A 144,179-nucleotide genomic window follows, 5' to 3' on the forward strand; every position below is an offset into this window, starting at 1 on the left:
CTAAATCCATCCTGGTAGATTCCCCCCTGTCCTCCTGCCAGAGGCATTTTTGTTAAACGTTTAACACTTGTGTTTGAAACTGCTGTAAAGTCTTTGAGAAAATTACACTTTGATTAGAGTGGTGAGTTCAATCTGGTTTTGCCCTCATGTCATTATTTGTAGAAAAGGTTATTGTAAAAAAGAGAGGCTGGGATCCTGGAGGTACGTTTTTTGAAGCAGGGAACTGAATCCTAATTAAAGTGGTGCCTCTGGGTGTTTCTGAACTCTGGAGAATAGAGGATGCTCATTCTGCTGAGCGGAGCACTAAAGAGACATCACTTTAGCAGCAGGTCCTACTGTTTATATACAGTGAAAATGACTGACTTAATGTCCACCTATGATGAAGTAGAAACTGCACAACAGAAACTGAAACATTATTTTACTGTCCTCCTTGAGTTTCAGGGTCACACAGGCCTTTATTTGTCTGCAGAACCATGCTCTACAGTGTTTTATCAGGCTTGATAAACTGTCTATATTAGCCTTTCAGGAAACCCACAAGTGAGTGTCACAGTACATCATGGGTAGTGTAGTCTGAGTACTATTGTGAATCCTGAAAGTGGAGTATAAGACCCAAACACTCTATGCACTAGCTGGGTCTCTGCTCCGGCTCCGCTCCATTGCGTGTTGACTGCGACGTCAACTCATGCCAGCCGCATGTTCAGTCCAGCATCTTGCAGGACATCAGACAAATGGAGTCGTGAGTAGGTTATAGGGAGTTCCCACGCTTCCCAATCCATTTATGAGCCTCTCTTTGTTCTTGTTTGGGCTTTACAACCTTCAACCTTCAACTCCTGGCCTGGCTCCACTCATTATGGCAGTGTTGTAGTCAAATTAAATACAATCTGGATTTACGGTTTGTCTTATTTTGAAAGTCACCGAGCGTTTCAGGTGGTTTCTATGCACAACTACCTGTCCTTGCTTGATCTGTTTTTTGTTAAATTGGCCTAACCTATCTGATCTGTTTCTGTGGTGGAGCAGAACTGGATAAGATCAAAGCCCAGGGTCCAGTTGTAACAAACAGAAATTAGAAAATTCAGTAAGAGACAATGTCCTCATGATGATTTTCAGCAGGACTTTGTTTTGTAGCATCGCTTGCTAATGTTCACTAATAAGCACTGAACACTGATGTGGAGCTGTTTAAGTTGCACACACGAAGAATAACAGTAATTCTCCACATTTAGCCTTAAAATGTCCTAAAAGGTGTGTAACTTTTTTAGTCAATTTCTTAAAATCACCTTTATAACAATATTTGCAACCTTTAATGGGTGTTGCCACAAAAACACAAATAAACACACAAGAATCACATTAAAATGTGTTACACATTCAGCACGTTCAAGCTTGACACTGAATTATCATGTTACAGTGTTAATTGATTACCATGTCATTATAATAAAGTAAATAATAATATTATGTGACACTGCAATATTAAGTTATTACATGATAAGGTGGCAGTGTTGGACTGGTGCAACTTTTATCCATGAAGCCCTCCTTGCCCCTTTGGCTTGTCGATGGTAAATGAAGTGAACTCCAGTTGGTCGGCCTGGTTCTTTCTCCTGTGAAGCCCCGTTCATTTTGAAATCCATTCCATCGCATACATACTAATTATGTTATCTACATTGCTCAATGACAGCAAATTCATCCCATGTCTTAACCCAATCATGTAGTAGAAACAAATTAAAACATCTCAGTAAGCCATTATCATCAAGTTCTCCAATCTCTGTACAGATTCACCATTCAAACACAAAATCAGCAAAAAAAGATCACATAATAATGTAATAATTTAGTTTATTGTTAGTATTGTCAGTATCATGTTGTAACTTATCATGTCAAAAGGTAATACTAATATGTTTGGATGTTAACTGTCGTGGCACCAATATACCTCCCTGTTTTTCCTGTTTACAGATACTTTGTGTCCAGTTGCTTTATACTGGGGATTGTGGCACAAAATGATTTACGTTTCAACGTGAATATTAAATTCGCTCAGACTTATTGTGAGCATTTCAGTTTAACAGTGGGAATGTATTAGTATCTTTATTACATTTTAACAACCAAACAACGATTGTTGTGATTACAAAGAAAGTGACTAAAAATTCAGTTAATTTTAGAGCGTGAAAATTACAAACAGAGCCTTGACAGAAAAGTTATCTATTATTAGTGCAGTACAAACTAATACTCAAAATTAATTATATTGCTAGATAGTATCCTGAGCAGCTGTACCAGCCTCCAGTTGCAGGTGTCCAATAAAAAAAACTCTGCAAGCAAGTTAATAAGGAGGTATTCTGTCCAAAATCATCACTGAAGGGTCTAAACCAGATGATTGTTGGCTTTTACAGTTCAATATTTTTATTTTAACCACAGTCAGAGCCTAAAGCACCAATGGACAAAGTACTCAGATCACAAACAGATTCTAAATGTTCAAACAAAATCATCAAAAGAAACAGGAATAACTTCCAAAATACCAACTACTGCATTGATTTCACTTTTTCTTTATTGTTTTCCTGGTTTGATTTCACTTCGTTTTTACCAACCTCAACTGCTAGGCCATCTGGGCCCTGAGTATGTTATTTTTTTGTTTAATGCTAAGCTAGCTTATGAGTTCTTAGTTGGCTTTTACACCCAGTCAGAAGTGATGGGTGTCAGAAGGAAATGGGTGCCATGTGAAAAAAAAAGTGTTTTGGTCAGACATTACAGTTTTTGTTCCCCTCAGCACATAGCCGGATCGAACTGCAGTTTGGGTCAAAGATAAAAAATGTAGGGTTGCAGTGAGAATCAATCTTTCCAACTTAACTTCTCTTAATTACATTAAGTCTTCACTGGGTCAGCTGTAACTGAATTACATTACATTCTGCGAGCTGCTTCTTAAGTACATTAGAGAGCTGACTGTCTGTGGTGATTTGCATCATGATGACAGTGCACATTCGGCTCTCACTCATCTGTCCTTCTGGCTTCAAAGGAGAGCTGATCCTTGTAATATTGATTTCAGTTTCATGGAGGTTGTTATCATGGATTTTTCTTCATTAACTTTTCTGGTAGAGTAGGTCAACCATGACTTTATCACATCACAATTAATGTCGCACAGTCTGGGGGTGTAATCCTATTCTTCTTTCACAGTTTGTGGTTATGAGTCATCTGATGATCGCTCTGCACAGCTCAGTTCAGATATAGGTCACTTGATGTGCTCTTGGGCCCGTGGCTCTCCCATTAAACTGCAGCTCTGAATTTAATGTGGCACCTTGTTGGCCTGTGGCTGTGGGATGTGCGCTGGATGCACACAGTTTTATATCACAGCATGCTCGAGTGAAGATGTCGTCACATATGTGTTTCTGTTTCAGCTCTTTGAGCGTTGCGTGGGAAGCCCAGGCTCAAATATAGCATGGCTGAGAAGAAATCTCACAGACGGGTGTACAGAGAGAACATGTCATCTGGTGTTCCAACATCATTTGTTCTCTTATCTGTGATTGTTGTTTCATTCTTCTGCTTTTCTCATCCATCAAACTGTTATTTAGGCTTTTTAGCCTCATCATGGCTGTCAAAAATGTACAACTAATTAACACACCTCGTCACACTCACCTGCATCCAGGTGTTATGCACTGTGTCAGTTACACACGCATTACATAATCCCACTGCGTCCTACCTCCTCACACTGAGAAGAATAAAGCAGTTTATTATTAATGTTTCTTACGCAAATATCAGGTATGTTCTGAAATCTTTGGCATCAGTGAATATATTTTTCAATTTCATTTCTGGTCAAGATAAACATTTAATAACAACAGGAGTAACACCAAAAAACAGCAACATGACATTTCACTATCAGCCAACCTGTTCTGATTATCTGCATCAGACACTGAATAACATATATCAGTCAACCACTGGTCTATATTAAGTATTTGTAATGTCTGCTCCTGTTGGTTAAGTGTTGTAAAAAGAAATTAACTGCATGGTGCTGAAACAGGGTATTTTTTCTCCAATACTTCTCAAATGTTTATAGAGTCAGTCAAAGAGCTGACTGTTACAGAAAAGCAGGAGGAGAGTCTGGGATACCTGGCCTTGTGGTCAAGGTTGTATGCTCCATGAGACTGGCACTGGTCTAATTCAGATCCAACCTGCAAGTCCCCTCTCCCTCCCTGTTTCCCACTGTCCTGTCCTCTACAAATAAAGGCAACAAAGGTGCAGAACCCCCCCCCCCAAAAAAAAAATAAATAAATAAATAAATAAATAAATAAATAAATAAAATAATAATAAAAAAAAAAATAAAAATAAAAATAAAAAAATAAAAATGTATTGCTTTGTCCACAGGGGGTACTATCTGAAACAAAAGTTCATAAACTTAAATGTCCTTTAAAGGCTTTGTCCTACTTTTTTGGATAACACCATAACCTGACTATACTTCAGTGCTTTTCCCCCCACATAAATCATGCATATCTCTGTAATGAAAACCATTAAAGTTGCATTTTTAAGCAAGCATGACAACGACGTCACGTTTGACCACTTCTTTAGGATCTATCCAAGGGGCAACATCCGGTTTAGAAAAATGAAGCCTATGCAGCAGTTTCTGTCCATCGAGAACAGTTTTTTTCTAACTCAGTAGTTTGGAGGATATTAGGATAGTCTCATCAGAGACACAGCTCAGCTCACAGACTGCAGTAGCAGGCACTCTATAGCTTCTAGAGAGAAAGCTCATATCAAGTCATAACCAAGCGGCAACCTACAGTCTAGGAAGAGACAATGTGGAAGTGCTAAAATCCGCTGTTTCTCGAGTGTTCGCTTGTGGCTGGCTTTGGTAGTACCGGAAGTCACATACACACCAAGCCAAAAAAAGCAATTTTCAAAGCAGAAATGAACCTATTTACAGCCTGGTTCAAGAAACGTCTCCTGTCTGAGTCGCTAATTTTACTATTGGCATCCACTGTACTGGGGGTGAATTTTTTTCTTACTCGGCCGTTCAGAGGATATTGAGATTGCAAGCTCCCCCAACAAGAGGCACTGCTGAGGGTCACGTGACCGACAGGCGCCCTATGGCTGTAGGCGAAGCCCTTGCCACTACCAATATGGCCGCTGTAGCCCATGTGCTTCATTTTCCATTTCAGAAACAGACAGGTGACATCAGTGAGACTACGTCCATGTTTTTTACAGTCTATGGTCATTACCAGTCCATAGATCTACTCTTATCAGTCCACCATCCCAGGGCTTTGTAACCTTTTCTGTGATTGTTGTCTGAAACACCTGATTGTACATCAGCCATTAAAAAAGTTGGAATACAAGTTGAATTTTTTTGTAACACATTCCCCATCAGACCGGCCTCTTTGCCTCATCCTAACTGAAACAAAGCTATTTTGAGTTCAGCATTTCCAGTCTGATCCTGGTTGACAACTAGCTACAAAACTGTATAACAGAAACAAGTGGGGGACACCACAGAGACGACATCCATATATTGTACAATCTTCAACCATGGACAAACGGAAATTAGTTATGCTAATGCTATCAGCACACACACACACACACACACACACACACACACACACACACACACACACACACACACACACACACACACACACACACACACACACACACACTGCTTTGTGAAATCAATTCTGCAGTCACAAACAGTATGCACACTCAAACATTTCCTCCATCCGTCCATCACATTCAATTATTGCTAAATGAGAGGCTCTGAGCCAAACACACAGACACACACTCTGTATACTCAGCTGGCATTACCATGGTAACCGGGTGCATCTTGGGGCGGGGGTAATGAGTTTGTCCTTAGCGTTTGTCTGCCTCTCGGACTTTAAGTTAATATGTGTGTGTGAGATCTCCTAACCCTATCATTCTGAATGTCATCTGACAGTTTTCCGTCTCTGACGAGGAGCAGCACGGATGACAGAGGGATGAAGGAAGAACAGGTGAGGAGAGGAAGTGGGGGAGGAGCTGTGAGGAAGGAGTGATGGAGGGTAAAGTGACAGCAGACGGCGTCTCCTTCAGTGTTGTCCTAATAATGTCTGTTGCACTTTTGAAGGACCCTGTGTCTGTCGTTACCCACATCACTGAGGATGGAAACCTTGCCGGGCAGGTCTATTTGTGTGTGTCTGTGTGTGTCTGTGTATGCATCTCTCTTTCTCTCTCTGTTTGTAGAATGCAGCAGTGAGTGTTATTATGCCAGAGAGGAAGCAATTCTAGAGATAATTATTGCTAACTGCACAGCAATCAGGATTCAATTGGAGGACAGATGGACGAGGACAAAAAGAAAGAAATCAGGTTGTTTGGCTGGTTTGATTTCACTCACATTAAACACACACATGTGCACATGCACCATGCTTATAAAGAAAGTGAATGGATAATGAGGGCATCTAATTACCTTAAACAAACTACTGATTTTTACAGTGGCTGTAAAGACTGCTGATAATGAAATTTCATTTTCTTCATGTCACAAGATATGACTCTTATGGTCATTTTTCATCAGAAAGTTCAACATTAACGAAGGTGGTAAAAGAAAAAAAGGGAAAAAATGACTCCATGACCATGGTCCCTTTGAGTTTTCAAGAGGGGTTATTATGCTTCTCTGATGGCTGTAAAGTAACCAGTGTTGGGAATAATGATGTTAGAAAAGTAACGGCATTACTAACGCTATTGCTTTTTCCAGTGTAATTGTATTAATTATGTTACATTGAAGTGAAATGAGACGTGTTGTGTTTTCGACCTGGCTCACTCAGCTAGGAACAAGAAAGGAGCTGCAAATAAATATTGTCTTTTTTTTACCTTTTCTTTTCTTCAAAGTAAACTTCTCCGCAACGAATATCACACAGCTACCTGTGTGTGTGTCTGTGTAACCTGCGGTCAGAGAGGATCTCCTGCAGCGTCTATGAATCAAACCAACTGGAGGAGAGGAGTGGATGCTTTTACAGGTTTGAATTTACAGTGATACTCCGGGATGGAACAAGTTGGGTCCTATCACAAGGTTTAGGGCAGAAATTACCCCTACAGCAGTGATTTTGTGCAGCAGAAGCTCAGGGCGCTCGCACCAAACACCCCCTCCCTGCTCCTCTGCTGGTTTCCTCTGCACTCAGACGGGGCCATATTTTACTTGACCAAAAACACAAATAAACGGACTCCCACCAAAAAACTCTGATATCGGTCTGCATTCACACTTTATTGAGAGAATTTTCAGCGCATTACTTTCTCACAAAAACACAGCTAAACAAGGCTCTAGTTCTCATCGTGTCTCTTCGTCCTGGCAGACTACCTGCGTTTGTTTATATCTGGCACGCCGCGCGCGCGCGGACTGATACACTAAGGGGCGAGCGTCTTGTAGCCAGCTGTGGCTCTGCAGCAGAGGTAGCGTCGTTTTACGACATGATGAGAACTAGAGCCTTACTTAGTGGTGTTTTGTGTGAAAGTGACGCACTGAAAATTCTCTAAGTAAAGCGTAAATCCAGACCAATATCAGACTTTTTCGGTGGGAGTCCTGCGTATTTGTGTTTTTGGTCAAGTAAAATATGGCCCCGTCTGAGTGCAGAGGAAACTGGCAGAGGAGCAGGGAGGGGGTGTTTGGTGCATGCACCCTGGGCTTCTGCTGCACAAAAACACTGCTGTAGGGGTAATTTCTGCCCTTGTGATAGGACCCAACTTGTTCCATCCCAGAGTATCACTTTAAGGTACAAAAAGCCAACTTGAATCAGAGATGACAGGAACATACTTAAAAATGAAGGGGTAATCAGAAGAAATTACAAGTCGGGTTCAGTGCAGGAGACATGGCTAAAAAGCAGGAGAATTCCTCCATTTTTGAGGATGAAAGTACAGGAACTACATTAACGTAATTTCCTGGATGGAGTCAGTGTCATAGATATAAAAGGCAAGTAAAAACATGTGAACATTATGTCTTGAAGCAAAACCTGCTCAAAAACTAAATTCTTTTACAAAATAAAAGGTTTTTCAAAAAATTAAAACAATAACTTTCCATTCAGTTACTAATTCAGTTACTTTTTGGTAAAGTATAGGGTAACAGTAACTGCTTACTTTTTTAAAGTAATTTTCCCAACACTGAAAGTAACAATGCTGGTCATCTGTACTAAACATGCAGATTTCATTCTGCTGCAGATTTGTCTTAGAAATCCCTACATCTGTCTGTAAAATGCCATAAAGGGTCTTCACAAAGCTTGCTGAAATTGAGCTCATTATATCAATCTCCTAAATGGTTCATGACATGTTGGAGGGGCGGGCCTCAGACACCAAGGTCTGCCCATAGCTCTGCCCCTGACGGGCCTCCAAAGGGCTGGCCAATCAGAGGGGAGGGGGTTTGTGGAGCAGGGAGTGTTAAAGAGACAGCAGTGAAAACAAAATGTTTCAGACAAAAAAAAAAAAAAAGATTTTTTTTTTGTTAAATTGTGATGAGTTACATTAGAGGCTAAAAGCACTAAAAAGCACAGCATTCACTCTTTTAGCAATATCTGTTCAACCAACAGCAGCACAGCAATACAACATCGGTCTGTTTATAAATCTGTTGTAAAGAAGTTACGCCCTCAGTAAATTGATACCCCCAGCAGGGCCACAGTCTCAAGAAGTCTGGACGCACCCCTGCTGTGTAAGGATGGTCTGTATATTGGGTTGATGGTGAGCAGGTGTAAACATCTCTTTAACTGGAGGCTTGTTTGTGTATTATGCTCCATAGCCATCATCGCACCAGGTCATCTTGCCAGATCATTCTTGTGAAAACTGTTTTTTTTCTCTTAAGACTCATGATGGCCACAATGCTTCTTGAGCTAATTAAAGATGCTGTTTTTCAGGATTTCAACTTAGAACACATACATTTGAGTTGAAGCTCCTGGCCAGGTATTGGGAGAAAGGGCGCACAAAAAGTGATTCAAGAAGAAAAAAAACGATTTCACTGACCAAAGAGCCGATCATCACACTTCTCCCTCTGTAAACACACAACCTCAAAGTGCAACCGTCTGAATTACAAAGTGAATTAAAATCTCATTTTTCAAGTCTTGCTTGAAAAAGATTTCAAATTCACTTTGAAGGATTCTAACCTTCTTATCAGCATGTAGAAATTTGTGTGTATGCATTTGTGTGTGTGTATGCGTGCGTGTGTGTTGGTGCGTGGACAGATGGTGCTCTGTAATGTGACGATGAAGGGAGCGGACATCATCGTCACCTTCACAGCTGAGGATTAAGGGAGCGAATAACAACATTGTCCTTCTCTGTCATCATCTGCTGCTCTGTGACTTTTCAGCATGAAAGCAGCCCAAGGACATAATTAACATATTGAACTTTGGAAATGAGAAACATTTCTCTGAAGAGTTGCTGATGACGGAAGAGAATTAAGAATGAAAAATGACACCATGTGGCGCAGAAACAGGAAAACACCCCTATCCTGAAGGTTATCCCACCCTGCTCTCCTAGTCCTCTGCCATGACCCAACGTGAGATGGGTTTATGTTGGAAGCTGGAAACTTGCTGTGCTCCTAAAGACTCACATCTTCCATTAATCTACAACAGAGAATAAATAAACTCTTAATATTCTCTGGAGAATTTCAGACCCTTTGACACAAGAAGAAGAAGAAGAAGAAGAAGAAGAAGAAGAAGAGGACCATAACTAGTTTGTAGTGTCTTCTCACATTGTCTCACCCTGACTTAGACACAGACATTTTATTGAGACTGTAACTTTGATTTATCTGTGATTTTTCCTGGTATCATATAACTATAAGGTGGGGTCTGCAGAAAATTTTGTGATTAATTCAAACTGGGCCCCTCCTCCTTGGCTCAGTGCCAGCGGCAGCACACGCCCACAGCCTCCAACCATGGCTAGGTAAACACACTCACTAGCCCAGGAACCACCTGCGGCATCTTGTTACATGAGAGAAACTTGGGAGCTGTGCACCTGACTTGGCATGTTAGCACAAGCTAACTACAGTTATTTGACACATACCTTGTTAGCATAAAGCAAACTCACGTCACTCTTCCTTTATCCTGAGCTGCTCTCCAAGTTTCCAAATGTGAGTGAAATCACAACTTTGATTTATCTGTGATTTTTTTTCAGGTATTATATAACTATACTGCCAATAAGATACTTTGAGTTAAAGGTAGGGTCCGCAGGAACTTTTGTTACTTTTTGATAAATTCAAACTAGGCTCCTCCTCCTTGGCTCAGTGCCAGCGGCAGCACACACCCCCAGCCTCCGACCGTGGCTACATAAACAAACTCACTAGCCCAGGAACCACCTGCAGCATCTGTTTACATGAGAGAAACTTGGTAGCTGCGCACCTGACTTGGAATGTTAGCACAAGCTAATCACAGGTATTTGACACACACCTTGTTAGCAGAAAGCCAGCTCCCGCTGCTCTCCCTTTGTCCCGAGCTGCTTTCCAAGTTTCTGAATGTGAGTGAAATCCGAGCCAAGCTTCACCCTTGTTTAGTAAAAATCTTTATCTTTTTGGCATTTTGTTTCACTTTGGTTGTGTTTTTCTTTCTCTGGGCTACAACCACTATTGTAGTCGCTCGGATAGCTTCTTCCACTTGCTGATCAACACATAAAGTCACTTGTGCACTGGGCACTCTGTGATTGGCTGATATAACCACGTTTAACCAAAACATCAACAAATCCTTTTTTATAAATAATTCAATTAAAAGGAGTGCTGCTAAGGAGACATTTTTTCCCCCATGCTTTACTGGGATCTTATAATTCTTGAGTGGGGTCATTTGAGGCTCTGATCAATAGTAACTGTTTTACCCACAGGGGGAGAGCGGTCAGCTGGACTTCTCTATTGAAAACGCATGCTTTGAATTGGAAAAGAAGGAAAGGGTAATGCTGCAGATGAGGCTATGTGTGCTGTGTGCTTTTGCTAGTTAAAACGAAACAGTCTGACCCAGACGCTGGTTTGAGTGGACACAACATTTAGACAATCTAAAATCAGTCCTCAGAGGATAATGTATGGTTACACTGGGTAGTCATGTAAAAATAGAACTCTCTGCTGTCACAGGGTTAATAAAAGCCTCATTAATTGATTGATGGGGTCTGAAGTGCTCAGTCTCTCTTTGACCAAAACACAGTGGTAACATATTTCACAGCCTGAGCGATGTGTATTCGTCAGTTCAGACAAACCTCAGAGGCAGTTTGGCTATATATGGGGAAAAAAACACGACTTCATGGACACACTCAGCCTGTTTGTGTCTGTGGTAGTTTTTCTTTCACAGAGTCAACAGTTAGACAGAAGCTACTAATGCCGAGGCTTTTATGTGTGTGTGTGTGTGTGTGTGTGTGTGTGTGTGTGTGTGTGTGTGTGTGTGTGTGTGTGTGTGTGTGTGTGTGTGTGTGTGTGTGTGTGTGTGTGTGTGTGTGTGTGTGTGTGTGTGTGTGGAAGAGAGAGAGATAGAGCTTGTGCAGCACGGGTGGAAATGTTTGGGTACATTTACAAGTGTGTTTCTCTAATGGGGACAAAATCTTTAAGCAGCTTTGATGAATCTGTGATTTCTGGTTCTTTTTTACTCCCCTGACCGAGGCGAGGCAGAGCCAGGAGGGGTCATTATTTCTGATCATTATTGCACACTCAAAAAAATTGAAAGCATTAATAGTCTTCGCTCTTATTTGTAATCAGTGTGTGTTTTATACTTGAGTGTTTTTGCCCCTTGTTTCCAGGTAACACACTTAGTAACCCACAAACATAACTGGTCACACACACACATAGGCGCACACTCAAGATGTTTGCAGAACAATCTACTGAATTCACTCCCCTACAGTGTAAATTGCAGCAACCTTTAACAGAAAGGTAAAATAAATCCTGTTTTCAGACCTGGAGAACATTTCTGACGGAGGAGATGACACAGAAACGAACCATCAATGACTCTTCAGGTTCCTCTTTCTCTGTATTTTCTCATTTTTCTGTTTCCAGTGAATCCAGTGAAGTCGTCTATTGACCACCCGGCCTACCAGTCAACATTGTTGAAGAGCATAATAAAGGGCATTCATAATTAGGACAACCAACTGTAGATAGTCTATCCCCACAGCTTTTTGGTCAGAAAACCACTCATTCCATCAAATAAGTTTATTGTTTTGATATTTTGGTTTAACAGCAACAGGAAATGTTAAATCGGCTAAAGAAAGGCTTAAAAAAAGGTTAATGTTTCTTCTTAAAAATGATGCAATGTTGAACTCCTGACAAGAAGTCACATTGCATAACTTGAAAAAGACCTTCCCTGTATTTGGCGTATCCTAAACAACTGGGGTTTGTATTCTGGGAGCACAAGCTGGTGGCCTGAGGGTCTATTTGGCCTCCTGTGAGCAGTCAGTGTGAGCAGCAAGCTGCAGTTGGGGGTTGTGGTTGGTCTCTCACGACATAGAAAACATCTGTTAACTCATGTCCTGTTTGTTGACTTGAAATCCTATTTATGCTCAACATTAAATGCGTTAAATCTGTCCGTGCTCTGGGTTCAAGTTGTCCATGTACTTGCACGTTTCCATAGAGCTTATGGACACGGGTCAAAAGGAGCAGTACCACCAGACACCATGGGGGCAGTGTTGCTGTTACTTTCTGAAGACAAACTTTGTGAGTTGGGGAGGAACTTCTGCCTCTGTTTTTATCTTCTGTGCAAGAGCTAGATTAGCAACACCTCCTCTACAGTCTCCATGTTTGTTTTGGAGTTTGTTGTTGTCATAAACTTTTGACTCTGGGCTGCTCCTCCTGGTGGATGGATTGGTTAGCAGCAATTCTAACGTAAATGATGGAAGTATGCAAGCATGGTAACATTGTTTGAAAAGGACATGGACATTTTCGTTCATAAAGGAAGTATAAATAAGCCGTTTGACAGCATTTTAACAGACTGACATGAAAAAGAAAAAAAAGTTGACAGCTTCTGGTGGTTCTGAGAGTCCTTGTGGATGCCCAGCTTGACGTTCTCAGAGAATCCTCCAGAGAGTCCAGACTCTCCTCAACAATGTTGCTATGGGTGACCTTAAGGATGTTGCTCTGCATTTGTCTTGAAATGTGAAGGGAGTAGCCCTAGCCTAAAACATAACTGGCTCATGTGGGCAGAGTGGCCTGAATTTATATTAAAAAGCTGCCCTGAATTATTATCCCAGTCTGCCCCTGATAATAAAACCACGCATGCTGTGTTCTGTGTGATGCCATGGTCAGAAATAAATTAAACTGCTTCATAAGAGACACTTTAGAACCAACATGCATTGCAGGGCTGTTGATGGTATTACAAGTCATTTGATTAAAGAGGAGATATTCTGCTTTCCCATATTTTAACCATGCATGTAAACAAAATTATATTGATAAACAATAAACTGATATTCATGAATTTGTTTTTAAACTACTAAAAAAATGGTCCATTCTGGAAAAAGCACAAGATCTTCACAAGACTCGCAGAGATCATTAGGTCATTGCATATGGATCTCCTCTATGGTTTATGACATATCAGAGGGCCGGGCCTCAAACAGCAAAGCTGTGCCTCTGATAGAGCTCCAGAAGGCTGGCCAATCAGAAAGGAGGGGGGGTTGAGAAGAGGGAAGCCTTAAAGCGACAGCAACTAAAAAGAAGTGTGAAGGCTGAAATAAGGGTTTTCTAAAATACCAGTGTGAGAAAAAAGGAGATTTTCTGAGATTCAAGGCATGTAAAGCTATGAGGGAGGTACCAGATAGACAGTATAAAGCTAAATTTAAAGTACAATACCTCCTCTTTAAAGTATGTATATTTGGATGACATCAAGGCAGCATATCAGCGCAGTCTGATAAAATGCTTCACTAGCTTTAACTGGGACAGACTGAGTCCAACAGTTTCATATCCTGCTGAGTAAACAAAGAAAAGAAAGAATGAAAATTTATCAAAACTCCAGAAGCAAAGCACACAGCTCCACATCTTTTTATTCACTCCAAACAAATGAACATCACACACCGCCAGGCACACACAAAAACAAGTCACTCAAAATGGATTATACTCCCTGCATCCTAAAAAGCCTGGCAAAGACTGATCAGATGGAAAACAATCCCCGAGCCCTTCAGAGTAAAACAGCCATGTGGAGCATCTCAAAGTCCTCCTCGGGAGTTTAAAACAGCCGACATGCTCGCTGATTTAATAAAACAACCCGCTTTTAAAACAACCTAACCCACTGCTGGATGGAAATTTAATTTATTAAAACCAGAGCTGCTTGCTGATACTTACAAGCATGCGCTCTGTTTTTCTCATACAGCTTTTTAAAGCCTAATTTATGGGACGGCTGCTGTGTTTTGTTTATGTTGGTTCACTAAGTCTGTGATGGATGACGAGTTGATCACACAGCTGCAGAGTGAAATATGACCAGCAGTCGCAGATCCAAAACAAAATAATAAATCTATTCTATTCTATTCTATTCTATTCTATTCTATTCTATTCTATTCCATACCAAAGTACAAAATAAACACTTACCAACATTTCCCCAAAAAATAATAATCAGAGTTTTAATAACAATAAACAGTCATAACATTAATCCATTTAAAACGATTTCGATAGGGTTATCATTTTTTTAGTCATTTGTTGACGATAGCCGTGTAGCAGATGAGCTTACAGAGTTTGTCGTCTCTGCAGGTTGTGAAGCTGATTATTATAGTTCGTTTATCAAGGAAATGTGCCAGCTACACTCAGTAAAACTGTGCATGTGTGTGCTAGTCACTTCACGGCTGACTGCTTTTCCAACTTTGGACAGTACAACAGAGGGCTAGTGAATAGACTGGTGCGTTACCAACCATCTGCCAACAAACCTTGGACCCTGGAAATGTGAGTATTTTAAATGCTGTGTGCTGTGGAGCAGATGTAAGAGCTCTTCCTCAGTGTCCCCCCAGTCTCTGTGTTAGCTTCAGGATGCTAACTGTAGCTGCAGTTAGCCTGTAATGTTGCGGTAAATGAGCCTTGCTGTTTTCTAAACACTGTGCACTTGGAGCTTGTGGCGCCGCTCTCAGTGATGCAGAAGAGCGGCGCGGTATTAGCAGTGGCTCATTTGAATATGAAGGTCTCGCCCACTAAGGCCTGAACCACACGTGTATAGATATATTCCTAAACGCACATTTTTCTGTCCGATTGGGCCTCTCAACCACAGGAACACAGCGATTTCTCCCACATAAACAGAGATTTTTAAAAACGGATAAAAAGTGAAGAAATAAAAAAAATATCTGGTTGAGTGGATCTGTGTAGAGGTGTTGAACGGAGCTGGTGTTGACGCGATGACGTCAAGCGCCTAGCAACAAGTCACTGTGTTTGACTGGGCATGCTTATAACGTTCTTCTTCTATGGTTTTCACATTTTGTTAACCTGCCACTTTTCGGCCAGGCATGGCATTGTAGGCTTCAGAGGCGATTGTTTTCAGTTTGGCCTCTTCGTATGGACAGAGATATTTCTGTGGTGTGGACAGAGATTTTTTTTTAAACAAGGACAAAGATATCCGATCAAAAAAATATCCATATACGTGTGGTTCAGGCCTAAATCAGAGCGTTCTGAACAGAGGGGCTATAAGAGCCTGGAAACAATGCTGCTGTGCTTGGTTTATTGGCTTTTTGGACCAATACATGTTACCATTTCATGAAAACATCATCAATCCATATCAAACTGCAGATAAGGAGCATAATATGGGACCTTTAAAAGATGAAGTGCACATTTCAAAAATATTCAGAATGACTAATGGAAATGTTAGCATTTATTCATGCAGCAGCACATTCTGCTGATATATTCACATGCAAAAGATGTCTTAGTGATGTTAAATTAACTCTGCCCACAAAAATACTGTTGTGCTATTTCTGAGGTAAGAGGTCCTGCATTATGCTCTCTAGTCAGATGCATATTTTAAGTATAAAAGTTACTTGATCTGTCCAAAAAGCAAGCATAGGAGACAAAATGAGAATTCTCAGCCCCACCTGCAGTCAGTTAGTTTTTTCATTGAAACCAAGAACCAAAGGTGCTGTCACAGTCAGATATTATTGGTCAAATGTCAATATCTCCTGAGCTGAATTAATTTAGTTCAAATGGTCATCAAATCAAAGGGGTGTACCATGATACCTGTCACTTATTCACATGTCAGAGGTGCAAAGAAAAGGATGCGACAGCCTTTTGATGGTAAAAACCTATCCTATTTACAGATGTTCTGTGTTTCTTAACTACTGAGCTTGGTCGCTACTCTTGGCTTCATCAGACAGTTAAACCAATATTTCTTTTTAAAGTAACATGTTTTCATCATATATTAGTACAAGAAAGGCAGGGCTTGAATAACAATCATCCCTGGATAGCACCATCAAGTTTGTACAATTTTGTAACTAGGACGGGCAGTTTGTAAGATTTAGCGTGAAGTTGGAGGAAGAGCCAGCTTGGCTTATAAATATAGATGAAAAATCTTCTTTTATTGATTGATAGTTTAAACTTATCTGGAAAAAAAAGTTTTCTTTACTTTCACAATTAATACATATTCATGCTAATTATGCCCTGAATCAGCGATAAATGAGGAACAGTGCAATGTTTGGCACTTGAGATGTATAAGAAAAGAAGTGCACAGGAGCACATCATGGAAATACTTCAATTATGTGCAACTTAAAATCTCTTTGTTGAGCCCCTCAATGATATTAATGTTGTAGGAAAAAGACTCATCTTTCCATATGTACCAAACATATATTGCTTAGACAAAGAACTTTAAGAATGGTCTGTATATAAGAAAGTAAGGCGTCGCTTGGATCCTTGTTGTTGGATTGTATGAGCTAAGTAAACATGTGTTTGTTCAGTTGGAGTTGGAAACATTGTGGGTTGTGGGTGGCTGTCGGTGTTAAAAGAGAGAAATGAAATGTGTACCATCCTCGTTCAGAGACCGAGAGGGAGCATCACTCTGAATAGACCGTGTATCAGTATGTGGGTGAGGAACAGCAGGGGGGTAAAGCTTGTTCATATTCCAGTCATGTTAGTGTCGTCTCGCAGCAGACTAGCTCTACACCAATCAACTTCTCTCTTTCTGGCTTTTTTCTACTTTGATCTTGCCTCACCTTTGCCTGCCCTTCACTTACTTTAAACTATTGTTCTGATAATTGCTTGATTTCAGCCCCCAACCACAGTGAGACCGATTCTATTTTTGCTGTCTGTTGTCATTATTGTGTGTGTAAATGTGTGTGTGTGTGTGTTGTGCAGATTTTCCACTTACTGGAGGAAAAGAGAGAGACATAGACAAGAAACCTGGTCACATACACACTGAAAGCCTTCAGTTCTGTACACATGTGCTCCCAAAATGAATGTGGGTTTGAGCTGTGACTAAAATAGAAAATGGAGTGGAAAGGGACTAAAAAGGTGGGAGGATTTTTTGTATTTCAATGCAAACCGACAAAAAAATAAAAACATGTCATGCAAGTGTGACGTACATCTGCACATGATGTTTAGGGTGGTGTGTATAACTGTGTGATTGTATATGCAAGTCAAGGTCATACAGTTGTGAGGTAAACTCGCGAACGTGTGCTGTACTGTGCAGGAAGCAGGGTCTGCTGACACAGAAGGAGAATTTTTTTTGGAAATATGTTATATAAAAATATATTTGATAAATGTGTAAACCTACCAAGACCAATCCAGATTTAATTTTCAAAAAGGGTGACATGACAACCTCCCAGTCGAATTCTTATAATAATTGCAGAAGATTTGAATGTATTATGAATGTTAACTTGGGTTTCTGAGAACAAAAGGAAATGTCAACCAGAAAGTGTGGTTAGATCACTGAGCAGACAGAAAAAAGAAACTTGAATGACATACTTTGGAGAACCTAATCTGTTCTCATAGGGACCATATATTCCAGAATAGATTATGTCTTTATTTGTAGGAAAATAATGTTTAGAGTTAAGGGTTGTGACATCCATCAATTTATCATGTCACATCATGCATTATTAAATAGGTTGAAGTGTAATACACTTGTGCTGTTCAAGTCAGTTATGACAGCTAAAATGCCAGTTTTTATACACGAACAGATAGTTTTTAGTAATACTATGCATAATCATTATACTCGAGCCTCTAGTAATGGACAGCTTGAATTACCAACTTCAAAAAACAAAAAAAAATGCATTAATGAGATCTTTTATTTTTAGATCACTGACTTTGTGGAATAAACTGCCCCATACCCTCTGTATTCTAAGCAAATTATCTTTTAAAAGAACTCTTAAGGTTTACTTAACACTGTAATTTCCTGTATGTTTCCGTCATCTGTAATGCTGTTTTTTTTGCATCTATAATTGTATAATTGTTGTATGTTTATTTTAATGTGGACCTCAGAGAGACTAGCTGGTCGCTACGGCACCAGCTAATGGGGATCCTTAAAAATCAAATCAAATCAAATTATTGTCATTATCAATAGTTATAGGAAATAACACACAGGCTGAGATTTGTGCCACTTGACACTAATTTGGATTTTGTAATGATTTTATAAAGCGTCATCTGATCTTCAACCCTAACCCTAACCCTAACCTTAACCACAACCCTAATTTAACCCTAACCCTAACCCTAACCACAACCCTAACCCTAACCCTAACCCTAACCCTAACCCTAAATTAACCCCAACCCTAACCCTAACCACAACCCTAACCCTAACCACAACCCTAACCCTAACCCTAACCCTAACTGTAACCACAACCCTAACCACAACCCTAACCCTAACCCTAACCCTAACCACAACCCTAATTTAACCCTAACCACAACCCTAACCTTAACCCCTACCCTAACTGTAACAACAAACCTTAATTATCCCTAACCCTAACTACAACCCTAATTTAACCCTAACCCTAACAGTAACACTAAATTAATCCTAACCCTTACCCTAACCCTAACCCTAACTAACCCTAACCCTAACCCTAACCCTTACCCTAACCTAACCCTAACCCTAACCAAACCATAAACACAACCCTAACCCTAACCCCTTAACCATAACCGTAACCACAACCCTTAATTAACCCTAGCCCAACCCTAACCACCAACCTAAGTTAACCCTAAAACTAACCCTAGCCCTAACCCATACCACAACCCTAACCCTAACCCTAACCTTTACTGTAACCACTACCCTAAATTAACCCTAACCCTAACCCAAACCACAACCCTAAGTTTAACCCCAACCCTAACCCTAACCCTAACTGTTACCACAACCCTAATTTAACCCTAACCCTAACCCTGACCCTAACCCTAACCCTTACTGTAACCACAACCCTAAGTTGAACCCCAACCCTAACCCTAACCCTTACTGTAACCACAACCCTAATTTAACCCTTACCCTAACCACAACCCTTAATTAACCCTAACCATAACCCTAACCCTAACCTCAACCCTAACCCTAACCCTAACCACAACCCTAACCCTTACCCTTACCCTAACCACAACCCTAACTGTAACCACAACCCTAATTTAACCCTAATTTAACCCTTACCCTAACCCTTACCCTAAATTTACCCTAACCCTAACCCTAAACACAACCCTAACCCTAACCCTAACCACAACCCTAATTTAACTTGAGCCCTTACCCTTACCCTAACCCTAACCTTAACCCTTACCATAACCCTAATTTAACCCTAACCCTAACCCTGACCACAACCCTTATTTTACCCTGACCCTAACCCTTACGGGATCCCCAACCCCAACCATAACGGTAACCCTAACCCTCACTCTAACCCTTATCTTAAAGTGAATCTAACCCTAACAGTCACCCTTACCACAACCCTTATTCAAACCTAACCCTAACCCTAACCACAACCTGTATTCAAACCCAACCCTAGCCTCAACCCTAACCCTAACTGTAACCACAACCCTAATTTAACCCTAACCCTAACCCTAACCACAACCCTAACCCTAACCCTTAACACAACCCCTAATTCAACCCTAATTCAACCCTAACCCTAACCCTAACCACAACCCTAACCCTAACCCCTTAACCACAACCCTTACCCTAACCACAACCCTAATTTTACCCTAACCCTAACTTAACCCTAACCAAAACCACAACCCTAACCATAACCCTAATTTAACCCTAACCCTAACCCTAACCCTGACCGCAACCCTAATATTACCCTAACCATAACCCTAATTTAACCCTAACCCTAACCCTAATGGTATCCCTTACCTTAACCATAACGGTAACCCTAACCCTCACTCTAACCCTTATCTTAAAGTGAATCTTACCCTAACAGTAACCCTAACCACAACCCTAATTCAACCCTTACCCTTACCCTAACCACAACCCTAACCCTAACTGTAACCACAACCCTAAATTAACCTTAACCACAACCCTAAATTAACCCTAACCACAACCCCAATTTAACCCTTACCCTTACCCTAACCACAACCCTAACCCTAACCCTGACATAACCCTTACCCTAACTCTAACCCTTACCCTTACCACAACCCTAATATAACCCTAACCCTAACCACAACCCTAACTTAACCCTAACCCTAACCCTATCCCTAACCTAACCCTAGCCACAACCCTAACCCTAGCCACAACCCTAACCCTAACCACAACCCTAACCCTAACCCTCACCACAACCCTAACCCTAACTACAACCCTTTCACTTACCCTTACCCTAACCACAATCCAAACCCTAAACCTGACCCTTACCCTAACCCTAACTACAACCCTTTTATAACCCTAACGCTTACTCCAACCCTAACCCTCACCCTAAACCAAACCACAACCCTTGTTCAACCCCTACCCTTACCCTAACCACAACCCTTATTTAACCTTACCCTAACCCTAACCACAACCCTAACCCCAACCCTAACCCTCACCACAACCACAAACCTAACCCTAACGGTAACTCTTATTTTTACACCAAATTGTAGCAGACAGTCTGCTGAAAGGGAGTATAACATTTAAATAGGACTAAACTGTTGAGTGACAATCACAATATGCTTGGCGGAGGTGTGTGCTCTCTGAGTGCTTTTCTATTTTGAACCTGTGATGATGTTGTTTACTTGTGAGTGCATTTTGTGTGTCCTGAGCTAGTCTTTAGCCTAGCTTTTAAATCACAGGGCCTTTGCCAGTCACACCCAGATGTTATCTGTCTGATTTATTACTTCATATGCTCCCATCATTATATCATATTACACACAGGTCAGTCAGGACTCCATCACAGCATCATCAATTCATCTCAGTTAACAGATAATTTTATATGTGAACAACAGATTGTCACATAATGAGCGAAGCTGTGAAATTAAAGAGCTGGCATAAATTTACATTAGTAACACCCTAATAACCTCGTTTCACAGCTATGATATAAATGTCATCAAAGAGGGATGAAGCAAACTTGTAAAAACAGTAACTCCCTGTCTTCATGTTCATGTATCTGCTGTGTATGTTTTCAGACTTTGACCAACACCTGAGTCTCAATTCTGCTTTTGCACCAGGTATGACGACACTGACTTCTTCACATCTGCCTCAGACTCTCTAAATGTCAGTAGCAGGAAAGAGGAAGCTCATCATCGTTGGTCAAATGTCTCATTATGTTGGACCAGGATGGAACTGGTTGTTGTTGTTATGCTTCATCAATTTTGTCAATTTACTTTGTTCACACAGTGGCAGCCAGTTTAACTCCATAAATTTCTTCTACTGATGCTATTTTAAAACACTTCCTGCACATATTTCACACTGAATGGACAAACATGGATCAAGGTTGAAGTTTTCTGGTGTTAACATTTACAAACTGCTGTCAGTGTTTTCCAGGTAGAGGTGGGGCTCCAAGGCATTAGTCAAGAAAGCATGGTGTGCATGGTGGATTGTTCTCTTACTGAGAAGCAGGTCATTGCTCCAAGTAAAGGAGTTTAAGCTACTCTGGGTCTTATTCACAAGTAGGCAGATTGTTGGATATTTATTGGTTGATCTTCATTCCATCGCTCACCCACGGTCACTGACAGAATGAGGTTAAGAAACAAGTGTCTGGGCTCAGTGATAGAGATGCACTAAAAGTTTGGACGTCAGGAGGAAGCTCAGATTACAGCTGCTGCTCCTTCACACCCAAAAAAGTCATTTTGGGTGGTATGGACGTCTGATAACCTGCCTCCTGGATGTCTCCTTTGGAGGTGTTCTGGGTGTGTCCGACTGGAAAGAGACCCTGGAGCAAAAACAGAGCTGGGTGGAGGGACTGTATATTCTGTCTAGCCTGGGAACACCTTGGGATCCCCTGGAACAGGGTTCTGCAACCTTTATTTTTAGAAGAGCCGTTTTGCCTCAGCTCACCTGGATTAAGGTCATTTGGGAGCAACAAAGTGTATAAAATTGTATTTGTAGTAAAAATCTAGTGAGTAATTATCTTAAGGAGAAAGTTTTTGTGTTTAGAACACTGTAGATGTGATATCTTAGATTTTTACAGACATTTTTTTAAATAAAAATTTTGAAAAAAAAACCAAAACCCCCAAAACATTTGCAAAAGTTTTCCCCAAAATTGATTCAATATTTTGAAATAAATAAAAAAAATCCTTAATTACAAAAAAATGCAAAACAAATAAAAAATGTGAATTCAATAATTTGCTATATTTTCAAAAAATTGTAAAAATTCAAAAATTTGCCAAATTAAAAAATGGAATACAAACAATATGCAAGATTTTGAAGAAATTTAGAAAAAAATGAAATTGACAAAATTTAAAAAAATCTTTAAAAATTTTATTTTTTTTCTAAACTTGAAAAAAAGAAAAAACATTAGAAAAAATTGCAAAAATCTCAATTTTTTTTTTTTTTGCAAGAGGTGATGCATATTTATTTCAACAATATAATAGTTCAATATTTTCACAAAATTTTTTAAAGCTTCAAGGAGCCACTGCAAAGGAGTCAAAGAACTGCATGAGGCGCCAGAGCCGCAGGTTGAAGACCCTTGCCCTAGAAGGAGCTGGACTGCTGTCCATGCAACTTTATCTCCGATATGCAGAGTAAAACAGATGGATGTTTCCACAAAAACACAATCCTCCAGGTATACTAAAATACTTGTAGCTCTCTTCATTTTTTCTATCTTGATGTGAACTGTGCAGACAGAGCACATGATCATCAATCACTGAGGACACAATATGAGCACCCAGACTGAAATCAGGACAAGAAGGATATTGGTTTTGAATCTCATATCCTGTTTTATTGTTCAAACATGGCAGAACAGTATATACAACACAGTACAAACACACACACGCAGTCAGGCACACACACAGACTAACAGAAAGACAAATTTGGACAGACATTCACACACACACACACACACACACACACGCACGCACGCACGCACGCACGCACGCACACACGCACGCGCACACACACACACACACACACACACACACAAAAACAGCTCCCAGTTGCCATGATTGGTAGAGACAAGAAATTCTCCAGGGTACCACTGATCAAACACACACAAACACACCCACACACACACAGACTCAGAGACAAGTGAACAGACCAATCACGCAGGCCAACAGGACAACTTGTGTATTAAAGGGGGTTTAAGGAGATTAAGGATCCGGTGACAATAAAAGATCAAAACAAGATGTTCAAAGTCCACCATAAGACAGAATTCACCTTCGTTACAGGCGTCTCAATGAGCCTGCTGTGACAGGACTGAAGTGGATTTCACAGAGATGAGGGCACGTTTTCCAGCGCACACCTGCTCACACTAGAAGAGGCAGACCTCATGTGGCTGAATGCTGTGACATAAATAACAAGAACTGTGTTTTAAGGTGGACGGTTTAAACATTGAACTCGAGAATCCAGCTTCTTAGCTACAGGTTGACATTTTAAGAGACTTTGGCAAATCTCACAGTAAAATGAGCCACCGTAAAGTACAAACCTTTGCATTGTCACCACAAGTACACAAAACAAAACAAAACATCAATTTGTATCAGTGACGTAAGGCCACTTTGAAGAGAGGTTGTTTGATTTAACAGCATATGTTCATCTTTATCTGCTCTTCAAAAAGTCAAACAAAAGACCATTAAAAAAAAAAAGTTTCATCAAAATGTTGTGCTTTCCCCGTCTTTAAAAAGAAGCTGAGAGCTTTTTCTTCTTTGAAAATCAAACTTCATATCTTTTTGTTGTTTAACCAAAGCATTACAAACCATTGCTTAAAAAAGGATAAAAACATAGTGTCAGGGCTTAAACGAATCTCCTTTTAGAAAACTGTTGCTCGTAGTTGAAAACATCTTCTTCAGGAAGTTTTAAAGAAGACTTCCTACGTTTCATAGAAAGTCTACAGTGTGATTCTGGAGTGGATTCAGAAGCTGTGGGTCAAATGCAGAGCAGGGAGAGTCAATTTCATCTTAGAGTTTACACAGAAAATATTTCATAAATGGATGGAAGACACTAAAAAAAGCTGGAGGGATGGTTTGAATTAACCTCCGTGACTTCAGCATCTGAATGACTGCTCGTACATGTGCAGTACTACAAAATAAAAGCCTCTTAGATTAGCTCTAATGCTTCCAATATATAACTGAGCCTCTAATACACAGACAAGCTGCAGTCAAGACCCAACAAATTAAAGACAAACAGAGTAAATGATGCTAGCACTGTGCTGCTGCTTTAAATCAAAACTGAAAATAAATCATGAGAACAAAACAAATCATACATAATGAGGCAGTAAGCTGAGTGGTTATTGAGCGTCTGTGTCTAAGAGTGATAGCCAGTCACTCAGGTTGTTCAAGGAGGTTTTGGCATTAATGGAGTAAAAATGCATTCTTGGCAGCTTGTAGTGTATTGTGGCGTATCCTCTATTCACTTGGCTTCTTTGGAGGCATTAGTGTCGATAAATTATTAATTGTTGCCAGAGAAGGGTTTAGAAAAGTTTTTAGAAGAAGTTTGAAATCATTTTTTATGTTTCCAAATGTGAAATGAAAGTTTTCTAAATGACTAATGATTGTCTCAGTGCTGCCCCCCGCTGGACACACCTCAGTAATACAACTCCGAGACACACAATACTTCAAGTGTAGTGGCTGGATCACTCTAAAAACTCAGAATGAAGACAGAAAACTAAGTTTGGTATGCAGGCAGATGAGTAAATCATGTAAAAAAAATAAAATCCTGGATCTTTGAAGTTATCTTTTCTGAAACTGAACTGAAAATGCTCAGAAGGCTGAGTTTGAAAAACTAAATCTGCACCAAAATCATGCAGTTCCCAGCAAAGAATACAGTTGATTCAATTCTTGCTCTGTGAATCAAGTCTTTCGTTTATCTAGTGAAGATAAAACTCATTTTTCAGGTAAATGGGAAATCAAACAACCTGATTTATCTTACTCTAAAGGGGAAGTCAGCAATCATCAGTGTGTGTGTGTGTGCGTGTGTGTGTTTCTCTGCAGGACGGCTTATCATGTATTTGGACCCACAGCTGAGTGACAAATGGAGGGATGAATCCTTCCCATCAGACGTAGGACGGTGCAGTCAGTGAGTTAGCTAGCATGCTTAGCTAGCTGGCCTGTTGGGTCAGTCACACAGCACTGAGCTCGAGCTACATTTGACTAGCACTGTCTCAGGCTAGTTCAGTTGGACGGGAAGCTAGCATGATGTGCTAGCTTAATTGGCTGGTCAGCAGACTAGGCTGACTGGTTCTGCTGGTTCAGGCTTTCGTGCTCAGGGCTTCCAGACTCTGCCGGGCCTGGCTGTTGTTTTCTGGGCGGCTGCTTTTTCAGTCTCTGTCTCTGTTCCTCAGTCTGATGATGTCACTTCCTGCTGTCTGCGGTGGAGTTTGCTGTAGCGCCAGTCTTTGTGTCAGTTTCCTCAGTGTTCGCCGCGGGCTGGACTGCTGTGGCATTGGGCCCGCCTCCATTTTGGAGAGCCTCCTGTTTGTATTGTTGGAGGGCGCGATTGACAGCGTCCTCAACCAGTCGCCTGCTGACCCTCAGAAGCTCCGCCTCATCAGGCTCAGACCGGCGACGCCCACCTGAGTAGAAAAGGAACAACAGAGGAGAACATACATTATTAAATTCATCCACATTATTACAAACAAACACATAGAGGCTCCCTTTTTGTTGGAGATGAGGGAATTTACGCCTACATCAGGATCATTTTTTGTAGCTTGTAAAATTTATCCCTGATCATAATAATACAAGTTGGAAGTGATTCCTCTTTTCACTCTGAAAAACAATGAAACAAACAAATGAGTGAAATATTGTGAGGTTAGTCCACCAAAGTTTTGGATTTCCAGAGACAACTTTGCATTGTGGATTAGTCTTTTCCTTGTTCCCAGGTGAGGCCAAAAAGTTTGAAAACTTTGATTGATAACTTTTGGAAAACTTGGACCCACATTGTCAGACTTCCACTTTGTACGAGCTCTGTTTTACAACTCCAGAGGGAATTACTGAGCGTCAAAGATTCTTTAAGACTCCAACATTCAATGTATACACCTAGTGCAGGGGTGGCCTATCAGTCAGAGACCAAGAGCCACAAAAATGACCTTGGTACTACAGAGAGCCACGCCATGCACAGGGTCTTACAAACACACTTCCTCTCACACATAAACGAAATGACATAAAATGAAAATCAATACATTTCCAACTTTCAAAGCGAGATTTATTGTGTTTGTTAGTGTGTTTTAAATTCGTACTAGAGAAAAGAAACTGAAACTTAAGTGTCAATCTATACACCCAAACACTGATCAACGCTGACCCCAACGTTGGCATCAGTATATCAATATTTTAGATTGATCGGAAACCACTACTCTTAACCATATTTATATTTTTATGAATGGATCGAAGAGCCGCACACTGAAAGGCAAAGGGCTACATGTGGCTCCCGAGCTGCAGGTTGGCCACCCCTGACCTAGCGGTAATGGCAGTAAAAGCTGATACAAAGTGAAACAGCTTCAGAATGGGAAGGTGAAACCCTTTACACACAAACATGTTGCTCATTGTTTATATCTTACATCATTAATGTGACAAAAACAACTTGTGCAGCCCGAAGCTTTGAGTTTATGAATTTATTTTTGCACGCATCATATGATATGAAATATCTATATTAGAACAGAACAATATGAGGTGTGTGTAAACACTTTGCAGTGCCATAAATAAATGACAAATAAAGAATAATTTGTTGCTTTCACTGACTGCTTTTATGTCTATATGCTTGTATTCATGTTATATGCATATTCACCCTGTGTCAAACTAAATCCAAAGTTGTCACACATTAAATAATTAATCTAAAAGTAGCTGTGCTAGCTACCTTAAATAAATCATGCTCCCGGCTGTATGTGACAGGAATGACGTATTTGAAATAAATTATCTTATAAGTATCAATTAATAACATTTGTTATACAAAAAACATATTGTAATTGATTATAACAAAATCTACTGCACTGTTTGGGTGTTTTTTCATCTTGATCAATAGCTGATTTAATAATCTCATTACAGAGCAAAAGAGAGAGAAAATAACTATTAATCTGTCATAAGTAAATGAGAATTCATTCTCTCCTCAGAGAATTCCAATAACAAAAGATTGGATGTGCTGACAACAGCCAAGATGTGACAGAGTTAATAACAGCAGCTGGAGTCAACAATTATTTCTAATCTCATCTTGACTGACGCTGACTTTGAATTCTATCTCCCTCCTGGAGCGAATGAAAGAAGAACTAATGTATGAAAGAAAAAAGATCTGTTCACTCCACTGTTTGATCTGTCTTTGCGACAGACTGTATGGCAGTCAAACAGAAAGGGCGACAGAAGAGGATTCAGACGGACAGATGGATGTAAAGCCGGCTATTAAAACAGGTGAGGTGCGCAGAAAGTCAATAATTCATCAGGAGAGACAGTTAGGCAGACAGGCTGAGAGATGGACAGTCTGCAGTGAGCCGTTCAGAGAGACAGTTCAACAGAGAATCACTCAACCATGCAGTGTGACTGACACACACACACACACACACACACACACACACACACACACACACACACACACACACACACACACACACACACACACACACACAAAGTTTACTGCTGCGGTTGAAAAACATTTGATTAGCAAGGCTAAGAGTGAAATCCCCAGGCTAATGTTCTCCATCATAAAACCCCAGAAGGCCCATCGGCTTGTTTATATTTTACAGCACTGATGCTCTATTATTTATCAGGGAGAGGGGGAGGAGGGAGAGGGAGAGGAAGCACAGTAGGAGGGAAATAGTGAATAGGGACGGCTGAGATTTGATGAAGATGACATCACATCCACAAAGTGTAGTGCATGATTTAATTTTTCTATTTTATGGTAGATTTCCTTCAACCACCCAGTCAAAGTAAAGTAAAGTAGCCCTTTTATTTATTAACAGTTACAAATTATTTCCATTCTGCAGATTGTTTTTCCTGAATAAAAAAGCCTGCCGAAGGTTTCACAGTTCGTGAGTGAGAACAGAGTAGTGAAAGCTCTTGGTATCAGTCACATTCAGGCTTGTTGTGCTTCGCACTTCTTTTAAAGTGTCATGGTACAGGTCATAAAAATGCAAAGTCAAAAAATAAAAGCAGCTGCAGTCAGTCTGGGGTTGGATTATAAATCCACATGTCGAAGTGTCATAGGGTAAGACAGTGCTTGTGTTGTGTGAATGGGATTGTTTGAAACTGGGTGCTGTACATAGCAGCATCTTCTAGAGTTCCATGTTTGCTCAGCGTTACAATGGACCCAGATATGGACAGAGTCTTTTGTCCGTGCAATGCGTTCATTTTGTCTGCATTTCTGCATGTTTCCATAAAGATTGTGGATACGGGCTAAACGGAGCAGTACCACCAGAAACCATATTACTACCTGATATGTATCTCTAGTGAGACTTGAAGAAACAATGCCAGAACTTTCTGAAGAAGAACTTTTTGAGTTGGTGAGAAACTTCTGCCTCTGTTTTTGCCTTTTATGCAAGGGGTACACTAGAAATACCTCCTTCACAGTCACCATGTTTGTGTTAGAGTTTGTTGTCATAAACTTTTGACTCTAGACTGCCCCCTCTAGTGGATGTATTGGTTAACAGCAATGCCAACGTAAAGGACACATGAAAGTGTGTGAGCAGTGACGATAACATCGCTTGAAAAGGACGTACACATTTTCGTTCCTGATTGGGGTAATGGAGTATAAATGGGCTTTGAGAGTGAATGAATGTAGCATGAATGGGTGAAAGTGACTTGTAAAATTTAACGTGCTTTGAGTGGTCAGAAGAACAGAGAATGCTCTATATAAATCCAGTCCATTTACCATTAACATTCAAACTCCAGAGCACACTATCTGCCTCAAAGTTTTGTGGAGTATGGCTTCCACTTCATAGGAAGTCAGAAGTTTGTTGGTGTGGATCTGAGTCTTGTGTGTTACAAAAGTATTACATAAATCTGCCATTAACTTTATACTATTCTTCCCTCTTAAATGTGGGTTTTAATGGCCAGGAGACCATTCAATGAAAACTGAACTACTACTTTTAACAATTAATAGAGTATTGATTAATTGAATGTTGAGAACTTAGTGGAATAGACAGTTTTGTTTTCTATTTTTTATCACAGAGAACAATCAGCACATGGTCTTGTGGTGTTTTTAAGCTATCAGGCTGTTTTTTTAACTGTGGAGTATGTTTTTTTTAATGTGAAGTAGGCCTAAAATCTGCAGTTCCCTCAAACTATGGTTGGTGAGTCTGGAGCAAAGAAGATGTGACTGCACTCTGTCACTACAGAAAAAAAGCTGGAAAGCTAATGTAGACTATACTGGAAACTCAGTCTTTCCTTTCATGTTTATTGTAGGTTATAAAAAGACATTTTTTTTCCTTTAATGTTTAGACAAATCGGCTTGGCTGGATTTGAATGTCCGTATAATCAACTGTGAAATTAGTCATTAGACACTTCCCTAAGTAGAGCTGCTGTGCTTGTAATTTCCTGGATGTAATACCCCTGCAAGTATCTCAGCAAATGACATACATGCTTACGTTTTTCTGTGATTGATTTTTGCTACTTCTGTGCTGTATCCACTCATCCTCTATTAGTTTGACGGGTTAAGATCTCCTATAGAGGTCACTGGCATAAGCTGTATTATTTCACAGAGCACAGCTTGCTGTTGACACATGCATGACAAATTCATGAATTTCTGTTATTTACGCCAAATATTCAGCCTGCTGCTAACAGCATGACAAACAGCATATGTACACTGTTCAGTAAGCCAATCACTGATACAATAAGCTTGCATCAGCTTTGCTTCAGATTGTTTTTTTTTCCAGAATGATTTGTATTAAACATGTTTTTGTTATGGGACATCATGGTGTTGGGAGTTGTTCTTTCTGAGAAGCTCTGCTGCAGATGGACTGAGATGATATTTGATTACCTGCAGCCTGCCCGTCAGTTTGAGTGACTCACACCTCTGACTGCTGTTACATGAGGTATTTTTACCCTCAGGCCTGCAGCTCCAAACGTTCCACATCTACCTTTTTTATGACGCTATTATGTGAAACCCCTGGGATGTTGGCCATTTCTACATCAGCTGAGTCAACTAAAACTAGCGCTTCCAGCTGTATCAGGTCATTTCAGAATAATTTAAATCATGAAATTCAAACCATGGCTGTGTTTTTATCCCTCTGTCTTTGTGAATGGTCGGCTTTTTGGTGGTAGTTATTCCAATGTGGAAAAGAATCGCTACTCTCAGGGGAGGACCTGTTAGACTCTACTAACACTGGTTGCTGTACCGTGCACTCTAAGCCAGCAGGAAGAGATGGAGTCAGAGAATGAAACTTTGAAAATGATAAGCACTCAAGGATTTGGTAAGGTTGTATGTACTGGATTTACACCTGGCTGAGTTCTGAATTCATGTCAACTGATTTAAACCTCAGCAACTGGTATATGTCAATGCTAATAAAGGCGTATCACTAATATGTTAAGGGTTTCTATGTGATTTTTTCCCCCCAAAGCTTACAATAGAAAAGTAAAGCTTGAAAGACTTTAATAATGATGCCAAAGTGTTTGCTGCTTTACCGCCATTCCAAACAATACTTAAAGTTCTGTCCACAGAATTTCCAGCAAAGCTTCACAGCTAATCAGACAAATGCATAGACTAAAACGGTTGTTTTAATGGAAGTGGAAATAATGTTAAGCCTTTTTGTAATCATGTTTAATTAAAGAGGGGGTTTAACGCTTTCCCATTTGATCACAAAACAGTCCATCCTTAAAAAAATTGCACAAGATCCTCATGAGACTTGCTGAAATAATGAAATCACTGCATAAGTCCACCAAAAACTATGAGTCCAACAGACTTTCAGAGGGCTGGCCAATCAGAGGGAAGGGGGTTAGCAGGGAGCCAAAGTATTTCAAAAAGAGGACAAAATTGAGTTTTTCTAAAACACCATTGTGAGAAAGATTTTTTTTAATTTATTTATTTTTTGCTGTAGCTTATATAAAGCTACTACAGGGGTTGCAGACAAACAGTATGAAGATTTTTAAAAAGCACAATACCACCTCTTTAAGGATGACTGCTTTTACAGGATATTAGTGGGACAACTTTGGTACAAAACCCATGATCACTGGACTCCTGACAAAAGCTTCTCCCATCAGTCAGTTTCTAGTTGCAACATTAAGGTAGCTACTTGCAATGTAGTTCCTCAAAGGAACAAGCACTTTTACCTCTGTGAAAGCTGCTAAAGGCATCAACTCTGCCTGCATCGTCTCAAGCTTAGTTACACATCACTTGTCATACAGTGGAGTCAAGTTCTTGCAGTTCAAACAGAGGGATGTCTGTAACATCCTGGTATGCAAAGAGTGAAACACATGAAAAGCAAATATCCCCAAGTAGGGTGTTTGCACTGAAAGCATCCTGTGTCTGCAGACACAAGCATCAGGATCCAGTTTCTTATCCAAGAAATGTTAATGTAACTCTGCATTGATCTATTTTCCAACTCTTCAAAGATCAGAAGAAGGGTTCAACTTCTGAGAGTGTGCTTGATGACTTTGGGTCTTGATCAACGCTGGCATCTTTACATGCATTACTTTTTAACTTTTTACTCTTCTGTTGATCAAACAGCTGAAAAATCCTCATTGAAAGATGATTCTCAGACTGTCCTGCTCAAGGAAACTACAGGGGGGAGGTGGGGTTGAGTGGGGGTGACAGCAAACAGAAAGCCATTTAACCCAGTGAGCAAGGTTAATGGGCAGTCTCTGTAATCACTTCCTGTCCTGCTTGTGCTCAGATCATTTAGTTTAACTGAATTTAAACTGATGAGCGACATCAGAATCCTTACCAGCTGAGAGGAAATGATGGCAGATGCTACACTGAGATTGCATGTCACTGATAACAAGGATATTACTTTTATGATCAGTGCACAGCAATCAGTTCTCTCCTCTCCAAGCGAGGTGCTGGTAACAGTACAGTCAATTTACTTGAGATTTAACATCACTCAGTTATGATATCATGTCACAAAGATTTGGTTAGGAGTGACAAAGTATGAAGAGCTAAGCTCACAGAAATCTTAAAACCACCTCTCTTTTGCACAGACATTAGTATAGTATGGTAGATAGGGCTGCAGCACTACTCCCTACTACTTGATCTACTACATCAACACAAAACCTGCTCACTACACACTACCCTCTACTTAAAAAATGCTGTTAAATACTTGATTCAGATTAATTCCCCCCAAAAAAGAAATACCAGGGGCAACTTGATTTCAAGCACAAATCAATCCAAGAAAAGTTGTTGACGAGTGTCCATTAGCATCACAATCATCAACACTGCTCTATGTAATTTCAATCTCTGGCAGGTCTTGAGAGTAACAACGACACAAAGCTGTAAGAGCAGCCTGAGGCGCTACTGGGCTCCAAATTTCTCTCCAAGTAACGACAGCAAAGTACCTCTAAATTGCTAAATGCTGAGCCTGACCTCTCTGCTATTTCAGGGTTAAATCTCACCCTGCTTTCAAATTTGCATAACTCAAACATACTACACAAAAACCACATTGGTTAGCTGATCCTGGATGGTAAAATGATTACATTTTTAATAAATTTACCAAGGGTAGATAATTCTGATTCAGGATAAACTTTTCCAATAGTTGATCTCAGGTGATCTTTGAAATAAATCATGATTTTTCGAGACAAATAGGAATTAATTTGTATTCTTTGGATATAATCACTGGGTCACAGAGGCTCCTGGATGTAATCACGTTACTGATCATTCTGAAACTGATTGTTCTTTTGTTTTGATTCTGATGCATTACATCTCGAAGAGTGATTTCTGCCTGTAATCAGATGAAAATTAGGTTCATCAATGAACCTTTCTAACTTTGATTGGAGACATGATGTGAGGAGGAACACATACTTGAGCGTTTGGCATGGAGTGGATACTGTGTCAAATCTGCAACAAAAAAACAAAAACAAATATGAAACATTAAAAAGACACATTCAAGGCAATGAAGGGATTTTTTTGGCCATTGTGAGGATTTCTTTCTCTAACACACAAACGCACAAACAGGAACACACTCACAGTCATTTTGTCAGTAAACACAGGGGGATACTTTAGGTGCTAAAACAGCAGATTTTAGAGATGAGATTTGGACCCCTGAGCAGCATGAGACCAAAACGCAGATACACAAACTCTGACGAGGATTGTTGAAACACATTACCACAGCCAAATGTGCAGTCTCACAGTAAAATTGAACCAGGTGTGTTCTTTTTTTTAGGGAAGGTGCAACACCAAACAAACTAAAATTTATCACACACGTCTGTGCATTGTAAAAGAAGCTGAAATGAAATGCAAACGAGACAGAATGTGTGTTCTGAAGCCGCGCTTGAAAAAAGACTGGGTGACTGGTTTTATGATGGGAAGACTGATGACGTGTGACGTCTACCTCACCCGTTTCGTCTCCTCTTTTATTCCTGCAATTGTCGGTATGATTATGTGCACCAGGTTGTGAGTTTGACCCGACATAAACACACCTCTCAGCCTGTCAGAGGTCTGTTGTGCATCCGTGCACTTTTTAAAGAGGTGTGTGTTTCCGTGGGGGAGAGTCGTTATCGTCCTTTTTAATCTTGGCCTGATGAAATGAAGGCCTCTGATGGCAGTAAAGCTGCCCTTTGTACACACGCGCACACATGCACACGCACACATGCACGCACACACAGATAAGCTGTTCTCACCATGGGTAGACTGATTCCACAGCAACAAGGCTGACAGACCAGAGGATAACTGTCTCACACACACACACACACACACACACGGGGGCGCAGGTTAAGCAGTATCTCATGCACACACACTTTCTCACACCAGGAGAGCCACAATTCTCTACAGCTTCTATATCCTCACCCTCTACCTCAAAGCTCTTCTCCACCTTTTTTATGTCTTTACTTCTCCCATCCAATCTGTCTTTCTCTCTCACGCGCTACCTCTTTTTGCCAGCAGTGTTGTCATGGTGATGGGATGAGAACCAGACAGGCTCTTCAACTTTTAACAACGCAGGAGGTTGTACTGACTTCCATCAGGTTTCACTCTGTGTTGTCTCTAAGTATTCTCCTCTTCTCTCACATCTGTTTGACTTTTCCTTCTGGTTCAACCTTTTATCTCTACAGCTCATCTTTCCCATATATATATATATATTGATCGCTGAGTCTCAGACCTGCTTTTCAGTATCGCTTTTCATCCCTCCCTCTCCCTCCCTCCCTCTTTCTCCTTACTGGAAGCTGTGGAGAGTATATTTAAAATATGACACCAACAGCAGAAGAAGTAACTGCTGTATCCAGGCTGCACTGAAATGAAGAAGCACTTTGTGGTTTTAGTGAATGACAGAAGAGGTTTCCAGTGGTATTCATTTCTCTATCAGTAAACCCAGTGTCTGCCTCTCACCGAGTAGTTAATTCAAACACAGTCAAACTAAACCTCTTAGCCCATATGCTGCAAAGCAAGCCAATTAGTAGATTCTTGTTAAACCTGTAGCAGTAATGAGATCAATGCAGTGGGTCTTGTCTTCTGTCCAAGAGGAAAACTATGCCAGGTTGTCTTTGCATTGCTGACTTAGTGGTCCAGACTGAAAAGGTTTCCCCAAAACAGACAGAAACCTGAACCACAAAAAATCAAGACACGATTAGGAAAAGCAGCATGAACATATAACAGCAGGATGGTGGAAATATGTCACAATTAAGAGCTCCCTCCTTAAAGTATCAAACTATTTGCATACAATAAGTTTAATTTGGCAGTACAACTCCCTGTCTTTTTGTATGCCAACATGGAATACCAAATCCTGAGGCAGGGAGAGCACACCTGCCCTCTCTTTCAGGCATACTTAACAAGCCAAGGCAGGTAAAGCAGCAGCGAATACCCCCAAGGTTCAGAACAAAACAGAACAGAGTGAGCAGATATGATTCTGGTAAAATCAGACACAGCCTAAAAGGAGAACCTGAGGTTTGCAGCAGGAGTGAGCAGGATAAGGCGATCAAATGAACTCCCATGTAATCAGCCTTATGGCCACCTCTGGCATATGTACATTGTTCACAAATGGTCACTAATTGCTGCCCCTTCTGATAAACAAATAAACGGACTCTAAAGCAGAGTCATAATGCATCTTTTTTTAATTTTTATCTTACACTTGTTATTTTGAACGTATCGGTGCGTTCATACTGATAATATTATGCAGTGCATTGTGAGTACAAGTACCCCTCACCGTTTCCTCTTAATGGTCGCCATTATAGCAAAAGTAGTTCACGTATTGTTGGCAAAAACGGGGGTGTAATATCCTTCTCACAATGAACATGTTGCATAAAACAGCATTTTAAGACCAGTGCTAGATGGTATGAGAAAACAAATTATATCACAGTCATTTCTGATACAGACTGAGCCACTGTCATGGTACATCAGGGTATTTATTTCATTCAGCGTTGTGCTGTAAGTTGGTGTGTATGTTATAGCAGCTTCCGTGCATTACCACACAGGGCATCACTACTTAATTTCGTATAAGGATGTTTTCTGCAGGACAAACTTTTTCTTATCATACGCCGTACCTCAAGCCAATGCCTCCTCAGTCGTTTTCTGCCACGTTTCACTTGGGTTTATGGAAGATGCTGGTCTCAAATCAGACAACCGCAAAGCCAAATGTTTGACATATTGTATAAAAAATCATATTATGATCTGTGTCAGCTGTTTTAAAACAAAATAAACTTCTTAAGAGAAAACCCCGCTCCTCTCCAGGGCACGCATTGCTCTCTTGGATAAGTACGCCAGGAACACACTTTCACACTTTTCACTTTTCTCTGGTATATTTGTATCCTGTGAAAGAAGGGGCAGATACAATAAGAGTTTTTCTTCTTTCTGTTCCTTTTCATTCAGTTTTCAGATATTAATAAATGGTAATAATAATAGTAAAAATAGTAAAAATAAATAAATAAATAAATAGTGTATAAAAAAATAGAACCATGGAGAATATTTCCATGCAGCACTATTTCAGATTTAAGAAATTAAAAGAAACTTAACACTTAAGTCAAGTTGGCAACAAGCTGGAATATAGGGGTTTGCCTTGGTAAGTGGCTAAGCGTCCTACATGTCAGAGTCAGTATCCAAAGATATACAGAGAATGAGCACAGCTGATATCTTTAAGTCTTACAGTTCATGAGTCAATGATTAGGTTTAATAACCTCAGGTCATTTATGATCACCTGGTCAAGTGTTACCCTGACTGTGCTGTTGTTGTTGTTGATGTTGGCAATAAGGTCAGTGTTAAAGCTGCTAGTTTGGCTGCAGACTTGTTTTTTCCTCCCAACTCTGTTCCCCTTTCACCCCAGTGCTTCCTCTCTGTTTGTTTCCAACATGACTTTGTTTCTCAGAAGAGCCAAAGTTTAGAAAGTTGTCGGTGCTGTGTTTGGGATTATAGATGTAATGTCAGTGAGCTGTGGGTCTGTTTAATGTCAAGTAACAACTACCGTGGGTCTACAAGTGTGAGCACTGTTTACGTTTCAGTCCCAGTTTAATCTCTCTGCTCGGCTGTACTTGGCTTTGCCGACTCTTCTTGGGCACTGCTCGGCTGTGATTTATTTTGTGCTGTGTATCAACCTTTAGACTCTGTTACTTTAAACTTTCTTGCAAGCTTATTTATCTGGTTCTGCAGAAAATGCTTCCTCAAAATAACTTACGGAGTCCGCAACGTGTTTGGATCAGAACTGACATTCTGCTGAGGTCTGACAAATCCTCTAACTCACTGCTTTTGATACTTTCCATAAAGGAGGAAGCTCTTTAAAAGTCTGGTTACAGCTCAGGGTAGTTGCTCTGCCAATACACATATACATATACAACACAAATTGATTAATAAGCTACTGCTGTAATTACTTCATTTCAGTTTAAAAACAGGTTTCCTGAAATAACAGAACTGAAAAAGAGAAAAGGCGATGAGCTGGAGAGAAATGAGTAAGGAGAGAGGAGGTAGACAACACAAGCACCATTTCTCAGCATGAAAATTGCCTTAATGGAGTTTTGAACGAGAAAATTGGGTTGGAGCATGATAAAAATACCAACAAGAGAGCATTTGAGGATAGACGGGCAGATACAGGAAGGGGACAAATGAGGAAGGACAGAAAGGAAGTAAAAGATGTTCAAGGGGGGTTAAACTAAGGCTACAGAGAGCTGATGCTGGAGCAGTTTCCTGAGGAAATACCACAGACTCCCTCTGACAAAATACTGACTACAGTCCAGTTAAACACATCTACAGTCGCTCCTCATCCTTGGTGGCTCATATTCAGGTTAAGATTGACTGAGTAAATTTGATTAAGGATATAACAGATCCAAATTAAATTACCAATGAAAGCAGCCTCATGGAGATCAAGAAGGCAGACATGAACATGACCAAAGAACGAACGGGTGATTTTTCTACCACCTTCCCAGAACGTGGCCTAATTTGCCTGGATTTTCAGAATTCTGCAACAGAGGAAAATAATTACATTTCTGACAATCTCTCCCTTGTGCCTGAACAATGGCATGCAGGGTTTTGCTGCCCAGAAGGGTGTGTGAGTGTTCCTCTCCACCAGAGCGCTAATTGACAATTTCTCGGCTGATAAATTCTTCCAATGAGGAGGAGAGCACCGTCAAAGTTTTTTTTTACGCTAAAGCCTTCAAAGTAACATGATGTGGATGATGATTAAGAAGAAACAGAGGCTCAGCGTGCAACAGCAAATGATGTGTGGCTTTATGTACTGCCTGCATGGTGCACATTACCAGACAGGAAATGAGCGAAGCGGTTAGTAAGATTGGCTCTTTTTAACTTGAACATGATAAACATGCGAAAAAAAAAAGAGCACTAGAGTGAAGGATGGGGCTGGAGATAATTTGTTTAAAAAAGTTGATACATATATTAACTCTAAAAACAGTGTGACTCCACCTGCATGTTAACTAAATTTCCAAATCACAAAATGTTTACATGAAACAAACTGATCACAGGGCTGGGCTACCTGCTGAGATGCTCGCTGCAGTGATAACATGTGAATGTTGCGCTTGTTTCACGTTTAGCCAAATACTTGTTACAGTATTCTCATTATCTTGATTCAGCACATTTGCTTGTTAGCAATGGTACATTAAACAGTTGAGACTAATGTTATTAGTTTTGCAAGTACCAGAGCTAACTGCTTTATTAGATTAATAAAAACTGACCTGATGGTCGAAACAGATGGAGGGTGAGACGATCAATTATTACAATTATGGATGAACAGAAGTGATTAATTTTCTTTCATTTATAAGTAACTTTGAGGACCAAATGATTAGCCAGAAGATCAGGGAAACAGACAGAAATAGTCTGAGTTAAACCTAATGTAGCCTACATACAATCCAATTTCCACTTTCCAGATCCCAGTACAGACAAACTGAATCACTCTATGAAACACCTTATGTCCTCTGTGCTTGTTTATAAACAGGTTTACAGCATATATCATTACAGTTAAAGTGAAAAACCAGGTTGAGGCATGTTGCCGTGCTACAGCTTGGATACAACAAATGGCTTGGTTTAAGGGCTACATCTGGAAAAATGTGAATGTTTTGATTAAATAAGAAGAACTGTGCTTTTCTCAAGGCTTTATGTCGTCCTTCTGGTACCTTTGTGGTAGCTTAACATGATTTGCATTAAAAATATAAATATCATTCTCACATTGGTGCTTTAGAAAACCCCTATTTCAGCCTCGGTCTGAAACGCTCTGTTTTACCTGCTGCCTCTTCAAGACTTCCAGCTCCACAAACCCCCTTCACTCTGATTGGTCAGTCCTTGAAATGGCAAAGCCATGGGCAGAACTTGATGTTTGAGGCCCATCCCTCCAACATGCCGTGGACTAGTTTTGAGATCCTAACACGATGACTTCATTATTTCATTCTTGTTTTAGAACGGACCATTTTGAACAGTTTACAGGCTGATTTAGGGATTTTTACAGCATATGAACATGCAGGAGTTTGTAAATCTACAGTCCGGGTGCAGCTGGACAGATGTATTGCCTGTGAACTCTGGCCGATTGTAGATCAAACAAACAACACAGTCTTTCTCGTGTGGAGGGACAAAAGGCCAGAAAATATAATCTGCTTTGATTTGCGTTGTTTTGCTCTTCTTGCCGAGATCACAACCCTCCCTGTTAGCTAACCTTCAAAAGAAAAACAAAGCATGACTTTGCTCTATCAGGTCAGATCTGTACAGACCTGCTGTGACTTAATGTGATCTGTTGAGGTTTTGGTGGGTGGTGAGTTTCTTTATCTCTCAGGAATCAAAGGATCACATGTCTCACCCTCTTAGCATCGCCCCTCTCTACTTTAAGAAATGCATGTGACCTGCTGCCCCTGGTGCTGTTGATGAGTTTAGAATAGAACAGAAAAGAATAGAAAATACTTTATTTATCCTAAAGGGGAAATTCAGGAGTAATCACAGCAGCAATCAAGAAAACAAAAGCAAGAAAGTGTATAGAAAGTGCAAAAAGGTCCATAAGAAAATAGATGATGACAGCTTGTTCATCATTCTCCAGTTCAGCCAGCCTCCACCTCCACAGGGTCCAGGACTGAGCTTCTTCAGTCATGCTCCATCTCTGTCTACTGTATCCTGTCTGCTCACAGCAGGTGAAGCTCTTCCAACATGGCATTAGTGTCTGATGTTAGCTCCGTTAGCCATGTCTGTCAGTAGCATGATTCCACTCTGCCCTCTGGTTGCTGGGTTAGCACAGCTAGCTGGTCCATCTTATTGGAGATAGATCTTATGTTTCCAATAACAATGGATGAAAGGACAGGTCCATGTTGTCACTTCTTAGCTCACACCTCAGTACTAGCACCTCGTCCTCACCTTGTGGGAAAACATCAGGCTTTGCACCTGTTAGCATTGACATGCTACAGGCTGCTAACAGCTGAGTTCACATGTAAAAGATGCGGCCATGATCACTTGTAGGATCTCCAGAAAAACACAGGAGCACAAATAGTAAAAATATCACTGAAGACAAAACCAGTTTGGTGTCCATGGCCAACAAATGAGCCATACAAAGCCATAACCCACTCCAAATACAAAGGCGACAAAAAAGAGACACAAAAAATGAGAAGAAAAGGACAAAGAAGAGAGAGAGAAGCTGTAACAGGCAACCACAACCAACAGGGCGGTGCCTAGCAGAATGATGATTGATGCCTTCATAGAGAGCACTGGCTGTGTTGGTGAATTCTGGACACCGGAAGGAGTCATGATCAGACATAAATGAAATAAAACACTCAACTGAATCGAAATCATGGACAGATTTTACTGATTTCAGCTAAAAACCACAAACCTATTAGTCTCCTATTCCCTTGTGATTGCTATTGTTTTCCTCTAAGCTGTGCCTCCTTCCTTTGTAACAGGACCTGCCTTTGGATGACAGATTTGCCATTTACTGCGAAGCGACCTAGCCTGCTGACCTGCATTTTTCTTTCAGAGCAACATTACACATATGCATGCAAACTCCTGAAATATTAACATCCTTTTGTTCATGCTCTGAAAATCCAGGGTTCTTACATTTCTTAGTCAGCGCCTGCAACACAAGGCCTGAGAAAGAGTTAACACAGAGGCAGTGGAATGAAAAAAAGAAAGCTGGCAGAGGGGAATGAATGGGAAAAAAAGAGGATGAATAAAGAAACTCTGCATGCTTCTCTTCCTCCTGGTTCTGTTCTCCCTCTCCTCCTCACATGTGGTCTCTGCTGCCTCTGCCAGCACTCCCTCCCTTTGTGCTTGCTCCTTTCTCTGTATAACCTCTTAAATGTAAGACAGGGCATTTCTAAGATTTTTCTGTTTTTGAATAGCTGGGTTCTGTGGTGATGAGGAAACACTCTTCCCATCCAGTCAAGGTCATTTTTTCTATCTGTGGCTACAGTGTTAATGCAGGTGAGCAGCTCATGCAGAGGTCGAGCCACCCTTCATTCAGGCTTATCCCTTCAAGCTGTGTCACTCTGGGAGAGCTAAAGCTGCCTTCTCTGACTCATTACAAGGGTAAAGTGCATCATAGCAAGAGTGTGACTAAAGGTTAAGTGCAAACCAAAGCAATGCTTTGAAAAGACTGCTGCTGTTTGGCTCCACATTGATTTAAAGAGATCACACAAAGAATCACGACACACTACCCGTTTGCTCAGACAGAAAGAGAAATGTTAAAGATTTGTTTCATGAACTGTGATCTTAACAGCTGAATGGTGATATGAGGAGTCATGAACAGTAAAAACCTTGCAGAGAGCAGTGGTGAGGGTGATACACAAATACTCCTCATTACTGCTCACAGATGGAAAGTCAGATTTTCATGTATGATGTCCTGTAATTATCTGGTCACTGGAAGGAAACTCAAAGCAGTAAATACATTCAATTAAGTATGTGACAAATGTATGGTCGATTTTAGTGCAGACTGAATGGTAATGTAGTCGTTTACAACATAATCAATGTTTAGAAGAAAGGATGTAAATCAATACTGGTAATATTTTTTAATCAGTCAACAGTAAAGTGGTTTTGATAGGTCATAAATTGTAAAAGCTGTTTATCCAAGTATAAATGGAGCTAATCTCTGATTTGTTGTTCCCAAAGTAACTTTTCAAGTGAATTGGTATCTTTTTTAGACTTAACGGATTTTTGTCAGATGAGAAAAGATATCACAACTTTCTCATTTCAAATCCTGTTATGGGTATTATTTGCTTCTTTTTTTTTTTTTTTTTTTACACATTTGCTAAAGAGAATACTAAATTTTCCCTCAGAATACCAGTTTAATTTACAATGAAATTCATGTTATCTGCAGTAATGATAAGCTAATTTTCCTGATCCAACAACTCCACTTCCTGCTGTTTTCAAGTTGCTCAAAACAATCCATTATCTATAGCTTTCTATTTGATTTACAAACAGACAAATTGAACTACTTTGGTGGTGATGCACCGATCTAACTTTTCCTTGTCTCAACACCAGTACTTGTGTTTTGGTATCAGCTAATACTGATACAATATCACCATAATTTACCAATTTCTTCTCCCTAATATGAGGATGAGACTAGTCATTGTATTTTGGCGACCTCAGGCTTATCTGGCTTTGTACTCCAAAATGAAAAAAGTGAGGAAGTAAACTCGCACATCTTTCAAGTTGCTGTCAGAGATGTTGGCAAAACAAGCATGAAATAGCTCCAAACTACTTAGTCGCAGTAGTTCTCTTCCTTTGCATGCTTTTAGCTCTGCCAAGCAAAAATGCACAGATCTACCAGCACTGATGAAATAATAAATGCACATTGTAAAAAAATAAAAGACACAGAACTGAGTTGATTAGATCTGCCACTTGGATCTGCCCTTTGCTACTGATATCCAATCCAATTTTCCGAGCCTTTATCAAACTGATACATGATACTGGGATTAGATTGGTGAATTCCTTATATACACAACTCATATCTGTAAATTCTGAGTTACTATGCATAATGTTGAGATGGTGCTAAAGCAGCAGATGCATTCAGAAAACTTTGAAGACATGGGCCAATCTTCCTGAAATATTTTCTGAGTTCATTTAAACTCAGTAAAAATTCAGATTGTCTCGGAGATCCTATGTAACCAAGGCCACATCTTTTACACGTGAAATCAGCTGTTAGCAGACTGTCTGTTACAATTTAGTGTTAGTTGCAGGTTTGTACGACAATTTTTTACCTGACAGTGTTAAAAATTACGATGACCCAGTACATATTTCATATTCCAGAGCTTAGTTTCCAGAATATTTCCAGGATCTGGATCGTACTTTTACATCTTCCAGAAATTATCTTGACCTTGTCTTGTATTGTTTTGCAAAGCAATCTGACCATTTATCATGGAGTTATACACACATAGGGTGAAAACGACCCTATCTCACAATAATGAAGAATCCTTTAAAAAAGTCATGGATCCAGATGGTGATCCTAGGCGGAGGTAATTATGATGAAATAATCTATAATACAAGGATGAATATCTTTAGTGTCTCTGTCTGGAGCTGGATAAGAGATATGATCCTGTGCTGTACAGTGTAAAACCCACTTTAGCACATACGATCCTGAAAATGTTATTGATAATTCAAGAACTAGTTGTGTGGACCTGCCGTACTCCAGGTACTACAGCTGTTGCAGACTCACAAGACCAAAACCACTGCTACACCAGTGATAATTACAGAGCTATGTCCATCTCTTTTCTCCATCTTCTCGTATCTTTCTCTCTAACCCCGGCACAGTCCAGGCAGGATTTTGGTTCTGCTCGAGGTTTCTGTCTGTCAAGGAAGTTAGTTCTTCCAGCTGTTACTTGTAAAATGCTGCTGAGTGCTGCACTCATGGTGACTTAAGATGAGATCAGACTTCGTGATGTTTGGAGATAAAATTTGTTGTGATTTATTAAACATGAATGAAAGATTCAACTAGGGCATAACAACAAAACTCTGCTGTGGAGAACATAAGGCAGGCAACCGAGGCAATCAGCAATGAATGTAAAGCAGAGAAACTGCTTACAGTGAACGTCACCAAACACCCACTCACTACTGTGGATGCTCTGGACTTTAACCCGCTGTGTTCACACCTCAGCTTCAACTTTACAGATTTTCTTCTTTTCTTTTTTTCCCACAAAGAAGGCTGGCAAGAAAAGTCCTGATGCTTCACACACCTCATCCCCACAATGTCTGGAGATTTGCAGTGGCACAGATGTGTGAGGGGTGTTTTATGAAGAATCAGACTAATGTTTTTCAGACAGAGAAAATATTTATGTGGGTTCATGTGCCTTTTTGAGAGCATTTATGGTCCTCTGCTGTGGGAGGCTTTGTGTGTGTGCTGACAGTGTGTTTCACCTGCAGTGACTGAAAACACCACTGTGTGACACCTTGTCATATTGGTCATGGTTGAATTCACACAGACACACACTCACAGATACACAGACATACACACTGCACACCCACACGTCTTGCTGCGCTCACGAGGGCGACTGTCACCACATCACAGGGGAAGCATCTGACCTACACACACTCCCCCTCTGTCTTCACCTCCTTCTCCTCATTCTTTGTCTTAAATCATCTTTTCTCCTCAAGCTCATTCCTGATTCTCTCTTTTTCCCCTCATTAGTCTTCTTTCCTCGCATCACTCTTTCCCCAGCTTTCCCTCCATCCCTCGCTCTGCTCAGAACTAGGGCACAGTGGCTCAACTGTTTATAGCAATGCAGCTGCAAGCACCGGGGAGAGAAATACAGAGAGAGGGACCGAGAGAAAAAACACAGGAGGGAGGAAGAGAAACGGGGAGGAGGAAGATAGTGCACACAGAAATGTGTGTACAGGCAGCACAGCTTAATATTTCTGTCTTTATCAGTATGACGCTATAAAAGAGCAGAAATTCACCCACACGTTCAGCACCACCTTCTCTATGAGGTGGCCTTTAACTGGTGTTAAAGTCTGTGTTTATGACTGGATGATCAGGTTTTATGACTTTATGCCACTGTTTAATCATTGAACCAAACGGCCAGCAGCAGTTATGATCAGTCACTCACGTTTCTCTCTTTGGCAGCCTGACTTTATTATTAGGCTGTGCTTGGGCCAACTGACCCCCACAACCAAGTCCAGCGAAACTCAGTGATGTAGATAATTTTCAGTCAGTGAAGAGGGAGTAACTCTTCACAAGCAGTGTGGTGAATGTGGAGAGAGTAGCTGCATTCTGTAAATGTGTAGAGGAAAAATCGTAAAAAATATCAGTCATGAGAAAAGCAATACTTCATCAAGATGAAGAAGTAGCATAGCACACTCCCCAGCTTCTGCAGAACTGTCCTTCTAAAGCTGTAATCAAACCACACGCTGCATCAGTAATTATCCACTAGACCTCATTTCATTTGACATGAGCTGAAGCAGAGCAGCCAGTTGCCACTGTTGCCACAGCTGTTATCTGGTGGAAAATGTCTGCTTTTAAAATGGCCCTCCATTTATCAGATGTATTCAACCAGCGTGATTTATCCCAGCTGACTTCTGATGAGCTGGAACAACACGTGTTCGATAAGAGTAATGACCAGTGCACAGTCATGCAGAGAATGTTGTGGTTGTATAGAGGTGGAGTTAACTGGTTTATCTGTTGCACATGGCCAAAGTCGAGAGGTGTGACAATCCACGAGGAGCTGTTCACAAGTCAAAGGCCCCCTGTCCACTCAGAACTGGGCTTATTGTCGCTAAGCTGTGAAGTTTAAGCTGAACAATGTGCAGAATTTAACACCAGAAAGCTTTTTTTTCACAGTAATCTGCTGAGTCTGTTTTTACTTTAACACAAATTAGTTTCAACAATTTGTCATTATTATTATTATTATTATTATTATTATTATTATTATTATTATTATTATTATTATTATTATTATTATTATTATTATATTCAGAGTCTCTTGTCCCCCCCAAAAAAATTTCACCACTTGGATTTCACTAAGCACATAGGTACAGGCCTCCTATTGGATAATAACTGCATGGGTGATTATCCTTTCACTGGCAACAAGTCATTTAACCCCAACTGGTGCAATGAGTTGTTAAAACAACCATGTGAGAAGACACATCCCATGGTTGCGGAAAAGATGTTAGTCTGTTTGAGAAGGGTCAAATCATTTTCATGCATCAAGCAGAGAAAATATCTAAGGAGATTGCAGAAACTACCAAAATTGGGTTAAGAACTGTCCAAAGCATTACCCAAAAACTGGAAGGATAGTGGGGACCTATCATCTTTGAGGAAGAAATGTGGCCGGAAAAAATCCTGAATGATTGTGATTGGAGATCGCTGAAACGTTTTGTAAAATAAGAATCGAAGAAAAACAACAGTAAAGTGAAAGTAAGAGCATTTCCACGCAAACAATACAAAGGGAACTCAAGGGATTGGGACTGAACAACTGTGTAGCCAGAAGAAAACCACGAATCAGCGAGGCTAACTGGAAAAAAGGGCTTCAATTTGCTGGGGAGGCATAAAGATTGGACTCTGGAGCAACGGAAGGTCATGTGGTCTGATGAGTCCAGACTGACCCTGTTTCACAGTGATGGGCCATTAGGGTAAGAAGAGAGGTGGATGAAGTGATCACCCATCATGCCTAGTGCCTACTGTCCAAGCCTGTGGGGGCAGTGCTATGATCTGGGGTTGCTGCAGTTGGTCAGGTCTGGGTTCAGCAACAGTCTGTGCTCAAAGAATGAGGTCAGCTGACTACCTGAAGATACTGAATGACCAGGTTATTCCATCAATGAGTTTTTTCTTCCCTGATGGCATGGCCATATTCCACGATGACGATGCCAGGATTCATCAGACTCAGATTGTGAAAGAGTGGTTCAGGGAGCATGATACATCATTTTCACACATGGGTTGGCCTCCACAGAGTCCAGACCTTAACCCCATTGAGAATCTTTGGGATGAGCTGGAGAAGACTTTGCGCAACAGTCAGACTCTACCATCATCAATGGTAGAGGTGAAAAATAAATGCAACCCTGGATGCAAATAAATCTTGCGGCATTGCAAAAGCTTATCAAAACAATGCCACAGGAAATGCTGTAATGTCTCGAAAAGAAATAGTGGCGAAGTGATCATCAACTACAGTTGAAGAAAAAGTCTTTACAGATTTTAATGAAATCAAAATATTTGGGTGCAATGCTGATGCAAAAGCTGTTTTTGTGGAGGTAATTCCATCAGTACCATTATTACAAATCGTAAGTTAAGGATGATTACTTCACAGCAGTGGTTTTCAGCAATCAACACTATGGAGGAAATGAGGCACAAGAGACAACACAGCAACAAACACTTCATTAAGAAAAAAAGTGCTTTTAAGTGAGTAAAGCCTCAGGGAGGGAAAACCTGTTTTAAGAGACTGTATTTTGTTATGTTAGGATGAACTTTTATCTCTGCGGTACAACTAAGTAATGACATCAATTACACTTAGCTGGTTTCACAGTGTTTATGTCTGTTGTCAAAGTTTAATTGTCCTTAAATGTATCAGTGGTTGTACTTAGGAAAACAGTTCATGTTAAGAGCAAAACAGGCAAACTGCAATCCACCACAATGCACTTCTTAAACACATGGTGGTTATCTAATACGCCCGAGCCCTGATTAATGCTTAAATGCCAATATCTGCGTACCAAAGCAACTAACCATCTGCTCTTGGATGTATTCACTCAACTTAACTTCACTTTCCCCTTTAAAGCGGCTATCAGGTTTATAAACAATGGCAGGAAGTCGTTCATTGCCAACTGGCTGCATGAGGCCCTGAAAAGTTGGCAGTCGGCACCAGAGGCAATGTGTTGGTCCGACCAGAGCCAAAGAGTTCTGAGATTAGGAAAACATGGACTGCACCAACAGTGGCTGGTCTGCTCGGTAGCACTGAAGTGAAACTATGAAGGATATTTTATGAGATGCTGCTTTTTTAGTGAGCTGATGCTGTTAGTTTATTGGTGGGTTTATGTAATGTTTTGCTCAATCACTGTAATAATTTCAATGTAAGTGTTTCAGATTTATTACTTCAAACTTCAACTTGATAAGCTCTGCTTAGGTTCTTTAAGTTCACATTAAAATCCCATCAATAACTGGTGAAATGACCATGCATTGTATAAACACTTAGAATAGAGTCCACTCACTGAGGCTACCCAGGGATGTACATTTAACAATAAGAAGGCTGCTCTTCACTGGGTTTATTTACAAAAGATGTGTGAAGAGTTTGAGCATTGATGGTGCAAGAAGGTTCTGCGTTTAGTATTTATCTGCTTTTTTTTTTTTCAAGATTTTGCATTTCTATTTAATTCTCAGCCTACAAAGACTTTTTGCCACTCCGCAATGCTTTGAAATATCTGAGTGGAAGACACTGCCAGCAAGAACACACGCATGAAATAATGTGCTGTTTATAGTACTGCAGGTGCAAGAGCTCAAGGATACACAGAGTGATTTTTGCTGAGACACTGAAGTTAAGAAAAACTATTATTTGTTCACAAGAAAACTCCACAGAACACCCTCAAGGGTGAGTATCATGAGATCTATTTAGTACAAGGCTAAAGAAGACAGTCCAAGTTGAGTTCTGACAGATAGTATTTGCAGTAAGAGGACTGCAGGGACACTCATGAGTAACTCCTAACAAGGCAACAATTTCTTTTTGTAGCAGAAGCTCATAAATCATCAGCCAGGCAGAGCTGCCAAACAAGGGCAGACCAATTACTCTCTACAGCTGGAATATGACCGTTATCTTATGAATTAATTCATTAATACAACAGCAGACTGCACACAAAGGATGTGCATAGTCACACCAACACTCCTTGCCCATCTGTAGGTCATAGTCGATCGGGGATGTTGCTGAACACACACAGCTGACACAAAGCCCACACTCAGCGTACAGTAAATCCTACTCTGCATGCATACAGGGTCTCTGAACAGACAGCACTACTGAGTACATCAATCCAATTGGTTTCTCCAACAACACACACACACCCACGCATGAAGCCAGAAGCAGGAGACACTCACTGATTTTCTCCTCCGCTTGAGAGAATGGGAAGCAGCACAGTTGACCCATGGCGCCTCCTTCCTTCCCTCTCCTCCCGTTCCCCTCTTCCCGGTGTTACCCCTCTTGTCTCCTCTTGTTCAAAGACTGGCAAATGGAGCGAGAGTCCTGCTTCTCCCACTCGTTACCTCCCTGACCCTCTTTTTTGTGCCGGTCTGCTTCAAAGGACAGGCAGACCCCAGTGAGGATGGAGGCAACAGCAATACAAAAAAACCCTCTCCCCCTGAAGACGACCGAGCAAGTCAGCAGACGATAAAAAAAAAGGATGAGCGGCTCCTTGCTCTCGCTCTACTTTGCACTGACACAGGGAGGAGGGGGGTGTGTGTGTGCGTGTGTGTGTCAGAGAGAGTGAGAGAGATACAGAGAGGGAGTGGGTGAAGGAGCGAGACGGAGAGAGAACGAGAGAGGAGCTGAAGTGTGTGTGTGTGGGAGACAAAGACAAAAAGAGTATAATTTTATGTGTGTGGAGTGGGGGGAAAGTGGAGGAGGGATTTGTTTTATGCTTGAGTGTGTGTGTTTTGTGTATGTGTGTGTGAAAGGGGAGGGATAAAATGTGTATCATGAGCTGAGTGTATACCCAAGAAAAAGACGCATGCTTATGAGTGTTAAAGAGGAAAAAGGAGCAGTATGTGTGAGGAGACAGCAGATACTTGTGTGTGTTTGTCTGTGTGTGTGTGTGTATGTAAGTACATAAGTGTGTGTTTGTGAGGCAGGGGGAGGGGATTCCAGGCTCCACCTCTCCCTGTCACTGTGGCCTGAATAATAGCTGTTGAATAGCCAGCTGCTGCTGCCTGCTACTGCATGTATCTGTGTTATTTATGAGTCTGAAACTGTGTTTTTACGACTAAAATCCCCAAAGAATAGAAAAAAAGTGTTTACAGACAGAATAACAGGCCAGGAGTTAAGGCTGGGTGTGGATTATGGATCAGGAGATGGTAAATGGGGTTGATGGTTATCCCAAGGTCAGGATCAAGGTAATAGAAAGAATGGTTCAGGTGATATTTACATCCTGAACCCGCTGAGCCCGACCCAGTGGTGTCAGGCCAGTTCACACGGTTATTTTTTAATGAAACTGGCCTCGAACAAGCTCAGGTTTCTTTTGACTTCCTTGCATAAGAAGTAAATACACCTCAACCCAATGACTGTGTGTGGTTTTCAACTTTTTTGTTGATTGTTAAAGTCTAAAAAAAACAGACAGAGGAGGAATTTTCTGTGATATTTACTGTGTCAAAGACAGTTTTCATTTGGTCTTTCCTACCTTTGGCAAAATGCTTTTGAGCATGAGTCTGGTTCTGCCTGTTAAATGTATGATTGATTGATTCATGATTGATTTAACTGAAAATTGCAACGACTTATAGCCTGTTTCTCTCTCAAGTCTTTTGACCTTTCCTCTAATTATTTTAGGCTCTCACACATTGCCAACTCAATGCACAATATGTTTGCCCCCTGGCTTATACTTGTACATCAAATTGATGCTGTAGCCTACATCGTATGTCCGTGCAGCCCTGTTATTTGATCTGGCTTTTTGTGCCTTTAATCAGCGGAGAGTTGGAAAGAGGGCAAGAGTTGGTTGTGACATGCAAGAGAGATGCTGCAGGCTGGTTTTAAGCCTGGGCCACCCACTCAAGGTGGGACCTCATGGGACGATTGTCCTAAACCTTTGGGCAATTTGCCTACACACCCTGCTGTGCACCTCCTCTAAAATGTAACTATAAGTAGAAATGAGACAGGGCAGTCCTGTGATTGGTCCCCTGGGAGCCATCGGGTCTCTTTCATTGTTTTTGGATTTATTAAAAGGGGTACAATGTGTTGTGCTGCTATGGCATCATTACGTAGCCGTCGCGGCTATCAGCATCAGGCTTACAAGCTGCCTATCAAGAGGGGCACGGATGGCTGTGGAAACGCAAACATGATCAAGCTTTATCGATCCAAACCGGACTGCTTGATGAAAACTGGGCTTAAGCAAAGACTGTAAAAAAAATGGACGTCACCTTGCTTGGCTTAAAGTGAGGTCTCCACAAGAAACTGCTCCCCCTGGTGGCTGGCTGCAGTTTAGGTAAAAAAATCTGTCTTTCCAGCCATTCCAGATGGGCCGTGGTCAAACTTTTAAAAACTATCACACCTCGTAGAAATGTTTCTCATGTCCGATTGTTGTGGAGATTTGAAGATATCATTTGGCTGTCTTGTATCCAAGTCATCTTTTTTTTGAAAAGTTTTGTTTTCATTAGTCATACGAGGTTAGAAACAAGGCTTTAGGTAATGTTTAACGATGATTGACAGCTGCCTTTCCCATGTATTTTTTTCGGGGATTGTAAAATATATCGGGAGGTAGAGTCAGGAAGTGATTAGACTTTCCAAAGAAAAAAAAATATATATAATTTTTGTCACCCAGCTCCACTCAGATTCACCCAGAATCCCTCATCGTCTCTACTGCGCAGAATCTGGCTCCAAACTGCTACAATGGCTGCGCCTGTGACCGCGGTATTTTGGCTTCAAAACCGTACAATGATAAATGGCGGAGCCACGCTGTCCACTCCATATACAGTCTATAGGCTTAAGCCTAAAATAAATTAACAAGAATGGAAACTGGGATCTTACTAGCATAGAAATCATACTGCCCCCAAGCATTTCAGTGGAGTACTGCATGGCGACACAGATGCAGAACTCATATTATGATGTGTGCAGCCAAGCAAACAAAATGCAAACTGAGGCTGATTCTGAACCATTTATTGAGTTGCAAAACTGATTCTAAAGTCAGGCCTAGTTTTGACTTCATGCCAGTTCCTGTTCCAAGGGAACGAGAACACAAGGGAGAGATTCCTCAGAACTTCAGGAATTATTTTCCTAACTGCACCATGACGACTCAAACTGTGGACATTTGTGATAAGGCGACGATTGTACTCTCTGTTTATGATCAAAGCAGTTTTCCTCTGACTTCAACTCCTATGTGTGGGAGTTTTCAAAGGAAATTTAATCAACAATGGTCATCGCTGCAGCACAATGTCACATGTAGTGTGCACATCCTGGGCGTGCCTGCAAGTCAAACTGTACCGAGTAAGCGCGTGATCTTTGGTCATGTGATGTAAACAATTTAATCAAAAGCAGTGATCTTTAAATTGTATGATCAGTCAACATTAGCTACATTAATCCTATGGGACTGATTCATGGAATTCCTTTTTTGCCTCATTCACTTTTCTGGTGAGTGTTTTACTGTGAATTATTCTGAATTATTCAGTGTTTTATAGCAGCTTTACACTGTGATAATTCTGCATATTTATCACGCCTCAATCCATCATTATCTCTTCATTCCTCTACAGGAGAAATAAGCTGAGGTATTTCAATGTGATTATGTCTACAAACAGATGTTTTTGCTTATGTCAGCACTGCCATTGGCCAAAACCTCACACAATCAGCACTCTTGGTAATCAGTAACGTGAGTTATTAGCCCTGATTGACAACTCCTTTTTGTCAGGAAGCCGAGCATTTTTGGTTTTACCTTACATTTATTTTTCTACCATTTGTAAAAAGGGAATTCTGATGATTGCTGAAGAGTCAAAACAAACCATCAGACTCTGAGAGGTTCCAGGGCACGAAAGAAATTGAGTTTTCAGTGGTTAAAAATACTGTTGTAGAAATATTTCACAGGGTGAAGAATAAATCCAGTGAATCAAAAGTATCCTACAAAAAAAAACTAAATTCATGGACATGTTTTAATTAATAAAACTAAGTTTTACTGTAGAAATAACAACACTGTTGGCAATGTGCTCATAAAAAACACAGCCCTAGCAACATTTCTCTTGTGGAATTTTCCTTTTCACATCTGGGCATTTGAAGAAGCTGCAGCTCGATAACTGAAGGCCACTGTTCATCCCTTTCGCGCAAGAATGGTCACAGCAACTTACAGCAATCAAGCATCATTTTCCAATAGCACGCTGGTCACAATTTCTCAGGATCGAAAGCATCTGGCTACATTTTAACTGCATGGTCTACAATTGAACTTTTTGGCAAGGAAAAAACACACAGTAATGTTGAAACCCTACAGGCTTATCTGTATGCATCACCAGTGTTGTATGTATGAGGATTATTTAAATTTTGTATGACGCTGTGGCACCCAGGCAGCACAGCAACATGTCAGCTCTTTCCTCATGTAATCAGGCTGGCTGTTCTCGTCATTACCGTCTGTCCATGTGTGTTTGTGTATTTGCTTGAGTCCCTGGCTCTATTTAACTGACAAATAAGTGGATTAAGTATATAATTAAAAAAGAATTGGACACAGCATTGACAACATTTCTGATAGATTTGGTGGGTGATACTATCATATTATGTGAAAATAATTAAAACTCATACAAAAGGCACCACTATCAACTTTTTCATGTTAGCTGATAACATCTACAAATCCAATTATCAAAAAGCAAAATGGGCTTTCTGTTTTAAGCAGCTCCAGCCTGCCGTCTCTTCCAGCTCCTTCTTTTATGCTGTGTCTGATTTTACAAGTGTCATGCATCACTGATGTCTGTTCTGTTCAGTTCTGTTCTGTTCCCTGAGGGACCTTTGCTGCTGCTGCTCTCCCTGCCTTGCCTGTTTAGACAGGGAGGTGTGCTCCCCCCACCTCAGGCTTTGGTAGTGCATGCATGGTTGTGCAGGGCAGAGAGCTCCCCAAGAACAGAGCCCAACTGACAAATATAACTAGAAAAGCACTCAGAGAACGCAAACCTCCTCCAAGCATACTGTGATTGTCACACAACACTTTAGTCCTACTTTAATGTTATACTCCCTTTAAACAGACTGTCTGCTACAATTTGGTGTTAGTTGCAGGTTTGTATGATAATTTGTTACTTGATAGTGTTGAAAATTATGATAATGACCCAGTACATATTTCATATTCTGGATCTTAGTATCCAGAATATTGCCAGGATCTGGATCATACTTGAACGTCTGTCAGAAATTATGGTGACCTTGTCTCGTATTCTTCTGCAAAGCAATCGGACCATTTATTGTTGAGTTATATACACATATGGTAAAAACGACCTTATCTCACAATAATGAAGGATCCTTTAAAAAAATCCTGGATCCAGACGGTGATCCAGATCACCTCCAAAATTTAATCACTTCTTCCTTATCCCATTTGGAACATTTCCTGAAAATTTCATCAAAATCTATTTGTTGTTCTTTGAGATATGTTGTTCACAGACAAACAGACAAATGGACAAACTCTCCCATAAACATAACCTCCATTGAGGTAACTAATTGCAAGCAGATAAGTATTTTGCTGCGAGAGGTCTTTACTGAAATTATATAATAGGACATGGTAAGGGCATGGGACATGGTAACAACATGATACTGATACATGATTAGGGGTGGGTACCTTTCACATTTGAAACGATACGGTACCTGGCAATCGGTACCAGTACTACTACTGGAACATTTTTTTATTTGACACATTTGTTCTTCAATACATAAACTTGCAATGCTGTGTTCATGTCCAGCATGGAAAATCTACTCTTCCACTCCCTCAAAGTCACAAGGATGCATTTAGGTACCTACACATGGTACCTTTTGGTTTTACATGAATCGGTACCCGGTACTTTTGACAGAATTCGGTCGGTACCTATAAAAGTAGCTAATTCGGTACCCATCCCTATACATGATATTATGATACATCACAATATTATACAATGTGATACACTACTATAATTACACCACAATATGTTCACCATACCCGATCCCTGTTTTTCTTTTGCAAGACTTGATGGTCTAAAATATCAATGCTGAAACTGAATGAATGTGAGAAATAACTGTGGGAAAAAAACACATCCTACTCAAATTAGAATGAAGCTTTAAAACCTTGAAGTGAAAGAATTACTGTTCTTTGCTTTCTGGTGCTGTAAAACTATAATGAAGCAGGCTGAAAGGTGAAGAGAGCTTTTCCACCAGGGGGTGTTGATTCAAGCCCTCTCTTCAGCCCCTTCAGCTCAGGCTATTGGGTAAATCAACAAATGTCCACCTGCTGCAGGGAGGTTTTTTTTGCAGCTTCATGAGCACAACCCTGATGAGGAGGCCTGGCTAAACACACAGTGTTCCTCTACATGGTTAATGAAGGATTATAAACCAAGGGTAAGCAGGATGCTGAGTGTGAAGAGCAAAAAAACACTCACAGGCACAGCACATGCATTGTGCTGCATTATGCACTGAGCTCAGCTGTGTTAGCAGACAGAGGAGCGTTGTCTCCAACGTCAGCATTCAGCCAACAGCTGCCTCTTGACAAAAACCACACAAACACACTCATACACTGGACATGCAGCTGTGATGACTGCTATTTGTAGGGCTGAAGTGTCATCAACCAGGACGAATTGCAATTAGCGTCAGTTACACAGGTCCCATATGTGCATATGAACATGTCAATCCTGCAGGCAAACAGACATAATCATATTGATTTGCCTGTTTCAATGACAGCAACAAATGATTGCTATTCTTCAAACCCATGCATGAATCACACCCGTGTAGCACTTTCATAAACTAGACATCTGTGAACATTTTGTCTTTTCCTGCAGGTTCCACAACAACACGGCTCAGAGACTAATCAACACTGTAGAAACATAATTTTCATGCTGTAATTTGCACATTTTTCAAACACAGTGCAATTTCAAAAAAGGCCTCAAGATGAAGAGTGGAAAGAGAGAGGCAGATAAACAAAGAAGACAGCAACAGTGTTGACTTTGTTAAGCTGAAGGTCGACTCATGGTGCCTCAGCACTCGGTCATAAGACAGGTTACACACACACAGACACACACACTCACATACATACAAACAAAAGCAGACAGGGAAAAACAACTGCATGCTGCAGATAAGAGAGACTGCAGTCTGCTCTTGTTGTATGGTGTTTATTATTATGATAATTAACTGTGACATTAAACACCTACACAACAAACAAAAGCAAGCACCTGTGTTGTTGTGTATGGTGTTAAGCATGTGTGACATGCCTGCCATTTTAGCATTTATATGAGACCGTTTTACAGTCATGGTATCGCTTCAGCGTGGATAACAGGCGTAGAAAAGTCCTACTTTATGGCGCTGCTGACATTTATGTACTGCTGTTATCACCTGCTTCTTATATATTCCTATATGTCAAGATCAGTATGAGGAACCACATGAAGCTAAAAGCTGTGGGAAACCTCTAACAAAACAGCTCATAATTGTCCTGCTATTACTTTCCGTCTTATTTACCTGGTTCAAACATTCAGTGCTGAACAGCTGACAACTGTTAGTCAAAGAGGTGTAATTTTTCCATTTAAACGACTTCCCTTTTCTGGGTGCAGAAGCCTGCCATTTGGAGGGATTGTCCACAGAAAAAAAAATCTAGGACAGTTAATCCCTGTTACAAAGAAAGAGATTATTTATACGCATCACACATTTCAGAGGAGATCTGAGCTCAACCCAGCAGGCTCAGCCAGCCAACAACGTGGAAGCAGTATGGTCTTCCTATTGATGTTTTTGGGGAGGTCAGTAACAGGTGATACTGTCAGGTTAATTGTCAACTCACTCTTTTGCATAAAATTGAACTAACAAGACAAGAACAGCAAAAGGTTTGATGGATTCACCTGTTAGACTGATTGACTACAGGGAATGTTATACCTTTCAATGGTTTGCTGAATCTTTTTAGTGACTTGATATAGAGCTGTGTTTTTCTTATGCATTCAGGCTCCATCAGTCCTATGACAGAGCATAGATAAACTGTTAAAGTAGATGTTAAATCCAACAGCTCTGAGAGGTTTTTATTTGCCCTCTGAGACTGCTGTGGCTGTTAAAGCTGCTCCCAATCAATACGTAGTTTATGGTTGCAGGACTTTTCTGTGATGTCCACAGCTCTGCCTCTGAATAGCTGAAAACCCATGTGTTTACTTGCATTAAGAAAATATTATTCTGTACCTCAAAAGCTTATGGAAGCTTGCATGTATCTTTTGGCAACTATAAAACATAAGACTTGAAGATAGATTAAAAAAAACATGTTCCTAGATCAAGTTTCCAAACACAGCAGGCTGCTTTCCAAGATTTCAGTACCAAATATTCAGAAACAAAACAACATCTGGATAATTTATTTCTGTTAAAAAGCGTTTCTCAGCTCATCTCCATAAGTCCTCTGAATGACCAACACTAGATCAAAATGTAAAGAGGCAGCCAGACAGAGAGTCAGGGACATTTGGAGAATAACATGCAATGGGCTCCAGTTGATTCTTATTACATGTGACAGAGATGACCTGAGGGACACTTTTCCCTTTTTGAAACCTCATACAATCTTCCTCCATCTGTCGCAGTACTCCACTTTTCCTCCCCATGCTCTTTGCACTATGCTGCCTGTCTCTGTCGCTGCCTGACCTGTGTTGGCCTTTGCGTCCCTCCCCCTTCTTATATCAAACTAGAATCTGCTCGTCTGTTAAATGTCGTCTCTGCTCTGGCTCTCGATTTCCTCCTCTGTCTGGCGGGCCTATCTCCTCCCCTCATCCTTGTTATCTGCTTAATTCTGCTGCTTCTGGAGGCCTGTTCTCCTCTCCTCTATTTCTCATTGTCTTTCTCTGCTCATTTATCATTCCTGTTAAATCTCCTTCATTCCTTGATCCACCCTCCTTGGACAGTCTCCTCTCCAACTTTTCACTCTTTGTGCTTTCTTCGTTTCCTAAATCTAACTCCAGTTGATCAACTTATTGGCTGTAAATGCACAAGATTTGCAGCTCTTGATACACTAATATTAAAAAAAAGCAACAGCAGAGTATTGAACCAAGCTGCTAGAACAATAATATGGACACTGAGTTTTGTCACTTTATCTCCATTTTTCAAATATTACAAATCAGAATACCCCCACTCTAACAGAATGATAGCAGAGAAAAAGCAAGGTTTCCTGCATGGAGCCAGCTGGAGGAACTCGTGAGAGCTCTTATCATTGAAATGCATTTAATGGAGCATCCAGACACTTTCTCAGTCAGAGAGGAGATGGAGGCTGACAGTTACTTTTGGTGGGCAGTGTTTGTTGGAAGCATTTCTCCACATATGACAGTGACAGATGAGAAAATGCTATCTGCAATAAAAAGTGTGTACATAAAGTAAAGGAGAGCAAGCGAGCAGTTAGGTTTGATGAAATAATTAGCTGTATCTCCTGAAATGTTATTCCTGATAGCAGATTTATTGAAAATTAAACAAAACAAATTAACTACCTTGTTGTGGCTAAAGTTAACAATTGTTTTTAACTAAGATTGTGCATATCCTTCTGTGACAACAGTGTAGATGTACAGGGTTTTGTTCTCCGTAACTTCCATTACCATAGTTCACAATCAACAGAGAGTCTGAAAGATCAATATCCTGTCCACCTTCTGAGCTCTTTTTCTGGGTCCTTGTTTGAACCTACTCTAAAACAAATAAAACCATCAACACCAAGACTAACCAGAGTGTGAGTGTCTCTACACTTCATTATACATTGAAGGCCTTAATGAAGTTTTAAGTACTCAGTATTGATGTTCCAATGCTGTGGGTTCCTGATTTGAGACTTCTACAGAAAGTAATTAGCCCACTTACATGCAAATTAGCTAAATGCTGCTATTGGAAAAATTAGCAGTGCCAAATACTTGTTTCAAAGGGAGAAAGCAAAGCTGCACAGTCTTTACAGAGGGGAGAACAAAATATCAAAAGGTCAGGGAGCTGAGCAGAGACACATCTGTCAGGGTGTGCATGCTGTGTGATGGCTGTTTGTCTGTCTGTGGCTGTTTATATTAAGGTATTGGTGAATGTGTAGCTGGTCTTCTGAATTTTAGGCTGAGAGAGTGTGATGCCCTGTGAATATCAATAGATCATGACAGGATACATAACTATCAAAGTACTAGTTGAGTAATATCTCAGCCTTTCAAATCAACTGGAAATGTCGCTTTGACCAAAGTATGAACACCACATTTTTAAAATGATACTTTTTTCTCACATTTTTACAACCTACTTGCTAGACACTGGCTTTTCTTGGAAGACATATTGTGGGGCTAACCTAGAGGAGTTTAAATGTTACTCACTTTTTCCCCTAAACAAGTTTCCTCTTAAGTGCCATGAGGAGTGATAAATGGGTTTTTCATTACAGCATGGACCTATTTTCCATCACAGATACACTCAACTCATCCATCAACTTTATCCTTGTGCTTACATTGACATCACACTCAACAGGAGTGGATGGAAAAAAAGATTAAAGAAGGCTTCACTGTTTTTGTTCTGTGGTATAAACTTAAAACCATCTACCCAAACAAAAGAGGGAAAGGGAAAAACACACGCCAGAAGTTGTATCCTCAATCAAAACCACAACTTAGCAAATAGACTATGAGGTAACAATCATTAAAGGAACATGAGATTGTCTTAGTGAAAACATGTCAAAGCAATGTAATAACAGCATAAATTCAACACAGGCAGCTGATGAAGGAAAGAAGCTCATAAACTGTACCATAGCTGTCAAATATCAGATGGACTAAGTAAGCCACTAGCTGATAAAAAAAAAAGTGGATTGACTACCATTGTAAGACATAGTCCCCTAATGAGACAACTTCCTAATAAATAAAATGGACTAACATTTTAATGATAATTACATTCAATTAACTCAGTTCAGTTTGTCTGTAAATGTCAACTTATTGCAAAATGAATGTTTTTTTTCCCTTTAGTTTCTCAGTTGACATTAATGGTTTTACCCAGCCTATCTATTTTGTGGTGTCCCACAAGGCTCCATACAAGGGCCCATTGTCTTCTTAATCCACGTTTTCCCGAACATAACATTTCTTACAACTTTAGACAAGTTACATGTAATTTTATCTCTAAGTTTTTTAACTATAACAAAGGATATGATCTTCACTCACTAAAAGACTGTCTTGGAGATATTAAATGATCCCTCAAAATTTCCACCAACACAACAAACAATAGAGGCTTTTATTTTAGCCCTCAAGATACTTTCACACTGATCTCTAACAGCTAAGGTCAACTGTCCATCCACTTTAAGCTCCTGATTGTGATATGACTCTATCTTTGCATTTGACAGGCTCGGAGCAGCAGTAAAATCAAATGCTTTTTAGCTATGATACCATTGATACGTCAAAAATTTCCATCTTTTATGTGCTCACAAGAAATGAAGCCCATCAAAATGATTATGAAATGTAGTTGCATATCAATGCTGTCTTTCAGAGTTCATAATTATATGCAGTCTTCAAGCTACTAAAGTGTTGCCATACATGTCTACCATCATGTTTGATTTAAAAAAAAAAGGAAAAAAAAAAAGGTTGGCGGCTAGATAAGGCTTCAAAAGTGTAATCTGCAATCTACAAACCCAATGGGTGATGTCAGCCTGTTGCCAAATCCAGAGTTATTGAAATTTTTAGGATTAGTAATTAATTGAGAGGTCTTACGAATCTTACAAAATCTGTTTTGTCTTTTTACTTTCTGTCGCCGGCTATAAACTCTGGCATCCTGGTCTTTTCCCACACACACACAAACACACCCTGATGGGATGTGTATTGTAGGCTTTGCTGTGGATTATCTTGTACAGTGGATTATGGGATTAACATACAAATAATCAGACACTGACCACTGTGCAACACCAGAAAAAGTGCACTGAACTATGAGGAGCAGGGATGTTAGAGGATGATAAAGCTGTCAGGAAACTGTAGAACAAGGATATTGAACTTTTCTGGTGTCATTTACACAGATATCAAACTCTGATGATTCATTCAGCTGGTGTATTACACTATCTCTTTTAAATCTACCAATCCTTCCACACAAAAGGATAGAATAGCAATACCAAATTCATAATATTATTTTATTGAATCATATTTGAGTAATTTGGCTATAACAATGTAATGGCTATATGCTAAAGCACAGGAAGCTGTTTCAAAGGTTCTTGTTATAGACAGTGAGCTAAAACTGCTGAATCACTGGGTTGAAATACATTTCACTGACTAATAAAGACTTGAGTGTTTGCTGAATAATTGCTTTCCTGTAGAGAGAACAATTTCACCTAACTCATTCTTGAGTGCTGCCAAGAGTGCAGCTTTATATGACAGCAATATGCAAATGTAAACCTCTTAAACCACAGGTTTTTAGATTTATTAATATGCTCTCCCACCCTTAATGCAACCAATTGTTTTACTTTCATTCATCAAAATTTCAACTTGAGATTCTGACTTGTTCAGTCAACATCTACAAGAGAACACCTGGCTTTTCTGGTCCTTCCAGTTCCTCCTCAAGTTGTTTGTCTGTGTTATATTCATTAGGATAAACTATTGATTGGCTTAAATACTATTACATTTTTGAGAGTGAGATGTAAAGGGTCACCTTGCCTTTCTGTATTGATTTCTGTCAAATGTGAGGTAAAATCTATGGCACTGTAGACCTTAGCCCAATGACAGAGTTCAATATATCTCATACAACACTTGAAATCCAGTTTATCTTTTTGTCATTAATTACTTTTATGGACTTGGCTACATGCAAAACCAGCATGCAAAGCTTTGGGACAACTTTCTTATTTTATGTCAACCACCACACTGCATTAATCCAAGTGAGTGTTTTCTCTGAATTTAAAGAGTTGATTTTTTTTTTTTTTTTTTAAAGATTAAGCAAGACCATCATTCCATTACCTTTCTCTTTATATTCTGTTTAAGTCTACATGCTGGTATCAGAGCCTATCCCATCTGTCCTCTAGCAAGCAATTGGGGGAACCCTGAACATGTCTCGTGTGCTTAGTTTGGTGACCAGAACAGATTTAACATCCAGCTGGTGACTCTCAGGTTCATTGTCCAGGTTAAGTGATAAAAAAAAAAATCACACACAGGTGTTTTCAAAGAACCTTTATTTCAGCCTCTGTCTTTTCCACAATCCACCTTTGCTCTGACTGGCCAACCCTGGAGGCCTGTCAGGGAAAGAGCTATGGTCAGACCTTGGTGTTTGAGGCCCACACTTACAAATTGTGATGAACCTGTTAGGACACCCTTCTGTGATCACCTCGTCATTTTAAGTTTAGTGCAAACATAAAACATTGTTACTGAATATCCATCTTTAAGATATGGGAAAGCAGAAAATTCCCTCTTTACACAAAACTAGTGTGAGTACAAGTACCAACTGTAGCAGTCATTTACAAGCTGGTCTCCAGATGACCTACAGGGACTTGCCTGCACTGCAACTAGCAACCACAAGCTACTGGCCATTACAAGTAAAAATAGTTAGCTTGGCCAAACCAAGCAAGTAAACTAGAACTAAGGTTTATTCTTAAAATACACCAACATTTTATTTAAGCATATACATCTGAAAAGCTACATGACAGAAGAACAAGCTGTGAGTGTAAGGCAAACGTCCCTATGATGCTATTCACACACACACATACCTACACACACACACACACACACTGTAGCTCTTTGTCTCTCATAGACAGATCAGTGATCCAAAAAATATTGTGACAGCCCAGTTCCACTCAAACAAACAGCCACATATGTACTCCTGCACACACACAAACACATACAGCAATTACTGTAAATGCTTGACAGTGGGACTTGGGGATGTCATGTCTATCTGTCACATATGTGTATGTTTGCATTTGCTTATATTCACCTAAAGCTAAGCACTAGTCCTGTTAATTCTCAGGAGGCCGTTTGATAATTTATTTATTTCACAATATTTAGTAAGCTGTGAGCTAGACGGACAAGTTAACATTGCTGTAAACAAATTGCCAATTTTGTTTTATTGTTTCTAAGATACCTACTTTGAAGTCCTATCTTTTGAATAGCTAGTGCCCAGAGCTACAAAGATACTTTATCCTTTACTACTATTAATGACCCAGTATTATTGTGTAATAGCCTGAAATCAGTCAAAGCTGGCATAAAAAGTCTTTATTTTTTCAAGCTGCCAGTTAAAATGATTGTGAGCTTCAGAAAATTGATTTGTATAACTGTGGATTTAGCAAGCTTCAAAAGGGCAGAAATAATTGCTGATTTTATGCCTTACGTTCATTTAAAAGAATGGCAGACTAGTACGCCTGAATACTGAAGGCACCATGTTATACCACTAGTCAGCTCTTTTAATAACTTCATTATGAGCAAGGAGGTTTTAATAATACATGTTTCTGGGTCGGTACAACCACTAGAATTCCCACTGTATCCTACCATTAAGATCTGGATTATTCCCCTCTATGCCTCTTTGAGTCTTAGCAAACAGTTTAATTGATTAAAAGCTTCTGAAAGCCCTTCTTTTTATTGCTCATTCAGACACTTGTAAAGCTGAAAATGCATTTGCAATCCTGGTCTACCACAACCACACAGCTTGGCATTTGTTGCATTGCCACTTGATATGAATCTACGCAACAAACAGAGGCTACTCAACATCAGAAAATGTGAATTTGTTTTTCTCTGTGAACACAAAAGACTAGATGCACAAACTGAGCCGCAATAAAACGTTTCATTCCTGTTGGTTTCATTTCTAACACACTATTACATCCAGCATCTAACTGCTCCAGTACTTCATAGACACATGGAGAATGTTGACATCTTCTGTCTGGCCAAAACCCAAGTCCCAAAGTGGTAAACAGTGCCATCTGGAGTTCATGTGGGTCTACAGAGAGAGATAAACTGCTCTGTCAAGCCCCAGCAGCACAGATGTCACAGCATTAAAATCTTTTAATCAAACTCTTCAACATGCTGAGCTGTTGTTTTTCAGATCAGTAAGTTAAACTGTCTATGCTGTCATTAATTAACTTACACATTCAGAATGTTTCTAATCCATTACTGTGACCACCAAAGCTCATCAGCAGTCCATTCATTCAGCAGCTATTAAAAGCTGCTGTTCAGCCTCACTGCCAGTTTGTGAAAGAACTGGCAGCGTTTTAATGTCCAATCTGGGCGGCAATGCCATATTAAAAACTGTCTCTTGAGTATTTAAATGCTGCTCAGTTTGTCTCAGTTTCCTTTTTTGGCTTTTTGTAAACAAAAAAAAATCTTTCTGCGCGCTTAATGGTATGTGAACCTGAAAAATCTGTCACAAACAAGAAAGCACAACCTTTACATCTATTTTCTAAAATGTGATTTGCTGACTCACACACAAAAAAGGCACAACAGTAACAGCAATTCTTTTCCCCAAAACATGCAGCTGCAAGCTCTTTGTACATCACTGCTAGAGATACTGAAACCAAGACGTGAGCAGAAAGCGCCCTCTGGTGGCCCCTGATAGAAAACAAACATAACACACATACACAGTAAGGCTTTGTTTGTGTGTGCCAACACACACTTACCGAGTTGTAGTGATGTCTCAGTGTGGTAATACCCGTCTTGTTGCTTCTTTTTCAACATGGAACAAAGATCCACACGCTCGACTGCCTGGTCTCCAAAAAACCTGCAGTGTGACACCCAAAGTGACAGCAAGAGATGGTGAGACACGGGAGAGAGTGTTGATGCCCCAAGCAAATAGTCCAGGTGTCAGTCATAGGTGAGAAGAAGAAAAAGTTTTGACTATTTTTAAACACCAGCGAGCAAAAACCTGTCAAGAGGCAGAATGAGAGCAGATGATTCCTGCATACAGCCCGGCACAACCTGTTAAAGTCTATGGCAAACATGCAGTATACACCCATAACAATGAAATGTCCCTCTGACATTACAACAACAGTCCAGGCCTGATTAACAGAAGGATTACACAGTTTCTGCAGCCTCTTAACCTTTGCAAATAAGGGCAGTGTCTCTGTGTTCAGGTGTTGTTTACACATATCACAATAAGTCTTTATGCAGTCTTTTGAAGCAGATTGCTCCTTTCTATCTAAATAAACTTCAATGAAAAACATCTGCATGAACAGTCATGCACACTTTGAGGGAAACTTTGCAGTTGACTGAGGATTTAGGCAAACTGACCCATGGTTTGTATAAGTGATGTTCCATTTAAACTTTGCGGTCATGATGGCAACTATTTATATCCTGATCATCTATAAAAATATAAATTATTACTTTGATGTTACTGTTACTGCAACTGCCAAGGGCATACCAGTCTAGGGCTGCTTAAGACTCAACACATACACATAAACATTTTCTCGTGTAGAAATCAGATTTTTTATTTATTTTTTTCTCTCACTCTTTTGGGAAGTTTTGTTGCAAACTGTTGAATTTGTTCACTGTACCATTGAGGTTACAAAATTCTAGAAATTTTTCATGGGATTTTTTAAAAATTAACAGGAATTAATGGGATTTTATATTAACTGCATTTACCCGGTAACATAAATATTAAACAATGGGGTTTGTTATAAGCAGATATGCCTACAAATGTGTTCTATGCATTTTTTAAAATCTAATCTATAACATGGATATAAGCGCAAAAATTTCCAAGCCCAAATTTCCCGGGAATTTTCAGGAAAACTTTCCTGAATTCTACCAGAAATTTGCACCCCTTTGCAACCCTAAATACAAGAAGAGTCCCCTTCATATTCAGTTCTCTTTGCATAGAAAGGATTGTACTCTGTGAGGATGTAATCGGATTGTACAAGAGAACCTCACGACTCAAACTTAAACTTGATGTTGCTTTTATCCGAGTATCACCCCAGCACTGTGCTCTGTGAATTAGACCTTGAGGGGAAGCAGATAACAGAGGGATGTAACCCACAATACGAAATGTGGTACAATTAGAGTCTGCCATCTTTTATTGTGTAATCCTCTTTGCTATGTTTGTAGCCACAAAAAATCACAAAAAAGAACCTACTTGTTTGTGTAATCAGAGTAGAGACTTGGATCCACACGCTTTATACCCTAAAGGACAAAAAACAAAGGAAATTAAGGTTTGTATAATCTAACACACACACACACACACACACACACACACACACACACACACACACACACACACACACACACACACACACACACACACACACACACACACACACACACACACACACACACACACACACACACACACACACACACACACACGCCTGGTCTGAGACAGAGCAAGAATAGTGCCCTGCAGACAGCAGGAAGGATCAGGTGATAAACTGTCTCCTGACCACTGCTCACCACTGAACCCATTCAGAGGCGATAACTCAGCCACATTTTTCTGTCTTCCTTTTTATCCTGGATAGTCTTTTCTCTTGATTCATTCTAATTTATTGGTTACTGAACTATGAACTATTTAAGCTCTATTCCCTCTAACAGTACTGAAACAGTCCTGCTATTATTACATACATGTTTAGATGAAAGAATAAATATTTGACAGTTAACCACAGACAACACTATTTACATCCATTGAGGGAGGAGAGGAGGAAAAAATGAAGAGAGCTCATAACAGGAGGGGCATCACTGCAGCTGTTTGGTAGTCACAAGCCACATGTTACAAAAAGTCACAAGCTTCCTGGAACTCTCTGAATAAAAAACATTACTGGAGGGAGAAGAACAAAGCAGGTCTGTGGTAATATTTAAGCAATAAAAACCAAACGAAAACATTAATGGGTGCAAGTTTCACTTACTGACTTTATCAATACTGTTATTTCAGAACTTTCAGGTTATAACTATTGGTATTTAATGAAAAAACTGTGTAAGAAGATGTTTCAACAAGCTATATAATATTCAAACAGAGGCACTGTATCGGTCACAGTGTTTATGTAACTTTAAGCATCCTCCTTTTTCAGCTTTGGAAGTTTGACATGTTTGCAGTTGTTCTTACAAAACTCTACCAAGAATGTGTGTGTTAGTGCGTTAGTGCGTGTTTGCACACCTGTGATCGTAGTTTTGATGCTCTAGAAAGCTTCATAATGGTGAGATGGGGCTCAAAGCCACGACCATCTCCCTGCAGAAGCCCCCGCTCCACGAAGTGGCTCCGCAGCAGCTCTGCAACACACAGAGAATATGAAAGACTTATTCAAACCAGAGAAGTGACAGATAACATGAGATTTTAAATGCACTTCAACATCTTCCAAATAAACCCAAAAGAATCACTTTTAAAGGCACAAGGACAGGACTCAAACAGACACACACTTCAATTTTTTACAGGAGAGATAGAAAAAAGCTTTTCCCTCCTGTTTGGTTTGACCTAAAGAAGGTCACTGACCCATGGAGAGCCTACAAGGACAGACTCACGTACACAAGATGCACACACACCCACTCAACCACTGATGTTTAGAGGAAAACGAGTGGTATTTTTAGAAGAGGAAGAGGATCTCTACAGGGAGGGAAAGGTTAGTACATAATCAATAAGAGTGTTGAAGGGAGCAGACGAGGGGACAGCAGAGTCTGACTTCCTGCTGTATCCTTATTTTGCTTTTCCAACAATCACAGTATGGAATTAATGTTTTTACTCGTCAGTTGTTACATTTTGATTTGTTTACACCAGAAATACAAGTTTTACTTAGAAAAAGCCAGCCTCAGTTAGAAGATGACAGATGACTCTGAACCTTTACTAATTTTACGTGTGTGTGTAGATGCACTTTTGCTTTGTCTTCATCTTTTAAAACCAGAGGTTTCTGTTCAGTTTAAAGAGAAAAAAAGAGAAATCTGGGCCTTCAAAAAAGATAATATATTCATATGGTTGTAAATAAAAAGAGGAGCTTATGGAATGATTGGTTAGAGGAAGGATTCACAGTCTGCATGTTATTTGTGCCCAAACAAGAAGTATCTTCGCTAAATGACCAGAGTAAGGCTCCTTGCTACTACCTCGTCTCTTTAATGCTGAGTAAAAATTTGATACTACCTTTTGAGATTCAACAGGCCCTGGGCTAATGTAGCTCCATTTGACTCAGATATCCACTTTCAAGCGTTTCCCATTTATATAAAGCACTATGATGAAATGCTTCCAGCGAAATTTCTCAGGTTGACTGAAACTTATATTTTAAAAGTCATATTTAGGGATGCACCGATATGAAATTTTTTGACGATACCGATACCGATATTATTATTGCTGTTTTAGCCAATAACCGATATTTACCACTATCAATATTGGTAAAAAAAGTTCAGTGAGAAAGAGTGGCGTGATCTTGAGAAAAGACGACCATGGAGAGGATCAAAGGATGGAGCGCCCGAGATGAACGTGATCAAAAAAGGCAAGGCAAGTTTATTTGTAGAGCACAATTCATGCACAAGGCAATTCAAAGTTCTTTAAAGCTAAATAATAATAGGTACATTGTAGTAGGTAGTAGTACGTTTTGTCTGTTTTTTGGATCAAAAACAGGAAGATAGACATAAAAGAAGAAGGTCCACTTTTCTTAGGTAGTTTGGGCGTTTACATATTCATAGAAAACAATATGATTTGGGTCTTTAAAGATTGATCAAGATGCTCTGTAAATGGCAGCCAATGAGTAAATACTGCCCCACTTTTACACATCGGCTGATACCGATATTGATACTAGGGATGCGCGATAACTTTTCTTGAACCGATATTGATAACCGATAACTTTCAGCTTCTACAGGCCGATACCGATACCAATACCGATAACCAATAACACACACTCTCAAACATTTATAGATTAACCTAAGATCATGACGTGAATTCTATAAACAAAACCAAAGTACTATTATAATTGCAGGTACTGTGTACAGTATAGTGCTTGTATATAACTTGAGTTTGTATCCTATATATTTTTTTCTACTTGTGTGCTGGTTCTATTCTTTGGTGCAAGTGCTGCTGGAATCTGAATTTCCTGGGGTAACCTTCCTGAGGGATTAATGAAGTTCCTATCTATCTATCTATCTATCTATCTATCTATCTATCTATCTATCTACCTTAAAGGACTCTGGCTTCTGGTTTGATTGAAATGAATATCTTTTCACTCCAGTAAATGAGGTTCACTTATTTTTTTCCGCAACTTTGCAACATAAATGTCGTAAAAAATTGATAGACGCCAAAATTTCGCAAAACCTCTCAAATTTGGATAAAGAAGTTTTTATGCTCTCATGAGGTGATTTTTCAGAGAAGTTTATCACAAAGTATGCAATGGAAACACCTTTATACTATATACTATATACTATACTATACTATACTATACTATACTATAATACCTTTATAAAACATGTCACTTTATCATAACAACGCACCTCCCTCACCTACACGTACAGATTCTGGCATTCATACTGTAACAGCTCTGATGTTGGTTCTGTGTTCAGTGCAGGTGTTTGTGTTTTTGACCGTCAGTATGAAAGCACCATGACGGCTGTGAGCGGGTCAGAGTCAGAGAGCAGCAGGAGGGACGGGCGGAGGTGTCTGTAAGACCTCAGTGTGAGAGTATGTGAGCTGGAGATGATGATTTTCATTCAGTGTTTTGTTCGTGCCTATAAAGATGGCACATGTTCTGACCTGACACTGTATTCTAAACAAATTAAAAATATAATTACCTTAGCCTGTGGTTCATGTCCGGCAAATTTATTGGATTTTTCAAAAGTATGTAAGTCCCAGTGGGTTCGTTGCGGTCGGCTTTACGTTATTAGCGCCTTTAGCATCCCGCGTGTCCTCGTGCTTTCAAAACTCTGTCGAAGCGACGGTTACGTTTCAGCTGACTGATTAGGTTTAAAGTATTGAAGCTGCTCCCTTTTCCTCCTCGTGGAACTTTCCTGGAATAACTGTCTTCTTCAGAAACTTTAAAGAAGTCCGACACACTCGACTCTATGTTTTCTGTTTTAAAGCGTCAACATGCTGTGCTGTGTTGTGTTGCATTAAGGGTGTGACGGGAAATCACGGTTCCCACGTTTGCTAGTCCTTCTTTCGGCCATTTTAAATTTATATTTGCATTTTTTATGTGTAACATGTGAAAAAATACTGTGGATGCCAATTCAAGTCTGTAACTACGACAATATGACCAAGTTAATGAGTCTTTCCCGACATGAGGGGGAACTCTTAAATTTCTCAGTCAGGAAGCGTTGTAATTTCTTTTTTTTTGCCAACGCCTGTTGAACGCATCACTCACTGCAGGCCGTTCATGTCTTGTGAGACTCAGTGAGAGCGGGACAACGATACACATGTTATCGGGGCTAGCCGCCATAATATCGTACCGATAGGAATGACGTCATAATTTCCCCGTTATCGGCTCGATAACTATCGGTCCAATAGTTATCGTGCATCCCTAATTAATACCGATATGTCGTGCATCCCTGGTCACATTTGCGAAGAACTGGGCAGTTAACACAAGGGCACATAAAATCTCAATGAAGAAAGTATTCAATAAACTTTTACAATACATAGTGTTTGAATAATATAATTCATGGAGTTGACAAAGCTGCACTCAGACAGAAAACAGGAAATCACAGTCACTAATAGGCATAAAGCCCCAAATGTTCTGTTGTTTGAGTTCATGGTGTCATGGTTTATTTCCTGAAATCACAGCATGTTTCTGATATTTCAGAGGGAGAATGGGACGTATTACAGCAAACGTGCTCATTTACTTTGTACTGGTGTGTATGTGTGTTTCTGTGTGTGTGTGACACAGAAGCAGCAGTGTTGTGAGAATCCTCTTAAATATGTTGGCTTAATGTTGTTGCCAAAGGCAAAACCAAAAATACACGCAAAATGCTCCTGCATAAACCCCTAACACGTGCAAACAGATGAAATATGAAAATGTAAGAAAAACATGTAAAAACCCTGCAACACCTGCTCATACAACAACCAATCATTTCCATGATTAATCGTGGGATTTTTTTTCAGATTGTTTGTGTTTGACACATCCAAAGACATGAAAAGCATGCACATCATCATTCCCACACAGCAGAGGATTTGTATTTTTACTGACTTTTGAGAAATGAAACAAATTCTAGTGTTTAAGAAGCTTGAAACCAGCATGTTAGACAATGTACTCATCAAAACACTTCATTTTTCCCTTGTTGCCCACAAAGCCATTATCTATCATCATTGCTTCAACATGGTACTCAGACTAAGGTTATTGTTAAAAAAAAACAAGAATAAGCAAAAGACAGAGGAAGTGAAAGCCAAACAAATACACTTTTAACTGACTTCACTGGCTAAAGACTGAGGATGTAAGTGTGGACATGATGAATATTACTGAGAGGATTTAGCGTTTTTGCTGTTTATTCATAACAACTGTAAAACCATGGATTTATGTCACAGTGGTAAACAAGGCGCAGCCTGTTTGGGGAAAATGGTTTTAAGTGCCTCTGTTTGATTTTCATTGCATCCATCAAGGTTAACAATGAGCAGCTTCAGTGTAATGGTAGTTTAACAGCTGGAGCTAGTTATTTAAAAAAACCTCTACAATTGACAGTTTAGTTGTAGGGTTGTTTTTTTGCACAAGCACCGACTGTATGCAGCCTTTTACCATTACCCCTCTTTTTGTTTATAAGCGTATTTGCCATTTTTTCTCTGGCAATTTCTCAGATATTCCCACTCCTATGTCCCTTGAGACACAATTTTGCTCTATTCACAATAGTATCGCTGATTTTCACTCGCACCACTGTTGCTGTTGCAACCACTCATTATTTGTTTAAACTAATGGATACTTCTGCAGAAAGAGATTTAGAGCATTGAGGGGAGGTACAGGAGAGGAGGTGTTAGCCATGTCACCCCTCTGTAATACAGGCAACATGAGATCTCTGGCAAATAAGATGAAAGAACTGACCAGAGTAGTCAAGAGTCAGTAGTTTGGGAAGTGCGGCATGATGTGCCAAACAGTAACATAGCTGCACCAACAGCTAAATCCATTAATATTCTTTCTTACTGTGTATAAGTGTAATCTTACTGACTGGATTTACCCCCCTGTATATATAAAATATATCTTTATCTAATTCTACGAGCTAGCAGTGACGTGCAGACGTTTTAAAGGGCAGGGGCAAAAAGAAAAAAAGGAGGAGACTTCAGCACTCGTTTTTGCCTCGCAAGAGGGCATTAAAGTGTGTTTTGTCAACCAGGGGGGCACTTTGGTATGTGTTTTTGTTCCAAAGAGGGCACACCCCACCCACCCATTCCCACAAACCACTGCTAGCTAGTGCAACATTAGCTGAGCTTGGCTAAAGTTGATGTTGTATATTGTGAGATACGATCCCTTGCGAATCCACTGGTCACTGTCTTTGACTTAGGAGTCTTCTCAATCAAAGCAGCCCACCACAAGGATTATTGTGATCTCCCAGAGGAGTAGGGCTGTTAAGAAGGCTGGTGGCCCCCCTCCTGGTATCCAGCATGCAGCGCAGGGAAAAGATTGCAGCTTACTTTTTGAAAGTTAGCTGGACATAAAAGGAGTCAAAATGTGTCTTAAACCAAATTAATATGATTCACTATTCACTTAAATGTGCTGTGAGGTCTGTTTGTGCAGTACTTATTATTCCTTATTTCCTTATTAGTACTTATTATAGAATTTTCTGACAAAAACTCACCCTGCTCCCCCTAAATAGCTAAGTGTTTGGAGTGTAAAATGTTAAAGGTAAATATTCTTGTCTGATATACCCTGTAGCAGTTTGTACAAATGTTAAAAGTTACCTGATAAAAACAGTCAATCTTGTTATACACAATCTGATTGTACTCTTGAGGGATTAGCGTCAATTTCTTTGTCTGATAAGCAGGAAAAAAGTCCTTACAGGGGCTGTTCACAGTTCAGCCTTCTTCTTCATTCAAGAAAAAACTTTATTTTCAACTTTTAAATCAGAATGTCCGTTAGTTTGTTATTTGATCTCTCATAGCAAACCCTGACTGTCACTCTGTAAATGAAATGAACCATATAATGAAAGTAATCCTCCAACCAGGACAGATAGAGTGGATACTGTATCATATTTACATCCTCAAATGTAACGTATACCTTACAGAACGAGAAGCACCAAATGATGACCTTAACTGAACTTTACATCTTAAATTCAAAACAGACCAAAGTGTTGTTGGAGGGCAGAGGAAAGGAAAACAAAGGGATTAAAAAAAGCTCCATCACTGACCTGCCACTTTGTCCAGAGTGGATCTGTGCTGTCCAGGGGCCAGACCAACAAACACCACCTCCTTCCTGAAATGACTGATCCCTGAGAAGGGCAGCACCAGATCCCGCCCACCCAGCAGCTCGACCAATGACGCCTCAGCCTGAGCCAGCACGGATGCTGCCCTAATGGGAAACATAGAGATGAGTTTACCACAACACACAAACACACACACACACACACACACACACACACACACACACACACACACACACACACACACACACACACACACACACACACACACACACACACACACATATCAGAGAAAGACATAATCCTCTCTCTTCCCCCCTCATGTTACATAACAAGAGAATCAAGTGATTACTAATGACAATCTTCTACTTGATGTAGATTAAGCATCAGCATCATCACATAACATGGATAACACATTCCTGATCTGCACTAACGCAGAAAGCACAGCTCATCCTGTGGTACCTTCTGATGACATTTGAGAATCTGGATCAGACGTGTTGTTTTACTGCTGCAGAAAATTCATTTTCACAAACTAAACACACGTTTCTGTAAAATGTGTTTGCATTTGAAGTAAATCAACATCTTTGTTGATTGTGGCTTTAATCATGTAATTTCACGCATTTGTGTTGAATCAGTCAAACGTGTGCTTGTTTTAGAAACTTTTCTGTGCATCAGTTTGCCACCACAAAGCAACTTTGTTTTACACAAACACAACAATTATTTGTTCATCTGCCTGCAGCGCATGGATCAGCTGGTTGGTAGTTGGATAGTAACCTTTTCTAGCTGATAGTTTCTTCTGATTCAGTCCCTAAGTCTCACCTGTAAGTCTTTTCTTTGTGGGCATTAGCTCAAAGTTTAAACTCTGACACCATCACATAAATCAGGATCTCTCCAGCTCTCCACTTGGCAAAGTTTCTCCCCTTTCTCCTTCAGTCTGCTAAGTTTCATTCTTCCACTGCACACATATAAAGATGTCCTGACATGCCCACAGTATGATGCATGTTATCATCACTGTGAGGATCATCTTTTGTTTTTTTAGTTTGGCTGTATTTTTGTATCTTTGAAGCATGCAAACCCAAACACTGGATCAGTGTGTCAGGGAGAGGAAGATGCAGCACATACGGAACAGTGATGCAATTTCTAAATAAGGTGCAATAATAACACAATAACACCTCATCCACCCCCCACAGTAAACAACAAGTTATCCCTTTAGAATATAACAAAGAAGCAGTAGTTTGGTCAGCAATGCCAGGTGTTAGATGAGGCCATTTTACCCAGTAACATAAGAACAATGCAATTATCAACTTTTGTACAATAATTTCAAAAGAACAAGACATGAGATAAAAGTTTTTTTTTCTTCTTCTGCAACTGTCTTCTGACAATTAATGGAAACAAAATCCCCTGAATACATTTTGTCCTCCGTGCTCGTCCTTCTGCAATGTTTTGGTTTCAGTATTTGAACCTGAACCTTTAATATTTTTAGACACGTTTATCGGTTTTCCTGGAAGTGCTGAGAGGAAGAGATAAGACAGAAGGAGCATCCACAGTGACACGCTGAGCAATTAGCCACAGCAGAACTCTGCTTCCTCGTCTGTAAGCAGCTACTTCATTCTGCACGTTCACAGCAGCAACAAACAAAAGTAGGACCCTGTTGAGCTGAAGTACTGATGATAAGCCACACGACAAACACTGAATTGTGCAGAAGGAGAAGACCTGACTGTTTACCTTGATAATTATATGTTACATCACGGGACAGCAACCCCGAACTAAGGGCCACACATGACTGGGTATTTTCAAAAATGAATATCCCCCTTCATTCGTCTTTAAAAATATTTTCGTCCACAAGCAACAGACAAATCTGCCGGTGAGTTGGCTCAAAGCATACCAAACCCATACTTGGCAGCATTTTCCAGACGTGAAACCCGTGCCATCCAATCAGGTTGAGTTCCTGTCATTCAGCTGTGATGCTTGAAAACCAAAAACTCTGTTTTCCCAGCGTCCACACAAAACCACGAAACTGGAGTTTTCCAAAATCTTCACTTTGGCCGGCGTTTTCCGAAAACAAATGGAGTTAACGAAAGTTCATGCAGGACACGGGAGTCATACGCCCAGCTGTGATCAGCTGACAGACTGATGTTCTAACCTACCCCTCTCAACCAATCACAGCATGTGTCTAACAACAAGGCGGTGTATTTAAATCACGTCTTCATTCTCAGTTATTCCTGCTACCTGATGCTCAGCTGCTGCTGTCACAATCATCCCACCTCCACCCCAGCCTCCTCCTATTTAGCCTAATGTGTGTATCTTATTGATCTGTATGCATTCATTTGATCTGTATGTATACGGGGGGTTTGCTATGCACTCCCTGGAAAGCTCGAGCAAGCTGCTTGGCTAACCCAGGGAGTACTCTGAAAAGCAGAGCTTTAACGCCAATTCTAACTGTATCCATTTGGCAATAAATGGTTAATCTATGACGAGAGTGTTCCTGACTGAACTGAGGTTTTGTGTGGACGACAGGCCTACACATATAAAAACATATGCACTTTCCCAAATACCTGGCTACGTGTGGACATGGCCTAAGTTATTGCAGAAACCAAGGAAGCAGAATGTAATTTACACATTCTTCAGGGTTCAGTATCAATCAATTATATTGATACAGAGGCAGAGTTTTTTGTTATGAATTATATGACTAAAACAGCAAGTATGACATATTTTTTGGCTTTAAGATCTTTCTCTGAAATGTTTACACAAGCATGTTCATCCACTTACAGATCCACTTGTTCCTGATTGGCGAGGTAAGTGACTAACAGCGTGATGTGCAGAGTTGGAACGGGGATCATGGCCTTGGCGAGTCGAGGCTCCTGTTGGAGTATCGCCTCCTGGACTTCCATCACAGCAGAGCTGATCTGTCAATAGAAAGATGATGCTGAAGATTTTCTGTGACTGCATCAACTTCATGTTCATTATCATAAGCATCAGCATCACAACCAGGCATTTGAATATTTCTTCTTCTAAGTTTTCTCCCAGTATTGATTGAGCCTCATGAGCCATTCTGGAAAAAATAAGTGATCAAAGTCCTCTTCATCTAATGACAATTTCAGGGTTTATTAAATGTTTTTTCTTATCTCTTGTTTAAGAAAAAAACAGAGCTGGTGTTTGGTTCTGTGCCCCTTAAAGAGAGAAACTGGGAGTGGCTCTGGGGAGTGACTATATACTGGAAAATACTGGAGACATGCTTGAGAGAAATGATCAATAAACATCCTTCAAGTTAAATTAAGCTGTGAAGGTCAAAGCACAGGCTAGTTTAGAAAGACGTCAGAAGAAGTAAAGACGCTTGATGCAACAAAAATGTACTTTGTTGCTACTTTTTGGTATGAAACCATTTTAGATTAATTAATAAGTCAAAGAACATAAAGCTACACTGCAAGAAAAAAATGAACTGAATAAAAAGTAATGCTCATTCTTACTTGGGTGTTGGTGATGGGGATGGAGACAAAGTAATTCGGCCGTTGACTCTCTTTCTTCTTTTTCTTTTTTTCTGCATCCTCCTCACTGTCCATTCGTCCTCCACTGTCGCCTCTCTTCCTCTTTCTCTTCTTCTCATTTGAGTCCGAACTAGGAACTAAAAAATAATAAAGTAAGGATACTTACAGTTCAGGGTGGAAAAAATAAATCTTGCACTGAAATCATATTTTAGCACAGCTGGCAAAACTAAAGTGGTTCACAACAGAGTACACCACTGTGTCATAGTAAGGCAGAGTGATTTTTCAGGTGGACTAGGAAGAATATACACACATCCAAGCTCTTTCCATGTGGTGGGACTGGTAAGAGAAAATGGGAGCTCTGACATCAAATCATTTGTTGAATCAGTTGGCTTGAGCTTCTTCTTCTTCCAACTCCTTTTCTCTCTCCTTGTTTTCTTCTTTGGCTTCTCATTTGATCCTTCTGCAGCTGCTAAGAAAAAGAAGACAATATTCAACAGAAAAAGGCTTTTTGTGTATAATCTGCAGAGTAAAAAAAATACTTTTTGCAGGAAATAAATATATATCAGTGAAAAATGTCACCCTACCCCTTTGAAAGACAACAACAACAACAACAAGAAACGTAAACATGTTTGAATTAACACTTAAAAAAAAAAGTTAGTCTGACTTACATGTACTTCAAAAAGGAAACATTTTATGGGGCAACACCCATGACTGCTTTTAAAGTATATTCAAATTCAGTTCAAATGTAATTTACAGGTTGATTTTCAAATGCCTGCAAATGGTAAATGGGCCAGTACCTAAATAGCACTTTTTTTAGTTACAGATTTTCAAAAGTTTGAAAAAATAAAGGATGTAAAATGAAAAATTATTTGAGTAGTACATGATTGTGGGCAAAGGTGACACAAGACTTAACCAGATACTAATTTATAGTTTTCTACATGATGAATTTACAGAGTTGTCACTGGTGGAACCATTTTACATTAAACTTTTTAAGCCGTTCAACAGTCGCTAAATTATTCTCATGCCAACCCCAATGTACACGTTATCCTACCAGTAGCACTCACTTGACACAGTGCAGGTTTTGGTGTCAGTTTTATCTTGCAGGACTTCCAGGCCGACTACATCCATATGGCCTTGGGTCAGTGTCATCTTCTTCATCTCTTCATCCTTTGTCCCACACTCCTTTGTTACTTCCACTGCACCTCCCCCCTCATCCTCTTCATCATCATCCGAGGCAGCTGCTGTGGACTCTTGTGAGGCCTGCATGCCACAAACTGTTAGATGACACAAACAGGACTGTGCCTGAAATGGAGAAAAAGGAATATATCCAGGTCACGTCCAACATCGTGTTGCGCTTTCCGTTCGTTTGGCAGATTGACTGTTGAAGACTTCCCTGACATTAGCTACCTTAAGTTGGAACAGGTGTGTAGGTGGTAGAAGCGCGCTGACGTTTTTAAATTGACGGAAACATTTGTGATTTAGCCTAAAACACAATTTATGTCTGACTCTACAAACCCTCTGCACCCAAACTATTTCAGCATACGTCGTTCTTAATGAGCTCCACAAGATGCAGCCAAGGAGCATGACACACACAGAGGGACTAACTTTACCTTAAACCGGCGTTAACTGCTGACAGCTGTATATAAATATGAGCTAATTTTAACTAAACAGCAACTCCAAACTAGACTGAAACCTCCTGGAGCCAACACCTGTTTGAATGGATCACACAGCCGTCCTGCAGGGTATCGGTTAAGCTAGCTGTTAGCTAACTTTCCCGGAGTTGTTCAACTAATTAGTCGAGCTAACCGGGTTATAATCTGTGTTAACATGTTGTCGGTGCACTTAGTTTCCTAACTGCAGACAGAAAAAGCTTAAATTACAAGCGACACATCACATTTAGCTCCACTGTATGCGCTAATTTATACACTTCAAGCCACTTCTGTTTGTAAACATTGTCGAACTTCCGGTATGACTTTTCAGAATAAAAGAGTGTTTCCCTTTCGAGGGTAATAACTTCAATACACTTTGACAACCTTAATTCTCTAAGCTGAATCCCTCAATTTCAGCCAGGAAAAAAATCATGTGTTTCGGGAGAGCAACTCGAATTTGATATCAAAACCGGTGTCACAGAAAAGTCTTCTGTAAGTAGAAAACAAACAAACAAAAAAAAGTAAATTACACCATTTAAAAAAAAAATCTGGATGTTCTTGCTGGGTATAAGCCTAAAAGATCTATGCCTTCAATTTATTTCTAATGTATTTCTGTCTGCCATAAATTAGGAAAAGAATAATGAAAAGAGACAAGAGGATTTCACACAACCTTGCAGTTTATTGAAAATGTGTTAACCTTTACTGATATAATTCTGCAACATGGAATATTGATAAAGTAAAGAAATAAAGGACATCAATGCTTGATAAACACTGTCAGTTATGGAGCTTTGGGGCTTTTTGCAACCACATATCCACTGGACACTTTAGTTGAGGCTTTATAATACAAAGAGATCTGAAGTATAAGCATAAACCACCAAAACACCAATAAGAACAAAGCTTTCCTACTAGTACATTTTTTCTTTGTTTTTTCATTAAAGAGCATAAATTTAGATACACTTAACGTCTTGGCAGTTCACAAACTTGATGCATTAATAGCAGCAGAAAAAACTCAAGGCTGTAATTTTTAATAAAAGGATAGATTCCTCTAGAAATCAATCCCCACCATGCATTTTAACTATGAGCTATTACATGCCAACAACATCCATTTACAATTAACTATTTGGTTATTTACCAATATGGTTAAAAGCTGATAATTTAGTTTTGAGCTAATGCAACAAAGAAGGCTGCATCTCTTTAACAAGAACACGTTTAAAATCAAACATTGTACCACCCAGGTTTTTGCTTTTTGTACAATCTATTAGCTTCATCTGTTTGATAAAAACCTTGGCATTAGGCCAAAAAATCCTCTTCTGTTTTCATCAGAGTTGTCCCTGCTACCACCCATGTTATCATCAATTTTAGGCTTTTTGGCATTTCCAAACTGGTTGCTTTGTCCACTAATAACTTTATGTGGTGGAGGAAAGTGCGCACGTAGTTTGCTACAAATATGAATTATAGCAGCTTCATTCTGTTTACAGTGTAGCAATCCACCTGCTGTGCTGTGGAAGGAAACATCTGCATGGAAGATGATTTGTGTGAATTTAGCATCAAGGTCCCATGTCCTCACAGATGTTGTGACCTTGGGTTCGTGTGAGTGATGCATCAACACCAGAATGACAGGTTTGTCATCTGTGGATTATAAGAGAGAAGGCAGTAAGCGCATTTAGAAAAACAAACAAAAAAACTAAATTAGTCCTCTTTATGAGTTCAGCAAATATTTTGAAAAGACATTGAAAACCAACCTCCATAAATGAAAACTAATTTATAAAAAGCAGGCTTGAGTTTTCCTCTTACCTGTCACTTGAGACATGGCCGCCTCGACATCAGACCCAACACGTGAAGTTATTGGGCAGAACAAGATAGTGATTTGGTGATCGTCTCTGCTTTCATTAAGACGAGTCCTGCCCTGAAGTTGAGCTTTCACTTTCTCCATGAACTTTTGATCTGCACCAAAGGTTTCGCCACTGACAACCTTCTTGTACTTTACTGTAAACAAAAAAAAGTTCCACATCAACACATTGAATGTACAAAAACTGAGTTACCCCTTGAGTTGTATTCAAAACATAGTGCATCGTGTTTTAGAATATATTTACACATGCAGCCAAAACTTTGTTGTATCTTCCAGTTAACTTTAATATTAAGGTCATGTCAATGTCTGACAAACTGTTTGGTGTCTAACTTTCAGAACTACACAATCCTTACCTTCCTGTGATGACGGTGCAGTGATAGGCTCTGCCAATGACACACAAAACATTCATTTGATAAACACAAAGCTTTTACATCTTTTCTTCAAATCACTCACATTGCTGTGATCTTTAGAATAAAGCACATGGACTAAATAAATATAAGCTTGTTAAATGATCACCTCCAAAAGGTAGGCTTTATAGCTCAGTCCATCTATATACATTAATGAACGGAGCATATTTCAGTCTGCTGATGTAAATGCAAGAAAGAACTGAATCTTCTAATATTTTTAGACCCTTTAAATCCAAAACAAAAAATTGAAAGTGTAATAAAACCTTTGTTAATTTTTCAAACTATAAATGTTACACACAAAACTTCCTCATCCAAATACAAACAAGGCTGCAGTAACCATTTAAGATATTACTATGAACAAACATTACATGTGACTGATACGTTGTATTTAATTTTTAGTTAAAAACACTGTGAATCCCCATAAGTGGATCCAGTACCTGTCTCCAATGCATCATCGTCTCGGGTATCTGTTTGAAAGTTGAATAAAGAAGAATAAATCTATTTATACTTCAAATGAGCCATGAAACCTCAATTTTGACACAACTTTATAATGAATGTTGTGTATCATGTGAACAGAAGGTGAGATTAAGCATGTGCTCTTTGTTGACAATTGCCAATTGGGCAATTTTCCACACTGACTGAACTGCTGCTGGCTGAGGTACTTCTACCTCACAAAGTCATATAAGATGACCAAATTAATTGCTTAATCACGCAAGACGTTTGCTGTTATACTTGTTACACTGACAGTGAAATGTTTTCAGAGCCCCCAAAAAAAAAACACTGACAGGGTTCCTACAGCTCAAAGCAAGTTAAATTTAAGACTTTTTAAGACTTTTTTAATGACGTTGGAAATCAGATTTAAAAACAAGTCGACAACGAACCTCAATTGAAACTCACAAAACTAACAAACAAAAACACCACATGAATTACCTGAGTTAGAGGCAATTTTCACCCAATGTTAATTTTACATAAAACATCACTTTTTAAACTTTTTTTAACCCCATTTTTACAACTTTATGCCTATTTTGCCCCCATTGTTTTTTTGGCCACTGTCACAACCATTTTTGTAATTTTTACATGGTTTTTTAAATTTAATTTCAAATTTAATTCTCAATTTTCTGCCATAATCAATTTACCAAAGCCACTTCTGAATTTTTTTGCCAATATTTCGTCATTTTTTTCTCTCTCTCCAGGCACCCTAGGTAGAACCATGACATGCGTCTGCTTTAAAAGTTCCTGGTGCAACCACATCACCGTTTTGTTAGTTCCGCTATTGTGATTACTCGATGTTGCCACGAGAGTAAATCAGGAAATTATTTAGAAAAATAGATAAATGTTACTAAATATTTTTTTTTACTTCAAAGGAACATAAATCCTACCAATGTGTTCAAATTTTTAAGACTTTTGAAATTTGGATTTAAGACTTTTTAATGCCAATTCAGGCCTTATTTTTAGAATTATGAATTCAATGCCTTTTACGACTTTTCAAGGATCCGCGGGAACCCTGACTGACGAAACCTTAAGATGTAAAATGTTGCAGACGTGTTCAGTTTTAAGGCTAGAGATTTACTTTGTTCAGTAACACAAAAAGCCACAAAAGCAAAACAAAAGAATTATAAATTCCTCTTAATCTGTCCACTATGAAATGGGTTTCCATTTAGGAATTTCTTAGTGGCCACTCTGTAGTAATCCAGGATTAGATTATAGGGAAGGATTACTTTCATCATGCCAAATTTAACATTTTAAGTACAATCTTTAAATTAGCGGGATATTTCAAAACATGAAAATAAGAAAAGAACATTTTGACTTTTTACTTTCAGCCTAAAATTAAATTGTAAATGATTTGTTAGTGAACACCTCACTCAGGAGGTTGCATTTTATTCTAAGGTGAATGATCAAAGTCCATCAATTCAGATGCTTAAGTTAGGCTGTTTGTGTGATCAATTATTCACTTGATTTAAACAAAAAGTCAAGACTTACTGCAACTTCTTCCACTTTGATGGTGCAAAGCATTGTTGCTTTGTCCACTGGTGTTTGCTTTTCCCTCAGAGCAGAACTCCCGTAACTTTGTTTGAATCTGATTGATAGCAGCATCATTTTGTTTACACTGTAGCAATCCACATGCTGTGTTGTGGAAGAAAACATCGGCATGGAGGATGATTTGTGGGTAGTTAGCATCAAGGTCCCACGTTCTTACAGATGTTGTGACCTTGGGTTCGTGTGAGTGATGCATTAACACCAGAATGACGGGTTTGCCATCTGTGGATTGTATAAGAGAGAGAAGGCAATGAGAAACAATGAAAACACAGCATGCTCTGAGATAAGAGTTTATGAGCAAGTTTACTGTACAATACTCAGTACAAAACAAGACCTGGTTATTGAATATTAATGTTTTTTGTATAATTGAAAAAAAGATTACTTTCCAGGAATACAGCAATAAATGGTGGCATTTAAGTCAATGGCACAAGAATTACAACAACAAAAAAAACAGTGGTTCCTAAAAATATTCCACTGAAGGCATCAACTCTCTGTGAAAGGCAAAAATCATGGCAATGAATCAAAAATCAATGACACAAATATTGTTTAAAAAAAATAAAAACAAACTGATAACATATGGAGAGAGTAGGACTTAACTACCTCTATGATTGGACAAAAATTCAAGTCCTTGATAGTGGAATTGCTGATAATATACAAAAGTTCACTGAAACTCTTGGATTCCTATTTTTTTTCTCTGTTCTTGTGTTAAGCAAATAATTTTGTACAACATTGGAGCAATTGGTCAAATATTTTTGGTAGTTATTACTGGTATTATTAGTACTGAATCTTTTTTCCCTTTCTATAAATGTTTGGACAAATATCCTGTGAGGCCACTGTACAACATTGTAGCTAAGCACTGATTATGAAAGTAATGCAGGTTTGCAAATTTAATGACCAAACCCACGCCAACCAACCAATGCAGAAAATAACAAAGCAGGCCTGAGTTTTTCCTCTTACCTGTCACTTGAGACATGGCCGCCTCAACATCAGACCCAACACGTGAAATTATGGGGCAGAACAAAACTGTGATCTGGTGATGGTCTATGCTTTCAGTAAGCTGAACCACAGCCTGAAGTTGAGCTTCCACTTTCTCCATGAACTCTTTATCAGCACCAAAGGTTTCACCACTGACAACCTTCTTGTAATTCACTATAAAAAAAAAGTTTCACATCAATACATTTAATGTACAAGAACCTTATCCTGAGGGTTGTATTAAACCTTTGTATTTATCTTACTGTAAACTTTGAGGTTGATGTTGCTTCTACAAATATTCTTTAAATCACTCACATTATTGTACACTTTTAAATAAAAAGCTCCTAAAGTGAAGGATGCATGTTCAGGCCAAATCCGACCAGGTACATACTACCCAAATCTCGAAATATTTCAAGACCCAAAACACACCACAGTGCTTGTTGGGACTCCAAATCTTTGTGCATAAACAACTCAGAATTGGTTCTCATCAAGTCTCCATTCTTCCACTAAGGAAGATTTTGCACATTCTGCATGATACGTGAAAAGAAAGTAGATTCACCAGGTGCTTTCCGCTGATGTATTTCGAGATCCTTGGAGTGCAAAACAAGGATGTTTGTTCAGTCAAATAGAAAACTAAAATAAAACTTTCAAATCATAGATACGTATGACATAGACCACTTACTCTGAAAAACACTACTACGGCGGCAAAATGGGAGGGAAGGGAAGCCATAATTCCAAGGTTTGTCTTCTGTAAAAGAGTTGAACAAAGCACACAATAAATGTTAGTGATGACTCCAAATTTTAGTGCACCAATAACGGAAAATTGGTTCTTATAAAGTCTCCAAGCTTCAATAAAGGAAGATCTTACACACTCTGCATGAAATGTGAAAAAAAGTAAATTCACCAGGTGTTATGTGTTGAAGGTTCTCATGTTGGCCATCTTCTTTCTTGACTAAATCACAGCTGGCTGAGGTACTTCCACCTGACAAAGTCATAATATAATAACTTTGAAGAGGTTGTGGGTACTTTCTGGAAAAGTCAGTATTAGCGCTAGGGATAAAGACTCTGCTTCCCATGAGCACTTGCTCCACACTGTTAAGGACCAAGGTGTGTGTTTGTTTTTAAAAATGAATGGAGATAGGATCCTCTTTTAACACTTCTTTTAATATATTTATCAAGACATAGCACTACAACCTCACTCTTTTTTTTATTGATAGACTCTCATGTTTGAACTGACCACTGCAGAATAACTGCTGCATGCGGGTTGGAATGAAGATTATCACAAACAGCTTGACCCATAAGGCTTTTTTTTAGCCCTCACAGTCTATCACCTTCTCCTGTTTAGCTTTCTTCTGCTTTTCTGGCCTTTGTCTTTGCCAGTCCAGCTCCTGCACCCACCATCACTACAAAATTAATCTGAGAAAACAGCAGAGAAAAACAAACATCTCTCTTTTTGCTGTTAAACTTTGTCAGCCAGTGTGGTGTTGTCATGGGGACTTTGATGCGCTGTACATCAGCCTGGTCCGGACAAAACGTTCAGTTACTCAGCAGAACGCTTTTACACATTTCCTTTAAGTCACTAACTTCATTGTATACTTTAAAACTAAGCTTCCAAAGTGACTCTGAAGGCTTATTAAATGTTCAATTCAAAGTCATATATTACATAGAGAAATTGAGCAAACTTCAGACTGTTGATGGTAAGGAAAATTTGAGCAAAATCTAAAACCATTTTAAGACCCCTTTAATACAAAATAAATATTAAATTTACAGAGGAACCTTAAAGTTAATTTTCTAATGACAAAAATATGACACGATTTTACTTCCTCATGAAAAATACAAACATGGTTGTAGTCAAAAAGACAGCAACAGAAAAACAATAACATGTAAATATAATGTCAAGAAAAAAAGTTATATTTACTTTTTTCCAGTGAAACCCCAGCATCATCAGAGCCTGTAGCACCTAGCAAAGAGTTGTAGAAAACTTCAAATCTTAAGGTAAAATTAGCTAAGAATGAATAATTTTAAGATCTTCATGGCACATTGTGTGTGGGGCTTGATAGAAAAGTGTTACTCACCAGGTTCTATTTGTGCATGGTCACCAATTTGGGCGTTTTCCTTCTCAACCGGAGCACTGCTGGTTGAGGTATTTACACCTGATAAAGCCATAATGTCATAACTCAATAACTGCCCCAAAAAGTAACTTAGAACTTGTACAAACATATTTTTCAAAAAACAAATATCTCCTCTTATTTGCTTTAAAAATACTTTTGCAAACATTTAACCGGCTTAATTTTCAAATGATAAAAATGTGACACAAGTTATCTTCTTCATAACAAATACAAACATGGTTGTAGGCAAAAAGACATCAACATAAAAAAAATTACATGTTATAATGATGTCAAGAAAAAAAAGTTATATTCACTTTTTTCCAGTGGTGCCACAGCATCTTTTTCCACTGCATCATCAGTGTCTGCAGCACCTAGCAAAGAGTTATAGAAAACTTCGAATCTTAAGGTAAAATTAGCTTAGAATGAATACTTTTACAACCTTCATGGTACATTATGTGTGGGACTTGATTGGAAAGTGTTATTTACCAAGTTCTCTTTGTGTATGGCCACCATTTAGGGTGTTTTCCATCTCGACTGGATCACTACTGGCTGAGATGTTTAAACCTGATAAAGTCATAATGTCATAACTCAATAACTGCCCCAAAAAAGTAACTTAAAACCTTCTAAACATGTATTTTTATAAAAAAAAAAACAAATACCTCCTCTTATTTGCTTTAAAAATACTTTTGCACTCATGTAACCGGGTTGATTGTTAAACGATAAAAATGTGACACGATTTTACTTCCTCATAACAAATACAAACATTGTTGTAGGCAAAAAGACAGGAATATAAAAAAGTATATGTAAATATATTGTCAAGAAAAAAAAGTTATGTTCACTTTTTTCCAGTGGTGCCACAGCATCTTTTTCCACTGCATCATCAGTGTCTGCAGCACCTAGCAAAGAGTTGTAGAAAACTTCGAATCTTAAGGTAAAATTAGCTTAGAATGAATAGTTTTACAATCTTCATGGTACATTGTGTGTGGGACTTGATTGGAAAGTGTTACTCACCAGGTTCTCTTTGTGTAACGTCATCATTTTGGGCGTTTTCCATCTCGACCGGATCACTGCTGGCTGAGGTTTTTACACCTGATAAAGTCATAATGTCAGAACTCAATAACTGCCCCAAAAAGTTATTAAGACCTTGTACAAACGTATAAAAAAAACAAAAAACAAATATCTCCTCTTATTTGCTTTAAAAATACTTTGTACACATGTAACCAGGGATGCAAAATCTATACCTGGCGGTGTTTTTCAGTGTTCAGTTCACCTGTGCCAGCCAATCAAAATGAACCCCCATTATTCAGCTGTGACATTCAAAAATCGAAAACTCTGTTTCTCTATGTGGACATGAAACCATGAAACCAAAATCTTTACTTTGGCCGGGGTTTCCAGAAAACATAACTTCTAGAGGTGTAAAACTGCAGTTTCATGTGGATGTCAGGCCTGGAGGTATAAAAATATTTGAACCATTCACTAAGACCCAATCGTTTGTGGGGCAGCTGAATATGGAATAACAGGATGTAAACATGGTCAAACAAAAAACATACAGCTGGGTCAAAATGAAAGTGGAAGCATGTGTTAGCAAGGCTGAACATACCACTGGGAGATCCCTCTGGATTTAATGTTTTATCTTCTCTGGAGATCCCATCGTTGTGCTCCTGAAACAAACACAAGACATAAATTAATCCTATCAGTGCTTTTGACTGTTAGCCCCTACACACAAAACAATTGTTTATGTTCATCACCATCCTGAAATTCAAACCTTTGAGTCAACTCACGTGTTTGTGTACTGAGTCGAACATCCTCTTCCTCATTTTGAGTTTCTCAGGTTCAGGAAACAATTCATTCAAGTCTTGTCGAGTCAGTGTCTTAATATCTGCATCAGTGCAAAATTCTGCTTCCACAACATGTTGGAAGTTTGGGACAAGCACAGGGGACATGTCAGATGATAACAACAGCAACTGCTATAAACATATGTTTTATACATTAGGGTGAAAGACAAGTGTTGATTAGTGACACCAATGTTTCTTTTAAAAAATCTGAAATTGCACAAAAAGCATACTTTTCATATGACATTTGCAATCTACTACACTGTAAAAATGAAATTTAAAATGATTTGAAGCTAGCTGGCCCAAAAACAGACTTGAGATGCCTTTATGGTTGCACCATTTGACAATTTAATGGAACTGATTCTTTAATCAATTAATAACATTAGAAATGTCACTTAAATACTACTGTATTGACCAGAATATTGGGCAACCCTCATTATAAGACGACCCCCTCTTTTCAAGACCAATCTTCAGAAAAAGACCTTAAAACATAAATGTACTGCACTTTAATATTTTCCAATTTTATTGGAATTGAAAGAAAATCATTGAAATAATAAAGACTGCTTTCATTTTTGGCTTTAAATACCATCACAAAGAGCTTTATCTTAAATGTAATTGTGATGACAGCTCTGGTAACAGGCATGCCTTTGTTATGTTTCCCTTCAAACTCACACACGCTCCTGTTGGTCTAGTGAGAACTGCCGCTTCGAGGGCCACGATAAGTTTTTTCCTTTACAGTTTGTGCTTTTCCAATGGTCTTTTTAGATGCACGGTCTTCAGCTATTACATCCCATAACTCCATACTTTTGGCTGCCTGACAGTTGTTTGATGTCTCTGCTGCATTCACCATCGGTATCTTAAAATTAGCATCATAACCCTGTCTAAGTTTTCTGTTCACTCGCCCAACTTTTGGTCCACTTTGCTCTGGACAATCATTGCATCTCTCCTTTTTTCCTCCCCCGTCACTAAGTCTCTGGTGTGATTGACAGATGACCATAGCCACCCTGAGGTCTCTGGTTTTACTAAAACCCACTCTCTATTGTGGTCGTGTAGCCACCCTAGACAACAATCAGCATGGGCCAATGCTTGGACCCTGATTATGAGACAATCCCCCCCTTTTCACATTATGTTCAATGAAAAAACCTTGTCTTATATTCAGGTCAATATGATATGACACCAACAGCAAACTACACATTTAAACAAACATCCAACACTTTGTTTTAACAAGTTTAAAGCATATTTTTATACCAGCCCTTACATGTCACTGTCCCATTAAATGAAACAACATTTTAACAGAGCCCAAAGCTGACAAAGTGGATTTTATGTTACAAACAATTAAGAATCCTAAGTGTTTTTCATCAAAAGACATTAAAGCATTCTTGTGTACATATATACAAACCTGAAAAATATCTAAAGATAAGCTGTTTTTAATAAACAAAATGAGTCACACCTGTAAGAACACCGGTATCTTCTTCTAAGTCCCTTAAAACCGACAGCAAACTTGACATGGCTTCACCTGTTGTGTCAAAAGGCAAACAGCACTTTATTTTAAGCTCTGATGGACTTTTTAAGTTTATTGCTCAAATAATTGATGTGATACATAGATTATTGACAATGAATGATATTAACAATGATACTGAAGGGTATATCCATTACAGTATCATTTTATTTTCTCTGTAGCACCAAATCACAACTAAAGTCATTTAAGGTTACCTCTAAGCTCAGTACCCTGTTCTTTCATCTAACTACAGAAGTGTAATACTGCCATGCAGGGAAAAAAGAAAATCTGCCATATGCAGTTAAAATGCTTACAAACACAGACACATCTAGATAAATAGGGATAAAACAGGAACAAAATTTCCTGCAATGTTCACATCATGACCAATCATGGTCCACTCATAACCACCACCTATTTGACTTGACTCTGAATCCTTCAGTTCCTGGATGCTGTTTATGAATTTGAAGCCTCATATATGTGTATGTAAATTTGAGCTGTCATATCTGGGCAACTTGAAAAAATAGTACAGCGATTTTTTTCTCATATTTTTAAGCACTCAGATCTTTTAAGCATTAATTTTAGGTTATGAATATTTGAGCATGGTTAATTCAAAGGCAAAAAAAATCAGTGTGTAATTTTCTGTCGTAAAAATTCAAGGGCTTTTTCAATTCAAAAGCTGATGGGAGGGATACTTTTTCAAACAGTGCCACTAGTTATCTCATCAGTAGAACATACACAGAGTCTGCAGTAAACGAGACGGGGGCTGTGTCCGAAATGGCATACTAACGTACTACTCATACTAAGTGTGACGTCAAAAATAGTATGCAGTGCGTTCACATTAAATAGTATGAAAAGATTGTGTGCGCGAGAAATACCCGGATGTATACTATATCGGTAAAATTTTTAAGTATGGGAGGTGGGCATACTAGTCGTACTGACACGCCCCATAATGCATTGCGAGCCCCGTATTTATAAACGTAAATACAGAATGAGATGACAAGATGAGAAGCGACTAAAATGGACTTAGCTCCACAGGGAAACCTAAACGAAAGTACAAAGAAACAAAGTGCCTGAGGCGACGGACGGATCGTCTTCGGTGTCTACGAGCAGTAAACATTTTTTAATTTTTTGAAGAGAGATGAATTCGTCTTGAGACCGGCGTTATCTAAAAATCATCCACTAGCGAACTTCCCGTTTTCAAAATAAAAGCACCCGTTTATCTCCTTTAAGTTCTCTAACGCTTTTGTAAATTGTGGTCTTGTTTTGGAGCGGACCGGAAGCGGACCGGAAGTTTCGCTCTTAACAGAATGTCCGAAATGTCGAAATCAAATTTGTATCCGTGCGTTTTGTGGCCCAAATGACCACATTTTGGTTTTCTACGTGATGACTTTCTCGCCTAAAATGTTCTTAAAACTTTCAAATATGGCGAATCAACTGAGATATTTGATAGCCTGGTGTGCTTCCATAGACTTATGTGTGCTTCCAATTTTTGTCGTCGGAGGTTTTGAAATGCATCATGGGAAACCGAGTAGTATACTACGGTGTAAACGGTTGGCACTCTAATCATACTTATAGTATGTAGTATACAGTATATACACAACGACCATGTAGTATGTAGTATGTTAGTATGCCATTTCGGACACAGCCACTGATTAGGCCTTGACATGTGACTAGTGAGTCAATATGAAAGTCCCAGATAAGTGGTGGAAAATGATATGACATGACAACATGAAAGTGAAAGCAAGTGCTTGCAGGGCTGCACATACCACTGAAGGATTTATTACCTTCTCCAACGAGTTCATGATTTGTCCCCTGAAACAAACATAAGATACAGATTAATCTCAATTGGTCTTTTGACTATCCTTCCCAAGAACCTAAGTGTTTGAGGTTTAACAATTAACTGCATTGTTAACGTTTGAGTCAACTTACATGTTTGTGAACTGTTTTGAAAATCCTTTTTCTCAATTTGAAGTTCTCACGTCCCGGGAACAGATCATTCAGGTCTAGTGGAGTCAGTGTCTTGATATCCGCATCAGTGGAAAAATCTGCCCCTGCGATGACACAAGATAGCAGGTTTAGGCAAACACAGGGGACATGCCACCTGATGACAACAGACACGAAACAAAATTCACCCTATTTTTGCCTAATAGTTGTTTTAATTTTACCAACAATTCAGTTTCCAACAGTTCAAATCAACTGTTACCCATGTGGTATATGACGACAATGTTTTATGGACCGAAAATATGCACTTACTTCTCAGAACAGAGACTGCCTCTTCGCTATAGCTCTGTATTTCAGACAGCAAACTCGACATGGCTTCACCTGCGTGTTTTTTACGACAAAAACACAAAAATGCACACTGACACGTGACACGGCACTTACATAAAAACACAAGAGGGAAGATGACGGAAGGAGAACACAAAGAGGAGAACACAAACCTTTCCTCTGCTCGAAATGTCCGCTAAAAGTTGGCAAGTGTCACGTCCCGGTACTACTTATGGAGTCGCCCGTTGAGTCTTTTCACCAGGTAAAACCGTTTTTAACTTTTAACCCTCGTTTGTGAACCGGCCAGTGAGGCTTTTACCGTAAAAGAAAGTGAAAGTACGAGCATTTGTTCAGCGTCCCTGCGTCATGGCGTCTGTACAGGGCGGTGACTAAAAACTTTATTCAACTCCTGAGCCAAAAAAAGCAGCTGACAAGTTTTAATGGTATGTTCTAAGTTAAATATGTTTGTATAATGATACTCATTATAATTACTTCCGTTCAACTGATTATACATCCTAAATACGTGATTTGATCAGATCCCTAGGTCTGGTCGTCCTGTTTTTATTTATTTATTTATTTATTTATTTATTTATTTATTTATTTATTTTAATTTATTTTAAATATAACTCCATGTTCCTCCTTTATACATTTGTAAAAATGTTGTGCATTCCAAGTCTACAATAATAATAATAATAATAATAATAATAATAATAATAATAATAATAATAATAATAATAATAAATAAATATTGCAAAGCGAAGTTTTAAAAAAGAGTGATTGACAAAACTTGCAACTAGCTGTCCCTGTTTGACTATACTGTTTTGAATTGAAAAGCAAAAACAGAAAAAATATATAAATATACAGCTTTTATTTTTCACTGTTTGGTTGTAGCGAGATACAGCAAGCACGTCCCCTCAGTCTGCTGCTGCTGATCAAAGCTATTCTTTGTCACTGTATGTTTTTCCACCTGTGCATGGCAGCCTAAAGATGACAACAATAGGAACAGCCTTTTTATACAGCACAGCCCATGGTGTGTTCATAAACACACCAGCAGGGAGCAGCACTGTACTGCTTTTATAACCAAACTGAAACGTCCTGTTATAAAAACCTTTGATGCTTTTTTTAACCACACTAATACATTTTAAGGCAGTTGTTGTATAAATCATGATGTCACAAGTAAATAAGATTGTGTGCCCCCCCCCCCCCCCCCCCACACACACACACACACACACACACACACATACACAATGCACCTCAAAATATTTGAATATCTTTACCTCAACAGAACATACCAATAAACAAGCAAAAATATTTTTTTAAAAAGAAGCACAGAGCGAAGTAATGTAAAGACAACCTAAAAATGTTTTAGGGAAGATGTAAACAGAAAAACAAAACTAATCAAAGCACGTCAACATATGACAGGAAGTAACACTTGGGATAAAATCGCTTAAATAAGAGCCTGAGAAACAAAATAAGTTTCATTATTTTTGTTGACATATTCAGGGTGTTAACATTTCCACAACTCATACTGGCATTGAAATTCACTCAAAGACTGCAAGGACCAAGACTTTGACTGGACCTGAAAATGTTTTTTTTTTTTTTTTTTTTTTTTTGTGACTTTAAAGAAAAGGAAAGAAAGGTAGGTTGTCCTATGGAGAGAAAACTTGATGGCTTAAAATAATGTCATTAGAAATATTTGAATTTAATGTAACATCCACATACAGATGCACTCAAATTTATTTAAACCCTGTTGCAAATCAGATTCATTTGTATGGTTTTCAAACATTCAGCTGTTTTCAATAAACAAATCAAACCACAACAATTTACACACCTCAACCCAGCTATTATTTGCACAAGACTGAAAAAGAAGACACAATAAATGTGTTGATTTAAGCACCTTTAATTCAATTAAACTGAGCTTTAATAGTTGCATCATGTGTGCTTGAGACTGAGTACATTACATAGGATTTTTTTATTGTTTAACTGACTGTATTTTAGAAATGTGGCTGAGTCAAAAGAGCTGTCCAAAAAGTTTCAAGAAGAGTTATTGCCCCACAAGAACTAGAAAATGTTAACAAAATATTAACAAAGGCTGATTTTTCCTAAAAAATAGATTTGGAGGCAGAACTTGAAAGTTTTGGGTTACTCTACCTGGACGTGGAAGACAGAGGAAGCTATCAACTGCTGCCACCAAAGGTTTGAGTACAGGCAAGTGGTCAAAATGTCTTGCGTGACTGCAGCAACTTAGTAGCAGGGCACTGAGGCTTCAGTTTGCATGGTGAGATGTAAACCGAACACTGTCTCCATGGTTGAACTCAAACACCATTACTGATCTATACTCCTGAGAAAAATCTTCAGTATGTTCAAAACCAAATGAACAAGTTTCGGGACTCTGTTCTGTGTGGCGACAAAACAAAACTTAAACCTTCTGGGCCTCTGGATCAGGGTCTGTCTGAAGGAGGAAGAAAGAAGAACACCCTGCCTACAATGAAGCATGGTGGTGGCTCAGTTATGCTCTGGGGCTGCTTTGCCTCTTCTGTACCAACCCAGACATGCAACATTAGGAGGGCAGGATGGATTTAATCAAGTATGAGGAAATCCTCACAGAAAATGTCATTCAGTTTGTGAGGGGAGGAGCTGAAGCTTGGCTAATGTTGGCCCGACAAAGCAATGATACAAAGCATTCATCAAAGTCTACCAAGGTTTAGTTTCAAAAGAAGCCCTGGAGTATTCAGGAGTAGCCTTCATAATCACCTGACTTACTCTCACAGAAAATTGGAGGTGGGATTTGGAGTGGGACAGCCGCAGAATGCAAACCAAAGATTTTTTACAAGCTGGAGGCCATTGTCCATGAGGAATGGGCTAAGTTTCATCTGGCCCTTTGTACACCCCCCCAATCAGGGGTTTGTTTCACTTTTTCCTGTTTTGTATTTAGATAAATTATTACTTGGAAAAAGAAAAAAATCTAAGCTCCATTATAACCTTGGGCCTGTTATTTTTCATTCAGAAGTTTGAGCATGAAGGGATCTCTCTTTCTTTGTTGGCAGACTGTGTCATTAGGTGTTTTTCTGCTCTGGTGTCAGGCTGCTGTGCACTTCACTGCGGGGGTGAGACAGCTCCTGGTGACTCCATGACGTCTTCTTCATGTGTGATGGTGGCAGAATAAAAGACAGTTTTCTGGTGATCAGAGTATGCAGCATGAGGCTGTAATGACATTTAATGCTGGAGATAATGAAAATGCAGCTCCAGATGAGCCATTAAGATGATGCTGATATAAAATCCAGCCCTCTCAGGCTTCTTCAGTGGTGACTTTGAATAGAACAAAAACATTACTTATGTCAATAGAGAGATTAAAGCTGTATTTACGATGTGAAGTGTTGGGTCTTTTTAGTTGATTTTTTTTCTTTGCTTACAAATATAAAAAGCAGTAAATGGGATGACTTAGTGCTTTTACACAAGCAGTAGCAAACTTTAGCCAGAAGATGGTAATCAGGTTTCAGAAGTCCATCTGTTTGATTCAGGAAATGCAAAAATCTAATAGAGAAGTTTCAAGGGCTGATTTGGCCTCCAGCCTAACTTTTAGATCATGCCAACTCTGTGGTGCATCAGCAGATTTAAGGATGGAGCCAATAGTTAACACAAACAGATGTCTCAGTTCTACTTCCTGCTCTTGTTTACGACTATCAAGATTATATCAGACATGTTTGATTCTGAGTAAGTGAGTAGAGATTTACTCAGAGAGCACTTTTCAAAACCAGAGTGCTCTACAATAAAAACATTAACATCGAGCCAGCAAGATTTAATTAAGATAAGTAAAGTATTCCAAATTTATATAGAGCAATTTTTCAAGTCTGAGCTACAAAGTGCCTCAAATAAGCCCACAGACTATAATTAACGGATCATAAACTCATAAGTTAAACCATGCTTTAAGATTTAAGGTAAGAAAAATAAAAGAAGGTGAACATCCCTTGTCATAATAACCCTTGTTAACTCTGTATGTCATTTCTACAAATAAATTAGAGATTGTGTTAATCACTTACTGCAAAACATTTACAGTGACCCCAAAACACTGCAGTTGTACTATCTTACTCAGGTTTTAGACCCTGACTGTAGTATATGTTAAAAAAGATGTCTCTTCATTTCTTCCCACTGTGAGTTTTTTGATTCAAAGCATCGTCTCAGACGATGCTGAGATATCGTGCTTATGCAACCAAGCAACTGCAGAGGTGACCTGGCTGGTAGTGTCAAGGGACTGATGTCTCATGTACTAATTTGTCATGTTTTGTTTTGTTTTTTCCATTTCTCCTCTACACCCCTAAGCACAGAATTGTAAAGGAGTCTTTATTTTTCAGATTATGAAAGCACATCTACTCTTATAACCAATTAAACCTGTCCAAAATATAAGCTCTCAAACATAAATCCCCATGATAAGACTCAGTGTAACGATAGAATCCATATTTGAGAAATGTTTGTGGCATGTGTTCCAATTTTGTAGTTGGGCTTTTTTTTTCTATTATCTCAGTTTACTATTACTATACTTATTATGAAGGTTTATAACTTGATGGAAGCCAGTCAGCAAAGGGAGCTCCTAGTCTTTTGGCTTTTAAGCACTAGAGGTTTAAAGCAAAAGAGCTTGTATGGTGTCCACTGTAATGTGCAGTAGGGGTGGGAGAAAAAAAATCAAAACTCAATATTTTAGGCTATTTTGTTTGACAATATCTGAATCAGGATTTATTGTCAACAAGTCTTTTTTTTTTTTTTTTTTTTTTTTTTTCCCAAAATTTAGATTCTTCCCCAGTCTTGGTTTATAAACTGGATTGGAAGAAGTTACATCTTTTCTCCAGCAGAGGGTGAAATGTTTCTCTCTGACTCACCTGACGAGCATTGATGGGAAAATATGGCTCCTGATATAGTCTATAGACGTCATCATTTAACTTTTTCACATAGTCTGGTGTTAAAAAAGCAAACTAAAAATCTCAAAAATTTTTAATATCAAAGAATCACAATTTAAATCGAATAGGCACCCCAAAATTCATAATAGAATGGAATCGCAAGAATAGCATATTGTCCCAGCCCTAATGTGCAGTAAGTCTATAGTCTAGACCCGGGGTCTTCAACCTGTGGCTCTTGGACTCCTTTGCAGTGGCTCCTTGTAGCTTAAAAAATATTATTTAAATAAAAAACTTTCATTTTTCTCAACAACCCACCAACTTTCCATGCACCTGTGGCTAACCTCAAGTTTTACAGTCTTGGTAAGATTACTAAATCAACAAAAAGACTCTACTCTAGAAGAAACCACTCTAGACCACTCTAGAAGAAAAAAAATCAAAATAAATAAATAAATTATTTATTTATTAATCTAAATTTGAAAATTAAAAATAAAATGGAAGATTTCTTTAAATTTTTTTTTTTTTGCAAATTTTTGAAATCACAAAAATTTCTACAATTTTAAAGTTTCAAAATCTTTTTGAAATTTTTGCAATTTTAGAAATTGTTCAAAAATTTCACATTTTTGAAAATTTTTGCAAAACCCAAAAAGTCAGAAGGATCCCGAAGCCCCGCTTTCACAGTCTGTATTCATACTGAAAATCAAGACTGAGCGAGCTTTTGCCCTTCTGCAGGACCATCCCCCCCACCCCCCCAAAAAAAGATTGCCTTGGGACACCTGTTACATTTAACCATTAAAGAAAACAGGATGTTTTTGTTTTTGTTGAAAAGAAAATCAAAACAAAAAAACACCTCTACAGAGCATCAGAACAGAGCTGTCTTAGCAAGGAGTCTGTATGAGATGCCAGAGTCTACATAAAATGAAAGTAGCTTTAGCTCAGACAAGTGGCCTCAAAACAGTTATTTTCATTTATGTGGGTTTTACGGCAAAAACAGACACACAGGTCTGTTTTTTCTTAAATCAACACTTGTTTCAATCATCACAACATCTTAATACATGATGTTGATGTTCATGTGTTCTTCTTTTCTGAGTTTACAGATTTTCTTTTCTCCCACACCTGGCACTGAGAGAGATCACTGGGTGTTTCCGCCAGCCTCTCATTACTTAGTGACACAAATATTTTACATTGTGGACACTGAGTCAGATTTACTTGACGGTAAAAACATGCTAAAGCTCTTAAAAAAATAATCCCTGACAATCCTCATCTGAAAGCTAACTGGCTGGTCTAAAGAATATTTACAAATAAAGGAAAAATCTGTTTCTCACCATGGCAGCTGACCTGACATTTTAAACAACATTTCTCCTGCCTTTTTTTTTGTTGATGTTTGTTTCAACGGACAATTTGAAGTGACCTATCAACTTGTTGAGCATGTTTTTGGACTGTGCAAGGAAGTCAGAACACCTGGAGAGAATCCACATATTCACAGGGAAAATATGCAAACTCTACAAAGATACACACCTGTCAGGGTTGCTGTGGAAATGAACCCAGAAACTGGTTTGATGTGACAACATCAAAGTTTAGTAGCCCTCTATATTCAGTGCTACTAACAGCCCGGTGCTTTAAAACATGTCAGTAATGTGTAATGTTAGTGAATCCTGGTTATGTCCTGACAGTCATCTCCCAAGCAGAGTAACATAACCTCGCTCTTTATTTAAGCGATAGACTCTCAGGTTTGAACAGACCACTGCAGTATAACTGTTACATGTGGGTTAGAATGCATACATCATAGTTTAGCCCCTGTGTTTTAGCAATTACCTTTTGTTTTAGCCTTTATCTTATGATCCATCACTCTCTCATTTATCTTTCTTCCGCTCTTTTGTCCTTTTTTGTCTATAAAGTTAGGCTCCAGTTTCCACCATCACTACAAAGTTAATCACAGAAATTGTTTTTAGCCGAGAACGTTAGCCAGCGTGTTGTTGTCATGGAGACTCCGATGTGCCATAAATCAATCTGGTCCTGCTTGACCCAGTCAAGAAGCTTAGAAGCAGCATTTCGAAATAACCTTAATTGGCGCTAATAATCTAATTTTAAAGAGTGGATTATGATCGAGCATATATCTAGAAGGGAGACTTTTTCAAGATCAGTTAGAAACTTCTCACAGCCCCTTTAAGTAATGCATTAAAATGCATCTATTTATATACAGTATTCTTGATTTTAAAACTGGATTTAAAATCTTTGCTTACAGTGCTGTCCTCTCTCAGTTGTGTTAGTCTGAGCATCTGCCATCAGTGTGTTTGTAAATTAGTGACTGCAGGATGTAGTGTTAAAAGAGCTTTCAGTGATCAGAAGAATGGGAAAGGGCTCCATAAGGATAGCCTGTTTCCCATTTTACCATTAAATGACTGCATGTTGAGAACTCCATGGTCATTATAATCTTTGTAAAAGGCAGGGGGTGAGTCATATGTAACTTAATAACTTCACAGTCGTTAAGGTCTCTGCATCATTTCACATTATGACTTTAGCTGCATTCAAGCCTCTGAAACATACAAGTGCTTCTGCCAGGGCCCTCAGACCAAATGAAAACAGACGAGTCCTTAAAGGTCAGAGAATACAAGGAGTTGTTGTGATCTCTGAATAAAAATGAGAACAAGCTGGAGGCCAGTGTTTAGAGTCCAAAACAGATCACAGGTCTGATCTGTGGCTTGAAGTGAGGCACTGCCTCCCGTCTGTACTTCATGAATCAGACTCAAAGTCCTGAATAATCTCTGCTCCATTTAAACAGCTCATTATTGTAATGCTCAAAACCAGTGTGCCCCTGAAGTCCTAGTAAGGTAATAACTTTCATCTGGTTGTCACAAGTTAACTCTCCTGTGGGAACAAGTTATTGTGCATATGTGATAAAAAAAATCTTATGGGAAGAAGTTCAAGTTCTTATCTTTTGCACTCAAGATAATAAACTGCGTGAAAACTCTTACAAATGTGACCTCACTGCCTCTGCAGGAAATCATCACAGCTCACCATGCTGTGCTTTGCAAGCTATATCATAGTTTCACCTGGTACGGTAATTTTATCTCACAGTCATCTAAATCACTAATTTTGGGGTTCAAGTAATATATTTAGTTTTTATTTTACTAGAGAGGTTACTGTGGGAGCCCAGCTATGGTTCTGTTGTAATGAGTGTAAATGGTTTTGGAGCCAAAGGTGGATGTTTATCCCTGGTGCAGCACACGTCAAAAAACAGAACACATTTGTTTCACAAACAAGTTAAACTGATGCAGACAAAAAGTCACATTTCCAGGGGCTAACAAAATATTACCCACACTGCATAAACAACACATACTGAACCTTCCGTATGTTTAAAGTACAGCTGTGAAGACAGACGGTCAGAAACAGTTTATCCTCTGCCTGCTTTTCAATCCAAGGTGAAAACAAAGCAAACTGACACAGGCAGAAATGTTTGTGTATGAGCTTATAGAATTCAACAGCATTATCAGAAATATCAGGCTCTTGTTTAGTTTGGATTGAGTCATGATAACAGGATTATTGTGAAGCCTCTGTTTGCACTTCAGTTACTTTACTCAGCAGCAATGAGGTGAATACAGTAGCATCAGAGCAAATAGTGTAACAGGTGAGGGTGATTTTCTGACAGACTGATGGTCCTTTCTACAGGCAGCACCTCCAGACTTATGGAAACGGAAATGAAAAAAGTGGGAAAAGGAACGTTTATCAAATAGATATACTTAGAGGTAAAGTCCGCAGGGTTTTTAAAAAAAATCAACTTTCGAGGGAATAATTCTGCTTAGTCGTCACTTCAGGGCATCTATACATGTGAGTCAGTCTGTGTCTGCCTCGAACCCTCTCCTCAGCCTATATGTTGATGTTTTGGTTGTATTAGGACATTTCTGGGCAGAAAGTAAGCGTGGTTACCTCAGCTAATCACAGCATGCCCACCTCGCAAGTGATTTTATGTGTTGACTAGCGAGTGGAAGAAGCTATCCTGAGTTGCAACGATAGTGGACGTAGCACGGAGCAGAAAAACAACCAAAGTGAAGCGAACGCCAAACAGATAAAGTGTCAACTTTCACTCGCTTTGGGGGACTTGGACAGCAACAACAAGCAATGCGGGTTTGCTTTCTACTGAGCAGGTCAAATAACCCAGTGATTAGCTTGTGCTAACACGCCAAGTCTGGTGCACAGCTCTTGAGTCTCTCTCATGTAAAAACGTGATGCTACTGGTGGTTTCTGGGCTAGTAAGTGTGTTCATGTAGCTTCAATCAGAGGCTGTGGGTGTGTGCTGCTGCTGGCACTGAGCCAAGGAGGAGGAGCCCAGTTTGAAAGTTGTGTTGAATAACAAGTAAAGAAAATTCCTGCAGACCCTACTTTTAAGGGAGGCCAAAGTGAGTTGAAAGACAGTAAAAGAATCCCCAAATAAAGAAATAGTGGATAAATTAACCAGCTATTGAGCTTTATCGTCTTTCTGTGTCATTGTTCTAATGGGAAACTGTAATTTTACTGTAACCTTAAATTAAATGAGGAACATAATCAAACGTCTGTCTTTAAGTAACACTAATGTTGTGCATCTGAATAACACCTTGCAAATTCACAGCTTGCTCAAAATATAAGGACAAATGCATCCACAAGCAACAATCATGGTCCGTCATACTTCTCGTTTGAACATGTTGAAAAGAGCAAATGATTCAGAGAGCCAAAGTCAAGTGGAGAGAAAGAGTTTCTCATGTGTTTGATATGAATGGTAATGAGATAAGGAAAGATGAGAACAGAGACACAATGATGCAACTCACACTCCTTCTCACCAGGAGTTTGATCTCTTCCTCTTAACACGCTCAATTATTGCAAAATGTGATTTTCTGACGTTTGGGCAAAAGCAACACGTTAGATTAAAAGTAGGAGCCTTGTAGGCACAAATCCAAACAAACACACACATGTGCACACGCACACACACAAACTTGCTCACAGTCACAGACATTGCCTTCAGTTATTATGCATTCATAAATCAAAAGGTTGTGACGGGAATTAATCTAAAACGATGGTGAGTGTAAGTCACCGGATGCAAATATGACAGCTTTATTAGAAAACTAGATTGCTTGAATTTGTCTGAATTAATGTGACACTTTCTTTGATTAAACAGCACCCACCGCCCCCACTCAAAACCCACACCCACAGTTTCCAAGCAGGGGGCTGAGGGAGGAGGTTACCGACATCAGCACAAAAAACAGAGGCGGTTCATTCTGACTCCGCTTTCCTTCTTGTTGTCATGGTAATGCACTCACAGAAACACTTTTTATTAAGTTTAACCATGTTTAGAAAATGAGCACGGATTCCCTCCGTACCAATGCCTGTGATTGAAACTAAATCAGATGTGCTTGAAGCTCAATTCTTCCAAATGAGAGCTCAAGGTGCTCTTCAGCTGCAGGAACCTTCCCCAGAAAAAGGATCTTTTGAGGAACATCAGACTTGCAGGCAGGAACCAGGGTCCAAATTTAATTCTTGGGTAGCCAATCTCTCCCTGTTAGGGGTGTTTTACTTCCCAAAAGTCCCTTTGGTACACAGTTTTTTTTTATTTTTGCCTGACACCCACAATAACATTACACTGAATTGTGATTCACTTGATTGAATAACTCTTCAGCATTGGTTTATTTTGATCTCAGAGTTACAAAAGTGACCCTGTTGACTTTCAAAACCCGTCTTCTTTGTGTTCTTTGTTTTAGGTATTGTGGACCCGCTTTGTCACAAACGCATGTTTCTTCTAACTGTGAATGAATGAATGAATGAATTTGCAAGTCACAAAATAAATCTCTTCCATGCTAACGGGCTAATGTTGTGTTGCATGCAGTAAAGCAGTGCTGTCTGTTGCCTTCAGTTATGTAATCTCTTTTCAATGACCTTCATCTATTTCTTACTGCCTCCTACTGGTCTGGCGTTGTGATGCAATTACTTTTATTGCTTCTTCATGAATCAGTGGCTTGATTTGTATAAGCTTTATGTAAAAACAGACACTTTTGGACAACAAAAAACATTAAAGTTCTTTGAACTTTAAGTTCCCAGCACTTCTGGTCTTATAACACTTTGAGATACAAATGAGACTGTCCAAAGAGAATGGCACTGGAGGTATGAAAACTGAATCAACCATAGTTGCTGAACAAGAAAAGTATTCTGTTTATGCACTTTTTACTTTTTTTTAACTTTTACTTTTTAACTTTGCATCATTTCCATCATGTCTTTGCAACACATCTGCAGGTAATGCAGTTATCTTGTCTACATCTCTTTGAATTTTGTATTTAAACAAATAAATAAAGAGATAATTAGTGGGTAGGATTTTTGCTGTCCTCATAGATGTGCATTGTTTCTGAATTTGCAGCCTGTTATTAGGGTCATTTCGAGCCATTGTAGACCAATTATCCTTGTCTGCCAACTTACTTTGGTGCTTCAAAGCATAAGTTTTCCCTCACTGAAGCACCCATTTCCTTTTCATCAGTGTTAACAAAACAGATTGCAGGACTAGATTTTTGGGAGGAAAAAATGTTCAACTGAATGCATGTGTGTAAAATGCAAGAAAGGGAAGATTTTGATCAGAGGTAATGTGAGTTATGCGTTGAGGAAACTAATTTTTCAGGTTACCATTTAGAATGAGGAGTGACTTGGCTGACCTGTCAGGAGTGAAGTTATTCCCTCTTTAGAAGAGGGAGGAGGAATAGAGGGAGAGAAGGGGAGAAATAACCAGCCTGCCGCAGGGAGAGTGAAGCTAAGTGGCAGCTAACGACAGAATGCAGATCACAGGCTGACGTGTGCAACTAGACTGTGGCCTGGAGCTTTGAGCAGCTGAGTTTTGTATTCGATACAAACAGCCGGCACAGGAACTGCAGGGTGTGTGAGTGTGCGTGTGAGTGTTTTTGTGTGTCCTGGATGTAAGGGCTGAAGAGTGCTTTGGGAGTCGAGCCAGGAGGGATGTTGCAGCAGCCCAGGCGAGATGACTAAAGCATGAAAGCAGGGTTGGGTAGAGTCCCCGGTGAGGGAGGGGGTGGGGGTCTGATTCAGTGGATGGTGGAAACTGCAAACCTGCAGCAGTACATCAACCATACACTATGGTATAATATTCCTCAGAACAAATTTCACTTATATGCTCTGTTAATATCAATTTGACAAAATAAAATCCTTCAGGATAAAAAAATTGCAAGATATATTTAAAGTGTATACATTTTGTAATTACAGAAGAGTTGTAGCATGAGCTAAATTTTCATGTTACAAAAATTAGAAATGGAAAGCATCAACTTTAAAGTCTTATGTTGGTATAATAAATGTAGGGCGATTACAAAAATATCTTCAACAAAATGTTGTTTCTACCTCCATGCAGTCTCAAATGGCGTAGGAACGTCGACTGATCATTTACTCTCTTGTTGGATTCTGCTGTGCGCTTGCTTTGAGTATTCTTGTGTTTATCCGTCTGAATGTGTGTGTGTTTGTGTGTGTGTGTGTTTGTGGGTCTGTTCCCCGACTGTCGTTCTCACAGTAGGAGGCAAGCTTCTTAAAGAAAACACACAACATCAAGCGGTTCTGAGATTTGCTTTGTGAGTGTGAATGTAAGTCTCAGTGTTTGTGCCCATGTGCTCCAAATCCATGTGAGAGCAGCTTCTACCTTTGCATGCCTCCAGGTGTGTGTGTTCGTGTGAGCATGTGAGTCAGCCAGGGTGTTTCCATGTGCCTCATTCTGTCCTTGTATGTGTGTGTATGTGTGAGTGTGGGATGTTGTGTGTGATAGTCATGGGAGTGTGATCCCTTTGATCACGACAGCAGCATGGAGACACAGATTACCTTTCAGCGCTGGGCTGACAGAACGATGCTCTCAGGTTGAAAAGCCTCACTAGCAAATTTAATATCTCTCTCATTTCAGTGACAAACAGCACACTACAACAGGTTGTACAGGGAATTGAATTTGTTTGTGACTATGAAGCCAAATAGTTTGACAGTATGTGTCTTGTTATTCTGTTTCTAAAAGATAAAAAACAAAGCGCTGTCCTGTGATTTTAAAAAGATTGAATTTCTAAATTATGGCTCCTAAAATCATTAAAAGTAAGCCTCATACTGTGGAAAATTTAGAACAAGATTATGAACAAGCCGCCAAAAACAATCACTTTGTTTTGAAATAATCTCCTTGCATGAACTAATGAAATAGATCAAATCAAAGTTTTCACAGCATTGCACTGCAGATGAATTGCTTTTGGTTTTTTTTTTATGCATTAACAGCAAGGCAGCCGTTATTTTCATCTGTTACTTATCAGATAGGGCTTTGTTGCTATGCTGGAATATTACCTGGGGTCTCTGATCCAGGTCCACACTCCTTCTCGCACACTACGCTCTGCTTATGAAAGACGCCTGGTGCTCCCAGCCCAGCGTGGCTCCAAATCACAAGCCAGACTTTGTTTTGTTTTTATAAACTAACCAGCTTTTTGTACATAAATACATGTGAAAAAGTATGGACAATTCTTAAGGATATCAACTAAGAAAAGTTGGTGATTATTGTGTCCAAAAGAACTCGTAACAATGACGTTTTAGAACTTGAAAAACTTGTCAGATTGAGTATTTTACTTATGCAGCACAGCAGCTTCTTGTCCTCCAAGGCCACCATTGCTCCATTAACAGAAAGGCTGAACATGGAAGCATTTCAATCTGAAATCTGACAGCTACATATTGCCAAATATGATCATTTCTACATTGTATCTTTAAAGAAGTATAACTAAGGCACAGAGCTGGTGAGCTGACCTTAAATAAAACTAAGAGTTGGAGTTCATTTGAAAGAGGAAGAACCCAGAAACTCATTTTAATGCCTGATAGAGCCCAACCTGTAACAATGACCCAAAAAATATTTTTTCCCAAAATTTGAGAATTTATTTTTGTGTTTTATTACACTTTTTACATTTCAGGCTCAGCAATTTTTTAAAATTACATTATCGCTCAGTTAATACATTTCAGGCTTTACTACATTTAAAATTTTAATTTTAATTTAAAATTACATTTTGAGCCATTGTTACATTACACTAGGGAAAACAATTTTTGTTCATTTAGGTCTGATGGCTGTTTTTCACAAATTTTTGGGTGCAGAATCTAAAATTGATCTCAGTTTTACTGTATCACATCAATTTTTTAAACCATAGGATCCCTTTTTCTTAAAAAAGTGCCAAAAATACCTTTCTTAACAGATATGTGCTTGTTTGATAAAAATCTTCAAATATTGACATACAATGAAATATGAAAGAATCAGGCATGACTACAATGTTTATTTAAAACAATTGTTTTTACAAAGGACATGGCTACTGGAGGAGCTACGGGAGCAGACATGATCTGGAACAAAGGAAATGGAATAGTTACAAGATTTTGAATTTAAAATAAAATAACAGCATCAAACAAAATTGAAATTACAACGGTATGTCCATGGTTACAAGGTTATGAGAAAAGACAGCACAAATCCTCTTAAATCATGCTATGCTAGCTTTCTGTTTGCAGATATTGATAGTACTGACCTATTGGGAGCTGTTCACACCTCTCACTGCATTGTCTCAATTGTGACTGCAAAACAAGTTACCATGTAGCTGTAGATGAGTCCAATTGTAATCAGCTGGCAAGTCTTACTACAGCTCATCAGTGGAATTTTGCTTAGCCGGGGGGTGAACTGTGGTAAAAAAAACTTGACGTGCTAGAAATAAAACAGACTAAAATTTTGGAATCAGCGTGCCAATTTTGAATTAATCAGCATAAAAGTCTAACTCAACTGAATTTTATATTTTCAAATTGTTTCCCAGTATTATGGGTCATTGTTATTTCATGCTCTGACAAGGCCTTATCCTATTAGATCAATCCAATCTAGAGTGTAAATCACTTCTCATCTGTACTGCAGTCATGAATTTGCCACCAGGTAACCCCACTGTCAGTCATATTTAAATGAATTTTACGAGAGGATATTCTGTTGCGTTTTAGTTTAGTTTAGTTGCTTTACATGGTCCATCAGGTTGCCCTGTACTAGCTTCAAATTATCTACTGCTAAACCCCCCCCCCCAAAAAAAAAAAAAAAAAAAAAAAAAAAAAAAAAAAAAAAAAAAAAAAAACAAGCTCTCAAGTGTTTTGCAAAACCCTTATTTCAGTTCCACTGCCAGACTGAAAAGCTTTGCTTTGTTGAAATGCTGACACAGCATAAACTCCTTTTGGACATTTTATTTGACTTTTTACATGTGCTGCTTTTAGTGTCAGCATTTTTACACATTTGCTGCAAGGAAATGTGCTTTTTCTAGTTTAAGCTGCTGGGTCCATGAAGGGACCCTCTTATACCACAAACTGTCTTCACTCTGATTGGACAGCCCACTAAAGGCCAGTCGAGGTCAGAGCAATGGACAGGCTTTGGTGTTTGAGGCCCACCCCTCCAATGTGTTATTAACTAGTATGGAGATCCTTATTCAAAGGCCTCATCATTTCGGAAAGTCTCATGGAGAGCCTTGTCTTTCTATTTTTTTTGGAAGGGACAGTTTTGAACAGTTTAGGAACAGATTCCTGGATTTCTACAACATACGACTATGTAGCAGTTAAAGAATCTTCATGCAGTTGGTACAGACAACCAGCATTGTTACTTTATATCCATGTTTTAAATATGGGAGAGCAGAATACTTGCAAAAAACAGTAATGATGCAAAAAACAAATGATAACAATAATAATAATAATAATAATAATAATAATAATAATAATAATAATAATAATAATAGTATTAAACCTGAAGGGCATTGGTGGTATGATTTGATTACCTTTAAGCTATGCTAATTCTGTCCCTTTATTTGAGTGTTTATGCTAGTGTACTGACAATAGAGTGGTTCAGATCAAGCTTTTTAACCCTTATATGCGGCGGCCACACCAAACGCAAACTTGCAAATTTAATCTTGCGAAATGCCTGTAACGCGCCGCTTGAGTCCGGAGTCTGGACACTGGACTATTTTGACTTGATTTTGTTTGCGCGTCACTGCGCATGCAGAGTAGAGAGCCCGTTCATTTAAAAACCGAAAGCCCAAAAGAGCATCTGAAAAACAATGAGCTGTGGTTTCAAAAGCACGACAGGAGAGTGCGTGAAAGCTTTGGAGATCACAATCAAGGCCTGCTGCCTCTCCCTGGTAATCCACCTCCACCGGCCCTGCCTGGCTGTTCTCTGCAACCTCATCCTCGACCTCCCTGACCCCCTGAACCTCCGAAACCCGGACCCATGCTCCCGGAGGTCTCCCTGGGGATAATGAAGCGGTCGAGGAAAGAGAGGACCGCAGAGAACTTCCATCTTTTCCCTGGCTCTGCCCCTGTCCCGCTCCTCCCTCCTCTCTATCAGGCTCAAAACTCCACAGAGGAAAACACAGTCGGACTCAGTGACGACCCGTGCAGGCAAATCCAGCTTGAAACAAATATTTACAGAACTTACCTTCAAAACCTGTCTCCTCAGAGACTTTCACCCAAGCCTGCTCCTTTATTTCTGGTCTCTGTAGAGTACACACGTCGTATCATATAACTCCGGATAACGACACACCGCACCGATTGTTTTCTCCTCCATCCTCTGGCGGGGTTGAAGTCAGAGCAGGTGGCGGTTCCCCCCTAGCATCATGAAATCAATGACATCATCGAGGAGTGTCATCGTTGATTGGCTGCCACGGCACAGCCTTCACGCAAATTCACGTTGAAAGTTCAATATTTTCAACTCCAGCGGATTCGCGTCTGCTGCCCAAACACGCGAATGCTCCAAATGCCCAAACGCATCAGGGCCGAATCGGTGTCTAAACGTGTCTTTGCATTTGTATGTAGTCTTGCCGCAAATTTGCGTCCAGTGTGGCCGTACCATTTGAAAAGCACACTAAGGAAAAAGGCAAAGTTTTAGATGAACAAAACAGTTTATTACAAAAGATGTACAAGTTGTACAAATAACAGGATGACTTTACATTTAAGCTCTACACTTATTACAAAATTAAAAAAATATCTGCATAACTTACTTTCGTGGTTGATGCACTTAGATATATTATTTTAGTTTATGAATTTCCAAGTCATATGTACAAATTTCATTTTGTGATGCAATAGCCTGCAAGATTTAAAACCACTTACTAAGTTATTAATGTAAGAGATGGAAAGATGCATGTACCATAAACAGCTTATTGCGATTATTATTCAATGGGATCATGAGAAACTCACCAGAGCTCTGTAAATACCATCTGTAAACACACTCTGGGCTTTTGGCAACATGAAACTCATCATGGGGTGAGCGTGATCAAAGGTTTGTGAACACTGCTGATCCCAAAATCTGTTTCGGATTTAGAGGAAGCTGAGCATAGAGGTTATCAGAAGATGAGATAAGAGGACATAGGATGTAACTTTATGTATCCAGAGAGAAATTGTTGTGAAGCTGTTGCATTGAAAAGTAGGTAAGATAGAAAATATAAAGAGAGTAATGAAAAGACAGCTGTAATTCAGTGGTCTCAAATAGAGGAAAAAACTAGGTCAGGGAAAACCTGATGATGAGTGCTGTATGTCAGATTGTTATTCAGTCTGCATGATGCAAGGGTTAGAAAGCAATAAATATATCATAAGGTAAGGGAGGCTTACACTGAGTTGAGGCATTTTAAAGAGGTCAATGAGTTCAGAGATGACTTTGCAACACTGAACATTTCACACATGATTTTCAAAAAGGCAACAGCTCCAGCTACGTCACACAGTCTTAACCGTTTCATATCCGAAACAGCCATAACCTGGTTATGCACAGCCGTGTAAATACTAATGACCCTTTAAAAACCTGAAAATCAGCCCTGGGTTACCCCTTTTCCAACCCAAATATTTGGTCATGTATGATTGAGATATCCCCATCCAAAGGAGCATTAATGTGTGTTCTGCGGATGTTCTGTTCACAAGGAATCTTCATTTGAGTACAGGAGGTTCACCATGCTGCTGCTGTTGTTATTGATATAGGAAGAAGATGAAGTGGAAATGAAGCACATTGCATCATGATGTTTGGTGTGCGTTAATTTTATGACAGCTAAAGTTAGCATCTTGAAGCTAACACAGAGACAGAGGGGACACTGAGGAAAAGCTCTTACATCTGCTCCACAGCACACAGCATTTGAAATACTCACATTTCCAGGGTCTGAGGTTTGTTGGCGGATGGTTGGTAATGCGCCTGGATTCAGGACCAGTCTATTCACTAGCCCTCTGTTGTACTGTCCAAAGTTGGAAAAGCAGTCGGCCGTGAAGTGACTAGCACACACATACACAGTTTTACTGAGTGTAGCTGGAACATTTCATTGATAAATGAACTCTAGCCACTTAGTCTTGTCTTCTTCCGAAATGGGAAGCTTGTGCATGATGGGACTATGTGGCTGTTTACAGCCAAAAACAGAGCAGTGATGGCTGCTGGAGCAGCAGCGGCGTGAAGAGTGGGCGGGGAGGGGGTTCAGGGGTATCTGCTCCAGTGGACCAATTAGGTTAGACTTGCTCCTGATTGGTCAAAAAAGGGAATCGCTGATGTCGGCAAATCCCCAAAATCCAAACAGTTCGTTTTAGGTCAGGATTTTACATTCACAAGCACTACTAAGTACAGGTTTTATCATTAAATATCACATTTTGTGGGCTGGGAGGAGAGCCAAAGACCCACAAATTTCACTAAGAGACTTAATAAAGTGATTTTTTGGATAACATGGGACCTTTAAACAAATCTGTGGTTTCTCTTGGTCATCATTCACCTGACTTAACAACAGACTGGGTGTTTTTTTGTATGTGGAAGGCCTCTTTGAAACTCAGTTTTATCTTCTTAATTAGATGTTACAGTGACAGAAATGATCAATACTTTTCTTTCTGTTCAATAACGGCTATGACATTTTGCAAAAGTGAAACCCACCAAGGGTGAAACTCGACCTTTAAAACCTAAATTTCCTCCTGAAGGTTTATTTCCATGGGATGCCAGCAAACTGCACCATCATCCACTGAAATGTAAACTGGTGGATGTGTGAAACAGACATGTTGCTTCAGGGATAGAATTTGCATTTGCAAGAATAAGTGTTACACCTGGTGCACGTGTGTGTGTGTACTGTGAGTGTGTACAGTATGTAACCCCCTCCTACTGTGGTTTTCATTCTGTATAATGCACCTAACCTAAGGGCCAAGGTTTTCAGGTTGTGTAAATAAATTAAAGCAACAAATTATGTTTAAAAGCTTCTCCCTCAGGCCAGGGAAAACTAAGATCCATTATTCATGGCTTTTACTGCTGGGAATCTAAAGGTAGGTGTGTGTGCACGTTTGTCTGTGTGTCTATGCTCTTTATGTCAATTATTAAAAGATTAACTGCCCTTACCCCATGACATAATCTCACTGATGAAATTGAATACCATTTACATTTTGCATCCAGTAACACAAACTGCTTCAGTTGATTTTTAACCCTGTTTCTTTGTGCTGTGAAGGTAAAGTATGTGGTTCTTCTAGACACAACTGAAATTGTATTATCTGAAATGGCAGCTTTTGTTACACCTAAAGTGTGTCACTTTTCAGTCACGCACTGTTTGAGGTTTTATTCTTGATATAAATACTCTGAATAAATATTAGCTTTTAGTAGATAACTGCATGGCAACATAAGAAAACATCAGAGGGCTCTTCCCATTTCACAAACTGCCACCCCTAAGTTGATTTTTGTTTGAGCAATCAAACCAGAGGGTTTTATTCAAAACAGATTCCCACATGTCAGAAAGTACTTCTGAGCTAAATCATCATCTGTATGCAGCTGAGCCTCCCCAAAAGCATTAGCACATTAAGAGCACTGTTTACTGACTGTTCTTTCAAGTTGTAAAGAGGCAGATATATTTATAGCTCCATGGATAAGAAATGACCTTTGTGTTACAGATTACCATTTCATGCTGGTTTTATTTTGACCTGTGGGAGTACATAATTTAGATTTTCGCTTATTGCATTTACATTTCTACAATGCATTACAAATGTAATATCCAAGATCTAAACAGTCCCTTTAAAGGAATGAAGCTCATGGTATAAATCAGGGCTAGGCAACTGAAGGCACGGGTGCCAGAGCTGGCACGCGAGGCTATTTATGTTGGCATGCAAAGAATAATTACAAAGAGACAGAGGACTACATAAATCAAATATATAATAAAACTGTTGTGTTGTATTCTATTTAACACTTAACATGAATTTAAATCTCTGACGTCACAAGTGTGCAAATGAGCCTTGCAAGTGCGTCAACACAAATCTCTTGGGACGTCAGTGTGCTAGCTCGTAATCACATTTATTCAGCAGCAAAACAGTGTTAGCACAGTATGCGAAACAAAGCAACACGTTCAAAACTTTCTGTACTGTTTAAAACCAGGCAACAGGAGGAAGTAAGAGCATTTCTCACGTTTCTCACATTTCTCACGTTTCTCACATTTCTCACATTTCTCACTTCGTAGCTAAGCATGGAAAACCATTCGAGGAGACTTTCTTATCAACTGTCATTGATTTCATGAAAGAATTAAGTCTTGGCACATTGGGCATGAGTGTATTTTAAAGTGGCATGAGTCACAGAAAAGGTTGCCTACCCCTGGTATAAAAAATGCCCAATGTCAAAAAGATTAATACCACACACTAACTCAATTTTTACTCTAACAGATATCAGATTGCTTATTTCTGATTAATCATCACCCATCGTGCCTGTATTACTGTAATTAAACTGTACAGTAAACTCTGACATTTAAAAAAGCCCTTTAAAGACAAGCAAGATATTATTTAGTGCACACTTTAACAAAAACCATACGCAAGAGGATATGCTTGGGCAGAATGCATACTTAGAAGTGTGCAGTACTCAGGTGCCATTAAAAGGTATGAATTCAGGTTTTGATTTGCAGGCTTAAGCAAAGTGTACACTTTATTGTTGACAATTGAAAAAATAATTTGTTGTTTGGTTGTTGAAATTAAAGTTATTTGATGCACACTTTGAAGTTTGGTACTTAACTTTGAAAATTACCAAATTTGACATTGTACACATTTTGTAGTGAATGATGAGAGGTGCATACTTTAAAATTTGTGGTCAGGGGTGCACACTTGGGAATGTTGCTCCCTAAGAAGTGCATTTATGAAGTCTCTATTAACTTACCTTTTCTTTATATAAAAGTCCATGCCAAGCCAAAGAGCGCACTCATGAGTGACCCTTGAAAACACACCCGACTGAGTGGCGACTTTGACAAAGCATACAATCAGACAACACATGCACTGTTGTGTACACTTGAAACATGGAACATGGAAGTGAGCAGTAAAACACAGTGTACATATAAAAGTGCACACTCAGGTACAAAAGTGTCGGCCTCACCAAAGTGAAAGCTGGTTCTCAAAAGCTCTGAAATGGGCAAAGTAAAAAAATAAGAACTGTATACTTAAAAGTAAACACTTGAATTTTTTTCTAAGATTTGTAGAATTATTTTATACTGAGTTAAACTTTCTAACATTTGTTTGTTAGATACAGAGAGACATATGAATCATTAATGTAAAAAGTGTACAAAGATACCATGTGTACTGGTCTTTACCTATGGCTGATTCACGGTCCCTGTCCCTGGTGAGGCTCCCAAAACTAAAACAGAAATGACTGAGTATCGAGTTTCAGATACTACAACTATTAAAAATATACAACGGGATGAAAAATTTTGAGCTGTTGTTTAGTTTTGAAGAGGTTTTTAGTGAAGTTGTCTCAAAGTATTTCATACTTAGCTCCTATAAGCTGGATGATTATTGCATTCATCATAAGAAAGCTATTGTGTTACCAGACATTCTCTATTGAGATATCTTGCTAAGCAGAGTCTAAACAGATGTAGATGGAGGGCTTAATGTGATTTACTGGATCAACTCATTGAACAGCCATCATTACAATGTTGTTAAAACCCATTAGTGTTGTAATAAACTTATGATCTCATCATAATTTTGTTTGAATTTCACGACAATTTAATTATGCCAGAAATACACTCCCTCAATGCTGATTGCGTGCCAGCCCAAAGAAATTAAACATTTATATATCCTACTTGCACTTTATAAACTATGCAAATGTTTAACATTTGTTGCTTCAAACAACTAAACAGATAATCAGAAATGAAATGGTAGATGCATATGAGTTTGTGGAAGACATTATATAAATGAGGGATGGAGAAGTTTAACGCTTACCTGCTACGATTAACCAGTTTTCATTAATGAACTGCCAAAAAGATAATATGAGGCTACATCATTCACTAGCATTTGCTCTTTTGCCCAGTCTCACTGTCACTTCCTTCTTTGGCATCCCTATTTTCTCCTAACAGAGGATCACCATGTCCGTTTCTAGGAAATGGAGTTTGCAGTTTGAGTTTTCTCTTTGTCTCCCACCATCGTCTACCTCTCCTGCTGCAGCTTGAGTCAGTGTGTGATCCTGCAGGGTCCACTGCAGGCTGGCTGTTCCTTATCTCCTGAATGTCAGCTTTCTCATGGCATCAAAGTTCATCGCTCTGCCCGGCAGGTTGCTGCTTGCACTGTACCTCATCTCTGCGTCTTAGTCATGGCTTGTTTCTTACTCAGACCACCTGATATTAAGATAGACAGGAGGACTTGAGAGAAAGTGAGGAGGGAATGGAGATGTGAGGCAGCCAAGATTATGTGTATTTATATGTGTGCAATTTAAATGTTGACAATAACCTGGTAGTTATCCCTGGTTTAGGTTCGGAGAAGATGTTTTTTTGTGTATTTTATTTTTTTTATTAAAGATAGAGTAAGTTAAATTGATGTCAAAGCTGTGACACAAACCAGCTGTGGTTGTATGACAGATTTTTTAATTAATGACAAATAAAGTTGTTGTATTTAGCTTGTAAAGTGGCTAAAGCATAGACTGTTTAAAACATGGTCGAATCATCCGTGACGTCACCTGAAACCGTGAAATAAATCCGTGGACGCAGCCACATTTGCTATGACACCAGCTGTGAGTTTTTCGTCAAGCACCTACAGAAAGCCTGGTGGTCACATGACCTGAGCAGTACTTTTGATGGGAAAATCAGACAATCCTAATAACTTCTAAACCGCAGAGATAGAAATAAATTCACTCACTGTACAGTGTGTGCCAATAGTGAAATCAGCATTTTAGAACCAAGCCTTTTTTTTCTTAACCAGGCTGTAGATATGCTTTTTAATGCCGTAAAAATCGTTTTTTATGGCTGGGTGTGTACGTGACTTCCAGTCTTTCTGCAGCCATTCTCGAGCAGAGAATTATCTTTGATATTACCCCTGATACTTCATGAAAATTTAGTGAAAATTAGCACATAACTTCTGGCCAGATTCTGTTTTGCAGTGCACCTGTACTTGCAGTGTCTATTAAAATCAGGTAAGGCCAATTTACAACCCACTCTTGGTGAATATCACATCTGAAGCCTTCAGTTGTATCATGTAAAACATTATAGGCCCAATCACAAAGGTAGATCCAAACTTTTCCAAACTGTCAGTTTTTATTCATTCATTTCCAGGCAGATATAATGAAACATAGCTGTGTTTAACTGTACATCCTGCTTCTCGACCTTCTTTTTCTTTACATCCTCCACTTCAGACACGCACTCCACTCGTTTTGCTGTCTCCCTCTTGTTCCGCTCTCGTCTACACTCGTCCTCTCTCCGTGCATCTTGTTCAGAGCTCCTCTGAGTGGAAAGCTGAAAAGAAGAAATTGAGGCCTTCTTCAGTCACAGCGGTATCAGTCATAAAAATATCTTAGCCTGGCCTCTAGATGGTGAAATAGTTAATAGTTTCAATTTCTCTGCTTTTTTTTGGTCTGTCATTGTCTGCTGCTGTTTTGGCCTTGAACCTCTTCCTCTGTAATTAACCGTGTCTTCTCTTCATGGCTCAATAACTCAGACCAGCACGTCTTTCTGTCAGTCTGATGAAAACAACTATTAAGTGTCATTGAAGTATTGGGACATACATACATCAGTGCTCAAGTTCAAGTTTTATTACACTTAATGAACAGTATTTTGAATGCACCACTGAGTCCTGTAATTGGATAAAGAAGATAAAGTGGGAAGTTTATTTTATGCCTGATGTATTTCAACAATTTAGCAGGTTAGAGGGCATCAAACTCATTATAACTCCATTAGTAAGCGAGTGATTAAGCTTTGACAGTGCCTTCATTACTATTGTCTGCATGGTTTGGATGATCATGATGAGCTCTTGAGCTACAAACATCTGGTGCCAGAGCTTACATGCTTATCTAAAATCTAATTATTAAATGAATCACTCGAGATGTGTTGTATGTAAATCTCTTGAATAAGATGCTAGTGTGGACAGGCATCTTATTCGCACTGTTAGTTATCAGTCATCTACATGTTGAAATGAGTTATTAGTGTGAGGTGGTGTTTTCTTACATGTGAGGGTTTCAGTTAGCTGGTGAATACCTTCCTCCTCCTCATCAGGAGCCACCAAACTGACGGCAAAAGACCAAATCATCTCCAACCAATCAGCGCTCTCTGGAGCCGGTACGTCAGTGGGGACAACAGCGGGGCTTGATTTAACTGGACGAACAACACCTACATAGAAAAAAGACAATTACAATAATACAAATAATAAAAGTAAAAAAAAAATGGAATTATTGAAATTTGAAGAAGTTATGTGTTTGTTCACGAATGGTTTATTAACTTGACACATTCCCCTGATGACCAGTGTAAGACTTGAACTGCTGACTTACAAACCCATAAGAAAATACAAACTTCAAGTCAGTATTTGTCGTTTTAAGTTATAAATTACTTGAAGTGGGGTCATTGGGTATTTTTGTGCTTCATATTGTCCTTCTGGTACCACTGCAGTAGGTTTTCCTGATTTAATAACTTATTTTCTCACAAAGAAAAAAACCTTGTTTCAGTGTCTGCCTGAAGCCTTATTTGAGCTGTTGTCTCTTTAAGGCTTCCTGCTCTGTAAACCCCCTTCCATCTGATTGGCCAGCCCTCTGATGGCATTTGACAAGATTGTTTGGTATTAATTAGTTTTCACTGGCTAATAAAAATAAGATACAACTCCATGTTACACAGGCATACATTCTTAAATTGGAATTTGAAGAATCTTTAAAACATTTTTTTTTTTTTTGCTTTAAATTGTGCAAACCCAAAGGGTCTTTGCGATCATTTTGTAAGTTGAATACATAATGTGGTTGACAGGAGTGTAAATTATGCTCAGAAGTAGTATGTTCCTTAAATTCTCTTAAGGAAATCTTTGTTTTTTGCTTTGTGTCCATTTTGTATATCGGCGCCCCCTGTGGACAAACTGTAACCTCTTTTCTCTTACTTCTCTAACTTATCTCATCCTGTTTAAGATGTGCTTTCCATTGAAATATTTCATCCTGCGATCTTGAATCAGTTAAATGTATCACTGGAAGAAAATTTCTGCTGTATTTATCGTCAACACAACCTGTTTTGGCAGGATATAGTTCATTTAACACCTACCTTCTGTGGAAGCAGAATCAGGCATCAAAAATAACAAACTGGAAAAGATGCAACTTGTCCATCATGGTCTCATTTCACCTGGCACACCAAGAGGAGGCTATAGCCTTTAGACTGCTTCTTACCTGCTCAAAACCCCCAAAAGGAGCTTTAATCTTACATTCTCTATGTCTTTTTACTAAGGTTACTGCTGAGCAGGGAGTCATTTCTCACAAGAGTCTTTTTGAAATAAAAGCCCCCTTCATTGAATAAGAAAACAAATATATAACATAGGCTTAAAGCAACAAACAGACCAAACAAAGGCATCAAATTTAACATTTCAACAACCTGTATTCTTCTCTAGAGATAAACAAACATATGTTTTGTAACCTTAACAAAGACACTGTTTGTGTTATTGGATGTACTGTGCTTAATAAGAGCATGTGTGGGTGTTCGCGACTTCCCCCTATGCAGCTGTTAGAGCTCTTACACTCTGGTTTGGTTCATTATATAGAGACTGTTGTGGTCACAGCAGGCCGCCAGAGCCAACCATGTATAACATAAAGATATGTAGTCAAGTTGAAAAGTGTGTGTGTGTGTGTGTGTGTGTGTGTGTGTGTGTGTGTGTGTGTGTGTGTGTGTGTGTGTGTGTGTGTGTGTGTGTGTGTGTGTGTGTGTGTGTGTGTGGTCACAAAGCTGTGCTTGCCTCTAGCCCTGATTCCTCTCCTGCCGATGGCTGAAGGAGGTGGGAGACCTGAGGGGGAGAGACATACAAACATGATATCAACAACAGCAGATGTAACGTACGGTTACAGAGAGGAAAAAAAGACAAAGTGAGGAGAAAACAAGTGACAGAGGAGGAGAGATGCAGGAACACAGAAAAAAAAACACTAGCTCCTCTTGCACTACACATTTTTCATTTCAATCACAGCTATAGACAACACTTGTTGACAAACACGTCAAAAAATATTCCGAAAATCACAACACACTATGCATGCTTTTCATCAGACAGACAGTTAATCAACCATGAAGAGGACATGAAAGGAAACACTGCAGGAGACAGCAACACACTCATAGCTATAGCAGCAATATCAATTTAACAATGTAAAATACAAGTATTAAGTTATAAAAAAGTGGGGACTAGTGCAGAAGCGCAGCTTGACTTTCAGGCCCAAAATATGATGAGTTATTGACCAGTTCAGAGGCAGATTTCATGTCAGAATCAACTGTCATGGCTGTTGTATCCAGACTCATACCAATTGAAGATAATACCCATGACATTACCAGTGGTGGACAGTAATACAGTGCATTAACTTAACTTTTTTTGAGTATCTGTTTGCTTAAGTATTTATTTTTTGCCAACTTGTGACTTTCATTCCACTACATTTCTACATTTCTAGGAAGCTTGTCCATACTCATTCCTTTTAGGCTCAGCATTGCTTTGTAGTCAGCTGTCTGAGTTTTTTCTTTTTTCTTTTTCCTAAATGCAATTGGACTAAATGCTGTGCTTGTCACAGAAAGGAACCGATCACAGTTGCTCATACCTGAGATGGATTTAGAGAAACGTCATTCTCACTTTGTTTAGCAAGCTCTCCCGCCTTCATTCAAACAAAACTTGGCGATGGCTGGAGAAACCCAAGCTGAGAAACCAGCCCACTCATGGCCACATCTCACCTCCATGTTTGAGATTTCAGAAATCTTTTAGGGAACCACTCTTTAATGGATTTCCATCACTTTCCACAGACATGGAAAATGCTGGGTGGATATTTTGTATGGTTTACAGATTTTATCAAGACACATGTTGTGTTGCATTGTAGCCAAATGGTTCAACTGGACAACAAGTTCTTGAGCAGAGTTGTAGCTACTAAGAAAACAAAAGAGCAGTGTAATGACATTAGGAAATGTACTTTGTACTTTTGAAAACTAAAGTATTTTTGAAAGTGATTACCTCAATGCTTTAACTTGAGTTAAATTTTGACTGAGCAACTTTTACTTGTAGTGGAGTAAGATTTGACCACGAGTATCAGTACTTTGACTCAAGTACTAGGGTTGAGTACTTTGTCCACCACTGGATATTACCTATCTGTCTCTGAAACTGAGTGTTGAAGCAAATCGTGGGAGGGAGCCATATTGGAAACGGGGCGAGTTTGAGCCTCCTCACTAGTAGCTTTAGGGCGCCCGTCAGTCATATTAGCTGAAATGTGCCTCTGATTTGGGGGACCTGGGTTCTTGATATCCTCTGAAATACTGAGTTAGAAAAAAATCCACCCCCTTACAGTTTGAGCTGATAGGGAAATGAGCAACTCAGACAGGAGATGCTTATACCAGGCTGTAAATAGGTTAATTTCTGCTGTGTAAACAGTTTTTTTGACTTAGTGTGTATGTGACTTCCAGTACTTGCACGGCCAGCTTCGAGAAACAGCAGATTCTAGCACTTCTGCATTGCCTCATATTTTTAGACCAGGGGTTGCTGCCTGGTTGTAAATGGTCAGTAGTAGCTTTATTTGTATGAAAAAAAGGTAAAATATCTTTCTTTTGTTGGTGCTTTAAATTGTGACTTTGGACAGATACATCCATAGAGATATTAGCCAACATTTAGGCAATGAGTCACTAGTTTTTCCACAGCATTTACACAATCAACATTTCCAATATGGATCAGGTCTGCTTCGGAAACCAATTGATGGTGTCCCTGAGCTGATGTCTGTTTTACACAGTCTATGGTTTATACACACCTGCTATGAGTAACCATAGCTGTTATACTCCGATACTATCAAGGTGTTACATGAAACAAAGCCACTCAAAATGATATTTATTAAACAAATGATTCATTTGAGGCGTGTGGAAGCAGCTCCAATACCAAATTTAAGATAATTATTTCTGCCTGTGTTTTGTATTTTGGCCTAGCTCTGAGAGTCACAGTGACAAATTCACAATGATATGTCCCAGCGGCTGCTCTCATTAATAAATCTTTTTAATTTTAACTCTCCCAGGTGGAAGAAGCTTTCTGCCTGTTTGTTACCTGGTGTGGAGGAGACGCATAATAGATCCTCATAAACATCTGATTAATTCACTGACATTTCTTTGATTGGCACTCCAGACACAGAGCCAGAGAAACCAGGAATAGAAAGCTCTCCCCCCTGCCAATTCCCTTCTTTCTTTCTTTCTTTCTTTCTTTCTTTCTTTCTTTCTTTCTTTCTTTCTTTCTTTCTTTCTTTCTTTCTTTCCATGTTTTCATTTAATTTTCTCTTTATCAGTGAAATCTTTTTCTGTCTCATCCTTATGTTAACAATTCTGAAGCTTTTCCTCTTTCCGTCTCTAAACCTGTCTGCATTATGTTTTTGTTTTTCAATTTGGTTTCAAGTAAATATCAAAATGATGAAACACAAAGAACAGGAAGCAAAAGTACAAATGGTGCTTCAAAGAAGGAATGAACAAAGCCCTGAAGGTTCAGCATGTTTCAAAAGAAGACGGAGGCTTAAAGACAAAGAGACACATCAGAGCTGTTTTTTTTTTCAAAAAGGTAAGTATTACATAGTTGTTTTGTGACTTAACATCCTCCAACCTATTTTTTTCTTTGAATTCCTCCCCTCTTTCTTCCTTTATGCCTGTTTTCCTGTCTCATGCTGTTCTTTCATTTCTGCCTTTCTCTAGCCTACCCCCTTTCCCCCTTTCCTTCACCATTTTCCCCTCAGCCCTAATTTCTGCCTCCTGTCCTCCCTTTCTATTATTCTTTCCTTTCTGTCTATCACTCTGTTACTTCAAAGTGATCTTATTTAACTCTTTCCCCTAGATATATGCCCAATTGTTATCTGCCGCCTGACTAAGTTTAAAAGTGAGAAGAGAGATCTGTTTTTTTCTCTGCTAAAAACGATTTCTGTGACTTATTTTGTAGCGATGGTAAAGAACAGGAGAGCAGAAAAACACCTAAACGGGAGAGTGATACAGCCCGAGCTAAAGTCTAAAACATGGGTTAAGCTCTTTGTGATAATGTTCATTCTATCCCACAGTCAGCAGTTATTCTGCAGTGGTCTGTTCAAACTTGAGAGTCTATTAATAAAATGAAGAGTGAGGTTACGTTAGCTCTGCTTGGTAGATGCCTGGCAGGACATAACCAGGATTCACTAACATTACACATTACTGACATGTCTCACAGCACCAGGCTGTCAAAAGTGCTACATATGGATGGCCACTAAACTACTGTAAGAACTGACAATTTGCTTGTTGTCACATTAGCCTACGGATACGTCGTAGCACTTGGCTGTAGTTGCGCTACATATAGCTGGCTACTGACATACAGTACAAGGTTACATATGCTTATTGTCATATTTCAAAAAACAGCTCTATGTAACTGTACTTATAAATACCAAAACAAACACACGCCTGGTTAAAAGTCACATCTATCTATCTATCTATCTATCTATCTATCTATCTATCTATCTATCTATCTATCTATCTATCTATCTATCTATCTATCTATCTATCTATCTATCTATCTATCTATCTATCTATCTATCTATCTATCTATCTATCATCTTCACTTTTTTATTTACCTTTCTACCATTTTATTTTAGGCTAAGTCTTAGTAGATTGACTTTCTCTTGAGAATACTCCCACTCATGAAGAAACATTTTCCAGCCTCTCTGGCGGAGTAATAAAGACCAGAGGTTTGATAAGGTGACTGATTAGACCGCTCTGTCTCTCCTCCACCTTCTCTCTTGTGTTGTGAAATATATTTCTGCATTTACTCCTTCAGGCTGAGTCTTTATTTTTCCCGACCCTGATCTCTTCTGTATTATTGTATTTTTCTGTACTGTATGTCAGCCTGAGTGTGTCTGTTCCTCATGATTACCAAACACGAACGCTTTTCTGTTGCTTTTTTTTCTCTGTACACACACACACACACACACACACACACACACACACACACACACACACACACAAACACACACACACACACACACACACACACACACACACACACACACACACACACACACACACACACACACACACACACACACACACACACAGAAAAAAACCACTTCTATCTCTGTTCTTTTATGGCAGGAGGGATTGTATTTCTTTTTTTATTGTCCAACATGCTTCCTCTCCCTTTTATTACACATATTTCCCTTTATTGAAATGTCATGGTTGGAGAAGAGCCTTGTGATTAAAAATGCAGCTCTGGTATTTTGTCATTGTCAACGTGCAAATATTTGCTCTCATAAATAGAAGATAAACGGCAAGAACAGTGAATGCTCACTTTCCTATTTATATGAATTTTCCGCTCCACTTTTATCAGCTGAGAGAAAGAGTCCGACAGCTTTTCTTTATGAGTCAGTGTGAAATATGGAGCGAATGAACAGACAAGTCGTTTAAGTTGTAACGGTCACACTCATCGTTACCCACTGACACCTTTATAACTATTCTAGGTTTCTGAACTGTGTGGCATTTTCATGCATCACGAGCCATTATTGACGATGTCCAGACTGGTTAGAAATTAAAGGGATGACACAAAGGCTTAAAGGCTCAAACCACGGCCACATTTTTGGTGGCTTGACTGACCCAGCTGTGATTGGACCTAACAAAATCTCTCTCATTCCAGTACTTTGGTTTCAAATGGTCTCAGTGATCAGACTCAGTGCTGTAGGTAAGATGGTCTTTACTCCGGTATCATATCTACCCATAAAGGTGTTCCACAGGGCTCTGTTTTAGCTCCCCTGTAGTTCACCAATTATGTAAATACTGTAGTTTTAAAAAATATTAGATACTACTTTTTTATTTCTATACTGATTACATTGTTGGCTACTGTTCTGTGGACATCTTGTACAGGCCACTGGATATTTCCAGAGAGTGCTGTTCAGAATACACTGCTTCAGCTGAGGCTTGTTCTAAAGGCAGACTTAGCAGACTAACAGGCAAAGCTTATGGGGTTTATGTTTACTTATTAAAGGCAGTCTCACAAAATGTACCTGGGGTAGACACTCGTGAAAAAGCTATGGAAGTTAACTCTTAGAAATACCTCCATATTTGGATTGATGACTCCCTTGATTTTTAGCGACATGGGCTGCACCTGGAGAAAAAACTGAGGCTAAATCAAGTTTATAATTAGAAAACATGTAAACATAAAAAAACAACAAAAAACTATTTGTTGAGGATATATACAATAATGAAAAGTTCTGGGAGGAAAATGCTAAAGGGAATAAACCAAGCAGTTCAAGAAAGTAGAGAATGTGTGGGCAGGGTTTTGCTTCAAGGGTTCAGACACTTTTTGGAGAGTTTTCTAAGGAACACATTTTCTACCAAAGGTATGAAACAGTGAAAAGTGTCCACAGTCGCTCAGAAGAATATCTAAAAACCTCTGCAAATGTTTGACATGACCCCTGAGGGCAAAGGAGAAGCGCTTTGAAACTTTCAAGCACAGTGAATTCACCTATATCAGCAGGGTCAGGAGCTGCTGCACACATTTGGCTTTTTAAACTTTTTCAACCAGCAGAGCACAAATGCTGCTTCCCCTGCTGATTTACCCTTCAAGTGTCTTAAGTTCTGAGTTTTAATAAAGCAGACACAAACACTGACAGGGGACATGCATATCTTGATTTTCTTTGGTCTGTTGCATGCAAAGCTCTCATGCAAACAAGCAGCGCAGCCAAAGTGTTTGTGGATTGGCAGAATTTGTTTTACCAGGAGATAAACACACGGGGTCGTCACAGTATGATGTGTACTCTTTGGATGGTATGGCGATGATTGGCAACACATGAGGATGGAGAAGAGGTGAAGGTGGAAGGAGAGTGAGGAGAGGAGTTAGAGATGGGTGTGTTGGACATGTGAGGCAGGACTATTCTGACACTGTAGGATAGTCCACATACATGTGATGGTGATGTGTGGTAGCAGTGGAGTGATACGAAGTGGATATGAGTAGAATTGAGTGAATGGTCATGATCGCTGTAAATCAGCTGCACACTTAAGTTCCCCCATTATGCAGTGAAATTGCTGCATTTGCTAAATTTTTGCAATGCTGAAAACCTAATGGTGTGAACATGAATATGTATTTTAACTCAACTAGGCACCAAAATTTTTCCTCAGTCTTTAGCATTAAGAGCTCTAACAGCAATGTACATATTCCCTGCAATGTTTAAAGTTTTAGAGTTCTAATTGAAATTAGCTGGCTGCTACAGTATTTTCCATTCCATTCATTTAGAGCTCTAGAAGAAACAATATATTTTTTGCCACAAAGTTGTCCATTGTTGGCCTCTAATTGAAGCTAATTTATTTTCCTTTTTTCCCCTTTCATAGTTCTGATATAATTCAACTCTTTCCCCACATTATTTATTTTTAAAGTCCAAAAACCTAACATTTTTTGACATGTTTGCCATTTTGGAGCTCGAACAGAAACTTATATATTTGCCACAGTGTTTACTGTTTTAGAGCTCTAACAAAACCAATTTATTTTGCCTCTATGTTTACAGTTTGAGAGCTTTAAATGGAACTAACCTTTGTGTTTGCCATTAGAGCTCCAACAGATATCAATAACTTTCCACATTTACAGATTTAGAGCTCTAACTAAAACAGTTTTGCCCAAATGTTCTCTACTGTAGAGCTCTAATGTAACTAACACTTTTGCCACAATGTTTTTTAGAGCTCTAACAGGAACCAAAACTTTGGCCACAGTGTTTAAAAATTTTAGAGTTCTGATTGAAATGTACATCTCCCCACAACGTGTACTCTTTTAGAGCTTTTTAGATAAACTTATATTTTTTGCCACAATATTTTCAATTTAAGAGCTCTAACAAAAACTTGCAGCTTTTTGCCACAATGTTCTCTGTTTTAGGGCTTCAACATTAACTTCTTTGTTACTATGAATAATGTTGTACAGCTTACTTTCGCCACAATGTCCTCCACTGTGGACTTCGAACAAACACTTACATCTTTTGCCACAATAATTACTTTAGAGCACTACTTGAAACTAACTGTTAGCACAGTGTATAATGTTCAAGAGCTTGGATAGAAACTAACACTTTTGCCACAATGTTATTGGCAGTTAAATTGGATGTGCTAGAAAACTTTTCTATGGGTTTATTTGATATAATTTGATATGATATTTGATCAGCTTGTTGCTGGAACCACTCTTGTTAACAGAATCTGATCTTATCAGGCTTGTTACTCCACTGATTTTCCACAAGTCTGTGTTCTCTCACCTCTCTTGTTCATTTGCTTCTCAAATATGTGGCACAGCAGTAGAGATAAATGAACCATTTGAAAGGACAAACATGATTATGTCTCGACATTTGGTTCAAGCCTTTGAATACTAGGTATTTAACAGGCCAGATTTTACGTTGGTAATATAAGACGACATGCTGCTTATTGTGGTGTGTTTGTTTTTTCTATGATACCTTATTCCTCAAATGAATGCATAAAAGATAAGTCTGATTACAGTATGGTCAGTATTGACTGAACATGTTTGAAGACACATTGATGGCTCTATTTCCTTCAATCAGTCAGTAACAAAGCTCCACTCTCCTCTAAACTCACGTCATGTTGTCTTATGCCAGTGAAGTAATTTAAGTGCGACTGGAGAATGAAATTTGATCAAATCAGAGGATGAAGTGGGGAGCTGAAGATAACAGGGCTGAAAGTATCCGAGAAAACCAAATCTCTCTTAATCACTTTTTTAAGGCAGCAGTCAAACAGCAAAGTTTAAAATCAACCAATGTGCAACTGAAAAAGACAGTAAATGCCTTTTCATTCAATTCTACGGGTGTTTGTTTGACGTCCATGTAAAGATGAGGAGTGTAGAATTTACATGAACATGGGAGTGTTTGTCTCAAACATAAGAGAATGTCCACTTTTGAAGTCTGCTTCAAAAATGTCTGAATGGTTATGAGAAAATGCTCAGATGAAATGTGAATGTGTGAATGATCTGTGAACAAATGAATACAGATGAGTGGAAGAGAAATGATCAAATGTAACACATTTCAATGACATTATGCTACTTGAAATGCTTTTTTTTCGTTGTTGGATGATAAACAATCACTGAACAACACTTGCTTTCTCTTCCAATTTGAAAATGTAATAAAAATAATAATGTCAACTGACTTTTGGTACCTGCCAGAGTTTTATAGTCAAGGAGATCAAAAAGTACGATGGCAACTCCCGACCACGTGATGACCAGAGCCACGACCAGCAGCCAGGCCATCGGCGAGCTGAAGGTCATGATGACCTCATCCAAAAATGTCTTTTGATTGGTCTGAGGTGGAGGGCTCGCCTCCTTGCCGTTTGTTTGACTGCTCATTGGTGAGGAGGGCTGAGGAGAGGAAGAAGGAAGAGAGGAAAAGAAGAGTGGAGTGTCAGAACACTATTCGAAAGATGAGGTTTGGAGTGAAAACTACAGGAAAACTAAAGGAAACTTTTTTGTAAAAAAAAAAAAAAACATCAACAAAAAAAATAGAAAATGTGAGGTTGTGTCAGAATAGAATAGAATAGAATAGAAGTTTATTGTCATTGTAATAAGTACAACAAAATTGAAGTCACAGCAGCAATCAAGAAAACAAAAGTAAGAAAGTGTGTAGAAAGTGCAAAAAGGTCCATAAGAAAATAGATGATGACAGCTTGTCCATCATTGTCCAGTTCAGCCAGCCTCCACCTCCACAGGGTCCAGGACTGAGCTTCTTCAGTCATGCTCCATCTCTGTCTCCTAGATCCTGTCTGCTCACAGCAGGTGAAGCTCTTTCAATGTGGCGTTGGTGTCTGGTGTTAGCTCTGTTAGCCATGTCTGTGAAAAGCATGATGCTACTCTGCCCTCTGGTATTCCCTCTGTTGCTGGGTTAGCATGGCTCGTTCGTCCATCTTATTGGAGATAGATCTTACGTTCCCAATAACAATGGATGGAGGGACAGGTCGATGTTGTCATTTCTTAGCTCACACCTGAGAACCATCACGTGGTCCTCACCTCCTCTTCCTCACCTTGTGGGAAGACATCAGGCCTTACACCAGTTGGCATTGACATGCTACAGGCTGCTAACAGCTGGTTGCATTGAGGATCTCCAGACAAACACAAGAGAAAAAGTAGTAAAAATATCACTGAAGCCACAAAAACTTTGGTGTCCATGACCAACAAATGAGCCATACAAAGTAATGATCCACTCCAAATACAAAGATGACGAAAAAGAGACAAAAAAATTACAAGAAACAGACAAAGAAGAGAGAGCTGCTGCAAAAGGCAGCCATAGCCAACAGGGCAGGGCCTGGCAACTAAATAGGATTGGGTATTATTAAGAAATTAGTCTGTGCAAATTGTGTGAATTTGCACTATTTACAAATGCAAACTTTTGTATGAACTTTCTATTATTTTCTTTGGGAGTGCTGTTTTGTCTCTTTTTTTACTTTTTTACTTTTTTACTTTTGTTTGTCTGATCCTGCTCTGAGGCTTTTCAAACAACAGACTTTGTTGTCTGCCTGGTAAATATGATTTAACAGATATTTTAAGTTAACATTACATCTACAAGATTTCAGCATGAAGTGTACTAGATGTTGATTTGTGTTTCAGGATATTCTCCCTCTTGCTCTGGTCTATGCAAACATCCTGAGGTAAATATTTGGCTCTGTAGGTTTGTTATTTTCACAAGCTATTTGCTCAGTCTGTTTGCTGTCTGGTGCAAGATATCATCAAATCTGTTTCCCTGAAAACAACTGGTCTATGTTTTTGAGACTAGTTGGACAGAAAGCAAGTAAAGACCCACTTCAGTGCTCTTGTTAAATGAAACTAGAGAATACTGCAGAGTCGTGTTAAATTTAGATCCATCAAATTAGTCATAAATATCAAGAACATGTCCAACTTAGATTATCCCTCCATCATGTTAGATTTTGTACCTGATGTGGATATTTCTTTGCGACTCACCACAGCAGGGCCTATGAAAAGTGTTTATAGTTTCTCCATTGGTTTGATTCATTTCTTGAAATAGAAATTACATTCTCAAAACTCTAAGATCATTTGGCAGTCTTACAGTTCAGCACAACACCATAGCTCACTTGCAAACGCGTATAGCTCTCCCAAAACTTTTCACTCACGCTTCAAAACTATTTTTTTCCCACACAAAAAGTCAGTGCCACCAAAAATGCAAAGATCCTTCTCACTTGCTTTGATTCATTTCTTGAAATGGACTGGATGTTTTCAACACTCTTGGTGCTTTTGCTCAGAATAACCTGGATTGATCAACATAACACCATGGATCACCTGCAAAAGCTCATAACTCTCCTAAACAGTTCAGTTATCTGTCAAAACCAAATTTCTTTCTTATATGAATAGTCAGTGCCCCCAAAATGCATTGCCCTTTGGCTTTGTGTGAGCACCGCAAGTTAAAACTTTTTTTTTTTGTCACTATGGCACTTGAAATATCCCTCATGTCCACCTCTCAGTCTGAGCACATTCCTCTTTTGGACAAGGTTACAGTACTCATTTTTTCTGTCTAGCTAACAGAAAACAATTATATGTAAAATTGGAGAAAAATCAATCAAACAAACAAACAAACAAAGATTTTTTTCAGTATGAGCAGCCTCAAAGGTTTGACATCACACATTGCACTCATACAGCCAAGCAAACTGTAACCATTTTTATTCACACACATAAAGTAACTTCCATAAATCAGAGTGTGGTGGAATTTTCATATTGCTTTATGCCTTTCCTTAGTTAATTCTGTAAATTGCCTCTATATGTGTCACAATGATACCTGTATTTGCCTTAAAGTTATCTGTACACAGAGACAGTATTTTTCTCAGTCTGGGTTGGATCTGATTCACACGATCCTGTCTCCTTGAACACTGTTTCTCACTTTGAGTCCCCAAGCTAGGCTGAACCCATTGGCTTATAGATAGACATAGCAATCCCCATCTCAAGACTAAACTATTCATCTTGAGCCATCTGAATCTCCTGAGTCTTCTTCATCAAGTGTCAATATTCCTGAAATTTCCTCAACACAGAGTAAAAAGAAAATGTTTAAAGCCCAATATACTGTACTATAAACACATAAATAAAAACAACAAGGAAAATCGTATGTAGCCTTCAGTGCTGTGAATAAATCTAAAGTTTCACAGCTAACACTTCTTTTCGCCCTCCCTCTCCTGGCCAGTCACACGCTGCCGTTTGTCTGGCCACAGATTCTTATTCACATCAAAACGTATTTTCACAATCATGGATAGAACCTGTCATCTCGACAGCTGAGATGTGTGAAACTCCTCCTTGGAGTTCTAGTTTCACCTGACTTTCGATTTATCAATTTATCAAATGTTCCAAGAGATTCATGTGTGCTATTCACGTTGTTATGTCATTGGTTAATTTTGACAACTGAACAGACTATTGTGCACGTGATGACTTACACAATGAAATGATGCTGACATGTTTTGGAGAGAATGACCTTTAGACTAGATTGGAATCAACCATTAGTTTAGATCAAGAAGATCTATTCACTTGAAAACTGTGCTACATCTAGGCTAACTGTGCTAACTGTGGGCTACCTATACTCTTTCATTTGCAAAAATGTACAAAGATATTTGCACTTTGATGAAATGAATGAGAAACTTAATTGTGTTGTGAACAATTGCCAAGTGGTTTGGAAGAAACTGCAGGTCTAATGAGACATTTTTTTTTTTTTTTTTTTTTTACAAACACACTTTGTAAACACTTGCTTAGATTTCAGTTTTCCAGTGTAGTTTCTTCATTCACAGAACCAAGGTTGGGATCCTGACCAACTGATATCAGCATCTAAGTGTGAACAGAGACTCTGTGTTCTATTTGAATATGCCTTTTTATCTTTGATTAGGACAACACTGAGCCTTTATTTTCCACTAAACTTTTTTAGATTCCCCAGAGTAAGCTTTTTTGTGGTTGTTGCTGAGCTGGCACATTCTTAAGGACCTTTGATTAGCTGACCTCACCATTCAAATAGTCAATAGCTATAAACATTGGCAATGCAATAATAATCACATTTAGAAAATTATGACTAGAAAGAGTTCATGGGTGCACTCACAAAACGGTTGGGTTCTGGTTACTGTAGCACAAGTATGTTCGACATATAAACTGGAAACTGAGCATTTTGAGATTGGATACTCCTCTGCGTTGAGGCCTTTTGTTTCAAAACTGAGTGTATCATTTGGTTTCACTGCTGAGCTCAATTTGTGCAACTTTAATCTGAGCCTTATCCATGTAGCATCTACAGTCTGCAGCGTTCATGCTACGAGTTCTTTTGATTAATGCGCACAGCGGCTGTTTACCCACATGCATTTCAGCAAACCATACAAGTATGATGCCTTCGTCTTTGTGAGAGGATGAGAGGAGGAGGAGAGAGCGAAGAAAGAAACAGACAGAGACAGCCCAAGGCAATGAGATTAAATTCCATCTCACTGTGAAAAAATCTGCTCTACAAGACAAATTACTTCTCTAAAGAAAGTTTTGATCATTGTACAGTACTGTGGCTGTGTTCCATAACACGATTACGCACTGTTTGGTTGTTTTTATTCGATGCGGGCGTGCGGCAATGAGCGCCTCAGATGATTTATTTTTCCCTCCGTTTCACTGCGTGCCTCCTTCACCGCTTATCTGCAAATGTAAGGTGATAGTAACACTGCAGTGGAGATATGATTAAAAAAGGGCCGACTCATTTGGAGGAAATATGCCCCTTTTGAGGTTATTAATGAGGCCCTGAAGGATGCAGATCCACATGAGTCCTGTGTGCTGTGAGTGTGCAGGTCCGGCTGGAACATTTAATGCTGTTCATTACAACATACCCAATGACACAATTAGGAGATGGTTTCCACACTAATGGTTCTCATCTTCACTGTCAATTAATAGAAAGTAGAAGAGTATGGATGGCCATGTTCCACTGCCTCCTTATTATATTATATATATTTTTTTAGTACTGGATGTACCTCAAGGCATGCACACAGTAATTGAAATAAACATGTATATATTTTGGAGTTAAATCAATTTATAAGAGGCCAAAAAAAGCCTAATATTGTCAGTAACCTTTGCACTTTAAGTACAAGATGAATTAATCTACAAACATTGACTTCATCAACAAGTAGTCTACCTTGATGCCACAAACTAAAGCACTTTGGTACCATTGACCACAGAGATTTTGATCTGCTGATAAGTTCACACATGGAAGCTATATGTCCTCAGAACAGAGCCCCTCTGCTGGAATTTAAACAAATTAAAAAAAAAAACTGTTAGAGTTTTCTGTTTTCCCCAACATCTTATTGTAGGAGTGGACGCAGCTTGAGATGATGACAGTTACAATGGTCCAAAAGTGCAATAGATATTAAAACAATCTAAGACCAATAATTACGATCGCCTCAGAGTTTGTTTGCTTTTGGTTGGGTAAACGCTGTGTAACTGATAAATGTCAGTCGGTGTAATTATTTTTTTCCCAATAATAAATGTTATTATGCAAAAAAAAAAGAAAAAAAAAAAGATTTTAAACCAATTGCCCTGAAATTGGAAAGAAAACAACAAAAATACATATCATCAAGTTTAAACATTTTAAATATGCTTTAAGATGAAATTTGATAACTATTTCATCAGTACATTTGATTAACTTCTAGGAAGGTGAATCATTTAAAACATTTTATTTATTGTGGTTACACCGTTTGACAGTTTAATTGGACTGGTGAAAATACCCATTCATTTTGTAAAAAGGCTTTTCACACCAACACACTGTTGTATACCACATTAATGTTAAAAAGCAGGATCTACTCTGCTTTTCTCTGTCATTATCTAATGACAGGATTTGGTACTGTTATGTTTTACTTTGGTAGTTTGAATTCAATGAAACAGTTTGTTGGCTGGTGACAGATTATTGGTAGACAACATAAACTCAGTAAACAAGAATGCCTTTGTGAATTATTTTAAGTTTTCAACTGTAAAAATTAGAAAGGGATTTTGTTCTTTCCCATCTTGGATAAGAAAATCTTGGATCTGTTTGTAAACTGATCAAAACCAACCCCAGGCAGGCCTCCAGAGGCCTGGCCAATTGGAGAGAAAGGGGTTTGTGGGTGGGGATTCTTAAAGAGACAGCAGCTATAATGAAGAAAGAAGCTAAAGTAATGGTTCTTTAAAATACCAGTGAGGGAAAAACTGGCAGTCTTCTTTTGAGCTGTAAATCATTAAAGCTACAAGAGGGGCTGTGTGAAGCCTTAAAAAAAGCACAGTATCCCATCTTTGAGCATAAGCAAAGCTAGGAGTTTAAGCTTAAGGGAGGACTTAACTAAAAAGAGAGAAAGGGACGCTGTGTTCCAAAAAGAAAGAGTGGCTAAGCCTTGTGGCTGTGCTTGTTGTTAGTGAATGAGGATGATGCTTAGAGCTGGTCAATGAAAACAGAAGAACCTGTCCACAACTTGAGCTGAGTATGAAAAGTTATCAGAGTCTAATAACACTATTTGTTAGATCAAACTGGGAGTCTGTACGGACAAGCTGTTGTAACCAAGGGTGGGGTGAAAAGATGTAGCTGACGATGAGCTATGGCCTCCTGACTAACAGCTACAATGTGCCCTCACAGCAATTAAAACAGCCATGTCCCATTTTTTTCTTTTTCTTTTTACCTTTAGTTGACCAGTTAAAACCCGCTGACATCTAGATCTTCTTTGCAAGGGTGACCTAGCCAAGAGATCAGGGTACATAAACAAACTTGTAACCTCTTAAGCCCCTCTTACACCACAAAGTTTCACCAGAGAACGCAAACAAAAAAGTGAAAAAAATCAGAACACAAAAACGCTGAGGGACTGAAACGCTGTAGTATGCATGCTATGCCTGTAGTTGGCAGTATAACTGTAGAAACACACCCCTAGAGACACACCCCTCCACAGACGAGAAGAAGTCTAGCCAGCCGCTAATAAACAAAACAGGAGAAGTGCAGAAGTGGTGCAACAGATGCACATTTTGTGAAAAGACAGTCTGCAGAGTCAGCAGATTCAACAGCTCAAGCACAACATGGTTGTCTGCCATTGTAAGCGTTGTTGCCAGATTCGCATTTGACAATTTAAGTTGCCACGATGAAGTGGAGTGTGAAGTCAGTGTTTTCACTGAAAACTCCGGCTTGCAGTGGCAGCAGAGTTTCAGAAAAATTCCACTCTGAAGGCCATCTTGAAAAAAGTTTCCATTTTAGGTCAACAATACCTTTACGTTTCATCTTAAAACTGCTGTCGTGTAAACAGCCCCTTCCATCTTCAAATGGACCAGGCAGTTAAAATGTTTATTTCTGCTGCAAAGATGTGCAACAGGGATTCTAAGGAGCTCCAGGAATCTTGGAGCCAGCCTCAAGCGGTTGGAATGCTAAAATTATCCTAAACCATTATGAGACTGAACCTCGTTTTGAGTATGAGGCTTGCGAGTAAATCATCAAAAAACAAACAAAAAATGCTAAATAGAAATTTAAGGGTATATGTGTTTTTTTAATATAATTTCTTGTCTGGATCTGGAAAGACCGGAGTACACACAGTATTCCTCCATTTATCTATGTAGTATGAAATGTAATGGATGTATGTCATCCAGGTCAGCTGTATAATGAAAAGATTTGATGTGTGTTGATTCAGTGGCTGCTCTCAGGCTGACCTTTCTGGTGCTGCATTCAGAAAACAAACTATAAAATCAATCAAACATAATCCTGCCCACACACATACAAGAATGTGCATTTGTGTGTTCCTTTGATTCAAGAAAGCCGAGCATTGATCTGGTGAGTAACAGCCAGTGTGTGTGGGTCATTACAGCAGTGGAGTTAAGTGTGTGCCTGTGCATGAGCGAGTGTGTGCGCATGTGTGTGAGTGATATAAAGGCCTCGCATTGATCTAGTGGAGCTCTAGCAACGGCTGGTCAGGTCAGCGTATTGATCGGCAGCAGGTAAAACAGTCACGATGTTACAATGACAGAAGTGGGAGCTCTGAAGTCAAAATGTCTTACAGCAGTTTAAGCGGAAGAGACAGCCCTGAACAATCATCCACTTAGATAATTTTCTGCACAACCGGTAGTTTCAGAAAATGTCTATAACAGAGACCTTCTTTTATAGCTCCTGCTATAGTGGGACACAGAGCCTGGCAACATTTTTCACCTTACAGTACAACATGACCCAGCCCACCTGTTGTTACTGAGCTGACGCACACACACACACAAACACAGGCAAGGACACCAGCAGCTGCTGCCGTCTGCACACCGCGGGAAAGAACAGAATTAGAAAGACCTGTTCACAGCAAAAACAACAAAGGCTGAGATGAGATGTTGGGTCATTAAATTGCCTCCAGCTTACCAGAAAATGTGATCGAACAAACATTACCTTTCTGAAAAAGAAATCGTACTGAATGCTGTAACCAGTGAAACAATGTAGTGAAACCTTTAGGGCCGTACTTCACTTTAAAGCTCCAGGGAGAAACTTTTGATTTGCCTGGATTTTGGTGCCCCCATGTGGAAGAAGTGAAAACTCTGATTTCTTTTTGGATTTTGTGCTCTTCAGGATATAATTTCATAAAAACACACAATCAGTCTGTGAAATGAACTCACCAAGCCTTGTTACTCTAATAATAAGGATGTCACTTTAAACAACTCTGTTAGAAATCAAACAGATGCAACAAATTACATTTCACGTCACATCTTAGCAAACGAACAGTTTCATCTCTTCATTTAATTCATTTTTGTGTGTCAGTTTTTCCCCTCAAAACAACTTACCAGATGAAATTTATCACAGCTTTGATTTCTCTAGCAAAATGATTTACCTGAAAACAACACTGTAAAACTCTTTGTGTTTTAAAAACCAGTCATTTTAGCTTGTTTCACAGTTCTTTTGTTATTTTTCCATAAAAAATTGACTATATGTTGTGAAATGTGTCTTAGCTCAGAAACATTGGTATACTGTAAAAACAAAAAAGTTGTGCGAACTCGAATTTACAAGGCAACTGCATGCACTGGATTTTTGAGTTTTGAGGCCAACTAAAAATCTCGCTTTTGAACCAACCAATATGTTTTCATTGAGACAACTTACAATTTACATTGAAGCCCTTAGCGCCTGAATTAATTAAAAATTATAAAAATAGATTGTTTTTATGTGTTTTTGCATTCTTACAGATGTTGAATTAATTGGAGATTGTAAATTTAAGTATAGTACACACAATAGTTATAACTCAGTTATATTATACAGATAGACATAGGTAGTTCATCCAATATATTGTAACATAGTGGATCTGATATTATCTTTAGTATGTGTAGAATATGAATTAATAGGTAATAATGAGATACTAAGGTCATTTCAGCTGCATCAAGACTGGACAGGGTATTTTGCAAATTTGTGACAACAGGCATCAAGGGGTTAATATAATTTGAGGGAGCGGGATTCAATTTGTGTTTTTCTGATTGGGAGCCAATGACTGTTCCACTGAGCCACAGCCACCCTAATAACACACAAACCCCTAACTTATCAAGTAATCATCAAGCCACCAACTGTAAAGCTAGAGTTAAAATACAAATAAAAGTATTCACCTTTGTGGTAAATTCATTTTACTCTCATTTTATTCATGAGAACAGGGGAGGAGGTGGCACATTTTAGAAAATTGAAAATGTAGATGAAGACCCCTGTAGTTTTGACTTGGAGACCCCGTTCTTTGCTGAAAGCATGCCCATAAAATGTAGTTAAAGCCCTGGACCTATAATCTAATATTTTACCAACTTATAAAATGAGAACAACTTTACACAACAAACTCAATATAGGTAGTCCAGATAACTACGTTGAAGTAGTTTTCAACACAACAGAACTTTAATTGTTTGCCATACCAAAAAATCCTTTTCAGGCCAACAATTTGAGGTTTTAATTTTTACAGTGTATGGAATTTACATTTCACTCTTTGTTATCCTTTGCACCTGTTCAACTTGTTTTATCTGTGACCTCTTCACACTGACTCTGGCTCAGAGTGGCGGTTTAGATCAGGGGTGGCCAACCTGCAGCTCCCGAGCCACTTGTGGTCCTTTGCCTTTCCCTGTGTGGCTTTTTGATCCATTCATAAAAAAAAAAAAAAAAAGAATATATGTATGAGTAGTGGTGTGCTGATCAATATCAAATATTGATATATTGATGCCAACATTGGGATCAGTATTGATCGATACTTGGGTGATGAGATTAATACTTAAGTTTCGGTTTCTCTTCTCTACATGTGCTCCTATCCATTGCTTATGTACTAATAGCTATCTATCTATCTATCTATCTATCTATCTATCTATCTATCTATCTATCTATCTATCTATCTATCTATCTATCTAGATAGATAGATAGATAGATAGATAGATAGATAGATAGATAGATAGATAGATAGATAGATAGATAGATAGATGGAACTTTTTGTCTTCTGCAGTAATAAAAAGAAACTTGTCTTTGACATGGTGCAGAGTATGAATTTAAACACACTTACAAACACAATAAATCTTGCTTTGAAAACTGGAAAGTATTGATTTGTATTTTATGTCATTTTGTGTCTGTGTGACAGGAAGTGTGTTTGTAAAACTGTGTGTAATGTGGCTCTTTGTAGCACTATGGTAATTATTGGTCTCTGACTGGTTGGCCACCCCTGGTTTAGATAGTGTGTTCTGTAGAAACAAGCTTCTTTGTTATATCATCTCTTGACTATCTGCCTTTGTTTTGAAATCTTTTGGGTCCATGTTTTTGGAAAAACTCTGGCCTGTGTTAGGATTGTGATGGTAGGACTTGTTAAAGTGTCTTGATGATGCTTTTTGCCTTCATCAACAGCAAATGTGTTTTCCAACAGTTTATTTAATGCAAAGCACCAGCCTTACAGCACAGTACTTTTTCTCTCAGAATGAACTGAAACCATAATCATACCTTCATAAATTCAGTTTAAGTGCACAGATAAAGGAGACGGTGATTTAAATGCCAACCCTCATGATGGCTGCAGTAAAAAAAAAAACCTGTATAGTTGCACTCAGAGGAAGCAAATATGAAAGCAAGAAGACAGGGTAATTGATCATTTTAACATCAAAGTAAATATTTTCCATGGTTGTCTTTCTTGAGGTGAGGTTGAGACACCTCGAGATGGTGAAAGGTAAAAGAAAAAGAAATGAGTGTGTGATGAATGTGTGAATATCTCAAGTTCTTCAGACCTGTCAAACCCTCTAACATAAGAACTGAACTGTGTGATGACAAGGTTTAATGTCTTCACTGATCTGTACTTAGACTTTGAAAGACATACAGGCTAGGACACCCTGGTGTAACAGGTGTGAGGGGCAATGAAGAGTGAATTGTGAGTTCCTAACAGTTTGTCTGCAGTACACCCACAGTAGCAGCTAACCTTTAGTGGATATTTTTCATCAGTGTCAAACAGCATCAGTGGGCCGTGCACAGACCTCCAGTATTCAGTGATATAAGTCTCTGATCAGAACTGAGTCAGTGAAAGGGAATCTCACTGTACCTTGGACGTTTGAGTTTGCTGGATGTTCAGCGATAACCTTCAGTCCTTCAAAGGCTCAGGAAAGGCAGTGTTACCATAGAAACAAGCATGTAACTCCTTCGTTAAATCCTCTTTGGCCCCGGTTGAATGTGAAAAAAAAAGAAAAAATGGAGGCAACACTCAAATCCAGCAGAAAAAAAAAATGCGGCGCAATTGTGATAAGCTGGATCACAGCGGGTCTAAAAATACTCCTAAACCTCAGCCACAGAGGAAAACGGAGGAAAATCCAAGGAAGATTTCTTTCTCTTTTCTTTCTCTTTCCTTTTTTGTTTAACTTCTTACTGAAGGTTTTGGTTTGTGTCTCTTAAAGTCTTGAGTAAAAGTTTCTGAGATTAAGTTTCAAGCAGGCTAAAATGCGGAACAGAGCGAGACAGACGGAGAGAGTGAGGCAGGGAGAAAGACGAGGGGTGACCTACTGAGAGTCACCCTGCCCCCTCTGAGGGTCCAAAATAGAGAGATAGAGGAAGTATGTAGGAGGGTGAGGAGGTGGAGGGAGGAGGGGGAGGTAGTGAGGAAGGAAACATAGGAGCAGAAGATCAAGGGATGGAGAGCAGAAAGAGCGAAAGAGAGAGGAAGAGAGCAAAGTGAAGGTCTGAAAGTCTCCTGTGCTGTGCAGAGCTTATTAATCATGTTATAATGATGGAGGCTGCCACAGCAAACTAACAGCTGATGCTAGAAATTTTTCCACCTCCCAAAAGTCCACAACTCTGCATCTTACTCCTCAAAACTTAACTATTGATAGCAGAACATCCAATTATTTGAGCCTCTCCTTAATTTAATAAGTTTTTTTGTCCATGTAGTTTTGATTTCACCAACTTAACATTTTTACTTTGTGTCCTTGACAGCAACTCAAAAAAAGAAAGAAAAGAAAAGAAAAGAAAAGTTAAGTACCTTGCACTTTTAACTTCTAAATCTCTCAACCATGCTTTCACTTCCTCCAGAGGAAACACATTTCCCCAAAAACTTCCTGTCTTGTCAAACAGAGGTCAAAGTGAGAAGTAAATAAACAAATAAATATCCAGTCCAGCCCTGTGAGGGTTATTAAGACCTGTCAGAGACTGTTTTTTGAGGCTAGAATGTGTGTGGGTGTGGGTGTGTGTTTGTGCTATAGAGCAGTGGGAAGGAGTAACCTGACCCCCAGTCTTGCCCTGGGAGCCTGCACTGCAATGGCTATAATTAGAGATACTGACAACAGCTGGTGTTAACATTGGACTCAACTACTTTATATGTGGGGCACACAGAGAGGAGTGAAGGGACACAACACACAAGAGGACACAGATACACACACACAGATGTGGACACATGAAAACTTGAATCTCTTCTTTTATACACATAAAAATCAGTTCAGGAAAGTATAAAGAATAATACAAAGCATCACAGTGTAACACAATGTAAATGTTAGGTTAACGTTGCCGTGATAACTGCTCCGTTCCACAGTTACGACGTAAAGCTTCAAAGATGTTTTTTCAAGATTTAATTCATGTGTCATAGGTCAAACTGTAGCAGTGGCGATTGCTCTAAGACTGCAAGGGAAGCTCAGCTTCCCCTAAAATGTCCCCCCCAAAAAGTGGTGATATGTACCGCTGTGTGTACATTTCATTGACTAAATATGAGCTAGAATTCCTTCATCTTTTGTTCAGAATCAGCTACCTATCACAGGTACCTGGCTCCACCTCCTTCTCATTCATCCCCGCAGCGTCTCAGCGCTTCAACACAGTCGGACGCTTAGCGTCTTCTGACCTCTGCGGGGAAGCGTAGAGTGGGTTGTTCCACTGTGGAAACTGGATGGTCATTGGTTAAACGCTGGGCTTTGTCCTGCCCATCGGACGCTCAGCATCTCTGGGGGTCTATGAGGCAGTGGGCTGGCTGCATGATGATTGGATGATCTGTCTGAGGCCGAATCCCTTTTTGATTGACAGTGAAATGAGCCAGTCAGCGATCTTGAAGTATAACCCTCCACCGGAGCATCTTTTGAGTTGTTCTGGACTGATCAGGAAGCTTTAATGATCCCCAGCGAGTTTACCTTTCTTAAAAACGACAAGCGTTGAGAGAACACTGGTAAAATCCCTGGAAAAAACACCTGGTTGGTACGACAGGGTCACAGATCATTTTCTTGAAAAAGGAACAGAGGGTAGAATTACGTTTAAATAAATAAACTGATTTATGATGTAGGCTGAAAAAAATGAGCTTCCCCTCTTTGACTGACCAGCAGCCACCACTGAACTGTAGCATGATGATATCAGGAGAATAAAATTGCTAGGTAGGCTGTGATTAGCCTGTATGCTATTTTCAATGGGACTGACTGAAAGTGAATCCTGCAGCCTCACAGACTTAAATATGAACAGAGCATCTTGTGAAGTTATACTTTTATGTAAATTCAATTCAAAATTGATAGACTGTTAGCTCATCAGCATTTTTGTGTGATAAGTTCAGGATTCTGGATCGATAAGGTCAGACGCTGCTCGCCGCTGTAACCACTGTTTGTCCAGGGTTGTTAACTTTTATTTCTCAAAACGATTACTGTCTCTCATTTAGCGCAGTAGGTTAAAACTGTTGGAGAAGTATAAACATCCTCAAAAACTTTACCAAGTCCAGTTGCCTTATCAGATTAAACTTGGAATAAAAACTTCCTTCTTTTTTCTTTAAATCTTTGCTGTTTTGTTTTGTTTTTCTCACTTTGGCCCTAAGTTGGTCAGCATTCACATTTCTTCTCACTCTATCTTAACTTTTTTTCAGATTTCCTGCAGTACCAATATGACAATTTTTGTTGGCGCTCATTGTAACATAATTTTTTAACACATAATGGGTCACAATGGGATAAAATGTTTTTATGGTAATGCCAAATAATACTTTAACATTAGTTCCATTGTTTTGTAACCACATTTATGACCTTTACCATTTGTAACCAAATACTAATACTGTCCTATATACTTCGCTGTCAGATTTTCAAGTGCAAAGCATGTGTCAGCTACGACTCTTTCCTGATTGACTCAGGGGTGTAAACACGGTTTAATGTACAGCAGAGAAGTGATTAAAAAGAGCAGCCTGCAGCTCCCGGCTGCTTTGATGTTCATTAAGCTCCTGACCAAGCACAGATTATGTTGCTTCATCACAGGCACCTAATAAATAACTACTGTTGGCTTCATTTTGTTTCATAGTTAGTCATCTGTAATTTATTTTATGTCAGGTAGCTGCAGTACACACACAGAGAAATGAGCACACCCATGAGAGATGTCATGATGAAACCAACCATCCAAAGTAATTCTGATGAAACTAACAGCAATCAACATGAACAACGCTCAGGTCTGCACTACAGCACAAAGGGTTCTGTGTGTGTGTGTGTGTGTGTGTGTGTGTGTGTGTGTGTGTGTGTGTGTGTGTGTGTGTGTGTGTGTGTGTGTGTGTGTGTGTGTGTGTGTGTGTGTGTGTGTGCGTTTATAACTCACATTTCTTTTTAGATTTCACACAGAACAGAAACATACTGATATCTATAAAGTTGTAAAGGTTTGCAGTGATGCTTTCTTTATATGAGCAAAAAAAAAAAAAAAAAGAACGGAAAGGAGAAAGAGCTGGCCTGGGTTTTTAACTTCAGACAGCAGCAGAAGAACTTCATCTGCAGGTCATTGGTCGTACACCTGACTGAGGAGTGTGTGCGTGTGGAAACATCCACATATGGGAGTAGAAACACTCCCATCATAGCTGGAAGACAATGCTGAGCAGAGCAGAATTACATTAGTCAGGCTTTTTGTCTTGTGACACACCTTCAGGACTCCTTTTTTTGTTTTAACTACGAAAAAAAAACCCCACCAGAAATAGGTACTGGTCAACATTTCACCCTCCACACAGGAGAAATTGCATTTTTCGATTAACATTTAAAAGAAATCTTATTTTAAAAAGAAGCCCATGACTTTTGGTTGTTTGTCCGGAAACTTCTAGCTCTTCCCACACAGTGTCCTCTCCAACCACACTGCTGCATACATGCACAAAGGTGGAAAAACCAGTCATCTAAGATACCATCAAGATTGACTAACTCCTTTTTTATTTGATTTTTAAAATTTTCTGTTAAAGAATCTGAACTCTGTTCACATGGAAAGTCTTAATTCTGGCCTATATTGAGCTTTAGTTGCACATGAAGTGTGTTAAACGCTCAGAAATCCCTCTGTAACTCTTAGCCTCCTTGTCTTTTACAGAAGTGGACACCATGGGGTGAATGGAATATGCTGTCAAAAAAAAGTTTTTTTTTTTTTTTAACTTCCACATGCTTTAATAACAGGTAGATGGCATACGATTGGGTGTCAGTAATTAAACCATTAACTCGAATGGTCTAAACTGCTCCCAAATTCAGTGGTTAGACATAGTTGGTCCCTGTTTTTCAGTTATGTTTGGTATGGATGACTTTTTAGAAAAAAATGCCAGATGTACCTTTACTGCAAAAAACTGAAATCTTTTTAAGTGTTTTTGTCTTATTTTTAGCAAAACTTTTTTTTAAATTAAACTTGGTATGAGCCACATTTACATTTACCTGACCAGTCCAGAAAACTGTCTTGTTTCAAATTATTTACAGACAGAAATTAGGTCTGTATTGCTTGTAATAGGTTAAAAACAAAAAAAAGTCTGCCAATGGGGTAAGAGAAATGTGCCTGTCAAGTTCTTTTTTCTTTTTCTTTTTCCTTTTTTTAAAAAAAAAAAAAAATAGAATGTCTTAATAAGAATTATTTTTATCCCATTGAAAGATTTGTTTTAATTGTCACAAGCAATTCAGAACTCATTTTTTCTTTAAGTAATAATAATAATCATAATAATCATAATAATCATAATAATAATAATAACAACAAACTATAGAGCCATGTTGTGATCTCACAGTTCCCTGATGTGAAGTATCTGCCAACTCACTGTGCAAAAAAATCATAAAATTGATACAATTGAGTAATTCATGGCATGTTAAGACATAGTTTGAGTAACGATGGGGCAATCTGACATCAAAACATTCGCTCAAGAACTTAACGAAAAGCAAGCAGACACTTAGTAACACTCTTAGTGTTACGCCCTGAGTAAAAAAGATGCATTTAGAGGTATCTCACACCCCTGCTCATTACGCTCTCCTCTCGGGAACAGCTAAGCTATATTACAACGTGGCTTGCAGTCTAACAACCCATATCGCCTCACAGCTCAGCCCATACCACAAGATCAGTAAAAATATTTGTGGTTTTGAAACTGTGACTATTTCAAACACTTTGAAGGTGGTAACTGGACAATGTGTATATGTGACAACGAAATGTTGGACCATTAACAGCATTTAAAAAAAGTGTTTCATGTAATTGTTGCAGCAACAGGAATCCTGTTACTTTAAGGATTATGTTTCTTTTAGGCCTTATACTTTACCTCTGGTACCTCCGTAGAACCTTATTTCAGCCTCTATCTGACATAGTTTGAGCTGTTTGAAGAACACCTTGCTCCATAAACCCCTTTCCCTCTGATTGAGCAGCCCTCTAAAAGCCTGTCAGGGGCAGATTTATGGGCGGACTTTGGTGTTTAAGGCCCACCCCTCCAATGTGTCATTAACAAGACACCAGTTACAAAATTCCTTCAATGATCTCACCACTTCAGTAAGTGTCATGAAGATCTTGTGCTAATTTTTAGAAGACAGATTAAAGGGGACATATCATGCTTGTTTCTCCTTTTCACTATGCCAGACTAGGATGCCTGTAAAGCATTTCTGCCCTCAGTACAAGTCATTTAGTTCCTTCATTGCTCCACAATAGCGTTCTCAATATCCTCATTTAAGGCCATTCTGAAGACCTCGCTGAAACGCTCCGTTTTGAGAATGACCTCCAGTAACCTCGCAACGTCACAGCCCTTTGTTCTCTGATTGGTCAGTTCTATCAGAGGGGCAGAGGGGGTAGAGCCAAGGGGCGGTTTTTGCAGCATGGCAGTATTTACAAAATCACCACATTGAATGGAGCAGACCGAGCGAGTTTGCTGTTTGCCAAAACTTCACCGTAAGGCATTGATAGCAGTAATAAAATGACAGAGTGTAGGATACGTCCTTTTGTGTTGGATCCCGAGTCAGACCCGGACGGTTCTGCAGCTCAGGAGGAAGAAAATCCACCTCGACACAGATCATCACAGGACGCTTCAGTGTGGTGAGTCAAACCGGTACTGTAACATGTATAGTTTATACGTTTATACTCGGCTCTTGGTGGGTGTATCCCTGGGTGGCGGTTGTGTGACTAACTGACATCACAGAGGAGGAGCTGCTTTATCAGATTACTCCAATAAAAAGAGAGGATCCTCATGTCGTCATGAAGGTCGAAATCTCGAAGCCAAATGTCAGTGACCTATTTTCAAAGGCATCAAATCTCGTTCTAGGATATCAGAAAAAAATACAATATCTCATTTTTTGAAAATTCAGGGGGTATAAGGTCTTGTTTTCAACTTTATTATTTTATATGTAGGTATTAAATCACGGATCAGCATGATATGTCCCCTTTAAGGGATTTTGAGAACATATGAATCATCAAAACCTGTACAAATTTAGTATGACCAGCATTGTTTCTTCAAATCTATGTTTAAATATGGGAAAGCACAATAACTTCTTCATATCTACTCTGAATGAGGACACTCACAAACACAAAGCCCGAGACATTTGCAAATGATTAGGAAAAACACCAAAAAGTCCAAAAGTGACACCAAAGCAAAACAGGGAAACAATTTTAAGATTAGCGTAGCCTCTGTTTTGATAGAGGGATTTTAAGGCCAATCTCATCGCTTGGTGAACCTATATCTTAACAAGCATAAAAAATACCTGTGCTGTGTAGCTTTGTAAGGTTTCCACAATCCTACAGATTCCTGCTTTCTCATACCTGCAGACCTGTCACCAGTGAATAGATGTGATCTCACCATACCTGTGATAAAAAATAACAAGAGAACACAAGAGTCACACATCCTCCATACATCATCCCAACATACATCCCTTTGTAACACACTGTGCTCCTGTATTACTGTCTGACTCCTTCACCCGCCCAGGTTTTAAATCTCTGTCTCTCTCTGTCCTCTCTTCTCACCTTGTACCTCCCACCCTCCTTCCAGACTCCTCACCGCCTATCTAACTTTATGTCCTCCTCTCTCCCTCACCTCATGGTCTCCTCATTTCCTTCCCTTAGTCATCCTTGTGGTCCCTCCTTGAGTTTCCTAGTTATGCTTCCCCCTACCATCCTCAATAACCTTTTCACTTTCTGCACTTATTATCTCGATCTTTCTATCGCATTCTGTCTGACAGAAACTTTGTCATTCTATCCTTGCCAAAGTCTCTCCCCCCCAAACACACACACACACACACACACACACACACACACACACACACACACACACACACACACACACACACACACACACACACATTTGCACACAACTCAAGTCTTCTTATTAAATTAGTAATAATGTCACCATG

General features: G+C 39.1%; 3 protein-coding genes across 18 annotated transcripts; all 3 read right to left on the minus strand.

Moving 5' to 3' along the window:
* Window positions 1–23,100: 23,100 nt before the first annotated feature.
* akap7 (A-kinase anchoring protein 7) lies at window positions 23,101–78,232 on the minus strand. Of its 6 annotated transcripts, none has more exons than XM_074685351.1 (11): window positions 77,981–78,232; window positions 77,336–77,573; window positions 76,582–76,740; window positions 76,254–76,408; window positions 75,556–75,692; window positions 72,775–72,935; window positions 66,635–66,747; window positions 65,624–65,670; window positions 64,176–64,276; window positions 33,261–33,296; window positions 23,101–25,902 (listed from the first exon to the last, which is right to left on the minus strand). In XM_074685351.1, the coding sequence occupies exons 2-11, from the start codon at window positions 77,535–77,537 to the stop codon at window positions 25,682–25,684; spliced, it is 1,332 nt and encodes a 443-aa protein (XP_074541452.1). In that variant the 5' UTR covers window positions 77,538–77,573; window positions 77,981–78,232; the 3' UTR covers window positions 23,101–25,681. The 6 variants fall into 6 exon arrangements, with proteins under 6 accessions (XP_074541452.1, XP_074541450.1, XP_074541448.1 ...); XM_074685349.1 differs by having other exon boundaries at window positions 77,882–78,232; XM_074685347.1 differs by having other exon boundaries at window positions 76,582–76,737; window positions 77,679–78,232.
* A 367-nt stretch (window positions 78,233–78,599) lies between these two features.
* On the minus strand, window positions 78,600–91,293 carry LOC141801491 (uncharacterized). 4 transcript variants are annotated; one of them, XM_074684538.1, is made up of 21 exons: window positions 91,062–91,293; window positions 90,877–90,945; window positions 90,553–90,674; window positions 90,408–90,435; window positions 88,576–88,641; window positions 87,075–87,190; window positions 86,894–86,954; window positions 86,305–86,382; window positions 86,133–86,189; window positions 85,780–85,857; window positions 85,608–85,664; window positions 85,261–85,338; window positions 85,104–85,136; window positions 84,090–84,167; window positions 83,868–83,933; window positions 83,171–83,362; window positions 82,157–82,435; window positions 80,614–80,643; window positions 80,123–80,152; window positions 79,715–79,906; window positions 78,600–79,549 (listed from the first exon to the last, which is right to left on the minus strand). In XM_074684538.1, the coding sequence occupies exons 2-21, from the start codon at window positions 90,935–90,937 to the stop codon at window positions 79,185–79,187; spliced, it is 2,067 nt and encodes a 688-aa protein (XP_074540639.1). In that variant the 5' UTR covers window positions 90,938–90,945; window positions 91,062–91,293; the 3' UTR covers window positions 78,600–79,184. The 4 variants fall into 4 exon arrangements, with proteins under 4 accessions (XP_074540639.1, XP_074540638.1, XP_074540640.1 ...); XM_074684537.1 differs by having other exon boundaries at window positions 85,104–85,145; XM_074684539.1 differs by lacking the exon at window positions 80,614–80,643 and having other exon boundaries at window positions 85,104–85,145.
* A 22,994-nt stretch (window positions 91,294–114,287) lies between these two features.
* Window positions 114,288–137,129, minus strand: trdn (triadin). 8 transcript variants are annotated; one of them, XM_074685446.1, is made up of 6 exons: window positions 136,691–137,129; window positions 125,348–125,546; window positions 122,269–122,315; window positions 116,949–117,000; window positions 115,196–115,357; window positions 114,288–114,487 (listed from the first exon to the last, which is right to left on the minus strand). In XM_074685446.1, exons 2-6 carry the CDS (start codon window positions 125,532–125,534, stop codon window positions 114,465–114,467), a joined length of 471 nt encoding a protein of 156 aa, XP_074541547.1. In that variant the 5' UTR covers window positions 125,535–125,546; window positions 136,691–137,129; the 3' UTR covers window positions 114,288–114,464. The 8 variants fall into 8 exon arrangements, with proteins under 8 accessions (XP_074541547.1, XP_074541548.1, XP_074541549.1 ...); XM_074685447.1 differs by having other exon boundaries at window positions 116,949–116,996; window positions 122,265–122,315; XM_074685448.1 differs by lacking the exon at window positions 122,269–122,315 and adding an exon at window positions 122,927–122,968 and having other exon boundaries at window positions 116,949–116,996.
* Window positions 137,130–144,179: the final 7,050 nt, after the last annotated feature.

The sequence above is a fragment of the Halichoeres trimaculatus genome, unplaced genomic scaffold (genome assembly GCF_033239565.1).
Source record: "Halichoeres trimaculatus isolate MK-OKI-2021-1 unplaced genomic scaffold, fHalTri1.1 fHalTri1_scaffold_13, whole genome shotgun sequence".
Taxonomy (NCBI): domain Eukaryota; kingdom Metazoa; phylum Chordata; class Actinopteri; order Labriformes; family Labridae; genus Halichoeres; species Halichoeres trimaculatus.

Coding starts and splice junctions, on each gene's coding strand:
- trdn (XM_074685444.1), bottom strand. CDS start 125,534: ATGAGCAGTCAAACAAACGGCAAGGAGGCGAGCCCTCCACCTCAGACC. Junction 115,358..116,948: donor GAGAGGAATCAGGGCTAGAG/GCAAGCACAGCT, acceptor TTTTCTATGTAG/GTGTTGTTCGTCCAGTTAAA. Junction 114,488..115,195: donor GCTAACTGAAACCCTCACAT/GTAAGAAAACAC, acceptor TCTTCTTTTCAG/CTTTCCACTCAGAGGAGCTC.
- akap7 (XM_074685346.1), bottom strand. CDS start 77,855: ATGCTCCTTGGCTGCATCTTGTGGAGCTCATTAAGAACGACGTATGCT. Junction 77,574..77,678: donor CACACCTGTTCCAACTTAAG/GTAGCTAATGTC, acceptor TCTCCATTTCAG/GCACAGTCCTGTTTGTGTCA. Junction 65,671..66,634: donor CATCAAAACTACGATCACAG/GTGTGCAAACAC, acceptor TTTGTCCTTTAG/GGTATAAAGCGTGTGGATCC.
- LOC141801491 (XM_074684537.1), bottom strand. CDS start 90,937: ATGTCGAGTTTGCTGTCTGAAATACAGAGCTATAGCGAAGAGGCAGTC. Junction 90,436..90,552: donor TCAAAACAGTTCACAAACAT/GTAAGTTGACTC, acceptor TGTTTGTTTCAG/GGGACAAATCATGAACTCGT. Junction 86,383..86,893: donor TCCAGAGGGATCTCCCAGTG/GTATGTTCAGCC, acceptor TGACTTTATCAG/GTGTAAAAACCTCAGCCAGC.